This window comes from Pithys albifrons, chromosome 4 (genome assembly GCF_047495875.1).
Source record: "Pithys albifrons albifrons isolate INPA30051 chromosome 4, PitAlb_v1, whole genome shotgun sequence".
NCBI classification, from domain to species: Eukaryota; Metazoa; Chordata; class Aves; order Passeriformes; family Thamnophilidae; genus Pithys; species Pithys albifrons.
In genome coordinates, this window is record NC_092461.1 from 58,469,331 (window position 1) to 58,607,384 (window position 138,054).

A 138,054-nucleotide genomic window follows, 5' to 3' on the forward strand; every position below is an offset into this window, starting at 1 on the left:
TTGTAGGAGATGTGAGATTTGCTTTTCTCCAGGTTTCAAATGCAAATCTCTGCACAGGAAGGAGACATCTTCTTCTGCTGCGGATTTGAAGGCATGGACCTCCTCAATTAGATAATCGCTTCCTCCAAAGAAAGAAAGATGCCAGTCTTTACACCAACAGTTCAGCAACCCAAAAGTTCATTTATAATAGAAATACAAATTTTCTCCTACTTTTGCTAAGATAGCAGCAAACTAAACTAAGATCTCCTACTTGTCAGAACAGGGAGTTAAGCTCTGGGCTAGTGGATTTTCCCACCCTGGGCTACATTCAGTTGCTCTTCTTAAAGTTTGCCTATATGTATGTATGTATGGCTTGGCTTCGCAACTGAAGATTTGGGAAGAGCTCTACTGACATGGGTGTGTCCTTCCAGCCTGCACAATGGATTATTTAGGTGAGGCACAGCGTGCGCAGAACTGGCCCCACCCTTTAACTCGTAAGGTTCATCTGCCATGGCCCAGCAAGCTTGGATGGTGACAGTGAAGTCCTCAGGACTAGAACCTACAGCCCCTGGTATTGCCAGGAGGTCTCCCATCCAAGTACTAACCGGGGCTGACCCTGCTTAGCTTCCAAGATCTGACAGGATTGGTTGTCAGGGAAGCACTTAACTGCCTAAAGCTTGCTTATTTACTGGGGTAGTAGTCCACTAGGACAAGTAATGGATTATGGGTCATATATACACTTGGTTAGCTATCAGGCTGGAAAATTCTTGGCCTTACATATTTTTGGTGCAGGTTTTTTGACATGCAATACTGGTATAAAACAGAAAAACTGAAGGACATAGCTTCCCACAGCTCCATAATACAGGATGCCACTACGTTTTACAATGATTACCATTATTATTGCAATCTTAAAATAAAAATAACCAGTGAAAGTACTATTTTTCCCGACAGTTTCCATTCGACATAAGAAAAAAATAATGCAATAGCCTTATAGAGCCCTAAGTTCTAAGAGGACTAAGAGGAATTTATTTGTATCTATAGTGCAGAGCTGACCCAAAAGGCACCATTCTGAAGCCTTGTACGCTGCAGATCAGATATTTCCTATGAGATCCAGAAAAGTGTTTGGTTGCTTCTCACATGCCTTCTGTTTGCAAGGTACTTGTGACTGTGAGGAATTGTATGCAATGACTCAGAAAGGCAGCAAAAAAATGGCAGCATTGATGGATTTTCTGCTGCTTCATCTTGCTGTTTGCATCTTTGACTCTGTAAGGAGTTTGTATTAATTGCCTGAATTTCAGTGTAATTTATATTGTAAACAACACATGAGATGCAGTTGTAAGATGATCATTCAATATACCAGTGCTTCCAAAGAAGGCAAACAAAATGGCACAGGCTTTATCACTGTATTTTCATTGAGGGTACTCCATTGGTTTAATGATCTTTAAAACCTCTCTAGCTTATAGCTGCCTTAAGACCAATGTCAAATGATATAAATTACTCTGATGCTTAAAAAGTAGATTAGAGGAAGCTAAAATAAATAATTTGGGTTTAATTCACTTCACTTTCCAGTGCAACAGAAATCTACAGAACAAGAAATATCTGTAATACATAATGGCAGAAGTAGGAATTATTGGCATTGATTATGGAATGTGAAATAACTCATGTTGAAATGCATTCTTGATTTTTTTTTTTAATTTGTGTATACAATTCTTTTCCACTGGTGGAATTCATTTCTCTGTATGTTTTTCTCTGCTAAATGTGTTCCAGTTACTATTTTCATTTTAGAAGTCTGTGGGCTTGTAGCCATATGAAACTACCACTGACACATTTCCTGGGTGGGGGAAAAAAAAAGCTTCTTTGTTCAACAATAAGAACAAATAAGACACAAAATTTTACAGAGAAGATAATTTCTTTGTTGCAGTGTGGGTTTTTTTATATCTTTTATGATCTTCCTGCAAGTCCTCACATGTTTTAACATCAGCTAACACATTTCTGACTGTAAGCACTTAGTGCTATGCACAAGATTTCCTGACATCCTTACAGAGCAAAACTTCGTCTATCACCCTGTGGAAGTCAGGACTCTGTGCCAGTGTTCCTCAGCAGCTAATTCTCCTGTCATTCCCATATCATGTAATAGATGATGTCATCCTCAGAACCTATCTAGACAATATCCTTGTGCTACTAGAAAACTTTACACCTTTGTCCACTTTTTATTTATTTTGCTCTTGATAGCATATATTAGTGAGTGTTTCATTTTGTATTCATCTCCAACACCCTGATTTCTAAGGAAAGAAAGACATCCCCATACAAAGATATAACCATACCATCACTGCTGACAATACAGAGTGCATTGGTGTGAAAAATTTATTCCCGGTTGTGACAACTATTGTGGTTAATCAACTTCTAGAGATACTTAGTGGCGATAAATAATCTGCCAGCTTTTCACCAACTTCAGTTTCTGAATGGATTTACAGAATCACAGAAGAACAAGATTTGGGGTTGTAAGGAACCTCCACAAATCACCTAGTCCAATGTCACTGCTGAAGCAGGTTTAACTGGAGCAGGTTGCACAGGATCATGTCCAGGTCAGTTTTGAATCTCTCCAGAGACGGAGACTCTAAAAGCTCTCCAGACAGCCTATTCCAGTGCTTTGTGACCCTCACAGTAAAGTTGTTTCTCATATTCAGAAGGAACTTCCTGTGTTTAAGTTTGGATCCATTGTTCCCTATGCTGTTGCTGGGTTCCACTGGAAAGAGTCTGGCCCCATCCTTTTGACACCCACCCTAATGTATTTGCAAGTGTTGATAAGACACTCTCTCTGTTTTCTCTTCTCTAGGCTAAACAGTCCCAGCTCACTCAGCCTTTCCTCATAAGAGATGCTTCTAATCATCTTCATAGCCCTCTGCAGGACCCTTTCCCAGTAGCTTCTGGTCTTTCTTGAATTAAGGAGCCAAGAACTAATCTCAATGTGATCTCAGCAGGCCTGACTAGAGGGGCATGATCACCTTCCTCCACTTGCTGGCAGTGGTCTTCCTAATACAGCTGGTCTTCTTGGCCACATGAACACACTTCTGGCTCATGCATGGCTTGCTGTCCACCAGCACTGCCAGACCTTTCTCAGCAGAGCTGCTTTCCAGCATTCAAATAGTATCATTAATCATCTCAGGATAGAGCACAAGAACTGACAGAAATGGAATTTTTGACAGAAGTAACTCTGGATAAAACAGTGACCAGGAGTTAAGGGCAGTAAAAGGAAATTTCTGGAAGTTTTGTTCTTGATCTTTTTTACTACTTTATTTTTTTTGCTATATTTGTAATCACAGTACCCTTAAGACCATTTAAGCTTTTTTAGGCAAGACTGAAGTTTTTAAAACTACAAGGCACTGTAACCTCTTGTTCTTAAAGGCTAGTTTCAGTATATTAGAAAGTTAACCATGACAAATTGATGTGGAAAAGTCATGACATTTCATCAAGAAATTGTTCTAAGGCAATGGAATCTGTAAATACACACTATTGTGGGAAGTTCTGCTGCTCCAGTAGTTGGCAGTTCAAGAAATGTTCTTAAATGCCATGAATCCCTATTCTAGTAAATGTGTTTCTATAAAAACAAGACTCTTACCAAAACATAATTTCAAAGAAATTGATCAATTTATACTAGCAACACAAATATCATGTTTCTGTCAAAACTTTATTTATTTTGTTTATTTGATTCCATTTCTTCTTGTCACACTTTTTAGAAACATGGGAATGTGTAGAGAGGTAAGAAAGGAAAATTTAATAGTGACCAAGTGAGCTGCAGAGAGGTTTACCAATGGCATAATATTTGGCAAGGCAATGAAGGCCACTTGTCATGACCACTGAGAAGTTGCACTGTGGGATGCTCTGCCAAGAACTCATTAAAGCCCCACAAGATGCTTCTTCCCATACAAGAACAAAAAAAACAAAAAACCAAAAAAACCCAAACCAACAAACAAAAAACAACCAACCAACCAACCAACCAACCAACCAACCAAAAAAAAAAAAAAACAAAAAAAAAACCCAAAAAAACCAAACACCAAAGGCTCAGATTTAAAAAATTCTTCATCCCTGCTGGTGAATATGTTTCCATAATGCTTCCCCTCTGTTTTTATTTTCAGTGTTTCCATGGATGTATCTGTTTGGGGAAGACCTGGGATTAGCTCTTCAAAGTAGAAGTTATGGTTCCTTAGGGCTCAGGGAGAAATGCAGCCACCTATAAAAGGGGAAAAAGGTGAGCATGTACACAAAAGACACATCCTGTTAATCACAGTCTTAGGGAACCAGGAATTCTCTGCTGTATTTAGTACTGGCAATAGGGAAGGCGAAGGAGGTAGTGTGCAGTTCTAAACTCAGTGGGGCCTTGGTATTCAGTGCCTTGCATCATAACAGGCTGCTACTCTGTCTCTCAGCACAGAGTAGCAGCTCTGCACTCCAGGTGAGTTTGTGGGAGTGCCAAGGGACAGTCCCTGTTGTCCTGTTGAGGTTTACCACCGAATAGGCATGAAGCAGTGCCCTCCCAGGTTCTGCACCTGCCCAAAGTGCTGGCTCATACCAGGCTCCTATGTAAACCCCCACAGGAACTCAGTGGAGATTGGAAACCCCTTTGCCCTGCAAAGACTACCTCTGGCTCCACTAGCAGCAGCCATTCCCACTGATTTCCTACAGGCATTCAGAAAACAAACTGCTGCCTCCTCTCTCTGCACATCTAACAGCTCAAGAGAGGTGAGGCTACTGCAGCTCTGTGTCCCCAGCGCTGAGCAGTAGCCTGACTGAAGACATATTCCCAGCAGGTGCATGCACTCTAAGCACACATATGCAACACATACATACATTGTTGGCTCCACAGATCACAGATGGGCACTCAGAGCACACACACAAACACAGACATCACCAACAAACCCACCTGCTCCCCTCTCTGGCTCACAAAGGTGGGGGTCTACTAGCAAGACTATCATGTATCTAGGCTTCGCGAACAAAGATTTGGGAAGGGCACTACCCACACTTGCTGCAAGCATGCTAGTGGCTAAAAAAGCTGATGCAGGATAGGCAAGCCTGGTCCTGAACTGCCTGCATGCAGGGTTGGGTCTGTGGCTTCCAGCTGCTTCCTATCACCTGCCGTTTCAACCCTCACCTGTCGCTACAGGGCTTTGCAATGTAGGTGAACCCTTTGAGCCTGCACAATGGATTTTTTAGGTGAGGCACAGCGTGCGTGGAACTGGCCCCACCCTTTACTCGTAAGGTTCATCTGTCAGGGCCGAGCAAGCTTGGACGGTGACAGCAAATACCTCAGGATGTAGGTTTAGTTAGAGTATTCTTCTCTTAGGGAGAGAGCCTTACAGGGCTAAGAGAGCTCCATCTGCCTGGGTTTGGAGTTAGAGTTGTCCCTCTCCTATGATGGTTGCCAGAGGGCTATAGTAAGCCCATCCTGCCTGTGGACCCTTCAGCTGAGACCTGTCTGGCATAAGAGACCCTACTGGAGGTACATACCACCACCAGCATAGCACACAAGCTTCTCCCTCGTGACAAGGGGGTGTTCCTGGAGAAGAGTAAGAATATACACGCATGTGTAAAAGATGGGTCCCTACAGCAATTTGCCTCACTATCCACACGTGTTCCCATGACCAGAGCTGGCCCTTACCGACTTGCTCACCTCCTTGGTTCCCGAGGCCATTTCACCTACCACCTGGCTACATCTTCACTAGTGATGAGTCACACAAACACCAGAAACACACAGGCCCTTTGTCTTATGGTCTGGTTCCTGCTGCAGCACTCAGACCTTCAGAAACCGAGATGCACATAGAATAGCAGTGCACAGGAAAGGGTTAGAAAGGAACTTAATAAGCAGATAGAACCAACTGCACTGATCAGGCATGGGGCACAGGCAGACAAGCAACAATGTCAACTTTTAAAAATGTCAGGAATTCTAATAGAAAGAATTCTACCATTCATTTCTGCAATTATTAACAGTTCCAGCGATGGACATAACAACTCAAATTTAATGTATCTTTCCTCAAATAATAGGCCTGAATGACTCATTTACTGAGTGAGACCAATGCTATGGATTAACATAGCTACCTATATACCTATAGGTACTCTCTGTCATATATCACATTACTTGCAAAAAAAGTACTTGGCTACTGTTACCACTTAAACTGGAGCATATCTCTAATAGTTCAGAGTAGCTTTCCTGAGGGGAGAAAATCTAGCTCAGTGGAGGCAGGTGGAAATTTCAGAGAAAAGAATCAGGTTCTGCTAGCTTCCTATCGACAGCCCTGTGTTCTATAACTGCTTCCATTGATCTATAGGATTATTCATGTGGTAATGTTCTTTGTGCAATGGAACAAAACTACTTACTTGTAAATTCAAACTCAACATGGTTCAGGTGCACAATCTGGCTCATTTGTTTTGTAGCTACAACCCACTGACTTTCTAAATTATTATGGAAGTATCAACAGCTGTTCTTTACACCCAACTACTTCATGTTGAGCTGGAATGCACACTAATCCATCAGTAATGAGAACCAACTCCTTCACAGACTATGAATAAACAAAGAAAATCATATTGTAAAAAATGGACATGTAAAAAGTTCCTTAGCAATTAAAATAGCCCAACTGTCTCTGTGAAAATAATACATAGATGATTCATGTTACAAAGCACCCTTGGGAACTTGGAGGGGGAGGAAGGGGGGAGTGGGGGACAGAGAACGTTCTCTTTCTGTGCATGGTGTATGAAAACCTTTGCCAAATTTGAGAGGACAGAATCATGCACCCAGTACAGTAAAAAGTTATTAGTAGTCATACACACGCCAAAAGAAAAAAAGCAAACTGGCACCTCTGATATTCAGAAGAAAGACTGTTCGAGTTCATGTTCAGAGAAGTTTTCCAGGATAATTTGTGACATGGTTCTCTCAATTACAATTTTCACGACATGCTATTCAGGGAGGAAAAGTGGGCAAAAAGCATCTGAAAACTTCCAGCAACAATTACAGGCACATTGCTTTTTCTTAACAAGACTTCATTCAAGTCCTTTTTTTCTCTAGGAAATTACACGAGTTAAAACTGAGCTAGGGGCTCTTGGACTGTTCTGCTTCCTTCCACTACAAATCCCAAAGGCAGCTGCATGAAAGGTCAGCAGCAACAGCACCCAGCCCTGCAAGGAGAAGAGGTGGTAGCAACTGTCATTTTAAGAACAAGCTACAGGCAAGGTTGAACTGATTCCTCTTGAGCAAACTCCAGAACTGGAAGTAGTGCAGAGGCAGACAACCTCAACACATGGAAATACCCAGAGACCCATGCAGTAAATGGCAGGACTAGTCAGCTCAAGGATACTGCAATATGAACACTGGCTTGGACCTGAGCTTTAAAGTCCACACAGTCAAGATAACTTTGATTGAGATGTAGCTATTGTGACTTCTTTGAATTTTAAGATAGCACTAATTTTGCATTTACAAATGCAATATACTTAAATAGAACCAATTGTCAAAAAAGATTGCTTAGATTTTTAATTAGTTCACTGTTACAAATTAATATAGACTTACTGCAGCAACTGCATTTTTCAGTTTTCTGTGTAATTAAACCTTTTATACTTTTAGTTGTATATTTGTTAGATTCCTGGGGGAAATTGCTTTCCCATGGAAATGGCTCCAAGTGTACCAATTTCTATTTAGAAATGCATTATTGCAATAAAACCTTCTATTTCAATTTGCTGTGGCTTCTGAATTTTGTTAATCATTAGTCACAATTTATGTCTGTGGCTTTAAAGGCAAAAAATATTCAAACTACCTACTTATTAACTCATCAGCAAAATCCTAAAATGCATACTGAGTCAAGGAACAGAAAAAGCATCCCATGATTTATGGTTGCATTACTTACAAAAACTTCTAAGTGTATATCAGATTCTTCTGATAATTGTGATTGATATTTTCCTGCATGTCAGTTGTAACAGCCGTAGGCTGTGCACTTTTTAAGTTGTGTTTCCAACCTGTTTGCAGGCCATGGAATAACAATGGAAGGTCACCAAGTACATATTGCCTTAGGAGGATATCCTGCACCAGATAATGCAGGAAGCTGCAGGTAGTAGTGCAGCATGACAACACAGTACTGGCCAGAGACAACGGCAGGAGATTAAAGCTCTCAAGCAAGTACATCTAGGCTGTAATTTAAGCAACTGTCAGCCTGTTCTTAAAGCCAAATGAGCAGTCCATGATGGAATCTTTAGCGCTGATAATTGTAGCTAACTAAGGAGAAAATGTAGGTTCTTGCTACTCAGTACATATATGTATATGTAGCTGAGCTGGGGAAGATTGGCATTATTCAACTCCTCTGCCCTTGTTCTGTTGCTAATGATGAGCAGCCATTTGGCCATGTAAGCTTTTCCAGAATTGCCCAATTCTACAAACTGCCAGAGTAGTGGGATTTATGGCCAGTGCCTGCTACAGCTGTCTTTGCATAATAAAAGGTCATAAGTGCTTGGCGACAGGCACCACAAAACTGGCAGAGTGAGTGTGAGTGGAAAGAGCTGCATTAGCAAACAAAGAGGCACTAGCCCAGCCATTATCCCGTATAAAAAGATGGGCATGCAGATGGGGTCCAAATGATAACTACTTACTCTTCATCATTGCTAACAAAATGAGGAATATCCCACAGTCAGCGTTTACAAGGATAAGGAGCACTGGTTTACTAACTGTTCTTTGCTGCACCCAGCTGGCAAAATGAAATTAATTCCTCAGAATAAAGATATTTATAAGAAAACTGTTTCTGACTGCAAGCCATCTATAGCTGTAAATGGTCTGTGAACAGCAGTTTTTAGGAAACAAGTTTGAAATTACTGAGTATATTAGTGAGGCTATTTAGCCACAGGTTTCAACAGAGGATTTTCAGCTGAATCCCTTGAACTGTTCTGCCAGTTTACTGACTGTCAGTTTACTGAGTCCACACTGCACTTCAGTCCTCAGCACATTCATAACTAATGAATACCAAATGCTCAGAGTAAGATCAGCAAAAACAACAGAAGGATAAAAACTGCATAATAGCAAACCTAATTAGAGAATTAGGGATTTCTTACAAAATATACTCTATTCCTAGGAAAGGTAAGAGCTTTTTTTGTGCAGCGGGAAAACTGGCATATGATTCACATATCTGGAGGGCTTGAATGGATGTCTATAAACTTTTCAGAAGGGATAGGCACTCCCTATATCTCAGGGAGTGTTTTGACTGTCTAGAGTTTAATGATGGCAACAATAGGATTGAGTGTTCATGCATAAGAATCAGTAGAAGGACAAGACAGGTATCATTGTGGGACTCTTTAGTAGCAAGACCAGTTGTTCTCTGTGCATCTAGTCCCCATGAGCTGGAACACAGGGGCAGGGAGCACAACAAAGCCCCCACAATCCAAGAAAAATGTTCAGGCACCTGCTACACCACTTAGACAATCACAGGTCTATGAGGCCAGATAAGATCCACCAAAGGGTACTGGGAGAGCTGGTGGAAGTGCTCACTGAGTGACTTTCAATCATCTACCATCACTCCACTAGACAGTTGGATGTGGGGGTTTTAGAGGTCCTTTTCAACCTAAAAAATTCTATGATGCTATGAAACGTCCTAAGAAACCCACTGTCATCATCTAAGCATTACTGATGCTCTCCAACTACCTTTCTATCGTCAGCAGTGCCAAACAGAGAGCTGCTCATGCTGCCTTGTAGTACACTTCCTGCTCTGAATTCTCACTCCAGAGTAGAATGAATTTAAACTTCCCTTTTATTATAGGATAATGTCCAAGGTTGTAAAACATCATCTTGTAATGCTGTGGAATGAAAGAAATTATTGTCAGCTCTCCCTCTGAAATGAACTTCCAAAAATACTGGGGAAAAAGAGATTTGTTGTAGAGCTCTGCACATTCATTTTTACTTTTTCTGTTATTTTTCATTATTTGACAGCATGCCTCTCTCATGCATATTTTAGGCACCTAAGGCTATTGCAGGCTTTATATTTAAGACAGATATAATGGTTAAAGTATTCAATGCTTTTGTTGTTAAAAAAATAATTAGAAACTTTAAGAGAGTTGCTACCGAAGAGTGATTGAAATACCATCTTTTCTTGATCAAAGTAACTTTATGTCAATACTGAACTTATTCTCATGAGCAGGAAACTCTTCAGTGGTTAAAAATATTACTAAAACCATTTTAAGAGAGAAATATTACAACAAACCCCAGAATGACAGATAAGGTCTTTGAAGTTCTGAACCCAAATTCTGCAGTAATGAATAGCTGTTAGCAGTCCAAATATTTCATCTTTTGTTTACCAAAGAAAAGCAAAGAAAAATATTTGGCTGTCAAAGCTTTTCCTTCTATATGGCCAGATGCCAAATTAGCTATTACATGATTCATAACTGTCGTGAGATACATAGTATTAGTGCACTACAGTGAAGTCTGTTGTTCCCCCTTTCTGTAGTCTGATGTGCTGCATCCATTTCTTAAATCATAAACTACTGATGGCCATTAGGGTTTATTAAGGAGATCCAAAGTTATCCTGCATTTCTGTACTACATGGCAAGAGGGGCTGCTGTAATACCATGTAATTTGATACAGTAAGATTTTTAGATGCTAAATGCCAACAAAAAGGAGAAAATACATCAGAAAATAGTACACATTCATGAAATATTTGGCCCTGAATCCACTAACAACCTGTTTGTTTATTTCTTTGTGTTGTGGAAAAAGTGGCAGGACTTAGGTCTCTCCTCCCCTCCTATGCACACAAACACCCAAGCACAGCCACAAGCATGCATGGTTTATAAAACTCCTCTTGTCAGTCTTCAATTTAGTCCCCTTTAATATATTACTGTGTTTCATTAAAATATGACAAAGTGAAAAGAGAGAAAACTTCTCTGAGCACTTCATCACTTGCAGTTCCTCAGGCAAGTGCTTCCTAATTCTTCTGTGCTTCAGGCTGAATAATGCTGGCAATCTATTTTCAATTTTTCATTGTAATATAATGGTATTTTCCCCTACAGATACCTGTGATTCCTCCACTGTTCATCTAGGCTTTTATCTCCAGGAGACTTCTGTTGTAGTTTGGGATTATTATGTAAATTCTCTCCCCTGCCACTTAACTGCCCAGGCCAGCGGTTAACAAAAGAAGCAGTTAACTGTGATCGCTGGGGTGGGGGCAGGTTTGTCTCTTTTGGTTTTTTTTTGGATATTCTGCTCAGTCTTGGCTCGGCGGAAGGGGGGAGTGGGGACTCCAAGGAGGCAGGCTGCCCTGCTGGTTACTGCTGGGGTTTTTCCCTGGCTGTCTTGCCGCTGCCTACTTCGGACCACCTTTTCCTGCCGTGCTGCTGCCTGCCTTGGATTTGCTGCTGGTTGCTCGTACCTTTCTGCTTCTTGGACGGGGAACACAGGGGGAAGAGACTGAGTCCATCTGAAAGCCCACTGCTCGTCTGTTTCGCTGGAGAGGGACTGAAACTCACTCTGCAGCCAGCCGAGCTGTGACAAGGACACTTAAGTATAACCTTTTCTCCCGGAGGAAAACCTGCTGGGTTTTGTTGTTTTTTTTTTTTTTTTTTCTTTTTTTCTCTTATGGTGTTGGGGAAGTGGGTTGCACTAGTCTGTTTACATATATATATATATATATATATAGCAGTTATCCTTCTTGTATTAAAATTCCTTTTCTTAAATTTGATAAAGAGTGGTGTGATTATTGTGGAGGAGGCCCCTCCCCTGCTTGTGGGTAAAACATTTTGGTTTTTCCCCTCAAACCGAGACATTTCTTGGCGCCCAACGTGTGGGGCTTGTAAACAAAGAAGGATAACTGCTATTTTGTGGCACCATGTGGGTCTTGAGCTTAGGGTTCATCAGGACCATCCTGTATAATATATTGGCTTTTTGTTGGTACAAATTCATGCCAAAAGGAGCGGCAGGTTTAAGTCTTATCAACAAATCAATGAGCAAAACTCAAATAGCCGCAATTATTATTGAGTTCTTACTCTGGATTTATGGTGCCATGAATTCGATGCCTTTGGATGTCATGTGGGTGGTGCTCTCCAGGCTGTTTTCCTGCCGCAACCTAAGCTGCTACCTCTGGGGATTCAGTGATAATAGTACGGACCCTTGGGAAGGAACAAAGGGGAATCTCTTCTCCCAACCCTTTGTCCATTCCCCATTCAAGTCTGCTACAACAGCTTTTGAGATGTTTAAATTCTCCCTGGATGCCAGAGATATCTTGCTCTTTATGGTTTTTCTGCAGGGTTGTATCCCTGCAACTTACAGAATGTTTGAAGGTAGGGCCAGGGTTTTTCCAGAATGCATTCAGAAACCTAGCCCAGTGAAGGGGGAAAAGCGAGAGAATAAAACCCCTGATGCCACAGTGAAGGGAGAAAAGGATGAGACTAAACCAGGAGGACAGGCCAAGCCTATGGAAGTTGCCCCTATTCAGAAAAGGAAATATAAGACCAAATTAGACCATCCAGCAGACGATGAGGGGGCTGCTGCACCTCCACAGCAAGCAGACCCAGAGCCTGAGATCATCACTGAGTCATTGTCATTTGATAATCTCCGTAGTTTGCGGAAAGACATTGCTCGACACCCGGGTGAGCCCATCCTGACTTGGTTGATCCGAGTTTGGGACCTTATGGGTGAAACCTTACAACTGGATGGTGCTGAAGCCAGGTTTTTGGGGGCTCTGGCCCAGGACGTGGCTATTGAACAGGTGTTCGTGAGGGAATCAAAGCCCCTTTCACTCTGGGCACGACTTCTAACGAGTGTAAGAGAGAAGTTTGTTTATAGAGAAATCCTGCAGGAACATCATATTAGGAAGACTTGGAAGACGATGGAAGAAGGAATTTTACGTCTGAGGGAGATGGCAATGATGGACGTGCTTTTTGGAAGAGGTGGGCAAGCCAATAATGACCCTGACAAGGTCAGATGCACACCACATATGTGGTGGGACCTTTCACGCTCGGGGCCAGCTGAATACACCGATTTCCTGGCATCCATGTATAGGGAAGAGAACCATGAAACAGTGGGCGCAGTAGCAAATAAGCTCCAGATATATGAAAGCATGACCCACAGCCCAATGCAGGCCCGTATTTCTGCTGTAGAGACATTGGTTGAGAGTCTCAAGACGCTGCCTGCAGAGGTAAAAGCGATCAGAGAGGAAATTAGGGAAAGTCTCCAAGTGGCACCAGTGCGAATGAGAACCTCTGAAGTCAGAGCCAGACGCCCCCCAGCCAGAGGAAGTGGACAGACCTCACGAACTGAGATGTGGTACTTCCTGGCCAAACATGGAGAAGACATGGGACGGTGGGATGGGAAACCCACCCGTGCCCTTGCAGCCCGAGTACAAGAACTGAAGGAGAATGGAAGAAGGTCAGTGAGAGTAAGTGCAGTCCCAGTTTCCCACGGGCAAGAATCTGACCCACAGGAGGGCACCTCCCAGGTGTACTCATCGAGAAAAGGTTCTGACCGCTATGACCAGGATCAGTGTTAGAGGGGCCCTGCCTCTAGCCAGGTAGAGGCACGGGACAACCGTGTCTATTGGACTGTGTGGATTCGATGGCCTGGTACATCAGACCCACAAAAGTATAAGGCTTTGGTTGATACTGGCGCTCAATGCACATTAATGCCATCAGGACATGTGGGCTCAGAAACTATTTCTATTTCTGGGGTGACAGGGGGATCTCAAGAGTTGACTGTGCTAGAAGCTGAAGTGAGCTTGACAGGGAGAGATTGGCAGAAACACCCCATTGTGACTGGTCCAGCCGCCCCATGTATCCTGGGCATTGACTACCTCAGGAATGGATATTTTAAGGACCCAAAGGGGCATAGATGGGCTTTTGGAATAGCCACTGTACAGACAGAAGGGATTGAACAATTGAACTCATTGCCAGGTCTCTCAGAAAGTCCTTCTGCTGTTGGACTGTTGAAAGTTGAGGAACAGCAAGTGCCAATTGCCACCACGACAGTGCACCGTCGGCAATACCGAACGAACCGTGATGCTGTGATCCCCATCCATAAGATGATCCGTGAACTGGAGAGCCAAGGGGTGGTCAGCAAAACCCACTCACCCTTCAACAGCCCCATCTGGCCTGTGCATAAGTCTGATGGAGAATGGAGATTGACTGTGGACTATTGTGGCTTGAATGAAGTTACCCCACCGCTGAGTGCCGCTGTGCCGGACATGCTGGAGCTCCAGTATGAACTGGAGTCCAGGGCAGCAAAGTGGTATGCCACTATTGACATTGCTAATGCGTTCTTCTCCATTCCTCTGGCACCAGAGTGCAGGCCACAGTTTGCTTTTACCTGGAGGGGCGTGCAGTACACCTGGAACCGACTACCCCAGGGGTGGAAACACAGTCCCACCATCTGTCATGGACTGATCCAGACTGCACTGGAGAAGGGTGAGGCTCCAGAACACCTGCAATACATTGATGACATCATTGTGTGGGGGGACACAGCAGAAGAGGTTTTTCAGAAAGGAGAGAAAATCATCCAGATCCTTTTGGGAGCTGGCTTTGCCATCAAACGGAGTAAGGTTAAGGGACCAGCCCAAGAGATCCAGTTCCTGGGAGTGAAGTGGCAGGATGGACGCCGTCAGATTCCAACAGAAGTCATCAATAAGATCACAGCAATGTCTCCACCCACCAGCAAAAAGGAAACACAAGCCTTCCTGGGTGCCATAGGGTTCTGGAGGATGCATATCCCAGCATACAGTCAGATCGTAAGCCCTCTCTACTTGGTAACCCGTAAGAAGAATGATTTCCACTGGGGCCCTGAGCAGCAACAAGCCTTTGACCAGATTAAGCATGAGATTGCTCAGGCTGTAGCCCTTGGACCAGTCAGGACAGGACCAGACATACAGAACATGCTCTACTCCGCTGCCGGGAATAATGGCCTGTCTTGGAGCCTTTGGCAGAAGGTGCCTGGTGAGACTCGAGGCCGACCACTTGGATTTTGGAGCCGAGGCTACAGAGGATCTGAAGCCAACTATACCCCCACAGAGAAAGAGATCCTAGCCGCCTATGAAGGAGTTCAAGCCGCCTCAGAGGTGATTGGCACAGAAGCACAGCTGTTTCTGGCACCTCGACTACCAGTGCTGAAGTGGATGTTGTCAGGACAGGCTGCCTCTACACATCACGCCACTGATGCTACCTGGAGCAAGTGGATTGCCCTGATTACGCAGCGCGCCCGTATAGGAAAATCAAATCGCCCTGGGATCCTGGAAATCATCACAAACTGGCCTGAAGGTGAAAATTTTGGTCTAGCAGATGAAGAGGAAGAGCAGGTGACACGTGCGGAAGAAGCTCCACCATACAATCAATTGCCAAAAGAGGAAATACGCTACGCCCTCTTCACCGATGGCTCCTGTCGCATTGTAGGGACTAATCGCAAATGGAAAGCAGCTGTATGGAGTCCCACACGACAAGTTGCAGAAGCTACTGAAGGAGAAGGTGGGTCGAGTCAGTTTGCAGAGCTTAAAGCCGTGCAGTTGGCCCTGGACATTGCTGAACGAGAGAAATGGCCAAAGCTTTACCTCTACACCGACTCATGGATGATGGCCAATGCTCTCTGGGGATGGTTAGACCGATGGAAGAAAACCAATTGGAAACGCAGAGGGAAACCCATCTGGGCTGCCGATATATGGCAAGATATTGCCACCCGAGTAGAGAAGCTGATTGTGAGAGTCCGCCACGTAGACGCACACGTGCCCAAAAATCGGGCCAATGAGGAACATCTCAACAACCAACAGGCAGACCGAGCTGCGCAAGTGAAAGTATCACAGACAGATCTGGACTGGCAGCACAAAGGAGAGCTGTTCTTGGCTCGATGGGCCCATGATGCCTCGGGCCATCAGGGCAGAGATGCCACTTATAAATGGGCACGAGACCGAGGGGTGGATTTAACCATGCACATTATCTCTCAGGTTATCCACGACTGCGAGACATGTGCTGCCATTAAGCAGGCTAAGAGAGTGAAGCCCCTGTGGTATGGTGGGCGCTGGGATAAGTATAAGTACGGGGAGGCCTGGCAGGTTGACTACATCACACTGCCACAGACCCGCCAAGGCAAGCGCTATGTGCTCACCATGGTGGAAGCAACCACAGGGTGGCTGGAGACACACCCAGTGCCTCACGCCACTGCTCGGAACACCATCCTAGGCCTGGAAAAACAAGTGCTGTGGCGACATGGCACCCCAGAACGAATTGAGTCAGATAATGGAACTCATTTCAAAAACAGCTTAGTTGCTACCTGGGCGAGAGAACATGGCATTGAGTGGGTGTATCATATCCCCTACCATGCACCAGCTGCCGGGAAAGTTGAGCGGTGTAATGGACTGTTGAAAACCACTTTGAAGGCGTTGGGTGGAGGGACTTTCAAACACTGGGATCAACACTTAGCAAAGGCTACATGGCTAGTCAACACTAGAGGCTCTGTCAATCGAGCCGGCCCTGCCCAATCAGAACCCCTTCACACTGTAGATGGAGACAAAGTCCCTGTAATACACCTGAGAGGTATGCTAGGGAAAACAGTCTGGATCAACCCTGCCTCAGGCAAAGGCAAACCCATTCGTGGGGTTGTCTTTGCTCAAGGATCTGGTTCCACCTGGTGGGTGATGCAGGAAGATGGAGAAACACGATGTATACCTCAAGGGGAACTTATCTCTGGGTAAACGACTCATATTACTGTATTTGTAAACACTTAATTATTTGAAAGAAAATTTAAGTTTAATGTAGAGTATCGGCATGGAAGAGAATTTAGGGGTGGATAATGTTGTAGTTTGGGATTATTATGTAAATTCTCTCCCCTGCCACTTAACTGCCCAGGCCAGCGGTTAACAAAAGAAGCAGTTAACTGTGATCGCTGGGGTGGGGGCAGGTTTGTCTCTTTTGGTTTTTTTTTGGATATTCTGCTCAGTCTTGGCTCGGCGGAAGGGGGGAGTGGGGACTCCAAGGAGGCAGGCTGCCCTGCTGGTTACTGCTGGGGTTTTTCCCTGGCTGTCTTGCCGCTGCCTACTTCGGACCACCTTTTCCTGCCGTGCTGCTGCCTGCCTTGGATTTGCTGCTGGTTGCTCGTACCTTTCTGCTTCTTGGACGGGGAACACAGGGGGAAGAGACTGAGTCCATCTGAAAGCCCACTGCTCGTCTGTTTCGCTGGAGAGGGACTGAAACTCACTCTGCAGCCAGCCGAGCTGTGACAAGGACACTTAAGTATAACCTTTTCTCCCGGAGGAAAACCTGCTGGGTTTTGTTGTTTGTTTTTTTTTTTTTTCTTTTTTTCTCTTATGGTGTTGGGGAAGTGGGTTGCACTAGTCTGTTTACATATATATATACATATATAGCAGTTATCCTTCTTGTATTAAAATTCCTTTTCTTAAATTTGATAAAGAGTGGTGTGATTATTGTGGAGGAGGCCCCTCCCCTGCTTGTGGGTAAAACATTTTGGTTTTTCCCCTCAAACCGAGACAACTTCTTATTAAACTGGGAAAAAGGAATTATTTTGAAAGTACTGATATCCAGTATTTGTGATTAGGTGTAAATCAGATCAGTGTAGAGATCATTAGTGGTTGCAAAGACACATTCCACCACACCCAGAGAGAAGAAGGTGATGAATGCAAGGTTGTCCCATTTTCAAGACTTATTTAACCAATGTCATTTCCTTCTTTAAGTAGAAAACTGCTTATATCCAAGCCAGCCAGAACAGGGATTGGAAACAGATAATTCTATTTTTAAGTTTTTTAGTATCCTGAGAACCAGGGAAATGAACTATTTCTGCGACAGAGGAACAGAACCCTTCATGAGAAGAGGTTGAGGAATAGGTTAAAACACCACACGAATGAGACATGTTCACATGGCTGATACAATATTCTTTGATGTATTTCAACAAGATGTTTGAGTCATAACTGGGAACTAATGCATAGCAAAACAACAGGTAGAAAAGATCATGAGAAAGGGAAAGAAATACATGCTTGTCTTTGGCAAAGTACTAATTTTGTCTCCCACTCTAGACAGCCTCTATCTGCCCATTCCTGAGCATCTTTTACCCCAGTGTAAACCACTTTAAGGCAATTAGACACATCCTAAATATTATTTTGTTCTAATAGCACTGGTATATAGTGAGAAGTTGGGGTGAACTGCTCACAACACTCAAACCTCTATTTCTTTTTGTAGTGAAGTCAAGCATTGGTATATCTGCTTTCCCTGTATATAAATGCTAATGAAGGATACCTTGTAGCATGAGTTACAGAGATACTGTCATGGACAAGACACAGACTTACCTGCCTGTTCTTTCCACTGAACTACTACAGCAAAGGGGGATGGAGAGGAAAAGAAATATGAGAGGGAAGAAATCCTCTAATGTCATTAAAAAACAAACAAACAAAAAAAAACCCCAACAAGACTATTTCTCAGTAAATCAGACAGAGAAACAAATTGGTCACTTCCGAAACACACAAACCACATTCCTTGCAAAATGTCAGGGCAGATCATTCATCATGTGCCTGGGGAGATCACAGCCAGTAGCATGTTCCAGATAGGCGGATTGTCCTGATACAAGGGAAGTGCTTCTGTAGCACAGGGCAGCAGAAAAGCTGGTGTGCTGTGTGTTCATCAAATTACCACAGGAATTTTTGGAAAAAGGTAAAAACCAAAGAGGCTGGATGGAAAATCACAGTTTACTCTTTTTAAAAGTGCTATACAAAACATCACAGCTTTTATATAGGAAAAAAATTATTATTTTCTTGCTCAGTTCCACAGTAGTCACAATCACAGAATATGCTGCATTGAAAGGGACCCACACTGATCATTGAGTCCAACAGCCCTGCACAGAATCATCGCCAAGAATCACACCATGTGCCCGAGAGTATCCAAACACTTCTTGAACTCTGTCAGACTTGGTGCTGTGACCATAGTCTATTCCATCTTTAAACAAGGGACAAAGAAGAGGCTGATTTATTCATGGTTCAATCAAAATCGGGTGCTCTTACAAATTTCATTGCCCTCTCATCTCCTTCTGTGGTTCAGTTACCACTCCTAGTATTTCAGCAAATGGAGCACAGTGCTGTGACAGATCTGACAGGCCCAGGGCCCCCTGTTACAATGACAATACTTTGCAATACCTTTCATGTTTCACAAACCCAAATTAACATGCAAATAGTATAAATATCAATATATATTTAGAGATATAAAAATGGTGATGTGTAGATCTATATATGGGTAATTTACACATGGTGATAATGTATGATATTTTAGGGTTGAAGACAGGGAATGTGGTAGCTGATTGAGACATCAGATAGAATGAAGGTAAAATTGTTTACCTTGTTCATCAATGATTTGGACAAAGGGATGGAGTGCCTCCTCAACAAGTTGGCTGAGGATACAAAGCTGGGAAGGAGTGGCCAATACCACAGAGTGCAGTGCTGTCATTCAGCGAGACCTGGACAGACTGGAGAGTTGGGTGGAGAACAACATAGTGACGTTCAAAGGCAAATGCTGCATTCCGCACCTGGGGAAGAATAACCCCAGGTACCAGTACAGGCTGGAGACTGACCAGCTGGAAAGCAGCTCTGCTGAGAAGGGTTTGAGGGTGCTGGTGGACCACAAGCCATCTGTGAGCCAGCAGTGTGTCCATGTGGCTAAGAAGACCAGCGATATCCTGGGATCCATTAGGAAGGACATTGTCAGCAGATCGAGGGAAGTGCTAGTGAGGCTGCATCTGGAGTGCAGTGTCTGGTTCTGGGCTCCCCAGAGAGATAGGAAGCTCCTGAAGGAGGGCAACAAAGATGAATGGGGTACTGGAGCATCTCTTGTATGAGGAAAGGCTGAGAGAGCTGGATCTATTCAGCCTGGAGAAGACACAACTGAGAGGGGATCATCAGTGTCTAATTGTCTGAAGGAAGGGTGTCAAGAGTATGGAACCAGGCTCATCGCAGTGGTGCCCAGCAATATGACAAGAGGCAATGGGCAGAGAGTGATCCACAGGAAGTTCCACCCTGAATATGAGGAAGAACTTCTTTACTATGCAGGTGACCACACACTGGAACAGATTGCCCAGAAAGCTTGTGGAGTCTCCCTCACTGGAGATATTCAAGAACTTTCTGGAAACAATCCTGTGCTTCAACAGGAAGGTTGGATCAGATAACCTACAAATGGTCCCTTCCAACCTTACCCATTCCATGATCCCATGAAATCATGTTACTGCCTGATATAGTATTTGGCAACCTCAAGTGCTCAGTATGCCTACCCCAATAAAAGCTATTGTACAGTTATAACTGGCCCTAAAATACAATCTGTTTATTTGATGGTTTTACCCAGACTTGCTGGTCCACAGGCAATAAAAACAAATACATAGCACACTACTTATTTTTCCTTATAGACCTGGGAAAGAAAATACATCTGTAAAATATAAAATAACAGAGTTTTAGAAGCTGTAGGTTGGGGCAGTCTGGGTTATATTATTGGCAATGAGCAGAAGTGACTCTGTTTTTTTCTGTCATTGAGTAAAGAATCTCCAGGAGCAACTTTTCCCTTACTTTACACCATAGCATCTACACTAACTTTAATTCTGATACTGAAAAGACAGAGGTCAGTCAATGTGACTGACATACAATCACAAATATCTAGGTATCACAGTAAACAAAACCATACAGGAATGATTACTGCCTTCCACTGAGGGAACTGCTTAAGTAAGCTTTAAAGATACTCTATTCAGTATTCTGGTCCACCCTAAGCTTTCTTCATTTGGAGGATTTGACAAATGCTATTTCAAATCTCCATTGCTACTATTTCTTCCAGGAATTCTGATCTTATCAGAGCAAAACTATGCCCAGCGTGACAAGTTATGAGCCAGCATAGCAGATGTTATTCACTGAATCCGAAAGTCACCTTTGATCAAGCAGCGTGGGTGTTGTCAGAAAGAGTATAAGCCTCCCAAGAGGACGAAGTTCATATGTAACATCAGGGCCACAAGCCAAAAGAGCAATTTTGTCTTTACTTTAGTTCTCAGAAAACAGATTTCTCTTAATAGTATCACTCTTTTTCTGAATAGTAATTACAGGACAAGGAGATTGCAACTTCACTACAGGAACACATATGGCTCATTAATTTCTCCACATAAAAGTTAATAGTTTACTCATTACTCAAGTTATTTTAAAGTAGCTGAATACACAGATACAAATATTTTCAGGTATGAGAATTTGGCTACTACCCATGGGAAGATTTTATTTGCAGTCATTATGACAACAGCTATTGCAGGCCAGTTTGTGAATCCTCAAAAACTTCAGATAGCCTGTATAAATGCTCTTAAGAGTCTCAACTACAAACAAGTCCATCTTGCTGAGTTACATCCAAACCCTGGGAACTGCTGATGGCAGAGCATTTGCAGCCTCACCCTTCCCCATTTGCAGCCAAGGAGCTGGAGCTGCTGCCGTGACTCTTGCCAGCACTACCTCAGCCGGGGCAGCAAATGAGACCCACACTATGATGCCAAAGGGCAATGTCAGCAATTGACTGAGATACAGGTATGCATGTGTATATACTGATGAACACACATTGGATTTATTTGCCTCTAAAACAATCTTCAATGATTTAGTACTCCCAAGTTCCATACACTTACCCTGGACTTGCGTCACTGAAATCAAATACTGGCAGAGGGACAGAGACAGGGCAGCATGAAAGCATATACCTAGTGCTGTTAAGTTCCTTGACACATGCAGCATGTTCTCCACTGTCTACTAATGTTCCCACAATTTGTTGGGACCTGTTTCATATTAGAATGCAAGTTGCTACGGGCAAAGCGTGTGTGTACTTGGCACATCTACAGCACCCTGATCTGGGCTTGGAGCTTAATTGCTTTTATTGTAAGTAATGCATGACAAAATTAGTCACATAACCCAAGAGAAAAAGTAGCACTAGGCAGTTTCTAAACAACCTGCAGATGGGAGTTGTTCACACAAACAATTCAGCAAGCATTCAGCATGAAATATTTGACAAAAATAAAAAGTCATGCATAGCTAACTACAGACAAAGCTGTCCATGGCAAGCTTGAACTGAACTCTATTTTGGGCATGAAGGCTTTACCTCCAATTGTTTAGAAATTTTCTAAATGTTAGCAGTTTCAAAAGAAAGTTTTCTATATCTTTCCCTCCCTCTACTGTTTCTGCCTGAATATTTCTACCATTTCTGAGAATGGGGGGGTTGGGAGGAAAAAAACAAACCCTGCTGTTTCATCTCATATGAAAATATTTTAATGCTATTTGGGGTTTTTCAATTTGAAAGGAAACATTGTGTTCTTTATCTTCACCAAGAACACAAATTAAAGAGTTCTGCTAGGAAATATTTAGAGATATCTCTAAATATTTAGAGATATTTAGAGAACCTACATGCACTATGAATGTTCTTTGAATGTGTTTGTTCATGGTATATTATTATTGTTAGAGAATTTGACCAGGGAAAATAAGTCATGTGTGTTTTGGTTATTGATAAGAAGGACACACACACCTTGCTAATTATCAAAAATTAGGAGGATACAAAGCATATTATTAGAGCTGGTATCTTAGTGATTTGTATGTTAGTGACTAACTAACATACTGCTTGCTAATTGCTGAGAGTTCTAATTAGATGACCTTTAGAGGTCCATTCCAACTCCAACTATTTTATGACACTATGACTACAGTATATGTTAACAAGATCAAGCTAACTCACAGCCTTCTAATATAAAATAATTAAAGTTCTTTTGTTTTTTTTTTCCATAGAAGTAATTTCATATTAACAACCTTATTGGAAAATGCGAGCAAATCAATTTGTCTTAAGAAAAAGTAGTCAAGTTCTATCCTGGTGGAGCTAGCATAGTGGGTAACCTAAAAATACACAACAATTATGAAAAAACATCAATACTTGTCCTCTGGCCTCATGTTCAAAACTAGTGCAATTTCCACTCCCCAAGAGGGCTCTGCTATATATTTCCTTAATGCAACCAGCAACAGTGAATGGATTTTACAAATTGCTATTTATGAACCTTAATATCGTGCTTCTTGTAGCTCCTTTTCTATCAAATCTATGATTAAAAGCAATGACATCTGTCAACATCTCATCATATCTGACTCAGTAGCACACGACACTCAGAGGGCTGAATATAAAGATTGGGGCTACACATACATCAGTAAATAACATGAAGTACAAGGAACACCATGGTTTACATTCAAAGCACTGAACGCTTTTTTCCCTTCCAGGTCTTGTGCTCTTCCTTTCTGAGCCTGAACAGAGAGTTATGGCATGAGTATGGTCTAAAAAGCTAACAATTTAGACCAGTGAATGATACTGGACTGTCCATAAGCACAAGCATGAGCCATGCATAAGTGTGCTGATAAGAGAAGTAGTCCCAGATTCTAAATCCCATTTTCTTCCCTGTGTATGTCTTCACTCCTAACATTTGCTATAAGTAATCTAAAGTTGTCACAGAAACTGACTTTATTCCTGGTAGTAGCTGAGCCTGAAAGCAAGAAACCTGCATACTTTAGACTGGATTAGAAAAGAGAGACACTAGGGCAGTATATCTATATTGAGGCAGAACATACATTTATGTTTTTATCCCTTTGTGTTACTTGCACCAAGATTTTGGTGTGTTTTTGTTTTGTTTTTGTTTTTTTTTTTTTTTCTGAAAAAAGAAGTTCCGATCTTACTGAACATGCAGGTTTGTGCATTGCAATGACATTAGACATCAGGATTATAATTTCTAAAATTTAGGTAAGACAATTTCTAGAAATGTTAGTGAAAATAGTAGGAGTATTGTAGAATTAAAATTATCATCTCAAGAAAAACTGCAGAACATACACAAAGAAACCTGAATTCTGTATTACTTTCTTAATGCCAATAATGAATGACAGAGATCATAGGATTTCCAGATAATAGGTTTCTAAACACAATATACTTCATGCAAAATACAATGCACAATCTTATTTATATCCTCTGTCATTCTCGAGAGACGAGACAGTGGAGTTGCTTTGATTTTATGTATGTTTGTCTGTTGTACAATTTATGGTTGAAAGTTTGAGACAAACACAGTGAGTCTGTGCTCAAGACATGACAGAACTGGATCAAAATGTTACAGTACCATAAAGTCAAAGGGACTTCAGGTGAAATTTCAATGCCTCACATCCTCTATAAATCTATCCCCAGAAACAATTCTACCAATCTTCTACACTCTGCATTTTTTTTTCTGTCATAACTTCTTGGTGTTTGAAGGAATCAGTACACTTGTTATAATTGGATTAAATGCTAGCAAAACATCTACAACACACAAATGACCCAGGAAAAGCAGAACATTATCTTTACTTCTTAACTTAGTAATTCCTGATCAACACATTGTATCACAGAAGGCAGTGAGGCTTTCCAGTTGTTGCTGCATTTCTTTTAAAGACAGATTATTTCCTTTTAAATAACTTTTAAATATCACTACAGACTTTGGAGTTAAACTGTTACTTGCCAAACAGTCAGAATACAGGGGTTCAGATACACATTTTCATAAAACTAACTTTCTAATTTTTACTCCGATCTTCATACAGTAAAAGAATCAGGACATTTTCAAAAAGTTCTATTTTTTCCTCTGTGACTAACTAAAGAAACTCATCAGTGACTCCTTTGGACATTATGTGCTCTTTGCAAAGTGGAACATGCAAAAAAGTAGCTCATGAATGAGCCCAAATTCCTTGTGGCTTCAGCAAGACATTTTTTTTTCTAGGGCTTTTTTGGCTGGATTTTCTTGTACTTGTAAGAAGTTCTGAAGAGAAAAAAGTAATAAATTAACTTTGCATGCAACAGATAGTTGTCTATCTTTTAAAAAGCGTTGAGGAATTTAAAATGTTTTATGCTGTTAAGATCAAATTCTGTTATTATGAACTTCCCATGTAATATAAATGCTAAGATGAAAAGATACTGTGATATTGGAGAGGTACATTATTATCATAAAAAAAGCACAAGCAATTATATGCAGCAGTTTTGAACACCATAATTTATTCGCCTTGATTTTGAATAAGCATATACTTACTAGGACAAAACTTGAATGCTTTGCCTATTTGCACTTCATTATATTTGAGGAAAACTGTAGTCTGTTTTTCTTTTTCAAATTCAAGAACCATGCTATGAAAATTATTTTCTTTTCCTTTAGCTGAATGGAAGAGAAATCAGGTAGAAATTAGTATTCTCCTAGTTCCTATAAACTATAAATGAAAATACAAGCTTAATTTACAATACCTAATTTATTCTAAAACATACAAAGAAGAACCTCTACAAGTTTCTTATTCTCCCTTGCTTTCCTCTCCTTTTTATTTTCAGAAAGTCCTTTGAGTTTGTTGATCATTTGGCAATGCCTTTAAATTCTCCATCTGGTTCAGCCTTTTTTTCCTATCTCACAGCAAAATCACTAAGGTAACTTTCAGTGCCAGACTAATGCTCCTGAGATCACTCTGACAGTGTATATGTGACTAAATGACACAATCTTAGGCAGTGTGTATTTCAAACTGTGAGAACTAAAGAGATTTAATAGTGTTTATTGCCCATTTAGTGTTCTTCTCTTGTTTCCTCCCTCTCTCTAACCTTCTCTCCAATCCATAAACCTATGCAGAATCCATGCACAATATTGCTGAGGAGTATACCCATTGTTTTAACAAAGAAAGAACTGTTATTTAAGGCACTGATCCAGAAATTTGGCTGAGAGGGGCCTGATCACAACAGCACTCAAAGTCCCTTAGGGCACTTCCCTTTTCTTCTAGAAAAGATAAGACACTGGAGAATAAGCCATTAAAAAAAATGAAGGTGAAAAAGCTAACCAAAACCCAACAACCACCCCCACACCCCCTGACCAAACTCTACATATGGCAAAGAAAAGCAAATAGACATTGGAATATTTTGGTTTGTCACTCATTATATTCTTGAATTGGGTATGACAAGTATGCTAAAGAGCACAATTGGATGCTTCATTAGTTCTGGGTGTCCTGAACTTCAGTCTTATTCAGGAGTGTAGTTCTGAGATGAATCTTCTGATCATCCTCACTTACCAGTTAGATTCACACAAGAACCAAGCTCTGAGTGCACAGACTCAATTTCTTTCACGGGAAACCAAACCAGATGTGCTCCCAAAGCATGCTCCTCCAAACCCTAACATATTTAGTCCACAGCCTGTAAAGCTGTAGACTTCCCCTAAAATGCATATGGTATGAATGTCAGACCTTAGCATACATTAATTTGCTCTCCAAATGCTTCTGTAGTGCTGTACTGATTGCCACTATGAACACTGCCCCTATGGCTGCATTAGTAGGGTTTGTGCACAGAGTCATGACATTTTTTGTGCAAATAAGAAAGACTTTTACCTATAGCCATTCTGGGAAATCAGGTACAGTGAATGCTCTTTCTGTGAAACAGTTACTTTCCAAATGCTGCAGGTCAGTATTTCAAAGCATATGACAGACTTTATCTGAGACCAATAAAGGCAGAAACTCAGGGATTTTTTAATCTCTTAAAATTTTAAGACCATTTTTTATTTGTCTATGAGGATATGTCTAACAAATGTTACTGTGCTGACATTTTCAAAGTATGATATGTTTGTCACAATTTTCAATTTTCATTGTTGCTCTTGTTTTGGCATGAATATCTGCATACTTACAACTATCGAGAGTTCCAAATTGATGAACCGACAGCCCACTTGATTAAAAAGACTATTTGCACAGCCATGTTCACAGCGCTTCCATATGCCTAACAGAAAGAAGATCACAGCAAGCTACTACAAAATCTGATCCAAGTCTCTGGAAGCAGTAGGGTTATAGTTTGTTGCTGACACGTATGAACCCATGATGGACCTCAAGAACAGTGTTTAGGGCAAGTATATATTTATGGACACGTGAGAATGAACAGAGAAAGCTGGATGAGTTACTCTATGAAAGCACTGGTGTCTCATTATGCAAAGAACCCAGAGTTTAGCATAAGCAAGCATTTTTGCATACAAAAGAAATGGAGAATGTATAAGTAAGTTGAGGTTATCATAGTTGTATGTCATACTGCAGACATTTTTGTGTGTACAAAAGCATAGTTGTGCTGTGTTTCTTAAAAACAAAACAAAACAAAACAAAAACAAAAAAACAAGTATGAAAAGTAGATAGAGTCCACATTTTCACTCTCTTTGGGAAGCACATAGCTAAGAGCTGAAAACAGTTACTAATGAGAAAAGTTTTGTAAAAAAAACTATTGCACCTTCTGAAGAACAGAAATGGAAGTATGGCATGAAAGCATATCATTGTGTACAGCTGATTAGGAAGAATTTTTGAGTCAGGAAAATGTCTTAGGAGTGGGAGGAGAAAGTGTTGCTCTGCTGCAGTTTTCTCAGAGATGTAAAGCCCTAGACTTTTAAGCAACAAATTATGGAGCAAACAGACAGTGTGCTGTAGAAATGAACTTGCATTTGTAGGAGGCGGAACAGGAAAGAATGTAATAGTCTTTTTCAATCTGAATATGGTGTTCCTTTTTTTTTTTTTTTGGTGAAATTAATTTTGAAGATAGGTCTATAAATAGATCTTTACCATAGTAGTATAGTGAAGTGCTCATCACTGTTTCAGAGCAAAAGCTGCAAAATCCAGCTCCAAAATTCAGCATAGTGTTGACTACAGCCAGGGGAGTAGTTTACAGTAGAAGAAATATAGTTTCATGTAACTGGTTTCTCAGTTCTTTTTCGGAAGCATATGTTAAATTTTTTTCAGAAAAAATTAAAAATACAAAGAAAGATCAGAACACTGAAGTACAACTTACAAGGATTCTTTAATTATTTTGTTTTAGACATTTCAAACTCTTGACAAAGACTACTCTGAGAACAGTAAAGTCCCATGTTAATATATTTTTCTGACAAGTACTGCAGGCTGAAGCGAGAGATTAAGTTAAACCAACCTATGATAGTGTACTTTGGAATATTGTTTTCTTTTCCCTTAGTGATGCCACTGTATAGAAGCTGGTTAATGTAAAGAATAAAAACAGGGTGATTAGTCAGACTCTTGCAGTTTCAAAATTAGATTGGAACACAGTTTCAGTGGTAGACATGATATAAGAAACACTGTTGTATACAAACAGTGATTTTATCAAGATGGAGAAGATTACTCTGAAGACTGCAAAGGGGTCCTCAAAGGTCTTAAAAGAAGAAAAAAATCTGCATATTTTTAGACATACCATATTTGTCTTTTTGATTACACTCTAAGGTTCATTAGATGTAGATAGGCCCTACATTTAGCCCAGGAGTCCATAAAATCAGTTATACAAGAGTACAGTCAGACCCTTAGGCACCAGAAAGATCAACTCTGCATCCTGAACCTTGCTACCTGCGTTTGTCCTCCAGCCCCTTAATTTTTTAGGGCTTTGTTCATATGGAAGGATGTTACAAATAGAGTAAAATGATTGAATGGCATTTTGGTAAAGATGGCTCGCACTGAAATTCATATATAGTAACTGATCAGGATCAGATTAGGGAATGCAATGTGTGAAACACCATGAAATGCTACAAGATGACTTGTAGTATTAATTATGGACTCACAATTCAGCTTTCCCTGATAATGAAAGGCATCAGTGTTTATGGAGGGCTTTTTTTGTTTTGTTTTTGTTTGGTGGGCTTGCAGCCTTTTTCTTGCAACACTTTGTTGCTTTTAGGTTAAATGTTTGTTCTACGATGTCTTAAGTTTATAATGGCATTCTAGAAAGAGAGCTGTCAGAGAAGCTAGGGCCACCAGCTAGTTCAGTGGCAACACATTTTGTTGAAAAGCCTTTAGGAGTCCATGGAAAACATAGCTTGTATCTGTTCTGCTAATACCATAATTGTCTGTGCCCCACAATACGGTATTTTGTCCTTCAAGGCTTCAACATGGCAAATACTGGTGATGCAATTCCTTTTAAAACATATCTACCATTCAACAGCAGAGAAATAACCCCATCACTATATCAAACACATACTTAGAAATAAACATGAGATTTCTGAGATGTGCAGAAGACTGAAGGGTAAAAAACAATTTAATCATAGTGACAGAAACCCATATTCTTTGTACTACCCAGCAATGTTTTGTCAAAAAAATTACACGTTTGTTCAAAACAAAAATTTTGGCAATTCTTTTTTAAGTACCATATTTCACTGTGTGAAAATAGCTTTCACATCCACAAAACATTTATCACACATTCAAGAGTACTGATTCCATATTTGTGATTAATATTCTTATATGAGATTAGCTTTTTTCTTTCACTTTTCATAGATGTATGTAGGGTTAACACTTTGTGAGATAATTTTTCAGGTGATGTTTCAATTGGTCATGCAATTATAATACTACCCCTGAAAGTATTTAAAGAAATGTAGATGTGGCACTTTGGCACATGGTTTAATGTTGGACTTGGCAGTCCTGGGTTAACAGTTGGACTTGATGATCTTAAGGGTCTTTTCCAACCTAATGATTCTGTGATTTCTCTGACATAATGACTTTGCAAAGGCAACCTTTCTAAATGCTTCCCTTGTGGAATTTCACTCTGACCAGAGTCCATAGTTGGGATTATTTGGTTAGTGTCAAAAAAACCCAAAGGAAAAAAAAAACCCAACATTTTTCTCTTTGTATTCATCCCATGCTGAACAATTTTTGCAAGGACAATTGTGGATCACCAGAGGGTCACTGTCTGCACTGTGACACGGCAGCCCTGGTGATGAGGCACACAGGCAAGTTGGAGCTCCCTGATAAAATGGTGCACAGCTGAAGAAGCAGCATCAGAGGTTTTTCAGATGGAGTGTTAGATACCATGACATTGGTCACAGGAGTATTGCAGGAGCTGATTGCAATGCAGTTCCTCTGCAGTGACTTCCACAAGACTTTTTTATTCTACCACTCTTCCCTCATATTGATTATGATGGAGCCTTTGCATTTCTGATTCTCCACATTTTCTGTGTTCATTGTTTAAAATTGGTCACCCAGCACCAGCTTATTTATAAAAACTGATTAATCACATCAATCTAATGGTTGGCTTGTTTATGAGGTTTGTCTGTCATTTACAAGATAGGAAAGTAAACTTGTCATAGTGAGTAAAGTCAGATTTTACTATTCCAATCATTAATTTTATTTCACTTGTAATTTTCCTACTGTCAAATATATATTCCAGTTTGCAATTAATTTAACAGCTTTTGTTTGCTCCATCATATCACATTTCTTCTTAATTTTAAAATATGTTTAGGTTTCATAATCTGAAGACTGTAATTTCATGATAGAGTTATGACTACAATGCTGATAATCCTTTCCAAGCTGGTGTTTAATTATTTGGGGTGGATTGAACCAAGTGTTCTGGAAGAAAAAGAGAACAGAGAATACAGTATCACTCAGTATTTTGGTGTCATTATGGACTTCAGTTGCTTATTCTGACCTGGATTTTCAAATAGTCCTCTACAGATGCAAAACATGCCTGGTCACATACAGCCTGGATATTCCACATGCAGAAAGAGAAATTTAACTGTATAACTAGTTCCACACACAAGTACACTTCTATGTATCTACAGTGACTAATACTTAATCACATTGCCCTAAGTCTACCTAGAAAATTACTTACCTTCTCATGTTGCCTATGCAAGTATAGGAAAATGAAGTTGTAAATGTCCCTTACCCCAGTAGTTTGGACACATATTATGAATTTCCCATCTATCTTCCCACATTGTTTTCCTGTTCATTATGAAACACAACTCTGTTACTTTAAGAGGCAATATATTTTTCATACAAATATCATGCAAAAGAAAAATACTAAGGATATTTAATGAAGCCACATCCTTAAAACACGAATGAAATTGGACAGACTGTAAAAAATTAAGTGAAAAATTGAAAAATATTTCAGGCTGTACAATATCAAAATAAATCCAATGGAGCATAATAAATTGGAATAGGAGCTTGATTATTATTGCTTAATGCTAGAATAGCAGATCCTGATGGAGACTTCTATGTTTCTAAATTATAATTGTATTTTAGTCAGCCACTTTTGCCTGTTTTACAAATATTTTTTAAAATCTCATGTTAGTCACACTACTAAAAATTGAATGATTCAGACACATAATTTGGAAAACTGAGCTATGAGACTTCTGAATGGAGAGCTTGTCACTTAGGAATGTGTTTGTTTGTCATTTGGTTAAATCAGACCCAGACAATGTAAGTATCACCAGCTGGGAAGTATTACTATAATGAAAATAAATTTTAAAAACCTTCAGAGAAGTACATTTGAGTATGCTCTGGTCTGTATTGCTACTTAAACACTCAAATGAAATCTGTGGAACTAAATATCTATAAAGGTTCATCCTGAAAATGGCAAAAGCATGAAGAAGTCTTCACTGAAGGAGTTCAACTTCTTTTGAAAGACAGTAGAAAACTCCAGCGAAGTTTTATAATGGCTGAGTGAAGCAGTCACAGTAATTGAATCTTTCTCCAGCACAAAAATTAGATGGCTTGTAACCCAGTACTAATGCATCAGGCCATATGTGCTGGATCATTAAAGGCAGCTACAGTAAACAGATAAGCAGGAAATCCAGTCTGCCTTTACAAATCAACAGTGCAATCCTGTAGTTCCACAAACTTCGAAAAGTAGCCCAGAGCTCAGCAATCTGAACAATGAAAAATGTTTATGCATTTTACTCATAAATTATCCTTCACTGAATCCTTGAGACATGGTATATTTTGCTTATAGGTTTGTGACTTTGGGAGAACAAGCATTCTCCATTCATAATAAATATATTTTAAAGTTAGTTCTTTAAAAAACTTAATGCATTAACAAGGAAATAGCAGCAAGTAGCATACAAATAGGGTAATACAGACAAGCAATACAAAAAGCAATTGTAAAAGTATGGACTGAGCAAGGTGAAAATCAAACTCTTACTAGTCTGGATCTAAACTTTTTCTAAGATGATCAAGTATAACCTGAGCTTGTCACTTCTGAAAATCCAGTCGTTTCTGCTCTACAAGAGTGGTCTGAAGCTTGAACCTGACATAGTTGGGAAAGAGCCAAAATTTGGCAGTAGAGGAAGGAGGTCCTCCCTATCCCCAGGTCCTCAGTCAGGAGCTCTTTTAGGCTTAAATGCTGGTCCTGCCTGCAACGGTTTCTTAGGACAGCTGAGGTACACAACAGTCTTTACAGGCTAATCCCAAGCCACAGAACCATAAAGATCAAATTGAAAAGCTGCAGTTAAGAGATCGGTGAAAAAGTTTACCAAAAAAAAAAAATCTGAATGCATCAACTTAGAATTTTGAAGCTCCTTTTTGGTGGAACAAATTCACCTCAACTTCATTTTGAGCCCCATCCTCTTTGTTAATCAGCTTTGGGAGGAATGTTCTGATTTTCTTCTCTGCAACCACCGAAAAATTCTCAGAACCTGAAATACTGTTCTTATTTCAGGCCATATCTGCAGTGACAGCCCATAAATATCTTTCACCAAATGGCTAAGCAGACACTTGTATTTTATTACAGCATAGGATATTCACAGAAATCAAGAAATATGATTATTCTGGTTTCTAGTGATTTTAAAGGATATTAATGGATGAAAAATATTAATTAATGGAAGAGCACTATTTTTACCTAATTTAAGGTATATTCAGTCAGATAACGTATCTAGGTGATAGCTACCCAGAATGCAGTCTTGTTCAAATGGTCTGCTGAAAACAGAACAAAATCACAAAATCATAGAATCATAGAATATTCTGAGTCAGAAGAGACCAACAAGGCTCATCAAGTCCAGCTCTTAAGTGAATGGTCCATACAGGGATCAAACACATATCCTTGGTGACATTAGCACCATGCTCCAACCAGCTGAGCTAATCTGAGCCCCCCACAAAAACACATTTTGAGGAAGAAACTGGAACCAAGCTGGTTATCTGTAAGGCAGATGTTGTATATTGGCATTTTTAACTGATCATTATTTATTTTGCCTGGAAGCAAGACTGCTATTTTCATATGGCTTGTTGGAGTTTTTTAAACAGTTTTATGCCACTGGGTAGTAGCTACTGGTGAAATGGAGTCACAAGAGCTGTTTGTGTAATTCCACTGTCAGTGAAGCAGTTAAATCCTCTCCTTCAGCACTTGCTTGCTCTCACACCCACGTACTCTTATTTGTATGCAGTGTCTTATCTCTTGCTGTCTGGTCTGTGAATTATGTGTCTGCTTTTATGTTTTCTTCCAGTGTTTGCTCATCACTGGTTTGGTCATTTTTCACCTCCTGAGATACACGGTCATCACAGTTACCAGTTGTACTTCCATGATAGAAAATGAAATGTCCCTTTACTTCAATATTTAATCCTGTTTGTGTTAAAAAAGGCTGAAGACTACTATAATCACAAATTATTAATTTTTTTTTTCTAATTGAGATCAATTTAAAGCTAAAAATGTAGATGATGTTTCCTTAGTATTTTGTTACTAAAGTTACTGGAGTCAGAAGTAGTCTTGGCATCTGTCCATGAAATACTGGGTCATATTAGATCACTGTGAGGTTAAGTCAGCTCTTCCGTATTATGGTACACAGCAGGCTGAGTGGGGGAGAGACAAATTAAATAGAGATGCACACAAGTCTGTGTGAACCAAAGAACACTGCAGGGCAGCAAATTGTTTCCTGAGAGCAGCAAGAGGCACCTAATCAGAGGGACCATGTGAGCCTCAGGAATTACTTGCTGCCTTAGGTGGGAGGTACTGGAGCATCTGGCTCCAGTGGTGCCTTTAAGCCACCGTAAGTACCTCCTATTCTTTCCCATGCAGTGCAAAGAATCAGATACTGGTGGAATTACTGTCTTCCTAGTATTGCTGCCAAAAACACTTCAAAGGCATGTATGAACAGAGGAAAAATACCAACAGGTTGCTCTGCAGACTGAATTACTGGCACAAAACCACATACATTTTAATGAATATCCTGTTCACAGAACGGAGTGTTCAAGAAATTGAAATACCTATGGGATTTCCAATAGCATATCTTAAGGGGATTCCTCTATTTATTGTGACTTTTATTAATAAATTAATTGCTGACAGATTTATCACACATTGTGTGCAAAGATCTTCTATCATCTTTGATCAACCTTTCTTTAAAACACTTAGTTCTTGACATCAGAAAAGCCTCTAGTGGTGCCAATAATGGCAATACTTATGCAAATTCCTTGGCCCCAACTGGAAGTCAACAGAAAAAAAGACAAGTTAACAATTTGCTAGTAAAACACCAGTATTATTTCAAAAGAAAAAACAGACAAATAATTATTCATTTATGAAATATTGAATCATGGAACGAAGTAAGCCAGAAACCTCTCCAGGATATGCTTCCCCCTCTGTTTTTTTTCAGTAGGCTTTAAGGCATGTATAGAAAAGAGGACATTCTCCAAATCAGCAACTTTTTGGAAGCAGATACTAGAATAAGATTTAACACATGAGAACAAACCCATCTCTGCATAGGAAATGGGTTCCATGGGTTCTGTGCTCATGGCAGGGGCACTGAAACTAGATGGAACTCTAAAGTCTCTTCCAACCCAAATCATTGCATGATTGCATGAAACTACAGCTTGTCAGCCCTCTTCCTGTAGCAAAACCTGGCAGTCTGACACTGGGAGGACTTTGGTTTCAGAAGCATGAGGCTATCTGACCTGACCCCAGGGTCCAGCCACACCTCAAGGGCAGCAACCACACCAGGACATAGCTCTGAGAAAAAAACCCCTCCTTGCCCATCCAAGCCACTAGCAGCCTGCTAACATGGGAGGAGCTGAGCTGATCAGAGACATAGTTACATGGTCAAGTACCACAATGAAGATGCCATCTCCTCACAGAGCTACTGGTTTCAGTAGGGCACGTAATGTAAGTCATGGCTCCTTGTTTTGAGCAGGCACAGATAAGGCAACATTTCGGAAATACCTCCAGTTAAATCTGACTTGCATGGCACAAAAGAAAATAAGTTTGTTTCTCAGGAGGGCTCTGGCAACAATCAGTGCATTTGCTGCTGGAAAGAATAAAAGGCAACCTATTTCCAGCTATGGTTACCATTCCTAAAATGGCTGCACTGCCAGACACAGTTTATGACCCTTATATATTCAGTGCTGAAACTGCCCTTTCTTTCCTGAGAACTAGAATTAGGGTGAGAATGTAAAGACAAAGACTGTCTGGTCTGAACCAAAGCCATATACAAACAGCATTATAGAAATGAATATGCAAAAATTCATATCCTTGTCTTTTTCTGAAGTGTGAAGCAGTTAAGTATTCATCTCAAACCTTGAGAACGTGAAAATGTAGCGGAAGCTCAATTGAATAAAACAGCTGTTGTAGAGCATGCGACAGTATCTTGCAATGCTTTTGAGTGTAGCTCTGTAGCTAGACAGTGCTGCTGGTGGGATCCTCTTTTATAGAACCAAACCAAAAGGTTTAGAGCAATCTGTGGACAAGACAGTCTGGGTTTTGTGCAACTGACCTCTGCTGCCAACACTCCTCTGACCAGGGACTTATTTTTAACTGTATAGAGAACAGTATCCTAATCAAGATTTGCTCCTGGCAAGCAGACTCACCTGAAAATATATGAATCTTGGGGTGTACAGAGCAAAAGTCCGGACAAAGATGGGAATTTTAATACGGTTTGAAAGGTCCAGAGGGGAAATAGGCTTTTTCTCCTATTCAGCGTCTAGAGGCATCTTCCATAGTCAGTAAAAGGCCTTCATTTTTCACCTTCCAACCCCTTGGAGTGCAGATAGGCCACTTATAAACAATTATGTTTACATTTTGTGACACTGATGAAAAAGTCTGGCCATCTCTGTCAAGTACTTGAGAACAACATCATAAAATTCGAGAAGTTCTTCTCATATGACATGAATTTCCTGGGGGCCGAAGGAAGCTTAGGACATGCCTTTTACATGAGTACTCCATTGCCAACTATCATCTTCTGCCATCTGCAGTTTTGGAGGATATGATTGAGTTCCACTGCTCTTGAAGAGAATTAAAAAAAAAGCCTGTTTTTCTCCAGCTCTGGAGACTGAAACAACTGAAACTACATGGTTCTCTAATGCAAGAGCCAATTCCTATAATGAACATCAGGAAAAAAAATCCCAAAACTTTTTCATCCTGAATATATCTTAGAATAAACAAACCTATTTTATTTTACACTTATTATTTTGACTTCACAAACATCACAGGTTCAAACAGTGGAGCAGCTGGAAAATTTGGAAAAAAAAAAGGAGAAAAACAAAAAATAAATCACAGAAAACAAAGGTGATGGAATGTTCAATTGTGCAGAAATCTGGTGAAGCATGAAAACAACTTCTTCCCTACCCCAAAGGGTTGATTGCTGAGGCCTGGGTTTATATACCTGTGGTGACTTTTCCAGCTTTGCAAGGGCTGCTAATGCAGTGAGCCCTTGCTTTTCCCTCCACTCTGCAGCAAGTGTGACAGTCATGGTAAGGAGAAGGTAGCACAGGTTGGGAGGCAACAGTGCTGCCTTAGCAGGGAAACCCTCATCTCTCCAGGTGTACCTCTCCCAGCTGGCTCCACTCTGAAGGGTTCCCTTTTGACTCCACATCAGCCACTGCTGCTGGAAGACTGTCAAATGCTTGTCTGTGGGCAGCTAACAGGGTTTGTTACCCTTAGGAGGTGAGCGAGGGGCAAAAGTGAAAGGCATAATTTCAGGTAAAGCTTTTTATGTGCTCCTGAGTAAACAGCCTGGCTTACGCTGAGCAATTGCTTCCTATCTCCCTGTGGCAGTCCACTGGGACAGTGATCCAAAATCTTTTCCAGTGCATGACAGATAACACAATCGTGGAAGAGATTACATTTAATTACCTTGCTGCTGCCAGAAGCTGTGATCCAGGGTGAAAGACTCCGTGTGTGAGCATACACATACATATTCTCCATGCTACAGGGAGCAGTGAGTACCCAGTATTGCCAGTAATTAGTTTTTCCTGTTTCCTTTCAGAACAAAAGCCCCAGAAAAGAGAAGACACTGAAGCACAGTTTCAGTCAAGGGATGTAATTACATATTTCCACTTTTTTTTTTCTTTTGCCTAAATCAGTAGCTTTCTATCAAGTTGTAGAAGTTCTATAACTTATGCCAAAATCAGCAGCATACAGTTGTGGACACACTTCTGAAAAGTGGCCCTTGTTCCTAAGTCACTTCTTGTGACCAAAATGCAAAATATAATTGTGAAAAAGGAATTGTGAAAATGCTGATAAACCAGATTTTTAAATGGTCTATTACTTTTATTATTCAAAGTTATAAGTTTAAAATCACAGATTTACTAGGTTAGTTTTCAGTAATTAGGCAAACCCTTTCTCAGGTAAGTACAGAGCATGCTGAACAAATTATGACTGCAATGCCATTTGTGTACTATTCTCTTTTAATGTTTTTCATATAAATTAACTTTACTAACTTCCTTTTGTTTAAAAAAGGACATCAGAAGTCATGAATACTCTAAAATAACATGAGACTATCTTTCATCTTTCAACATTCATCTTTCAACTGCACTAAAAAAGAGTAGGAAAAATTCTCTTGCTCAACGTGTGAATAAAATATGATGTTAATATTTAAGAATACAAACAGGAAAATACCTATATCAGATGAAAATCCCATGAACTATTCTAACTTTCTCTGATATAACAGATATAAAACAGTGTAGCATAAGATTAACTTCATGCTGATAATTCAGCAGGTGTCACACTTACAGGTTATTACATATTCTGCTACTACAGTTAAGTAAATGTTCGCTTGAAATAAAGTGTGTGAGACATTATTAAAAAAAGGTATGTGCAAATGTATGTATATCCATTATATTGGTTAAATGCAATTAAAATTGAGTTGAATTTTGCATGAATTGAGGGATTCACTTAGTCTTTGAACCTCTGCAAAAATAATTTCAGCCTGCAAACATCAGCCCCACAATCAAGAACTCCCAGGAGAGCTTTATATCAGGAATTCAGTTGACCCATAATATATTTTCATTTCATTAGACTATTTTTCCTAATTTGCAGTAAGTAAGCATCCAAAAGAGAGACTTGTTTCCAAATAAAGATTAAAAAACTTTATATATCTTCACCAGCTATCTCCTTTTGTTATATGCATCAGTGAAGATTATTTTCTAGTTTTAGATTGTTTTCACTAATCATTAACAAATGGCACCTTATGTAAGACTTTAGTCACTAAATGTGTACTTTACAGTTTCCTGGGGAGTGTTTATTGCAAAATTTATTTAAAACCATGCTTTTCAATAACACTTATTCATATGTACATCAATGAATTCAGGACTAACAAAGAATACTCAGTTTCAGTTTTCATTATATTTTTTAACTTTTGCCTATTAGTCCCCTTTTATTTCTGAATATATTAAAGCACTCTCTTGAGGCATTGTTTAAACATTCCAAAATATCTTGTATTTCCTTATCTCCTTTTAGATGAAACTAGATTTCCTTATTCTTTCTATATTCCATGGAGAACTTTTTGACATTATTGAATTGTTCAATTAAAATTTTCAGATGTCTTATGTTCAGTATTATTACCTGCATTCAGTTTTCATATACTATTATTCCATGCAGACAAACACCAATAATTTTGGAAAGCTTCCAGCTGTATTAACACCATTGCCATGTGTTGAAGTCCCATTGGTTATCACAATGATCATTACTATTTTGTTCTATTCCTGTGAAACTTCAAGGAAGGAGACCAGATTCTTTTGTTCTTATGAAAAGAGAAAAGAGAGGGGTTTTCTCTTGTAGATCAAAGAAAGTTTATGAGGAGTTCACAGACAAGATATTCAACTTCCTTTTATCCTTACTTTCTGTGATTTATCATTTTATGTAGGTATGTCTACAGAAGTTCATAAATAATATATACTGACACTTCTCAGTATTTGTTTATTATTGGCATATAAAGAAGATAGATTCTTTTACTTCAAATCCTGAATTTCTCTTATTTCGCATAACTATATACATCTGTATTGCAACGTAAGTGTTTGTTACACTTACAAACGTGAGGTTTGCTTCACAGGAAGGAAAACAGACAACTATTTTATAGTAATTCATCTATTTTTATACAGTAACAGTGTTTCCCCTGTCAAATAATTTGCTTGCGGTAAGCTAACCACATGGGCTCTGAACTGTCATTTCCTAAATTCTAACTTCTAAAAGCATTGAACTTACACCATCCCCAGGGACCATTATGAAATCTATTTGCAAAAGTATATATTTATTTTTTCTAGGCAACAGAGCTTCAGCTACTTATGCTCTTTGCAAATCCATAGACCACAGCATTACATACAGAAACACATCCTATTCTAGCAATGAGGTACAGTGGTGGCTATGATGTAAAGACTCCATGTGGTAACACTATGAAGAGATTGCTCAAGATTTACACTGCAGTTACATTATACTGGCCTTTCACTATACACCAAAAAATTACAGCAGGTATTTTAATGAAGGTCAAATTGCACTAACGAGAATAAGGAGAACAATATATGTTTTTTCATATATGCTCTTGCCCTTATCTGGATTAAAACTTCTGCAGTTAACAGTTCATCAGATTTGTATTAGTTGTCAGTCCTTGCCAGCGTCTTAACCAGAGTCCATTATGACCAAGTGTAATTCAAAGATTGTTCAAATTAATTAAGTCTGGTTCTGTAAATTCAGGAGACACCTAACCAGCTGATGCTTTGGAGCCCTCTGAACAACCATCAACATGCTTAGCAAGCCTGTGCAGAACTAGTCCAGGGAATCTTGTTCCTTTTCAGCTCAAACTTTACGTACCATTTGATCTGGTGGGATCCCTGGTATGCCATCCAAATCACAATGAACCGTACCCATCATATGTATGTATGTATGGCCAGGCTTTGCAAATGAAGATTTGGGAAGGGCTCTCCCCACATGGGTGTGCCCGTTCAGCCTGCGCAGTGGATTTTTTAGGTGATTCACAGCATGTGCAGAACTGGCCCCACCCTTTAGCTCCTAAGGTTCATCTGCCAGGGCTGAGAGAACCTGGACAGTGACAGTGAAGTCCTCAGGACTAGAACCTACAGCCCCCGGTATTGCCAGGAGGTCTCCCATCCAAGTACTAACCAGGGCTGACCCTGCTTGGCTGCTGAGATCAGATGGGATCGGGTGTCAGTGTGGCATTTAACTGCCTACCCATCATATACATAACTAGTAAATCAATGTTTGCCCAACACCATCTACACCCAGCACCACCGAGGGAACCTAAGACATTTTATACTCAGCATGAAATGTATTGTGACAGCGATGACAGACTCCTATCCTGAGGAGCCTATACATATGGAAGAACAACTTGATACCTCACATTGAGCTTACAAAACCACAGAGCTGCCCCATTATACAAACTGGATTTTAGTTCTGCTACATGACTGGCAACAAACAGGATGCTTTTGTTGCAGACTGACCGCTGAAAGCTATGATGCATCCTGTACATCGGCTATGTCTGAAGACTTTAAAGAGCAAAGTGCATGGCAAAGGCTCCAAAGGACTTGTTCAAGGCCCTATTTGCTGGTTGCCATTGCTTAGGGAAACTATCCAGCCATCAGGACACCAGCACTTCACAACACTGCAATATTCAGCTGCCATATTCTCAGCCCCTGACTCCTCTTTGGCATCTGCCTAATTTGTTTTCTCTGCTGTGACACCAACCGGTGATGCTCAGGCTCCTGCAGTAGCAGCTCTCCAGTTGCTCATGACCAGGAGCAGCATAGGGTTAGTCAGGAGATCCACTCTGAGGAAGAGACACCTACCCTGTCCCCAACCTGACTGCATGGAGAAATCACAATATCTGAAACAGAGTGAGCTCCCAGTTCCTGGATCTATGACATATGAAGTGCTCTACAGACATCAGAATGATCTGTCCCAAAACACCTAAATTACTTGGCTGGACTTATTTTTAATTCTACACTTCATTTTCACAGTAGAATGCACCATTTAGTTTGATTTCAGAGTCAGTGTGGGAGAGCTAGGTTATCTTCTTTCCCTTGTATTCTTTTCATTATCCACTGTGCTGGGTATTTAGGCATTGCAATTTCATTTTTGTAATGATTCAGCTCTTTTATTGGGAGCTTGCATCTTCTTACGTAGCAATGTTCTTCTTTCAGTTTTACATGAGCTTCATTTGAATTCCATTGAATGAGAGTCCTGCATAACACAAATGAAGCCACAGTCTAATTAATTTTTCTTATAATAATTACTTTTTGCAACCATGGAGGTTTGGCTGGCTTTATAAGGGAAGTTTTAACAAAAAAAAAAATAAATTGTTGCAATGCAATCTATTGTAAGGAAAAGACAACAGAGACAAGATGATGTACCTGCTACTCTGGAAGTTTTATCACATGAAGTCAATGTATTTTTTATATGATATGCATTTTCTTTTTCTCTAAATATATATCATGCTGGGTTTGGGGTACTTAATTTCACAGATTAATCATCTATCATACAGTACAATCATTTGTGTTTACATAGTGAATTGCTTAGTACTATTGTCTGTAGTGTGATTACATCTATATCCATCAGAGATTTCTAATTTTCACTCTTTGGTTTAGTAAATATTGATTATCTATAACTATTTTTATATCCAGATATATACTGGGAACCAGAAAACTTTTTTGCATACGCAAATGATTAACAGGGAGCCTTGCAATGTAGAGCAGACATGGAGATTTATGTAGTATAATAAAGACAATATGAAATTTGGGGTTATGTACACAGTGAGAAAAATAAATATTGAAAAAAACCCAATAAATAATTTAAACTGAAAGATTACTTTGAAACACTAACAGATGGCTTATTTGATTAAACTAAGTGCATTAGAGTATTTTATAGTTTCTGTAAATGAGATGCTCTGTATGAGTACATTTTTAGCCTTAGAGAAACAGCACCCCTGAAGTTGCCTTTCACTCACTGAGATAACAGATGACTTTAACATCCTTCTTCGCTACCTTTAACTGTTGAGTAGGATAACCTCCTCTCTGGCAGAAAAAAAGACTTCTTTCCCCGTGGATCTGTTGTTTCATAAAGAACAGCACAGCCTCTGCTTTGCCTTTGTCACTTAAAAAAAAAGATTCAGTAAGGATACCAGTATATATGCTAACCCTTGCCAGAAGACAATGTCAGTGCCTCAGGTCGAGCTTAGGCTGTATTATTTGACAGGGTTTACTGCTGACATTTTAAAGACAGTTCTGGCTCCCTCTCGTGGAGGATGAGCCCAGGCAAGGTTTTCCCTAGGCACAAGACACTGGTGACACGTTTATATATTCCTGGCCCTAAAGTTATATAATAATAAGATTAATTATTTCATTAAAAAATAAGAAGGACTTCAAGCTCTGATTTCTAGAAAAACAGTTCCTTTATCTACACTGTCTTTCTACACTAAACCACTCCACGCACCAGCACAGTACTGCATTCCTTCATCAGACTTCAACAAAGCTTCACAAGGCTCCCTTCCCTCCTCAGCACTTCCACTTCTCTGTCTATCTGATATCCACCTTGCCACCAACCCCTAGCTCCTGCATGCAGCAAACAGGAAGATGGAAGACGATCTTCTTGCCAGAGCTCTTCCACAGCACTTAGCATCACACAAATGACGACTACCTCGAAGACAAACAGAAGCAAAACTGAAGACAATATGTATATTTCATTTTTTTGGTTGTTTTCTGAGATGTTTCAATTTTTTTACAGTGTCTCTTTCATATGAATGAAATAAAAAGTGACACTGCAATCTGGTAAGGAAATAGCTAATGTCATACAGAAGTAATACACATTTTAATTTTTTTTCTTTGTATTTCAATTCAGCTCTCTATGGATCCATATAATAGGAAGATGACATAATCTTACTAAATGCTCATGTTTATTTGATGATCTTGCATGATCTGAAGTCCTTTACTTCCTTCATTAAGAAAAAGAAAATGCAAAGTGAAACAAGAACCATGGGGGGAAAAAAGACATCATCCAGCCTTATATCCTTCAAAGAGTCTCCCACATTGTGTTTGACTGGTATGAAAATACCTTGCTGTTTCACCTTTACATGAAGTATGTAATGCTTATATGGGGTATTAACTCATATGGCATATCAAAATAAGCAACATTTGGTTAAAGTTAGAATTCTATGACATGCCACATTCATCACTCCTTTTAAAGTACAAAACCACACGGGAAAACTCAATTTTTTATACAAAACCCATTTTTTTAAAAAGAACACTGTACAGTCTTATAGATACAAAAAGAAAAATGATGGCTTTATAACGGGAGTGTTCTCTAGCACTTAAAATGCTGCTCACTAGCCTTACTGTTCATGAATAAACTGAAGCAAGAAATTTTTACATGATGTGTTTTATTTTTGTCTATATAGTGGTAATAGAGATTGCAACTGATAGGTAAAAAAAAAATCCACAAGAGTGTCAAGAGAGGTGTATGATTTTACACAGAAGCATCCCTTAGAAGAGGGTTACTTGCACTTTTCACAGTCTCCACTGGCCTCCACTGATGCAGTGAAAGGGTTCCAGCACAGTGAAATGCTGAATTTCACTTCATGTCCGCAAAGAGAACAAATAAATACAACAGCTGCTTCCTAGCAAAGTGCAGCCAAAATAAGCTATATGGGTGCTACCGGAGAAAGAGTGAATGCCTTCTACCCTTCCCACATGTGCTCTAGGCTTGAAAATGTCTATATGTAAACCCAATCCATTGTGCAGCAGGCTACTTGTTTATCACAGGTTCAACCGCTTGGTTAGCCTAAGCCTTCTTACTGTGTGAACACTCATGACAACATTAAAGTAAATAATAATAACATCCAGTAACAGTATCCCTTGAGAGAATGTAATAATTATGATTTGAAACTTCTGTACTAGTGAAATCTGACAGAAACATATTTTCAAAATTCATGCTCCTCACAAGTAGAGGTTGTTATGATGGTAATATATTTTCCTCTTATGCTTGTTATGTGTTTTATTTTCAGTTTTAATTTTCAGAAAAACAAATGCTCCTTGTAAAGAATCCATTTTGCCATAGCATGAATCTGTGGAAGGACAAATAAAAATTAATCAAGAAGAACAACTTTTATTATGGTTCTTGTGACTGATCTTTTCCATGTCTCCTTTCAGTATTTTGAGGCAACTCATAATCAGCAAATTCACACTCTTACTCAGGTGAATTGGAAAAATTAGGTGGCAAATATTGATTCTGCCAGTGTTGGTGGTCCTCAGGGAGTCAAAGTTCTCAGCAAAGATGACTTGCAGAGAATCATATTTTTTCCGGCAAAGATATTTTAAAAAATATTACATGAAAAGATAAAAAACTCCAAAAAACAAAACACAAAACAAAATAAAAACCTAAGGGTGCCTGCTTGTTCCACACTTGAACATAAACACAAATTACATAATGCAAAATGTCCTACCCCTAATGAGAAATTTGTGAGAGGCTTACAAGAGTGCAAAAAATTATGCATGTGTCTTGCTAAAAACTCCATAACTCTAATAAAATCACAACTTTAGGCTTCTTGTCATTATTACAGGCCAAGATGATACTTTATTTGCATGCAAGTAATCAAATGAAATCTTAATTGCCTGCCAATAAGCAACCATTGATTTTAAGATGAGTGATCAGTTTTTGGAGACAAAGCATAAACTAAACATAACCAGGAATTACCAGTTAGTTCCTTAAATAATGGTTAAAATCAAAGAAACACTCTCGTCTCTCACCAGAAAACTAATCTTTTTAACTTCCAGCTTCAAAGAATCACAGCAAGCACTTTAGTGTGGCTTTGCTAAATCAGTTCTTCCTTTTAATTATGTAGGGAATATAAAAATGCTTGTATCAAAAAAAAAATTAAAAAGAAAAAAGAACGTGAGTATGAGAGACAGACTTTAGTGTATTGTAAGACTTTTCTATAGCTTAGGACTGGAAGGTACTATTGGGCCATTTTATTGTCTCCTACCACCTCCTAGCAACAGTGTTTTCATGCTGTTCCTACACCTTTTGTTTTGCTTTTTTTTTTTTTAATCCCTGCCTCAACATAGCCTAAAGGCTCAAATACAAAAATGTGTATTTTCTGTTTGTTGAAAGACATCTTCCAGGGCCTAGCCTGAAGTTATTTGCATTCACATACATCAATCACCCATTAATTTACATAGCTCTTTCCCATTGTGCTCAGTCTTCAGATTTATCTGTGAGTAACAATCTCTTTCTCCCTCTTCAGTAGATAAAAATCAGTCAGTTTTCTTCCTTTTGCACTGGAGGATCTATGTTCCCCTAATGTCAAGTGTCTGCATCATTTCTTGACAACTTTTATTTTTCTTGTATATGCTCCAGTTGTCTCCTTCCAGATCTGTATTTCAACAGAGCCTTACCACTAATATTTCCTCTCTTCACAGGAAATGTCTTTCCTGATGATCTGCCAATTCTCTAAGTGAGAAAGTGATCCGGCATGATTATTCCTTAAAATAAGTCACACAAGCTGGCAAGGAAATGAAACCAAATAGTACTTCTACAGAATATGTCATGTGTACCAGTGAAAGAAGTGTAGGAACCTGAATAGAAGCTCCTAAAGGTAATAAATAGTAAATGTGATTACCTGGGCCAGTCAGCATAGCTGAGAATGGATTGAGTAGTTCATGCAGGCTGGATGAGTGGCAGAGTAAGCCTGATGGAGAAGAGACATGCTGTTACCTTGTGCCAGGAAAGCATACCATTGGCACAGGGGTAGTAGAACTTTTTATGCTGCAATTGACTTGGTAAAGGTGAGCAGACACAGCATTGTGTCAGAAGAGTTACCTACATAGTTGTCCAAAATCTGTCTCTGAGTCTTGGTGAAGAAAAGCAAATTCTATTCATGACTGCAGGGAAGAGACAGTTTGACAGAGAAAGTGAAGAAAGCAGTGAGAGGAGGAGACTTCCAATGGTCAGCAGTGCTGTTAGGAGTATCAGCTGTGCATACATAGGCAGGTCAAGTAGTCGACTTATTACATGCTAGTTCAGCATTTCTGAGGAAAAAAAGAGGAAGAAGAACAGTGGACACCAAGATAGAAGACACTAATTTCAAGGAACTGATTATATTTCAGTGGCAGAAAGGAAGTACACCTCAGAAAAAAAAATTAAACAAATTGAAACACCTGAAAAAAAAAGAGGACATCTATAAAGGGATGAGTTGTGGTTTCTCAATAATCTGAAATCGAGAAAGAAGTATACAACAGGAAATGAAGGAGGAGCAAAATCTCATGATTCTATGATTCTATGATTCATTGAAGCATGAAGGCAGAATGAGGCTGTCCAGGGCACAAAGGCAGATATAACACACAAAGGTCATAAAGGGCACAAGGAAATACATTGTCCACACGTATTGTAATGGAAAAAGCACATAAAGAGATGGCACAAAAAAAGGCAATGTTTATTTATTATCTGCTGTAGAGTCTCACTCACTAGTTTGTGTTTTGCTTTTGTATTGGCTCATTCCTATCAGCTGCAGATTTTTCACATCTTAGAATCATAGAATCATAGAATGGATTGGGTTGGAAAAGACCTCCAAGATCATCGAGTCCAACCCTTGGTCCAACTCTAGTCCATTTACTAGATCATGGCACTCAGCACCACGTCCAATCTGCGTTTAAAAATCTCTAGGGATGGTGAATCCACCACCTCTCCGGGCAGCCCATTCCAATGCCTGATTACTCTCTCTGTAAAGAATTTTTTTCTGATATCCAACTTAAATTTCCCCTGGCAGAGTTTAAGCCCATGCCCCCTTGTCCTATTGCTGAGTGCCTGGGAGAAGAGACCAGCCCCCACCTGGCTAGAACTTCCCTTCAGGTAGTTCTAGACAGTGATGAGGTCACCTCTGAGCCTCCTCTTCTCCAGGTTAAACAACCTCAGCTCCCTCAGCCTCTCCCCATAGGGCTTGTGCTCCAGTCCCTTCACCAGCCTTGTTGCTCTTCTCTGGACTCGCTCCAGCACCTCAATATCCTTTCTGAACTGAGAGGCCCAGAACTGAACACAGTACTCAAGGTGTGGCCTCACCAATGCAGACTACAGGGGAAGGGTCACTTCCCTGGTCCTGCTGGCCACGTTATTTTTGATACAGGACAGGATCCCATTGGCCTTCTTGGCCACCTGGGCACACTGTTGGCTCATGTTGAGCTTCCTGTCAATTAGTACTCCAAGGTCCCTTTCTGCCTGGCTGCTCTCCAGCCACTCTGTGCCCAGCCTGTAGTGCTGCAGGGGGTTGTTGTGGCCAAAGTGTAGGAGCCGGCACTTGGACTTATTGAACTTCATCCCATTGGAATCAGCCCATCTCTCAAGTCTATCCATATATCTCTGCAGAGCCCTCCTGCCTTCCAGCAGGTCGACACTCCCTCCCAGCTTGGTGTCATCAGCAAATTTGCTGATGATGGACTCAATCCCCTCACCTAAATCATCAATAAAGATGTTAAACAGGACTGGACCCAATACAGACCCCTGGGGAACACCACTGGTGACTGGCTGCCAGCTGGATGCAGCTCCATTCACCAGCACTCTCTGGGCCCGACCCTCCAGCCAGCTCATAGTCAAGGAGAGGGTACACTTGTCCAGGCCATGGGCTACCAGCTTTTCCAGGAGTATATTATGGGAGACAGTATCAAAGACCTTGCTGAAGTCCAGATAGACCACATCCACAGCCTTCCCCTCATCCACCAGGTGGGTCACCTGATTGTAAAAAGAGATCAGGTTGGTCAGACAGGACCTGCCCCTCCTAAACCCATGCTGGCTGGGTCTAATCCCTTGTCCACCCTGAAGGTGCTGTGTGATTGCAGTCAGGATGAACTGCTCCATAACCCTGCCAGGCATGGAGGTCAGGCTGACAGGCCTGTAGTTGCCAGGGTCCTGCTTGCAGCCCTTTTTGTGGATTGGGGTGACATTGGCCAACCTCCAATCATCCGGGACTTCCTATTGAAATGCTTGTTTCTCCTCTCCTGCCTCCAGAACTACCTTAGCTCAGTGAGGTTATTTGCAGTATTTATCCTTTCCTCCACCATGCATTAAACCCCTTACAGTTTCATGGCATCTAGACTTTAAAAGCACAATCTCCACCACCTAGGCATTAGCATGGAACACAAACCAGACCCTTGCAAAACATGTATTCTAGTTCTTTGATAGTGTTCTCAGTGACAAGCTTGTTAAATCTGAATTCTAAGTCATGCACCCACGTAGTTATATATTCCCTTGGCCATATTTCTCTTACTGTACAAGCATGTCATAAATAACAGTATCAAAAGCCCTAATAATGCCAAACCAGATTAAATTTACTGCTTTCTCTCTGTTCAAATTACATGTTATCCTTGCAAAAAAAGAACACAACACAACCTGTTGACTATAATTCATCTCATTGTGATCTTTCAAGTATTAAATATATTTTTGATATTTTTTGCAGAATTTTTCTGTAAATAGTAATTAGTTGACTGGTCTACAATCATGCACCCAAGCCCTACTTTTTCCCTTCTTGCTCTTCCCTACTTGAAATAAGTGCCACTTCTGTTTTCTCAGCACTTTCTCTGTTTTTCAAGTCAGTAGACAGTGAGACAGCTCTGATTTTCAAACAATTTCAAACGATTTTAATTTGAGGTTGCATAAAATGTTGGCTGATGCAATAGGCTACCTCTTAATTACTGCTATAAATTCTATTATTTGAGAAGGGCAATAGCTCTCAATAGTATAAATTACAGACATGCCTCCCTACAAAGATAATTTCCTAGTAGTTCACAATCACAGGCAAACAAACCTGTTTTCAACCCCCTGTTGAAATTAAGACCATTGGTATAAAGTCTAAAAGTTTACACTTCACATACAGTAAAAAGTGAACAAGAATATGTTCTAATAATCAGTAAAAATTCTGTTAATTTCTTATGTAACAGTGTATCAGATTACCTATTAAAAATAAAGGAGACTGGGAGCAGAAAGTGAAAAAGATTAATATATTACAATATTATGTTTACACTAATGAAGGTTATAAAAAAGACAAGATACTACATGATTTATTTCGCAGCATCTTTTTGTTTTCTCTCCTCATTTCTGAATCAAAGTACTTGAATAGCCAAATACTTCTACTCACTACATTTCCCAAAGTAGGACACAGAGTAGCCTGAGAAAGGAGTCTTAGCTGAAATCAAAGACAGGAAAATACTCCATATCTCATAACAGATGTCTAGTGCTTGACATCTTATATTCTTCCTTCATGTTTGCTGATTTATTTCTTGACTCGCTCTTTCCTGGAAGTCTCAGCTACTCAGTGTCACACCCTTCACTCATCTATCTTTTGAACAATAACACAATTTTTACCTAGTGCTGACAGCTTGTCATCTTTCCCCAGAGAATTCATACTGAGAGACGCTGAACTTGAGGTGTATCCAAGACTAAAAAAACCTGCTTTTGGTTTTTGCTTAATCAGCTAAAATCTATAAAAAACTACGGTGCATGAGGTGGCATTGAAGTATTGAAATCCATTTTAATTTACAACTCTTCTCAGTGCAATTCCCTCTCCTTTAACCCTTTATTTTAAAAGAAGCTTGTCAAAGAAATCCTTCCCTGTTTGAGAAGAACATGGAAGATGAGAGCTCAGGGTCACAAGGACACGGACCCACCTTCTCCCAGCACAAGCATCCCTACCCGGAACCCTGTTTTGCAAAACTGGTGCAATACACAGAACTTAACCAGCATTACCCTACTTCTAGTTAATTGCAATAGCAGTGTTTGACTTCCTCTGAGGAGAAAGTCTCCTGGAGCAATTTAACCATTCCCAGTTCCTTGTTCTTTCAGAAATGAAGGGTTAGTGTACAGCAACTCTGGGGTTATACTATCACCAATTTTGAAGCCTGAAAAAATTGTTTAAAATGTCTACATCATTTAGGCACGGCTATATGCAAAATTATGACAATAAAGGTATTTATTCAGCATCATGGAGTTTTACATACATAAGCACCTCTAATTAGGCGATGTAAAAATCTTTTTAAAATATACCTCATGTTTTAGATCACCACAATGCCATGTCATACTGCTGGAGAAGATGAAATCTAACAAGCGCACACACGCACAAAATAAACAAACATACAAAAAATAATCCTGAGAGTAGGGTGGATATGCAGAAGAGCTAATAAAAGAGTACAAAAATAACGGTTTGTTCAAGTTAGTTTAGTTGCTGTTTTTAATTGAGAGGGAAGACTTGGGTGGTTGTAATTTTATTGCAGGGGGCATTACCCTGATTTAATATTACATGGGAAGTTCTCAAGTGCTTTTATGACTGGGTTGTATCACAACAGATATACAAAACTCACTACTTCCATTTACAGTGACACAAGATCCCTATCTTTCCTTGCAGAACTGCATGAGATATCATCCTGTAAGCACATAGTGTTTGGAGCAGTGCCTGCTCAACATGATCAGACAGCTGTTTTAAGGCCTCCAACAAGCGTTCTGCAGACCAGAAATTCCAAATGAACTCCTTCAATGAACAAATATTTAGAGCATCCATGTCTGCAAAAATGTTTTCTTGCTACATTTTTCAAACCCACAGAATAATGTTCAGAGAGACATAAAGGCAGCAAAAGGTCTCTAGAACACAGCATTCCAATATCTCTACTTCTTTCAAGCTCTGCAAAACTCTTATATGAACTCTCATACAAACTCACACATGGGCATAAATGTAATCTATCATAACTCATCAGAGCAACACAAAGCTAGGGACAGAACTATGAGCATGCTACAGTGTCATTCACTTTTATCCCTTGCTGCTTAGAACAGGGCAAGCAATTTCCGGTTCTGCTCCATTAGGAAAAACTGCCACAAAGAAGGACAGAGCTCTGTTAGGACACTTCAGACATACCACTAAACTTTGCTCCTGCAGAGAGTGGTGGGAGTACAGAAAGAAATCCCCAGAGACCAAACCACACTTGATTTTCTCTAGCTTTGCCTATGAGGTTTTCTGCAAACTTCAAGGTTTCATAATTCCCTCTCTCATGTTGATTAACTGATTCACAAGAAAGAGCAAATTTATATTAAAGCCACTCCTTCTGTCAAGGGATTAAATTTTTTTCACTCAGCTGCCAACTTTCACAAAACTTGGAGGAACTGTGTTATCTTCCTGATAGCCAACTTGCTGTTCATATCAACCAATGAAATCAGCATTCTGGGATAAGAAGGTACAAATGCAGTGAGACCACTGCTTAAAAGATGGCATTAGGCTAAGAAGAGGAGACTGCAGTGACAATGTAGTATGTAGGGAAGGACTCCTTACACAGTATATTTGCTTACTAGCCAAGTACTAACTGGCTTTAAATAAGCTCTTTTCAGTAAAGTACTGAAAACAATTAAAGAATTCCAAAATTGGTTTAAGCTGATTATATTCTAAGATTTGGGAGTCTTGGTTTTAACAATCTTATTTATTCTATTAAGCCTTAGAGAATTTTTTCTCCTGACCACAAAAAATAAAATCTCATGTATTTCGCCACAGAGAAGGATTAATATGAGAGTTGTCCAATTCCTATAAAATCCTTTTACTAAAAAGGAAGAAGTTCTAAGGGATAAAAACAAATATTATAGAGGTTCTGTAGTCTATGACTACATACAAAATGCTACTAGTACTATCACGGGGTTTTTTTGCATACTGTAATTGGTTAAAAACCAACGGTACAATAACTTCAGAATAAATTACACAGATAAAATTCATAACAGGAGTCTACCAAATAAGAAAGTAAACCCCATGCTTTTTAAAAGACATTGAAGGAAGCTTCTGTAATATTCAGGCAGTGCATATCGGTTGTGGTCTAACTCTGAAAGAAGCTTAACAGACCTATGTCCAAAAACTACTTTATTATAGTGTGACTTAGTGCTACAAGGAAGTAAATTATTTAATAACTGAATCACTGAAGTTCATAAAAAAAGATTTCACATCCTTCACTGTCAGCACTACACACCCTCATAGAATCATAGAATCATAGAATGGATTGGGTTGGAAAAGACCTCCAAGATCATCGAGTCCAACCCTTGGTCCAACTCTAGTCCATTTACTAGATCATGGCACTCAGTGCTACGTCCAATCTGCGTTTAAAAATCCCTAGGGATGGTGAATCCACCACCTCTCTGGGCAGCCCATTCCAATGCCTGATTACTCTCTCTGTAAAGAATTTTTTTCTGATATCCAACTTAAATTTCCCCTGGCAGAGCTTAAGCCCATGCCCCCTTGTCCTATTGCTGAGTGCCTGGGAGAAGAGACCAGCCCCCACCTGGCTAGAACTTCCCTTCAGGTAGTTCTAGACAGTGATGAGGTCACCTCTGAGCCTCCTCTTCTCCAGGCTAAACAACCCCAGCTCCCTCAGCCTCTCCCCATAGGGCTTGTGCTCCAGTCCCTTCACCAGCCTTGTTGCTCTTCTCTGGACTCGCTCCAGCACCTCAATATCCTTTCTGAACTGAGGGGCCCTGACCTGAACACAGTACTCAAGGTGTGGCCTCACCAATGCAGACTACAGGGGAAGGGTCACTTCCCTGGTCCTGCTGGCCACGTTATTTTTGATACAGGACAGGATCCCATTGGCCTTCTTGGCCACCTGGGCACACTGTTGGCTCATGTTGAGCTTCCTGTCAATTAGTACTCCAAGGTCCCTTTCTGCCTGGCTGCTCTCCAGCCACTCTGTGCCCAGCCTGTAGCGCTGCAGGGGGTTGTTGTGGCCAAAGTGTAGGAGCTGGCACTTGGCCTTATTGAACTTCATCCCATTGGAATCAGCCCATCTCTCAAGTCTATCCATATACCTCTGCAGAGCCCTCCTGCCTTCCAGCAGGTCGACACTCCCTCCCAGCTTGGTGTCATCAGCAAATTTGCTGATGATGGACTCAATCCCCTCACCTAAATCATCAATAAAGATGTTAAACAGGACTGGACCCAATACAGACCCCTGGGGAACACCACTGGTGACTGGCCGCCAGCTGGATGCAGCTCCATTCACCAGCACTCTCTGGGCCCGACCCTCCAGCCAGCACATAGTCAAGGAGAGGGTACACTTGTCCAGGCCATGGGCTACCAGCTTTTCCAGGAGTATATTATGGGAGACAGTGTCAAAGACCTTGCTGAAGTCCAGATAGACCACATCCACAGCCTTCCCCTCATCCACCAGGTGGGTCACCTGATTGTAAAAAGAGATCAGGTTGGTCAGACAGGACCTGCCCCTCCTAAACCCATGCTGGCTGGGTCTAATCCCTTGTCCACCCTGAAGGTGCTGTGTGATTGCACTCAGGATGAACTGCTCCATAACCCTGCCAGGCATGGAGGTCAGGCTGACAGGCCTGTAGTTGCCAGGGTCCTGCTTGCAGCCCTTTTTGTGGATTGGGGTGACATTGGCCAACCTCCAATCATCTGGGACCTCCCCACAGAGCCAGGACTGTTGAAAGAATATATCATACCATTATGATACCACTTCTCAGAGTAGTAGCCTGAATAGATTTGTAGTCCAGAACTTTAAGATGAACTAGGAAGATAATAGGTATTCCAGAACCTGACCCACTTTTACAGAGTTTTTTTTATCTTTTCTAATTGCATTCTTTCCAAGAATGCAGAGTATGGATCCAGAAGGAGACACATGTAAACTATGGCACATTAGGAAATTTTAGTGCATTTGGAAGGAATTAGTAGAAATTAAACTACTATAAAAAGTCATGTAATCTATTTGTGAAGCATGCACAATTTCGGATAGCTACATACAACAGGTGGTCAGAATGTTATTATATATTATACTAAAATACAACCCTCAAGTAGAATTGCACAGCATATCTGACTCCATTAAGCTGCGATCCATTAAGGACATGGCCTAAACCAACAATGAGCTATAGGGAAAATTTCATCACCACTGTACTGTAAAAATTCAATGTGCCAAGCATTAGCCATTTAAATTTCAAAACTGGCAAGACTACAGATCCTTTTATCAGAGCACAGTATTTGATGCAATCCTCCAAACATGTTTTGCAGCTAACAAAAAGGTAAACATGTCTATGCAGAATTTATCTTTGCAGACTAGCTAGACTGCCAAGTTTCAGTTGGTATGTGTTGGCCAAAATCTATCACACTAAACAAGCATTGCATAACACATCTCTCTCAACCTCTGAGCTGTGCTCCAGTCACCTAAATTAGGAGGCAAAAGACTCAAGATTGACTGTTGCAGATTTGTGGCTTTGGAGATGAGACTGAATATACATTCTCATTTTTTGCAAGTTGCTCAATTTAGGCAACTTTCCTTGCTAAAGACCTATTCAGAATTCTCAAATGTGATCTCAGGTGAGATTAAAACTGTATTCACTTCTACTATAGAAGAGAGAGAGCCAAAAGTAAAAAGGATTTTTGCCCAATAAATCTTTTTTATTCTGATCTCAAACAATTTTGGTTCTACAAAAGCATCTGAAATAACATGGCATCTGGAGGTGTACAATTACTCATTTCAATTAAAAATTAACAGGTGATGTATGGCCATCAGTATTACTCACTGCCTAAGTGGCAGAATTGAGAAATTTTTTGGTTTACTGGCCTATTTTACTCAAAGCTCCATCAGAGATTATAAATGTGCAACAGAAATAATTCTTCTATTTTGTAACCGGTCTTCATATCCCATACTTTGTGAAAACATAGACCATTACTTCTACCTAATGGGACATTTTGTTCAGGACAAGAAGCAAATGACCTATAAGATAAAAAAATAATTATATCTGTATGCTTCTCTTTCCATGTCAGAGAAACGATTGGGAGGACACTTAGCAGTGGCAGTTCTGAGTGTGTAGCCACCATGTTAATTGTTAATGACAGCACTGAGTGACAGTGGCACTTGGATGAAGCAGTTACCTGCATAATAATCATTGTGGTGCATGCCACTGGATTCAGTTAGCAATACATTTAGCAGTTTATCTGTTTATCACTCTACAGATCAATAAATTGTCTTTCAGCCTTGGCACTTCTACTGATATTACATATTCAGAAGCATGTATCTTTGAAGTCAATCTGTATTCTTGTCCCTACAAGGGCAAAAGAATTGATTATCTCACAGATTGCACAGATAGGAGAAAGCAAATAAAATTTTCACTGGTTTTTGAAAAGAAGGATTGGAAATCAGGTTGCTTTTTGATAAAGGACAAAACAAATAGTAAATTACATGAGAAACAGCATGAAAATGTTTCCATCATACACAATACCTTCTATTTTGGCCCTACCAATGTGGCGAAATGAAGCACTTTCCATAAGCCTTTGCCACTCATTGACCTGCTGCTCCAGAACAAATATCCTTCTTTCCCACCCCATTGCAAGCACCCTCAAACACCAAGGGAAGGACACCTTTAACATTTGCACACACAGGCAGATTCAGCCAACACTGACAGATACCTACAAAACCCAGCACAAGTATTTACTAGAGCTCACAGATCATATCAAGTTTTAACTGGAATATTAAAAATGTTTTGTGTGAGCTATGCCAATTTTCTCCTGCTTGTGGGCAGCTGGAGTGTTACATCTCAGCAAGTATTTTTCTTCAACACTTGTCCTCCTTTCAGAAGTCAACCAGCCTGTTTTTACTTAACTTTTTCTAAAATAATCTATCAATAATATTTTCAGGCTGAGAACAGACACACCTTTATTCAGTTTAAAAGTAAAGAAATTCAAGAAAGAAAGCAGCAACCAAAAAGGTGTCTGATACACAACTTTATGTGTAACTGAAACTAAGCATTAGGGTCAGCCTGGGGGCTTTTTCCATCTTAAAACCCTCTTCCAGTCCACTTCCTCTCCTCCAAGTAGACTTGGAAGGGAAACAAAGTCCTTCACCCTTTTGTTGGTGAAGATATTCTTAGTAAAGGATAACTTTTTGAGATATTCTGAAAATAACAGAAGCAAAAGGCATCTTAGAGAAGCATGCTTTATTCAGTTTTCCAACACATTTATTGTGTAAATTTGTTTAATCTCCTAACTCTTCAGCACTTATTACAGAGATAATGAAAAATAAAACCCATATGTGAATCCCAGTTCTCACTTCCAGGAGTACTTCCAAATTGCAAACAATGGAAAATTTAATTTTTAAAAAGCATGAGCACTGTAGGGCACACCAGCAGGCAGATCATTCCTAGTAAGCAAGGCAACATACAAGCCAAATAGCTTATATGTTGCCTTGCTTTACAAGTTGCTTTACTTACAAATGGAGCCAAAGTAGTCTGCATTCCTGATTGCACATTAAGCTTTTCCACACTGTCTAGCTTATAACCTTGGTTCCAGAAATTGCTGTGTTGCCAATAAAACAGTGCAGCACAAACTGCACCTTCATACATACTGCCAAGCCCACTATAGCGGCCCTGTTTCAGGCACATCGCTCACCTGAGTTGCCCTTTTGTTTAGCTGCTGATTCTGTCAGATCGACATGCAGCACATGGCAGTCACTTCACATATAGTGCAACCACAGCCTATTGCACATCCAGAGCAACGTGCTGAGCACTACCTGAGTGAAAGATCAGAGTGATTTCCAGACTACTCACTTTTAGTTCTTCTCCTCCTCTATTTGGTGCCCCTGTTCAAACATGACCAGTCAAATGTGGTATTGTAATTCAACAAGGAAAAACCTACGTGTGAGCTAGCTGTGGCTGACACTTCTGATGCCAATTAGCACCGTGTACATATGCATGTTTTTGCCATTTTATTCTTAAATAACTTCTTTCCTTGTTTGCTCTGAGTCCAGTGATGCCAACACACTGTGTAAGAGGTCAAGGTGCTGAGCAGTGCCTTAGTCCCTGGCAGACACATATGGCTCAGGTGAGCAGAGGGGAAAAAGTAGACTAGTCCATGCATTTATCCTGAGCGGATGTCCAACGTTTTTATAATTGGTGTTGCACTGCAAAAATTAAGTCCAATGTACCTTCTTGCTATTTTTTGTAATACCAATCTACCATATTTATGATTCTTAGTTCCTGCCTCTCGTGGGGCAAGATAACCACAAACTATTCTCAAAAAGTGTTTCTGGAGGAAAAAGCAAAATGCTGTAGCCTTCTACTCCTCTGTGTCCATGGATTTTGCTGAAAATCTGGGAAGGGAAGGTTGTCACACCCCAGCTCCCTGTGAACAGGGTACACATTATCATTCCTATAGAGCCAGTTCATTTGCAGCACTCTCAGGCTGGCACACCAGAGTGTGCAACCCTAGTGCACATCCTGGGCACAGGACTGAAAAGGCAGGGAAGGAATTGCTGAATATTTAATAAGTTTGTTACCAGCTGGTCCAACCCTGGCCTGCCTTTGGATAATCCCCCTGGTTCTTCGTAGGGCACTCATCCAATATGCACACCAGAGCTTGGCAGTGGTGACTTCAACCTTGGCAATCCTGAGCACTTTTTGCTTTTCTGGACCTGGTAGCTTTTTTGAAAAGTCTCTAGAAAAGGGGGAAGAATGGATTTAATTGGCACCAGAAGAACCTGGGAGGTAAGTATCCCCCTGAATCCAGACATCCAAGGAATGGAAGCAAGGCATCCCACTTAATTTTCTACAGATGTGCCTTGTGGAAAATGTCTTGATCACTTTCAGAACCTTGTGTTGGAAACATCTCCTCAGGCAGGGACCAGAAGGATGTCCTCCTGTTCCCCCTCCATAATGGGGCTGCCCTGTCTTGTTCTAACCATGGCAATTTCTGGACTGCCTGGGTAAATCTCCATCTCAGATTTAGACAAGCTTGAAAGGTCACTGTAGGATGTAAGTTTTCTTGGCTGGGTTTCATGGTCACTGGTTGCTGTGGGACCAACAGAGTTCATACAATGGTTTGAGTTGGAAGGGCTCATAAAAATCATCTAGTTCCAATCCTTCTGGACACCTTTCACTACGCCAGGTTCCTTGACGCTCCATCCAACCCAGCACTGCTATTTCCACATCACACTGAGTCCCTGAGTGCAACTTCTGGGTTCATTCTGTTTACCATCTTCCAGTGCTAACAAAGCAAGGTGCCTTTGTTTAAATAACAATAAAGATTTTTATTAAATTCTTTGACAAGAGTTAGAACATTCAATACCTTTTGTTGCATCTGCCTCTTAGAGACTCACATAAAAACTCTTTTCCTACAAGCACACAAACCACAAAAGTTCCCATGTCTTCTACTTGGCAAACTGTAACAGTGAGCTCAGATTCCCTGTGAGGAGGAGAGGTTTACATGTCAGGAAAAAGGATGGGACAGCAGTTTTAGATTGTGCCACAGGATCTGCAACTATCAGGAGCTGTCCATGTATCTCCTTAACATCTCAGCCCAAACCCATGGAAGCAAACCTGCTATTATATTCACCTAAAAGCACTAGGGAAGACTTTTTGTCCAGGTTCACAAGATGTGTTATGAGCACCACTGGGGAATATTTGCATTCAAACAAGACCTTTCTAAACAGAGAAGGGCACAAGGAATAGAGTCGGGGCAGGATAAGTGCAAGAAGAATGCCACATGGATTTGAGACTGGTATTTTTTCCAGGAGCATCCCGAGTAGGGGTGCACATGCTGTACCAAAAGTGCCTTAAGGGATCATAAGACAAATGTGAGAAGACTGTGGCAGAGATCCCTTTCTAGGGTGTTCCTCAGAAGTAGCTAAAGAGAGTGTATATGAGGCCATGATGTCCGCAAGGCTCTTCCTCTGTGGAAGAAGATGTGGCAGTTCTAACACCTTACAAAGCTCTCTGGATTTAGGGGCTCAGGGTGCCACTAATGGCTAGTGCACTCTCAAAGAGACCCTTGTCCCACTGCTGAAATCCCTAAATGTCCCACCCACACAGTCTTACCTAGACACATTTTCAGCTGCCTTGCTCACAGCCTTGTCCTAATCTTAACCATACACGGACAGAAGGCACTAAATTGTATCATCTGGGTCAGAAAAGATAACAGACAGCACTGGGTGTGACACACAGAAAATGCCACGGTTTCTCAGTGCCCATAAAAAAATACATCAAAGGAAACAGGTGATGAAATGGAACTCTGTCTGTGAAATGACTTGTGAATTACTGGCAAGTTATTTTTCCTTCCAAAACTGTATAAGCCAGAATTCCAACAAAAAAGGCAGGGATAAGACATAAGAGATATATAGTACATTTTTTCAATACTTCTGTAGAGGAAGGGGTTAAAAACTGCTGAGTCAGGAAACCTTTACTATTGCTATACCAACTTTGGTTGCATCTCCTATTACTGTTGCTTCTTCAAAATTACACACCTTTTAAATACCTTGAAAGAGACTCAAATCTGCAACACAAAGTGGGACATTCTAGAACATGTTTCTGAAATAACAGCTTATTAAAGACTGATTAATTAGAAAGTAGTAATTGTGGATGTGAGGCAGAGAGTCTTGACACTCATGATTAACTTTGGTTCTTCACCACCATTTTGAAAACTGATACTGTTGAATATTATGAGAATAATTTCTGAATGTAATTTATAACAATTTTTAAAAGGAACTATTGACCCCTCACTTATTTCTTCCCTTTAGTTTTATAGCTTACATTGTTATTTGATCCATCTTCTACAGGTTAGAACAATTTCAGGTCATTCTTTTAGAGCCGGTGTTGTTACCTTTACTGAAGGAGAGAATACAAATCAAAGGTTCTAAAAGGCTCAAACACCACTGAACAAGCACATAGATATCCATTCACTGTTTCCAAGTCAGCCCTTTAAAATTGACACAATAAAACAAAAAACACAGTACCTGCACACTGTTCTTAAAAAAATACTGTGGCTAGATCTTCATACAATACACGTGTACTTTGTTAAAAAAAAGAAATTCAAATCTCAGCATGCACCGTTTTGAGTTGCCATATGATACTTATTGAGCAAACTGCATTAACGCATGATACTTTAATTGTAATTTTCCTTCCTTCTTTCTTAACCATCCCGTCTCACTCTAACCATGCACAGATCTCACACTCACTGCAAACAAAGGACAAAGACACATTTGTAATGGTTTACAGTACTACTACAATGTATTTGTAACCTTCGAAGGTAGATATGTGTTTGGAATTATTTTAGGGTAACTCCAGACAGCAGCAAAATAAATGTCAGAGATAAGTAAAATTTTCAAAGGGGAAATGTTCTATTTTCATTCACTCATTCATTTTGCTTAAAAATAAACATCTAAGTGAGGCATGCTTAACTCAGGTTAAAGAGGCATTTGCTTGTGGGATTGGACCCATGAAGTCCACACTTACAATAAGACTTCTCTAAGCCATTTGTTTCTATTGATTGCTCTTTTATTCAATAAATTTTAAGAACAGACTTCCTCTCAAAGAGTGTTTAGTACTACACAATAAATGCAGCTTCTTGGTAGCAAAGTGTACATTTCATATGATTTTTAAGTGCATGGATTTAAACATATTGTTGAACTAAACAAATCAAGTTGATCAAGTAAAGCCATACCAACACTGGGAAGGCATGGTTAGCAAAATAACAAACCCTTGAAGTTCGCAAAATTCATCATACTTAAGTTTGTTTTCACACTTGGAGAAATTAGTCAGCTTTGTTATGTTTGAAGGATACAGAATATCCTTTCCTCAAAGCATTTATTCAGAGAAAGGATTTTTCAAAAAAAGAGAAAAAACCAAACATCTCTTTGAGGTGGTGAAAAAATGTTGTTCATTTAATATAGTAACAGACTTAAAGTTTCAATAGAATTGTTGTAACAGGACACACACATTTATTAATCCAAACCGAGGATAAAATAACCTTTAGCACCTTGCAATATATTTGCAAGATTTAAGACCTGAAACTTATTCCTCAGGAAGGTACCAGTTCTAAAAAATTGCAGAGATTTAATTTTATTCCCCAGCACAGTGGCTCCAGTGAATTTGTTGTAACTTTTCAGGATGACTCTCTGGCTGCCTTTAAAACTAGGAGGAAGATTTCCATTTCCCTTAAAAAAAAAAAAAAAAAGGAAGAAATGGAAGAAAGAGAGATTACTAAAAGACACTAAAAGCATAATTGATTATAATTTTGGAAAGAAGCTCTTAAAACCACAACACCAAAACCAAATGAAACTTCAAGATCCTAAAATGCAATAAAAAATTCATAATTTCAATATGGGTTAATATCTGCAAGGACCACTGCTGTTACCAAACCTCCTCCTTCCTAAAATGGCACTTTTTAAAGTAGGCAAAGCAAAAGAACATGCACTGACAGAAATCCATTATCAAGCCCTTGCTTCTTCTGTGGCTCACTAAAGCAGGAACAGGATTTTCATAATTTGTCCTGGCTAAAATACTAGTATTTCTGACATTCAGTCTCATCTGAGGCACCAAAATAGACAAACAACCAGCTCAAAAGCCTGCACTCAGTGAAGAAGACTGTGCCACCGGAGCCTCTCACTGCCACTAAGCTGACGCAAGCAGCTGATGTGATTCAGGGTCACAGTACCAGCTGGGTTTCGGGCACACCCCAGGCACCAGTACACCCAGATCAGGAATAATTCTTGTCCCTGATGGAACCTGGGGGAAAGCCTGATTCATGCACTGGGCTCTGGGACAAGAATGCGGGTAGTGCCCCTGGCCGCCGGGAGCGAGGAGCTTGATTCCCACTACTACTGCATCACACCACACAGCTCCACACTGGTGGTGCTGCTCTTAGGAAACTTCCCCTTCCTAGTGGTTGCTTCTCAAAATACCTTTATTTGACATATTGCTTTTGATAAAATCTTTATTGGCATCTTCCTGTACAGCAAGACAGGAAGAAAAAGTAATTACCGCTTCTTTTCCACAGCTTTATAACAAAAATTTCATGTAAGCTTCCCACACTTTCACAATTCTTACCTAAGTAATTTTCAAAAAATACTGTTGTTTTTTTTTTACTTACTTCTCAAAAAAAATACATATTTGAGGAAATGTAGAATATAATTCTACATTAAAAACAGTTTATCAGTCAGTTCATGAGGTTTTTTCAGTGTTCACCTCAATAACAAGTGATTTGTACACAAAACGTAGTAACCGTAATTAAAAAAAAAAAGGGTGTTCTGGTGCAATGACAAAATTACGTGCCTTGGTCTTGCCTAAATACAACAGAAGATCAGAACTTTCCAGGCCTGAGTATCAACCAGAGTTTTTGGGTGCACAATAAATGTAACTCTGAACACCAGTTAAGGACAGATTCTCTTCTACTTTTGGATTTATTTGGAAGGAGGAGTAGGGGGAATATGTCCCTTCTTCTCCCCACTCCCCATAGTTAGATGAGAATAATTTAAGTACCAGATACATTCATTCTTAAAGATAACAACATAATAACAGGGGTCATATTTTTCCTGAGTTCCACTAGTTTGTGAACAACTGCTGCAGGTATGTTTTATTCCAAAATGAAATTGAATAAATCTAACTTTATAACTAATGTTATCCAATAATGCAATAATTCTCTAATAGTGCTGGAAGTTTGCAAGCAGCCACAAGTCAGATCTAAAGACATGATCAACAGATCTTTTCAAGCTGACAAGCAACAGCTGCAGAAGGACAGTAAGACTCTCGAAATTACTTAGTCTTTAGTAACTAAATCTCAACAAGAAATTATGTGCTTTGCAACCATACAGCTGCCCAATAATTTTAGTATTCCATTGGAGGATAATGTGTAATGCATGCTTCTCTAAGAATAAATTTGACCAGGTCAGGAGACAACTGGATCTCTAAATTTAAACTTAAATTTGAAGAAGAAAATTGTCCTCAGGAAATGTACTGAACAGAATCATGGAATATGTTCATACATGAAGAGATAAAATTAGTGGAGCATTTCAGTTGATAGCTATGCAGTACCTTCTTTTATGGTTTAAAAAGTTATTTTTGAAAACCGTGTGAAAGAGAAAACTGCACACAATTGCAGCAACACCCTGCATTGGATTACATTTTTCAAGAGATCATTTATTTGGAGTATTACTTAGTAAAATTATTTACATAGTAAAGCTAATAAATCTTTTATTAAAACAGACAGCTTTATAAATTGTCAAGGTATTAAATAGAATGACGTCCAATGTCTCGGAAATTCTTCAGAAATATTTCAGCTTTATTCTCTCCCTGAAAGTTTTAGCCACAGCTACAGTCAAGTCACAACTTAATTCAACTCCAGAGGGAGAGATCTCTATTTACAGCTCACCACCAACCGTGTTTTGCAAATTGGGCAAACTGATACCAGTCATTTAAACACATTTAAAGAAGGTAAGTCTCAGATGCAACAAACTTTTGTATCTTCAGGACTCCTTTCATGATTTTTTGATAAAAATGGGTTGTTAAGATGATTACCACATAATTGGCGTTCAGTTCCTTCTTTTAGTATTTTAACTGATTGGTGCCTGTTTTTCTTTAAAAAAGTAAACAATTACATCTACTGAATATACTCTTCTGAACACTTGAATTTGAACTATCTGTAAGTAATCTTTTCAGAAAAAAAACCCATTGCTAAGTCAGTAAAAGAAGCACTTTGAAAACATAGCACTTCGAAATATTTTTAAAAGCACATAGAAGTCACAGAAAAAGCTTGAATATTTAAGCACCCTCTACATAAAAATATATCAAATAACACCTACATCACACGTTTGTGCCACAGTCCTAGGTTAGGTCATGGAAGAGGAATTGACTGGGATCTAAATACATGATATGGTAAAAGTAAAGATCACTTCATCTATTTATCACTTTGACTGACGAAAAAGTTTCCTATACATTTATCAGACTTTTCATAAAAAAAAAAACCACAAAAGAAAACAAACAAAAAAACAACAACAAAACCCAACCAAACAAAAGACTGCACTGCAACAGAAGAAGAGAGCAAAATTCCCGTTAAGACTCCAGCATCACCTTTCAGAGTCATGTTTCCACTAATGTGTAAAGCTGCTATGCTGACTTCTTCCATCAACGACATTATTTAAAAAAAACCAAAAAACAAAAAACACAAACACAAAAAAAACCCAAAATTGAAGCAATTATCAGACTTCCTGATGCTTCAGCCAGGAAACTAACACAAAATAGAAGCTCTAGCAGATTTATTTTATATTTTACACACTAACAACTTACTAATATAAAATGAGCTACCTCATTTTATGAGCACTTGGAATACTTGCCTAGAAGGAAAGTTGATCTTGGGGGTTTTGCATGACTTTATAGTGCAGATTTTTCAAAATGTTTGAGTATTGAGAACGCAAGTCTCTAAGTACCAAACCCCAGAAACAGATAGTCATAAATCTGCTTGCACTATATCAGGTACTAATCCCCTCCAAAACAAGAGTCCTGTGGCATTCTCTGACCTAAATGTGCCAGCAAATTCAAATATACAGAGAGTTGTTTTCAGACAATATTTGACAGAAGATGAAAAAGCAAACAGTAAATAAATAAATAAATGTGAACTTAAGCCACAATAAAAACTAGATCATTTAGTTATTAATGAAGCAAAATCCTTGTCCAGATTCAAGATCTGAACAATCCCTCATATCCAACCTGGCATTCATTAAGGGAACAAGTAATGACAGGTTCTTGCTCCTTGTATGGAGCTGTGTTGATAGTGATTGCTACTCTTTGCCCAAGTAGTATGGCAGTGATATGCATTCATTAGTAACTTTAACCAGCTCAAAACTGAAGGGGTGGAAAACCACCTCCCTCTTAAATCTTGACAGAATATTTCTGAAGATGGATTAATTAAATTTTTTCCAAATAAAAAGTCATTAGAACTGTATAGTCAGTCCAAAGCAGAGTGTAATTCAGTGACAATAAAGACGATTAAGTACATCCTCACACAGGAATGAAGCAGCACAATTTCAATGAGCGAGAATGTGAGGAAACTATCCTGAGCAGTTCATGTATTTGCTGCTTGATATTCACACCCTGAAGCACTCATGAGAAGGAAGAGAGATTACGGAATCAGCTCTCTGTGCTCATGTGGAGCAGGAAAAATGATGTAGTACTCAAAATACAGAAAGTATGCTGGGCAGGAAATGTGAAGGGGATGGTACTACGCTATTTCATACCATTTGATTCCAAGCCTTTTCACCTGCACCAAAACGTCAATTTTTCTGAATTTACCTAGAAAAACACATCTGGCTACCGATTTGCCTTTTAGAATTTGAGCGTCTTCTGCGCTAAAACAGCTTCCTTCCTTTACCATCCTTTCTTAACCCTTTCAGGTTTCTCAAGGTGAACTTTGCCGTCGGGAGGTGCGGGGGAGGGACAACACGACGAACTCTGCAAAAAAACCATCTACCTTCCGCTTGTGACCCCGTGCCAACAGCCTGGGGTAACCCTTGACCTGAGACGGAGCCGTCCTGGCAGACCCGCCTCCCACAACCCACCCAAGGACAGCTGAGGGTGTGACAGGGCAGCGCCGCAGCTCTCAAACCAAGTCTCTCTCCTCCAAAAGCGCGACTCCACGGAGTGCTAAGTTTCTTTTTGTTGTTTCTTTTTCTTTTTTTTTTTTTTTAAGGATATCCTCCCCGCGGATGAGCGGATCTTTCCACGCGCACTGCCAAGGGCCATCCTTCCCTGGCCGCACACACGGCACTGGGCGTGTAGCCGGCGCTCTATGTAACCCCCGCCGGCACGGCACGGCCCGGCCCCGCCGCAGCCGCTCCGCTCCACTCCACGCCGCCCGTCCCGGGGCGCTCCCGATCCTCTCGCCGCGGAGCGGGGATGCCTCTGGCCCCGCCGCCCGCGCCCAGCGCCGAGCCGCGGGCAGCGGCACCTTGGCGGAGCAGAAAGTGAAACTACCTGCAACCGGCGAAGCCCCATGGGAAAGACAAAGCCCGGCAGTCCCGCCGCCGCCTCTGACAGCGCCGCGACCCCGCTCGGCGGGCGGGCGGCCGGGGGCTGCTGAGTCCCGCTCGGCCGCCGCGGCCCCTCTCGGCCCCTGCGCGGCGCTCCGCGGGCTGCGGGCGTCATGGGCGAGACGGCGCCGCCACCATGACCGCAGAGCCGTCGGTGCAAATCCCTGACATCCTCCCCGCGGATCATGTTCCATGGTAAGGAGCGCGCCTCGCACCGCACCGCTCCGCTCCGAAGGCGGGAAGGGCTCCGCTCTTCGGGCGCCCCGCTCCACCTGCCCCACGGGCTGAGCTGGGCTGGGCTGAGCTCCGTCGCGCTGCTCCGCTCCGCACCCCCGGCCGCGCTGGCTCCTCACCGGCTCCGCTGTCTCCAAGCCCTCGGCCGCGCCGTCTCTGCTGCTCTGCCGGCGCGGTGCCGCCCGGTGCCTTTTAAACCCGTGGTGACGGCTGGGGAAATTCCCAGTTATGCTTTTTTTTCCGTTTTCCCCGTAGAATGAAAGTAAAAGCGCCCGGTTCCCATCACGCCTGCTGCCGGGAAGCGGAGCTCGGGAGTGGCAGAGCCAGAGGGACGGCGCAAGGCGGGGGAGCTGCGGGAAGCAGTGCCCCGCGCTGCACCCACCGCGGGCACAGCCTCCCTCTGAGCACCTGCCTCCCTTTGGGCATCTGCCACCATATGGGCATCTGCCATCCTGTGAACACCTGCCTCCCTGTGGGCACTTGCGTTCCTATGGGCATCTGCCACCCTGTGGGCACCTGGCTCTCCTTGGGCATCTGCCACCCCGCAGAACGTGCCCGGAGCAGGTGTCACGCAGTGCCGGAGGTGCCTCGCCCTCGGGCGGCTACCCCGCAGCGCCCGCCCGGCCCTGAGCATGGGTTCAGTGGGGCAGAGGGAGAACAATCGGCAGTGGCCCGCTCTCCAGGGATTGCCGGCTGCGGAGCGGGCCCGGGGGCAGAGGGTGCCGCCCGCCGAGAAGGGGATGGGTTGGAGAGGACGGGGGCTGCTGCAGAGGCCCCGCTGCGTCGTGCCGGGAACTGTGTGCAAAGGAGGGTTTTTCAAACTTAAAAATTCAAGAGGTTTTTTCCAAATATTTGGAAATACTGGAAAACTAACTTTTTCTGTCTTTTCTGGGAGACTTTGGGGCTTTCCAGATATGACTTAAGATGTTGTATTACAAGTAATACACACTCTCTTTCTTTAGAAGTGCTGGCCATATGGAGTGTTGTAAATGCCTCTTCTTTTGAAGTTACATAACTTTCAGAAAATCCCTTTTGATTCTCAAGCTAAAGCTCCTGGAACTTTTTATGACACTTGTCTAATGTTTTTTCTGGAGGACTCATTTAGGAATGTCTGAACAGATTTGATCGCTGTCCTGCAATGGCTCAAGGGACTTGACAAGTGTGAAACTCATTACCTGCTTTAATTCTATAATTTCCTCATTTTGAAAAGATTCACAATCTGTACAATACAGGGAAAGAAAAAATAAAGAAATAAAAGAGACTTTGCAGTTTTCACCTGTTGTCTCCTCTTGTTGTTGGACAAACCAAGTTTTAAGTGAAGTCAGTTAGATTGGTTTTAAATTAGAAAACTGTTGTTTTTGTCTCTTGAAGCGTGTTTGTGAAGCAGCATATCCAAGTTGCTTGTATCATCGCTACAATGGAAACAAGCATTGTAGTTCTTTTTTTGCACCGGAATCAAGACACGCAATGGGAGATTAGAAAAATGTTGTCCTGTAGTTGAGTTCTTGCATGTTTTTGGAAACATCTTTAAAAATATTAAATTTTAGTCCTTTACATTGATAATTTGCTCCATAAAGATACAGTTGGCATAGAGATTTACAAAGGTAAAGCTCCATGGAAGTCAGATGTGTCCACTTGAAGCTTGAAGATCATAATAGAGTTGCCTTATATAGTTTTTACATTTACTACATATAGTATTCATTTAAGATCCACTTAGCTCTTCAGGCTAGGTTTTTGAGACACTAATACACTTTGGTTGATCAGTATATGAAAAGGTTAAAAAATTTGGTTTTCAATCCATTGAATTTCCCATTAAAATTTGGCAGGTTGCTACAAGAAGAATTCTGTGATTTAGCTTGTACATGTAAAATTTTTCCAATCCTGTTTCTAGGACAAAGGTGTACATCACAACAAGCTCGCAAGCAGTATAACAACAAGGTTTTGGTAGTCAAGAAAAGTGGTATACATTTTGCTTTGAAGCACATGCTGTGTATGGTTGTAGTTGGCTGGGGCTGTATTTTAATGGCTTGTGAGTGCGTGGTGTGTCTTGTGGTTCATGCATTACAGAGGTTAGGTAGGTCAGTAAAAGTCATGATTGAGTTTCATTGCTTTCTTCTAGTTGTTCAAGATTTCTCTCTGAGGCTGTGCTTTGCTAGTGATGCCCAAGTCCAGAGGTGCTCAACTCTTGAATGCAGGACTGGCTGTACCCAACAGCCCATCCTCAACAGAGAGGAAGGAAAGTAGCAGCTATAGTCAGGGCATCCCTTCTTCCTTTCCTGGCTGCTACCCCACAGTTACTCTGTACACAGTTGTTCTTCTTGCTCAATAGCAGAGATAGGCAGAAACAGCTAATACAAGTCCAGGAACTTGCGTTGATCTCTGCTAGTCCTCCCACATAAATTTCTAGGGGTTTTTTGTTTGGTTGGTTGGTTCGGAGTTTTTTCCCAAAACTTCCCATTTAAGCATCATCTTAGCCAGTCTAGCTGTAGACCAGAGTCCAATCATGAGCTTCCAAATGTACTCTGTCCTTCATTCCCAGTACCAGGTCAGTCACCTACCTGCAGCCTCCTGTTTCCCTATCAGTCCTTTCAGGGTCTTTTGATGTTTTGGTCTTTTCTCTTTGCCTGTCCTCACAGAATGCATATTTTCCTGGATATCACACAAGGACAGAAGACTAGGGGGCTGAACAAAGCAAGACAGTACATGAAAGGGAGAAAGAAAGAGAGGGCCAATGATATTTGCTCCGAAAGGCTAAAAAAATTTTGAAGAGAAGGTTGTGCTGCCACTTTATCTCATGTTATGGCCAGTAGTATGGATTTGTAAATTTGGTCAACCTGAAAATGCTTTTAAACACACCTTTGATGTAAAGGCATGTTCATGGGGATTTGTAGAATTTATCAAATGAAAAATGGACAATCAGGATGAGATTTCAGCTGCAAGTTAAGACACTTGGATTTCTAAACTTATCTGGTTAAGACACCTACTTACCTACATATGTCTGAGGTGGTTATGGGCCAATTATGGTTATTGGAGAGACTTTGTCAATGCTTGCAGTGAAGCTTGGAGGGGAATTCAGCCCAAGCATCACCAAGTAGCTGGTCAGCTCAATAGTTGTATGCTCTTACCCACGCTGGCTAAATCATCTTTAAGTAAGAGCGAGTTTGGACACCCAAACAAGTATCTTAATCTGGAACTGAATCCTCTCAAGCAAGGCACAAGTAATTTGTTTGTACAAAGATCCCTTTTAAACTATTTCAATGGATTACAGAATGTATTTGTAAATACAACATGACACCGTGTGGCATTTATTGTATATTTAACTGTTCTTCTTGTAATCCAGCCTTTTTTAGATCTACCCTTCCAGTTCTGCCACTGCTCCTTGTTCTGTCTCCAGTGAACTCATCTATTTGTGCAATGGAAAATAAAACAACTGAAATCCGTGTGAAGTATGAGAATATACTAAGTCATGACATCAGTGAGCTGGTAGGTAATAGATCTTGGGCTTTCAAAAAAATGTGAATTATTTTTAGATGATAGCAAATAATAATAAAAGCTCTAACCTTAACACACAATAAAAGACCAGTTTAAAATTAAACATTACCCTGGAATAGTGTCTTTATTTGAGGGGGTGTGACAATTTAGTCTCTTTAAAATCTCTGAAATCTGTGGATGCTGCCTATTTGCATGTACAAATACTGTAATACGGGTATTTGTGCCTGTGCATTATGTAGTTAGACACATATCATTTGGCCATAAATAGTATATTGCATTAAAAGGTACTCTTTTCTAAAGTAATTACATGACTATTTCTGTTTGTATGTTTTTATCAAGAGAAGAAAACATTACACAACCTGTAATTTGTTCTACTAATTGTAGACTTCTTGACTGAACTTTTATATTGTCCCTTGAACACAAATGCATAGAGGCATGAAATTCATATGACAAACTTTTCAAGATAGCAGCAGAGAAGAACATAATATTCTCAGCTGTAAATCTCCTCCATTATGGCTTTATCTGCCAGGTTTATTATAGATTGACAAAATAGTATCATAACAATTTACTAATTCATGCCCAAAACCTACCTTCCAACTATTCCTCAACAATTATTAACAATTAAATTCACCTGTCAAGAACACTTTCATTGGCGGAAACACTTACCATAGTTGGATTAGCAGAGGCATTTCCACAAAAATGAACTTTTTTCTGGCAGGTTTTCACTCACTGAGAATTCACTATTCTGTTGCAGTCTTAAATTAAGGTCTGTTTGCTTGAAATGCAATATTGTTTACACTGCTTTTCCAAAGGTGAAATGAGAAGCTATAATATTTTTTCACACTTACAGTCCACCACCATTTTTCAGACCATTATGCCAGTGGTTTCCATCCTTCCTCTACCAAGACGCATTAGCCCTCATCTAGACACAAAATAACTTTAAGGTCAGGGCATGATCATTTTACATTCTGATCATGTTGTGTTTGTTGAGATTATGAAGAGAGAAAGTTACTTCTCTGTAGATAAGTTGACCTTACGCTGATCAAGGCACCAAAGTTGAAGAAAATATTCATGGCCTTATTAGAGTAGACAACTGTTCCCTTCAGGTTGTTTTATTTCTGACAAAGATAAGTATCTCCTACAGAACAAAAATAAACCCTATTGGTGAGTTATAAGACAGCTGACCTATCAGAGAAAATAATGTGACAGAAATAAGAACCTCTGGGAGGCAGATCTTGCTGTCTTCCTGTGGTGGAGAGCCATGAGGTGCATCCCAGCTCTGATCAAGCTGCAGGGTAAGGGAGACTGGGGGACAGTCCTGGGCTGGAGGTGGCAGTGCTTTGCCACTGCCCTGTTGTAGGATGGAGCTTGATGCAGCTGGTACTCCATGATGCCATCAAGCATTTGAATGGAGCAATGCCATTCTTCTAGATACATTCTGAAAGCATGTATCTTTTTTTTTATCTGCAATAAATATTATATAGGGGTTTTTTAAAAAAATTGATGTTTTTAGGAGACTGTAGGAAAACCAAAAATTATCCAAATAAGTAAGTTAATGACTAAATGTTCGTGAAACTAATGGAAATGTACTGAACTCTGAACACTGAAGTTTTTACTTCTTAGAATAGGCACATACAAGAAACTACTGTGCAAGTTTCTTAATTTTTCTGTCTTTATTTTTCCCAGTTTAAGAGAGATTGATTTGTCTTCTGTGTAAAATCTGTGCTGTGTGGGTGATAGCCACTGCCCAGTAGGCACTTCCTGCAATTGCAGAGCCAAAGTCAATAGCTTTCCATCCCTCATCCTGATGTTTCAAGCAGTTATGGGCATGACTAATGGGTTATATAGTAGATCTCTGTAAGGTAATTATTTTTCACTAATGCATTTTCTGAGGACAGGATTTCCCTTAGGTTGGTTTAGTCACAGTCAGTAAACTGCCTTCTGAAGTAGTCACTGCATATTATACTAAAGGTGATCTGAGGAAGCCAGTGAGAATGGGTAAATCACACAGCAGCTGGCAAATGAAGCTGTAGATACATAGGTTCCAGTATGATTACTTACTTGGTTATTTATTTATTTATTTATTTACTTGTGCAATTAATTTCGGTGTTGTGTGACTGCAGCAAAACTTTATTCTGTTGTGGTGCAAGCAAAGATGTGCATTAGCTTCCAGATGTTGTTGGTTTGGCTTTTTTTGTTTGGTTTTGTTGGGGTTTTTGTCAGTGAATATTTGACTTTGTAGAAAGTCTTGGTTTGGAAAATACTTCCTGGATGAAGTTCTATTCATCTTAGGTGAACTCCCAAAATATAGGGAATGTTGCATGAAAATCTACAGAACAATATTAATAATTAAGTTGTCTTGTGTTCATTCATGTGCCTAAGTGAGGAGATCCAACACAATATTGTCATGAACTGCCTTTTTTAAAGCATTTTTGGTTGCACTGGGTTATCTGGAGATACAGGCTGAAGAAGAAAAAGCTTTTGTTGAGTTGGGTTCCATTTTCATCTTGATGACAAGTGTGAAGGGAAAAGAAAAAATCCAACAGAGATTAAACCATTGATAAAGATTTATAGTCAGGCAAAGGAGCAACTGATACTGCTTAGGCCATATTCTGTTAGTACATATGCAAAGTGGGTGCTGCAAGCTGTTTAGATCCTGGGTCATGTATTTGTTGAGAAAAACATTGACTAACATTGTGTTCAATGTATTCAATGTTAAAATTCAAATGTAAGATTTAAACATTGCTGTATGTTTTAAAATTGCCAAAGAACAAAGTAATTTGATAGAATACGAAGATTTAAATTGAACAGATTTGTGTCCAGTTCTAGGCTTTCCCATGAGAGAGAAATACAGAACCTCTGGAGAGAGTCCAGCAAAGGGCCATGAACATGATGGATGGACTGGAGCATCTGTGTAATCGAGAAAGGCTGAGACAGCTGGGACTGCTCAGCCTGGAGAAAAGAAGGATCAGGGAGATCTCAATGTGTATAACTACTTGAAGAGACAGCGCAAAGAATACAGAGCTAGTCTCATTTCAGTGGTGCCCAGTGACAGGACAAGGGGCAGTGGGCAAAAACAGAAACACAGAAGGTTCCCTCTGAACATCAGGAAATACTTTTTTTGTTGTGAGGGCAGCTGAATACTGGCACAGGTTTCCAAGGTAGTCCACGTCCTTGGAGATATACCAACCCCATCTGGATGTGGTCCCAGGCAACTGGCTCTAGGGACCCTGCCTGAGTAGAGGCATAGGACCAGATGAGCTCCTGAGTTCCCTTCCAGCCTTGACCATTTTGTGATTCTGTGTGATTATGTGAATACCTTTAGATAGTGTAGCTGGGCTGCAGTTTAATTTTCCTGCTTGCCAGGGAGGAGCTCAGAATTGTACACTAACACTGCTATGCTGACTGAGGAGATGCTACGGAACAATTTACCACTGACATCACTGGCTGTTAGGCAGAAAATTTTCTCACTTGATTAAAAGTACTTCCATATCTAAACATATATGATATTTTACAGGTAAATATATCTGCAGAGAATCGTGATAGGTGCTGCAAGAATAAAAAACGGGAAAATATCAAAGTGTTTTTCTGCAATGACACTCAGGTAAAATTTAACTTCTCAGAATTTAGAGAATACAAAATCAAATTAATTCTTTGTACAGTCCAGTCACTGAATAATATATTGTTATAGAGAATAATATATTTTAATAGTGAAATCATAATATTCAGGGTTGTGGGGTTTTTTTAATCTGTAATCACACAATTTGTCAAGAAAACTGGCATTTTAAAAATTAAAATATTAAGCAATTCCATATCCAAAGAGTCTTCTGTATTTTATCAAAAATAGTAGAAAAAACTTTATTTTGCCAATAGAATTAAGCATTAAAATTTCCAAACCTCTGTTTTTATTTTTTCTACAGAAAATTATATTAGTTAAGCTTTTCACTTCAGATCTGAAAGCTTTAAAATAATGGTTTGGGCAGATGTCAAATAGCAGAAAGCACAATTGTCAGCTGTTACTGCAGATTTTATCATGACTTGGTAGAAGGACTGACTCAAAAAATCATTTGCTGTTTCCTAACTGCATCAATTGATTACATTATGGCTGTGATTTCTCTCTAACATCCTTGTACTATTACTATTACTACTACAAATTGCTACTTTAAATATTTTGAAGAGATGGCAGGTATGCCAGAGTAGTTATGTGTTTTATTGGAAAAGATTGGCACTATGAAAGCAAAAGAAACTAATGGTAATTGATGAGGGTTTTTTTTTTAAAGACAAACCAACATTGCAAAGAATTAATGGTACACAGACTTTTCAGGACATATTTTTCTTGCTGTCTTTACAGGAATTAGAATCACTACAGAGCATGGCATGCAATATGCTCAGATTCTTTCATAAGCAAAAAATCAGCAAAGCCTTTAGATGGAAAGCAGCATTCGTCTCATGTGGGACCTTACAGGTTCTACAGTGCAAATGTGAAGGACATAAAAAAGAAAAGGTGAGTGGTACTGATGTTCTACTGTTTAACTTTTTGACTTATTGCTTAGAGCTATTCAACACAGACTATCACATCTACCTTTCAAAGGTACAACTAGCATACACATGTTATATGCAAGGGGAAGTCTATAGTCAAGATATTTTCTCTGGTTCACTACTGAAATACCTGAGTTAAGTCTCCAGTAAAAGACAAAGACACACTTGGGCAAATAAGGTGTTTAAACTTCTCCAACGTATAAAATCATAAATGTTGCTTCTCATTGTGGTTCTGCCCTAAGAGTAATGTTAAACTGGTTTGCTTCAACATTCAATTAGGGAGAGTTTCTCTCTTTTCCATAAGCACTTGGTCTCTGTTTTAACCACAATATCTCAAATTTGACAAGAACAGTTAGGTACGAAAATAATTGGGTTTTTAGCCATTGGCAGAATCTGCTTTTTAATGTGTCACTCAAATGTAGCATGATGATCTACAGGCTACTGTAGCAAAGGAAGTGTATTCTTTTAAGTGTGTCACAAAAGCATTAACCAACACCAAAGGACAGTCCACATAGTCACCAAAGGATGTAAATCTTAAATAGCTGGATTGAAGGATGCATTTAACTCATTCTTTTATCGTTTGAAATGCAGAGACCCTTATAATCTGGGTCCATATTTTCAAAGTAATGTTGGTATCTATAATTGGCATAAGTCACCTGTGCTGAATCCAGGGTTTGCCTTACTTTAAAAGGTATCCCAGTCAAAGTCCTTGAAGTCAGAGTGTCACCCTCGCAACTCCTGCCTAACCTCATGGACGCTTGTTTTTATTTAAAGACCAATCAAAGTAATTTAGTAAAAAATTATGAATAGCCATGGAATACAAACAACAGTAATATTTTTCTGGTTGAGATCCTGAACGCTAGGCCACAGCACCAGCCCCTGGAAAAAGTTTGTCGTGTTCCACCAGTCTCAACACATGCTGCCAAAGTTTGGCTCACAATTTAATTGACTTTATGTTCCCAGTTCTTCATGTAACAGAGGATAAAATTAAAACCACTGATAGAGGACATACATGATCTCACCTGGACACACTGGTTTCAGCTATCCTTATTTGCTGTGTGGTATAGCCATGTTCTCCCAGTCCCATGGGCAGTGGCAGCAGGGATGTGTTCAGAGGGAGAACATCAGGCTGTGTATGGCCACAGCTTGCTTTGTGAGCAGCACAGCTTTCTGGCTTACCATATAGGGTACCTGCATTATTTAGAGATGTAATGGTATGGGTTTGATTTAAAAGATGTCTGTAGGAATAGAATAAGCAGTCCTCAACTAGCAATACAATCTATTCTTTTTCAGATTTGCCCACATGTAAAAGTATTTGGTAAAGAAGATACACAGACAGGTGAACAGTCCAGAAAGAAATGTAACCAAGAAATTTGTGAACTAAAAGAAAATATATCTAGCCTTAGATCCTGCTGGAATAAATTTGAAAAAATAATTTCCAGGTGATTCCAGGTGGATCCGCTCTTTTCTTTTGAAGTGGCATTACTTGGTATCTTTGCATTTTATATGCATTCTTCAAGTAACCTTGCTCGCTTATATAAACACTTTATGCCAGAAGTCTGATGGAAAGCTACTGCACCTTGTTCCTGGAGGTGGAATAAACAGAAACAGCTGAACCAAGCTGCTGAAGTCCAAAAAGTGGAAATAAAAGGTGAGCAGGTGAAACAAAATCTCTGCAGAAGGCTGTGTCCCACCTTTGTGCTCTGGAAACTACATTGAATATTCAGATTTTTTCAAGTAACTTTATAATACCATCATATGAAAGCAATCTACTTATATGTCTACTGCAATTTATAAAACCACCTTAGAAACTGCAGGTGAAGAAAACGGAATGGAAAAGTAGATGGTTTCTTTATATCCATGTACAATGCATCAAGATCTGAAAATAACAATCTATCAAAGCAGCAGCTAATCTTAGGTATGTTCTGCTGACATAGAAGTGTTTTCAGTGTAGGTCAAATGGGTCTGCTTACTGATTTGGATTTGGAAAAACAGGGAAGAAGATTTTTTGATAAACTCAGAAAGGGTATGGATTTTTGAGAGATGTAGCATGCTTCTGCTGGCTGAAGTAGAGGCAAGACAGTGAGTCCTATGGAAGGCAAAAAGGAGAGGCCTTTTTTGTAAGTTTGCCCACTCAACTAGCAGCATGAGCCATGTGTATTTGATTAACCCAGAGTTAGCTGCAGGAGGAGCTAGGATTTCTTAGCTTTGGATTGTGATTTCTTATATGCAATTTTATATAAGGTGTTTTAAGGTGTTAGACAAACGTGACTTAAAATGTGTGAATATTGTCAGAGAATAATATATTGACATTTAACTAATAAAGTGTTCATATTTAATTTTGGATAAATATAAGTATTTTTATAGTTGTTTATAACTCTTTTGCAGTTTCTTACTTTGATATTATAACTCCTTTAGTAATAAAATATTTGTCTTCTACGGAATTGGGCTGTTCAATTTTTGACTGTCCCTACTCCTTTTTTAGCATTTTCTCACAGCTAGTCATGAAAAGTACAGCTGGTAATGGAACCTCCAGATGTTGGCTACTTCCCCTTTTAAAACACCTGTTCTTAGCTGCTTGTAGTCTGGCCAGCTTAGGCAAACATTTCCATACCAGCCACCTATCTTGGACTAAATACTTGGGAAAAGTTGTTTCCTGGTTCAGAGTAAACCAATATATATTATCTGTGCAAAAGAATCTTTTTGTAGAACTGCTCTGAAAAAATTTTGGTATTCACAACAAACACCTGAAAAAACAGTGGGATATACTTCAAACTGTTCAGTTGACCGGAAACAGCACTAGCTTTACATATTTGACTGGAATGATTGCTGTACTGAATCCATGAGGGAAGAGGTTAAGCACAACACAAACATGTCATGCTCCCCTGCAATACACCCCTGTACTGGGTCTGACTGAGATGGAGTTCATTGTCTCACAGTAGCCCTCACAGTGCTGTGTTTTGCTTTGGTAGCTAGAAGGGTGTTGGTAACACACCAGTGTTTTGGTTACTGCTGAGCAGAGCTGGCACAGCATCAGCACTGTCTCTCAACATTCCTTCCCCGCCCTTCAAGGGTGTGGAGGTGGGCAAGATCCTGGGAGGGGACACATCAGGCCAGCTGCCCCAAATTAGCCAAAGGGCTATTCTATACCATATGGCATCAGCTCAGATATAAAAGCTAAGGGAAGGAAGAGCAAGAAGGTGCATTCATTATTTATGAGGTTTGCCTTCTGGAGAAACCGCTATGAGTTCTGAAGCCCTGCTTCCTGGGAAGTGGCCAAACATCATTTGCCTGTGCACGTGCAAACTTTTGTTTTAGTAAATTGCTTTATCTCATCTTATTTTCTCTTCCCTGTCTGGCTGGTAAGGGGAGTAATAAAACGGCTTGGTGGGCACCTGGGGTTTAGCCAAGGTCAACTCACCGAAACCCATCCTCCATCTGTTTATGGTGACAATGAGGCAGGAGAGATGACTTCGTCAAACTGTGATTGAGACTTTCATATTCTATTTAGCTCTTCATATAAGAGATTGCAACTTTAACTGCAAACACTTGAAAAAAAATCAACCCCAATCCGTAAATCTTTTGTGCAACAGGGAAGGGAAATACTTCCCAGTATCATACTGGAGATAAGTGAATGTAACCCCTATTGTAAGGGCTTCTCTGGAAATCCCTTATTCTGAGACAACCCAGGAGACTGAGGATTCAATTGGTATCTGAGACTGAAGAACAGCTGGGAATTTTTTTTCATACTTAGGAACAGTTGAAAGCCAAGATTTGTTTCCTAATAACCACTTGGCAGGAAAACAGCAATGTGAATCAAAACAAAACCACACAGATGCAGCATTAGCTACTAAAAAATCAAAACTTAAGTTAGCTTAAATGACTTAAGCAGCAGCCCACAGCTCAAAATCTTGAGGCAAATAAAGCAGTTCCAGGACTATTGTGAGGGAAAGACTAAGGGTAGATCCAGAGCAGAAATTTAAACTGATTATGGAATTGCGGATTTTTGTCATTACTTCTCTTAATAAATATCATGCCTGTCTGATTTGTGTTGCCAAATTTCTTGAGTCACCACTTACATGCCAACACTAATTGCTAAATGCAGTGACTTGGGGTCTTTTATTTGTGCCTCACTATCCTCATAGTAGAGAATTCCCTCCTAACATTTAATCAACATCTCTCCCCTGTCTGTTTAGAACCATTCCCCTGTGTTCTCTCACTACAGGCCCTCGTAAAAAGTCCCTCTCCATCTTTTTTATAAACATCCTTTAGGTACTGGAAGGCTGCAATGAGGTCTCCCCAAAGCCTTCTCTTCTCCAGGCTGAACAGCCTAGGTCTGTCAGCCTATCTTCATAGGAGAGGTGTTCCAGCCCTCTGATCATCTTTGTGGCCCTTTGAACTCATTTCACAGGTCCACATGCTTTTTATGTTGTGGGCCCCAGAGCTGGATGCAGTGCTCCAGGTGGGGTCTTACAAGGGCAGAGTCGAGGAGGAAAACAACCTATCTCAGCGTGCAGGCCACACTTCTTTTGATGCAGCCCAGGATGTGGTTGGCTTTCCGGACTGCAAGTGCACATTGCCAGCTCAAGTCCAGCTTTTCATCCACAAGAACCCCCAAGTCCTTCTCAGCAGGGCTGCTCTCAATGACTTCTCATGGTCTGTACTCATGTCTGGGATTGTCCTGATCCAGTTGCAGCACATTGCACTTGTTGAACCTTGCTGGGCTCTTCTGGGCCCAATTCTCAAGTTTGTCCAGGTTTCCTTGGATGGCATCCCTTCCTTCTGTTGTGTCAAGTGCACCACTCAGCTTGGTATCATCTGCAACTTGCTAAAGGTGCACTTGATCCCACTGTCTGTGTCATTGACAAAGATATTAGAGAGCAGCAGTCCCAAAACAAGAGTTCTGAGGGACACCACTTGCTATTGGCCTCCACCTGGACATGGAGCACAACCCTTTGGCTGCATCCACCCAAATAACTACTTTTCCACTGACTAGTCCACCCTTCAAATCCATCTCTCTCTCCAAGTAAATAAAAGCTCAGTAGGAACTTTCCCCTAAACAGAGTAATGAAAAGAGGATATGGTTTCTATTAATCCATATTTAGCAAAAAAAAAAATTCAGGAATCCAAACCCTTATTGTAATTTCTGTTCACATAAGTGAACTTCTCAAGAAAGCCATAAACTTTTACTTTTTTTCCTTCTTAATAATTTCATCAACAAAACACTAGTCTAACCTCATGAAGGAGAAAAAACCCAAATCAAGCTTAAGTTATATACTTATATACTATACCTTACAGTTTTATTATTAAAAAGAAAAAAACCAAAAAACAATGGCGTACTGTAGGTATCACAGTGATAGGCTCTACACAAACTAAACTCTAAATATAGTTGGGGAAATGAAGAGAGACAGTGTTAACTTTATATAAGCAGATCAGACTAATTCAAGTATCTGGTATGGAGTAATTTCAAGGTGAGTGAGAAATCCAAGTCTCATGAGTAAAATTTAAAAATCGTATTCTTTGAAAATAACAACTAAGTTACTCACCTCCACCTACCAGCAGAAGACAGTGGATGGTCCTCACATCAGGTTTGGTGTACCTGAATAAGGCTAAAATTATATTCTCTACCTCTATGCTATGTTATTTAAGACAATTACACATTCCACTACAAAAATTTGTGCATCACAAAAAGTTTATTAATGTATTTGCTTTATTGTTAACAAGTGGCAAATTAGCACTACGTGGTGATTTACATTTATTAAAACAGAACTGACACTTTGAAATAAACATAATATACCAAATCAGATGCAAACAAACCCAGGAATTCTGGCAAAAAACCCCCACTGGATGGTTGCAAACACAAATATTCAGTGCTCTGAGGGGTAAGGCAAACGTAATAAATCCAATGCTGACAAAATTAATCACCTCAAACACATGAATGGACATATAAATTAAAATCATGGAACATCAATAAATAAACTTACAAAGATAAACATATGTCATATGAAGGATGAACACCAAAGAGTTAAAGCAATCATATAAAGTAGGTGTAACAGTCATAGCATACTCAGCACTTTACAGATCCCACTCGCATCCATTCATGGCTCTGCCAGAAAGCCAAAGAGAAACAAAGAACTATGGTAAACCATGCACTCCTATTTAGAACTTACGTTCAATATTCAGTTATATTAAACTGAATATTTGATTTGCTTTCTCAAAATTTAATGCTCAAATAGGGGAAATGTAATTTCTCTACTAATTATTTTTGTGAAGAACAAGTACTAATTAAGAGAAAGTGTGAAGAAACTGTTTTCTGGCAAGATGAAGTAGAATGGGCCTAAATAGGATCCTCCAGAAATGTGCATTCTGGAAAGATAAAACACCAAAAAACCAAACTAAAACCAAAACAAAAACCAAACTAGTGTGCAAGTGTAATCTCTTATACTGTAAATACTAGAAAGAAAACATCAACCAAGTAACTACTGAATACAGTTAACATAGTCTTTTACTTAACACTTCTTCCAACAACACAATTAGGTCACTCAAACCTTACTCAGCAAGCTGATAAAAAAACCCCCAACCAAACCAGCCAGCAACAAAATGATCACATGCTGGCATAAGCTGTACTTCAAAGACAATAAACTATTTTCACCAGAGTCACTAAAACCAATTTTACCAAAGATTAAAATTCTACCCTGTCATACAACCCATATAATTATTCATAGCTTAGTCAAACTGGATAGAATCAAAGTTGCAAAAAGTGCTCTTACAAAACACAAACTTAGCCAAGATTAAAAAACACTCATATAACAGTTTTGTACTTTGCACATATACAAAGTCAATGTGAAGGAAACAAGCACTTCTTATGAGCTTTGCAATACATAGCCAATACCATTTAGTTTTATATGCAGACTAATTACATAGCCTATACTAGTGTGCACTGACACACACCTTGTTTATTAGCATTTAAACTACTGCAGTCATTCCTCCTTCCACTGATTTAGTAAGCACACCTTACAAAACTGCTCTTTGCACACACTCTCAGCTTCCATGGTGAATTTGGAGCTAATAATCTCTTGCAGATGATAGAGAACTTCCATGACACCTAAAGTGTTTTATATGCAGACTAATTACATAGCCTATACTAGTGTGCACTGACACACACCTTGTTTATTAGCATTTAAACTACTGCAGTCATTCCTCCTTCCACTGATTTAGTAAGCACACCTTACAAAACTGCTCTTTGCACACACTCTCAGCTTCCATGGTGAATTTGGAGCTAATAATCTCTTGCAGATGATAGAGAACTTCCATGACACCTAAAGTGGTTCAGGTCTTAAAATACAATTTGGAGTTACCATCCTGTGAACCTGCAAGACACGTGTCAGTGCATAAGCAGCCACTGCCCTGGCACTACGGGAGAGGCTCCGCACCTGAGCACCATGGAGAGCTCCCTCCACGATTCCACCCTCCTGGCCGGGGATCCTTGTGTGGAGCTTTCCCATTCACTCCAGGGAGTTCAAGGACTATTCAAGTCTCTTTGGCGAATTTGAAAAATTCTGCCTAAATGTTCATTTCATAGTTACAGCCTGAAATGGAGGTGAAGCCCCTCCCCATGCCCACTTCTCTGCAGTGGTGGGTAAAACCAACGGTATAATAATCCATATAAGCATATTTTAATTGCTGCATATTTGGGGATTTCAGTTCTGAAATAACCTAGACAGTGTGAGCATCATGCATAACTATAAACCTGTGTAAGATACATCATATTAAGATTCGGCCTTATGCTGTTTTTACTATTGAACCTAGTATTTTTCGTAACTCCACCGCACTTTTGTAAGCATAGTTCCAATGATCCTGAACTTCTTTTTGGCACAGAGAGGTCCCTTGTAGAAGAGATAATCACAAAAGTAGAATGAGAATGCAAACTCCCTCAGGCCAAACCTCAAAAACAGCTGTTTCCTCATTTCTTTAAATGGAATTTTACCTTTGACTTTTTTTTTCTTCAGTGAATGGAAGAAACTTAGTACGCATATTAGGAAGATATAATGGCAGACAGTAAAATAAAGTCTGTCACAGGGCCAGACATTGGTATAGAAATCATTAAAACAATCACTTCAATAAATTTCACTATAAATAGACAGTGCATAGTTCATGTTTTTTCCTCCCATGAAAACCAAGGCATAAAGGTGTGGGGAAGACTAGGGCAAGAGAGTTTGGACGTAGATCACTAAAAAATTAAATTTGGAAACTTCTTGATGTGCAATACACTAAAGATTCAAAATTCAGAGTCCAACTCCCTTAACATTTTATTTTTTCTTTAAATGTAACAAATTTGTTTCCCACATTAAGTTCTGCAGGGGCGTTATGAAAACAAATCTACTGTTTTCTACAAACATTCCATTAAGATGGAATTACAGTGATCTGTGCTGATAGCTTGTGTAATGCAGGCTAGGGTAACATCAGTGACTTCAAAACCTACGTCATTCAGCAACAAAACCAGCAGATAAAACAGAAACATGCTGGGTCTCTGACAGTCACAGTACCAAACTGCACAGTTAAATATAATTTCATTGTCCGCTTAGATTTACTGTAGATTCAAACACACATCCAAAGTCACTATCAACAGTCAAATATGCTTTACAGACCTTCTTTGCAAGGCCAAATTAAATGATCAGTTTTAAAAATCTTTTTTCAATTCAGTTTAATCTCCTGTCTAGTCCTTGTGATAAACCACAGAAGTGTAAATGAAGCAAATGGTGTGCTGCTCCTTGAGTAATTAACTAAATCCTGAACTAAAAGCAAAGAATTACACAAACAGCTCAAAACACAGAAAATACGCTAACTGTATGGGGGATTCATTTGAAACTAGGAAATTTGCCACCAACAATTCAAAGGAGAAGAAGTAAATATCATTTTTTCTACAGTCACATTAATCTTGGAAAAGGTAAAAGGCATTTAGTGCTGTACTAAACATTCCCTTTGTAGAAAGCATTTTCAATAAATTGCAAAACGCATTTTCCAGTGGAAACAATTGAAAATTTATCAAGTCAAAGTAGATTCACTAACTGATCAAATCTGTTATGGACTAGCATCTTTGCTGATGGACTCTCAGCTTCCAATTGTTCAGTCTGCAGATCTCCATGGCCCAAGTCCAGGGAAAATTTTCTAAAGCAGGCTTATCTACACAAATGAATGCAAAATTCCAGTTCTTCCAAGTCCAGATATGAATGTGCTATAATAGAGATCCCAGAATCTAAACTACTTTGAAAATAAATTGCTTTGTCAGTTCTAACTATCATTATTCCACCATGCTCAACAGCCAGCTTACGCCTGTTATAGTAACACTACATAGAATGAAGGAAAATTTCTAAAAATAATTTTGTACAAAAAGCGTAAGACAATCATTGAACTCAAACATCAATAGTCTGTGGCCTGCAATGTGACTACATCAAGACTCTTAAGTCTCTCATCCTCCAAGACTGGTATCTGCATTGAAGATGCTCTTCTTCAATAATACTTTCCTCCAAATTGGCCCCATTGGTAATAATCACAGTTTTTGAGAATGCAAACAATGACCATAATCCTATCACAGAACATCACATTATATTTTGCATAAACAATAAAGAAATTATAGGAACTTATGTTAATGGTGTTTGTGAGCTGACAAAAAGGGCATATTTACTGTGGTAAAGGCACAGTTGAATTGTTTCAGATTGCTCTTTAATGCATAATGAAGATGGTCTGAGTACTTCAAAGCAAAACTTCACAAAACAAATTCCTACATTAAGATACAAGTTAAGTGATTTGGCTTATGAATGGTTTTAGTATCCTGTGTAATTAGTAAAAAACTCCACAACTTCCAGGGTCTGACCCTTCTTCCCAAAGAATTAACCTGAAGTCTGTTACCAACTTCAAGAGGCTGCTGTTCAGAGCCCAAGAATAAAAAAAATTGCAAGAAAAAAACATACCGGGTACTGACACATAAATCTGTGCACTCATATGTAAGCTGTGCTATTATCACGCGAATAAGAACAGAAAAGGGTCACTACTTACATCAAGTTTTACTACTCTAACATACATCGGTATGGAACTATTTTTTTTTGGTATTGGATACATCAAGAAGGCTGTTTTCAAAAAACCAGTTTAACATTCAGGTAGGACAAGCATATATTTCATCTTTTCTTCAGGAAATGAGGGAAGAGCAAAAAGAATGAGCAGGACCTTTGGAAACAAGACAAAGACAAAGCACAACACTTTAAGATATGCTAGTCATGGTGAAGCACAGGGGGACCAAGACAAGTATTTCTGAACATAAAGAACTCATTAAAATGAAGATATCATATTTGTCCTTATAAATAGATAAAATATTAACACATGTTCTTGAAAATCCAAACATGGAAAGTCACAAAAAGAAAATCTTGTCTTTCTTTTTACATGCAGAGAAAATTCTCAGGTAGTCTTTCCATTTTGATTCTTTAAAAAGTCCTAAGAAGTAACTATAAAGTCCAATTAGGATATTACTGTTAAAAGAGTTTAAAGATCCAGACATTTTACACTTTTAACTTGGAATTTTTAAGGAGTTGCTCATGTTGTTTTCACTTAGAACACAGCATCTCAGTTACTGTCACACATGAAGGAAATGCCCCCCCAGAGAACCTTTGAAGCCCAAGTTCTTCATGGCTAGTTCCCTATGGGTAAGTATTACCCTACCTATGTGATTTTAAAAAATCCTTTGTCTAGTAGGATTTACAAAAAAAAAAAAAACAAACCAAACCAAAAAACATTGAGCCACTTTCTGCTACCTAGATTGCTTAACACATTTTTACCTTAATTTTAAATATTTTCAAGAAAGAGTAAAGAGTATTATTTCCTCGAATGGCACAGTTTTAGGTAGTTACTAATTTTATATACAGTATATATATTTGTTTATAAATAACTGTGTAACCAGAAGATTGCACTCAGAAAATTGCAAAATGATGTTCAGACATGTTTGCAGCTAGTCTAACTGGATAGAGTGTTTTAGCTTTCCATGCAACAGTACGTAGCAGATGCTTCTGATTTCTCATTTTCTTTTTGCTTTTAAGAACATGTTCACACAACCATTCTTCGAATTCCACACTCACAGCAAAACTTCGCCCATTCCACTGGATACTTTGTTCCACATTCATGGCAGAACTTTGGTAACTGCATAGGTGAAATTCCTTCGCTGCTTTTTGAACTTCCTCCATTGATTGAATATGCACAATCTCCACTGTCACACCCAATTTTACCATCAGACCTGAAAATTCCCAGATAAAAAACATCCTCTGTAAGTCAGTTCAGTATAAGTTGATGCAACATTATTCTAGTCCCTGCAGTGAATTACAGTTATTGGTACTGTAATTTTCATGCTTACACATCCTATTTACAGTGGTATATCTCTCATAACTCTACCCAGGCTCCCATATGGATCTCCAGATATCCACCTTCCCTGCAACAAAATGAAAAATGCCCAAGTTCTAGGATCAAATATTTCATTCACTAGTTAGATTTAACTGGAGTGTTTGAAAACTTAAAACTTCGCTTCTCAAAAACTGGAAAGGCTAAACCAGCAATACAATTCTCATCCTACCCTTTAAACGGGCAGGCAAAAGACAATGTCTGTGCTTAGCATGAAGATTTAATTTGATTTCTCAACAGCTCCTAGTAAGTTTTTGACATTTCTAACATGGTCTTCTGTGCACATATAAGACAACTGATGACAAAGGTGTGCTGTGAGATGATAAATATGCAAAATATAAAGAGTATCTTAAACATGCCAAATAATATTGACCATGAGTTATCTATTAGCTGCACAGAATAATATTTTTCTCAACTTCTTTTGTAATAATTAATCTCCTTTAATGAAGGTTCGATTGATAACAAAACTGGCAAAGTTAAAAGCTACCTTAAGTAAGTGTCTGAATTGCTAGTTTTTCTTTTGTTTGTTAAAGCACCCGTGCTCATGGTTCTTGCCACACTGGGAGGGGTTGATGTCCGGGCTTTTGGTGTGCCTCTAAAAGAGAATAAATGCATTTACAAATAAAACTATATACATACATATATATAAAAGTTAACAATCTGCACATTAATTAATTGTATGAAAAGCAACTCATTTCCTACCAAGAGCAGACAGAAGAGCTTTGGCATGAACTTGCGCAGCTTGAGCTGATATGAATTCAATCTTACAATGACAAGCTAAACAGAACAGCAAGTCCCTTGCTGTTTGTGTGTTTCACTTGCTAACACACCCCAATACAGGTAGACCCTGCAGTACTGGTTGTTTAGTACATTCTAATGTCACCATTGCCAAAATACAAATCACTTTTTAGGACTGGTAGGGCTTTCAGAGAAATAGAGACTGCAGATCTGTAGAAAGGATACCATATCCTGAATACTTTGTGACCAATATGCAGTGAGTCACAATACTTTTTCTTCATAGCCACAGACTGTATTTAGGATGCATGCTTCTTAGGTAATGCTGTAGGTCCTCTTTCTTCAAAGCATAATATATTTATAAATATAAAGAAAAGGAGGAGAGGAAAAAAAGTGTGGCATTAGCTGGGCATTAGGGCCTTATTTTTAATAGCCTATCACAGTGTTCTTAAAGTTGCCTTTAACCGTATGACCACATAGCTGTGAAAGCTGCTTTTGTCAAGACTTATGAGTTCTATGGGAAGCCAGTATACAATGAACAGCGCACCCAAAGCATAGGGAACATCTCACTACTTGCTGGGATGAGTAGAGAAACATCAAAATTCCCTGAAAAAATCTGAGTAGCACTATGAAAAATAAATAGGAAAGGGCATTGTTTTAGCACTAGTGACCAAGGACAGAAGTTTGCATCATTGCTCATAAGAATTACCATCCACTGGAATCTCTTCTTTGGCAAGTCCTCAGTTACTATGACATCTTATGCATGACCCAACCAAGTTTTTCTGTTCTCATTCTTGAGCAACAACACATAAAAGAAATTTAAGTGGGACTGGCTCACAGACATTAAAAAAATTAAAACAAGACTCTATTAAAAAAATTACTCACCAACTGCCCATTCTACAACAAAACCCTAAAAATGATTTTTTTTCTTCCCTTCAGATGAACCTAACTACTTCTTTCAGAATTATAAACAACCTGTTCTTGGTTTGGTTTTCAAACCCTATATAAGGAAATTAATTTAACTCCTGTAACTTCAAATGCAACACTGACACAACTCAGGAACATGTAATAACTCCTGAATTGCAGACATGTTGCACAAAAGATTTCTTCCATCATTTCAGGAGCATAGGATAAAGATGGCTTTCCAGCTTCTTCCATCTCTTAAACCAGTGGTGAAGTGATCAAATGATTAAGCACAAAAGTGTGGAAATCAAAACTAAATTTAAGATTAAATAAAATGAAATTATATCTGACTAAAGTATTCAAGTTTAACAAGAATGGCTTCTACATGCAACAGGTAGAATGGAATGATCAAAGATTCTGGCTTGCTGGGCAGAACACTAACCTTGTCCATTAGTTTTCCTGTCTGCCCTCTTATTTAACAAAGAAATTCTAAAGATGGATTTACTTGAAAAAAAATACTGTGCAGATGAAAAGCACTATATCAATTATATCAGAATTAAAACTTAATAAAAGCTATGTCAGTCTTTCAGAAGTTACAGAATTCCACGATGAAAGTCATAAATGTAACTTAATTACACTGCTACAACTATGCATAACACTACAGATGGTAAATACTCTTTGTTATTTGCCCCATCTCATTTTACAATGAACAGAGACCTTTGCTTACAACTGAAAAAGTTTCAATACTGCCCAATATCTGGACCGTTACTTTACCTGTTATGAAAGCTAGAAAAGCACGTAAAGAAAAAAAATCAGGTCTACACACAGAAACAGTACGTTCATCAGAGATGGACAGATAATGATAAAAATAACAGAACTGTGTCTCAATCCCTGTTTAGACAGCTCCAAGGAGTTTAAAGCAAACTTTTCAAAAATATTGCTGATTCAGTTTTCTCTGGATTTTCACCTTGAGAGCAACATAGTCCTTTTTCAAAACTAACACCAATAATTTCTAAAGTCTTTTCAGGGTGTGCTTTCAATCAGTTTTGAACATAATGTTAGGAGTCCCAGATATTTGAAATAAATTGAGATGAAAAACAGTCCACTATTCTTTCTTGTATTTCAACTGTTCAGTTTTCAAGGTATGTACCATATACCCTCATCCCAATAGGTATTCTGAAAATGCACCTGATGCTTTAATACTCGGTGTTCACTAAAGAAATGTCTGTGAAATCAGTGTCTTAAAAACATTATTTGTGTTGTGTCTAGTACAGCACTCACTGACTTAACAGGGGAGGGGTGGGAGGACATTAAAATACTGAAAACCCACATTCAAAATGCATTGTCCGCCCTGTCTATTGAGGGAGGCAAAAGTGCCATGAACAGATAAAAGATCATTCATTAAGGTTAAACAGGACATCTTCACTCCAAAATATTTAAATATAGCTTTCTGTATAATTTTGCAGTCTTTCTCAACTAGTTTTCTAAATATACAGAAAAAACCCTGAATATATTTTCAGGCTAGAAACTTTAATATGAGGCTTGTAATCAACTGCAATGAATATCATTAACTGCAATGAACTGTAACCTCTCCTGCTTGAACAGGAAGCTTGGACTAGATGATCCACTGTGGTCCCTTCCAACCTTACCCACTCTGTGATTCTGTGATTTCTGACATTTTTTTAAGAGTAAATAAACAAGAGTATCAGGCTGCCACTGCCTACAACTTTATTCAGCCCAAATCTAGATACATAATTACCGTCAGGTTTCATGTATATTTGGTGACAAATCTTGAAATTGCATCCTTAAGTAGCAATCTGATCTCTTGAGACAAATATCTTCCGATAAAGTAAGGTATTCTTAATTATTTCAACTTTTGCCACCTCAGCTTAGTTTCTTCTGATCTGTCCCATCTCTGCCCTATATACTTCTTCACTTGTGTTTGGTTGGATTTTCTGTTTTGATTTTGAAAAGCTATATATATCCCTACGAAGTTATATCACATGCAGTATTAATAGAGCCTGACAGCAGAAGAGGTTCTGTACCAATGCCACCTGGAACTCTTAAAATCTGGACATACCACTGACGACATTTATTATTCACTCTGAATTTTAAAACAAGTAAGATTGAAGGTGACTTGCCTTCCTACAGCAGCTGATGTTGTACATTGCGTTGAATTACCAGTGCTTGCAAAAACCAAAAACTGAAAGAAATTTGTAAAAGAATCTTGTCTTTTTCTGTGCATGCATTCACAATTTGCTTGAATGCTATCACAAAATATTAATATATAAAGCTTGCTTCCTAGAAAAGGTGTTTTCAGATGTTCTTGACAGCTGTCATTGTAACACCCACAACAGCTCACAGGACTGCATTGTGATAAATAACTTTCTGATGACTAATGGCATGCATTCCAAAGTCCAGGAACCTTTGCCATGAACTGTAACCATCCACACTGCTGTGTTAAGCTTAAAAATGGCTATAACTACATGTTGTTGTAACACAACGTAATGAATAATCTCCTGCAAGAAAGGCAGATTTAAGTCAGCAGCCTGATGGATATTTGAGTAAGAACAACAGGAACATTATTAAGATCAGAGTAAGTGCCTACACTCTAAAAGAAATTCTCTCAAGAAGAAAAATCAAATCGCTGCTGTATGGATTGGAGATATTGTAAGCAATTGTAGTAACTCATTAAGCCAAATTTTCAAAATCTTAATAATATATTACAAAATTAAAAACTGACTGGATTTTTTTAACTCTAACCAAACACGCAAAAGAAGAAATAAATAAAGAAAATTCTGTTTGTCTAAAAAGAGCTCCCACTCATTTCATTGCTTTTTTGCTTCTTCATACAGAAATCCAAGCTCAAATGTTCTGTCCCTGTCTCAAATATATTACAGCTTTAATTACAGCAATAAGAGATTCAGAAACATTTCTACTATTTAAAGCATAACATTCCATGTATGTGCCACATAATTCATTACTAAAATTTCTCTTTTGCAATATGCTCTAAGGTGTAGTTTAAGAAAAACCAGCCCATTTGAATTTGGCATCTTGCAAATTATATCAAAGCCTTAATTACTATATAGTATCTATTTCCTTTTTTAAAGATCAAAATAACTGGAATACCCCTCCATCCAAACTTAGATCTTATAAAGACTTCTGAATATTCAGAAGTCTTTACATGAGATAAATTGGACTTAATAAAATACTTTCATTACAAAGTCTGCCTTCCTCATGTTTGTGGATCACCACAGCTACCTTACAGATGTAGGAGACATAAATATTTGACCTTAAGCCAATAAAATTACTAACAGTATAGTTATCAGGCTTAAAGGCTTAGGTTTATGTCACGCAAACCAGTTTTATCTCAGATTTAGAAAAACAGAAGCTCATTACTCTTAGTCCAAATTAGTGACAGAAGACAACAAATCTGAGGAAAATCTTCATCTTTCCTGCCCTACTATGAAGCTGTTTACCTTGCGCTGACACTAATTATATCATCTACTCTTCTCCCACAGCATTTATATTGAAGATATACTGGGCACACTTATCTGCTTAAAAAGAACATTTCTGCAAAATAGATAAACCACACTGATTTGTAATACTTACTTCTTCATAGGCAACAACTCATTTGGTCTTTTGATGGTACTGTCTGTTTTTGTATCAGTGCCATAAAACCTTTGCACATCTCTTCCAGTTCGCAGTGGTGAGCCTAACTTGTCCATCTTACTACTAAAATATATAAAGGGGTACTCATAAGGAGATTGCTAAATTGCTACTCAAGTTATTGCAGAAAAAAATAAAGCACTCACAATTAAATACTTATGTTACCAAAGAAATCACATTGACTTAAAAAAGAATGTACAAATCAGACTTTAATTATACAGCAAACAAAAGGGTTATTCTTGCTTTAGTGAGGAGAGGATTTCATAGACTTATGTCTGGATTAGGTTTCCAATGCATATTTTTTATAGTTTTTTAAACCAAACAAAAAACTAATGCCAGTTAATCCTCACAATCTGCACAATGTATTCACATTTTTTCTCTTTTAAGAATAACTTTCATATCATACATCACCCCTAGAAAAGAGGGTTCATAATTACACATCACAACAAGTTTAAAACATTAGAAAATAACAGATATATAAGTACAAGCCCCCTTAACTTTAGAATTAGCAAGAAGGAAATTTTTTTCCTTTTTCACTTCCTTTTTTGTTCTGTAAAGGCAGAACAGAGGAAAGTCTGAAGGAAACCCAACTTAGTTTGAATAACAAAAAAACCCTATTCACAATAAACAGTACCATATACACAGGCAATATTTTAATACTTTTTTTACTATTATGGATAACCTTTCCAAACTAAAAAGAATAAACTAAAACCAAAATTTTAGAAACATTGGTAAAAAAAGCAACCAACAAAATAAAAACACCCCCATCCCTCCCTCCCTCCCTCCCTCCCTCCCGTCATCATAAGGAAAACTGTAGCTTTTCAGAAATCACAACTTACATTAGAGAAAAATTGGACCTTCAAGTCAAGTTCTGCATTTATCATCTTAAATCATTAAGTAAAACCTACAAAAAGCCCATTATATCTCCATTCCTACCTCAACAGTGTAACCAAAGTTTCTCCTCAAAAAAAGTCTAGTAACTTAAGTCTTAACTGGAAAAATTATAACATATGAAGAGTCTTTTTATTTTTTGTCCGAGATTAAAGAACTATAAGGAAGCAAATCAAGCAAAACTGATGGACAGGTATCAGCAGCTGACGCTTAAGTCTTCTGTAAGTGTCCTGAAGAGAAGTCACAAGAAAAAACCAAACAAACCCAACAAAACACACTCTCACACCCAGAGAAATAATTTCTCAAAATTATTGTGCAGCTTTCTGATTGTCATGCAACCCTAATGAGCTACAATGCCAGGAAAATTACAAAACAGTTAATTGCTGTCAAGAAAGCATATTATTTTCAATATAGCTTTTAATATATATCAAAAAACAAAAAAACCCCACACAACAGGTTTTGTGTATCTCCAACATGCCTATCATACTACTTTTCATACTTCTACAGTAAGGTCATATCAGAAGGTATAGAACCTATAGTTTCCAACATAATTTGTTTTTTGGGAAATTTGTGGCGGGAATCTTGCAATCCACATTACAGCTCTTAAGAATCAAAGGAAATGTCCCCCTAAGGAACAAAAATTCAACAGTGCTCAATGATATTCATACTTTCTGAAGTCAGCAGGGAACACTGGCATTTTAGTCTTGTCAATTTAGCACCAAATAATGCAGACTGTAAAATAAGCTCCCCCAGAGTTTTTCTTTACACTCCTCCTCCCAAACAGATGTTCTAGTTCAAACTAATTAATTTAGGAAATGCTTAATCAATTCCTGTTTGACCCAATACATACTCTTTACATACTTCCCAAGGAACTAAGAAGCAATATTGAGGTCTTTGACACTGCAAGACACATACTTCAACCCAACATGACATCCTTAGCTTATTTTTGAACTTTTAACAAATTATCAGCATAATCAGTGAACTCTGGGCACCTACAGAGAAGGATACTGAAGAAATAACCTAGAAACAGTCATAATATTGTCAAAATAAAGAACCACAGTATTCTTTCCCATTTAGACAAAATCAAAAACCAAAAGCTGACAGCCCTTTCTTGTTCTAATGAAAAAAACACAATCAAAAGAATCTTCTGAAATGCAACCAAGATAACTCCTTTTTTATCTTAATTTCATTGAACAAAGTTCTGTAAGTTACAGTCTTCATGAAAGGAACATGCTATTTTTAAAAGATAATGTTTTTAAAGGCTACAAATACTGTATGAAAAATATGCTAAGTGGAATTTAAAATTTACTGATATTGGTTTAGTGTACCATTCACATTGTATTTCAGCTGTAAGACAATACTGGATGTGACATTAACAGATATGACTCTCAGGAGGCCTAACTTTGATCAGCTTAATATTAATTAGTATGTTTTATTCCCCAAATAATATATAAATTAAAAATTAATTTATATTAGTTCCTTTGTCCCCTTAAAAAAACCATTTAATTTTCTATGTCCCAGTTAAAAAAAAAAACAAACAAAACTGTTCATAAATGAAACATGCACAGATAGTTAAACCAAACAAGCAAAGATCCCCATCTAACCACAAACAGTGGGGTCAAGCCCTGCTAAGCAAAACAGTTTGCATGTGGGCATGGAGTTTGCCTGTTTGCTTAGCCTTGAGTTTAGGAAGGCTCAATTTTTCTCATTTTTTTCTCCTGAAGATCTGATTATTTCTGACAGCTTACTAGAACTGCCCTACTCCTCACGAAATCTAAGACAGTGCTAACTTCTATGCTATTACAAAATATGTGTCAAACTTGGGTTCATAATGTGATTCACTATCGAATTTTAAGCCAATTAAAATGACAATTTATGTTGAATTAATTTTCCTTTTCTCAATTCTTCAATATAAAAAAGATAAAAACCTATTTTCTCCCAAGTGAATGAACGTTTTCCTGCTGACAGTCACACACTACTCTTGCACTCTCACTTGCTTCTTTTGGACTCAGAAGTGTTGCCCTTATGCTGCACTTTCATTCATACCTGAATAACTGGGTGTGTTCTTACTCTGTCCAGGCAGAGAAGAAAAAACTCACAGCAGTTCTCAGCTGACACATTCTGATCTACACATACCAAGTGCCTCACTGACACTGACCTAGTTTATGCTGATGATGCTGTGATGTGCTTTCTCAGTAGTCCTTTACTTGGAGAGTAGAAGAGGAGAATTCAAATTTAAAAAAAAAAAACAATACAGAGTAAAAATTGCTTACAATAATGCCGCTCATAAAATTTGGTTGCATTTCCAGTCATACAAAATAAAAATTTATACTAAGATATTGTGTTTGAACTTTATATGAAATGAAGTTGAAGACTCTTTCCTTTACAGAAGAAACACCTTAAGGCCAGCCCGTTTTAGCCCTGAGCTTTATCACCAGGGCACGAGCAGCTCCCCGTGCCTGTCACGGGTGTTTCAGGCAGCGCTTCACGAGCGCCACCTGAAGGGAGAGTGGGGAACTGCACGCCTGTCAGTCCCCTCCGGCTGTGGGATCATCCAGCACGTGTGTCACTTCCCGCCCCTTTGCACATCCAACGCAGAGAAAACAGGGACCACGACTCCACAGAATGCAGCAGTGTCTAACTAAACTGCCCTCTCCAACATACTGTACAATATAACTGTAATTCTCCTATTCAGCCTCTCTACTATTAGCTCTCTGCCAAATCCAGAATTAAAACTACAGTCTAGGCAAAAATGGAAGGTTTCACTCACAATATTGAAGAAAAACCCCAAAATGTACAGTTTCCCTTAGGGCAAACTGCAGGAACTTGTTTCTTTCTTACAAAAAAACGTGGAATTTAAGCTTGTCAAAAAAACATGTACAGGCTCTTAAAAATTTGTCAAGGAAAAAAGAGACAGTGATTGTTTAACACTATTTAAAAGATTGCCCTTAAAACAATCCATGTGCAACATTGTTCAATAAATCATTTCACTGAAAACTCAGAAAGACGAGCATGGTATCTTAGAGCATAAGCTCTGTCTGATTTAGGTACAACAGAATCCCAGATCTCATGGTTTGTCATTTTATTGGTTAAGTCATAAATGTAGTAAAAGAAATATATCTTGTTTCATCCTAATGAAAGTTACTTTTAAAAAGTATTTTTGAAGACCATTCCAGCTGCAATTAGCTATAGCCTAAATTTTAAGGTGTTTTAATATTTACAGAATTAACTATTCTGACTCTGACACAGGATGCTGACTGACAGTGTCTCAGTCCCAGCTGTAATAAAATTTTGTAGGCATTTCAACGGAAGTCAATATATTTCCCTCTCACATTCCAATACAAAGGCCAAAGCTGAGATGATTAAGGCCAAAATTGTTACCAAGCACCAATCTGAGGCACCTAAATCCTTCATGTTTTAACTTCCCCTGAACCTCCTCTTTGCTTCAACACTCCTAACAGATTTGTTGCCAAAAGTGAATGCAACATAGCTCAAAAACCAAAGAACTGCTAGGTCTCAGGTATAACACTGAGGAAAGAGACACAAGAGACATCTGGGAGAAGACTGGTTAGTATGAACAGCAAATGTGAAAAGGACTTGCTGGCAAACAGAAGAGAACAAATATTTTAGAGCAGGGAAGTGAGAAGTATTGCAGGCAGAAACACACTCATCACATCTGTAGTCTTAAAAACTGGAAATTGTGCAGGCAAATGAGGTTATAAGCCAAGCTAACATTTACTGCCTCCCAGCAGAGATCATTATCTGAGAGCTGTGCCAACCAGAAGCCATCTATTTATGCTTAGCAGAATGCATGAACAAAGACAATTTGAGCAAACACCTTCCCAACTGCTATTCCACTTAGTCACATCACAGTTCTTCCTCCAAGCAACAGAAAAGAAAATGGAAGACTACAGAAAACAAAGTTCAGTGAGCAATAGTGGAAAGTCGCCAGACTTATAATGTCAAGGTACAGAGATGCCATGAGTTGGTGGAGAATTCATGAGCCTGGTTGAGCAAAAACCTGAGCTAAACCACTTTCTTATCTTGCCCTGCGCTCAAGCAAGGCTAAAAAACTGAACGATGCCTGGGGCGAAGCAGAGGCCTCACAGTCCAGTGTTGCCACAGCAAAGCACAGAAGAGCACCCAGGCCTCTATGTCAGCCCTTAGTCTCCATGCACAACAAATCTTGGTTATAAATCTGGTTCTTTGTGAAGACAACAATGTGCGATTGTAACATGGTGATGGCAGTAATGTCAGATGGCCTTCACTGCTCCCTCAGCCAGGTGGAGGAGGATACTGAAGTATCAGGGATTTGTGCTGCCTTTGTTTCAACCATAAGTCAAATTCAATTCAACCAAAGGTATCCAAAGTTACTTATTATCTGCTGTCAACATTTTAAAACCCATGCCTATCAATATGAAAATGAGAAAAGAGCCTCCCCCTGCCACCATCTAGGGGTGCAGCAACTGGTAACTAATTATATTTGACTACAGTCACACCTCCCTTCTTCCAACAAGTATAAAATTGGTTTGAGCTTCTCCATTTTTGGGCATGAGAACATGATCTTACTTTGTCAATGAGCTTGCTCCTTTTTTCCCCCCCCAAAGCAGGTGTGTCTTTTTGGGTAAGATTTGTGCCTCTGACTGTCAGAGTGCAGACAGGAGTACTTGTACACAGCACTAGTCTTATGTTTTGTAGATTTACTGCAGTTATCATCAGCAATCTAACAAGAATTAACAACCTTTCGCTTCAATAAGCTACACTATTTGTGAATCTGTGATTGTGGAAGTTCTTATGGAACATAACCAGACTTAATAGTGCCCAGTTGGTTACAATGAGAACCAAATCCTCATGCTACATGGCATTAGGGGGGAGGTATGACAGAGCTGTAATTCACATTTGTCTGTAACTTGTAAAACCTATGGGCAATAAATTAAAAATCACATTTAGTATAATTGCTTCCCATCTCCATGAGTTCTCTCAGAATGTCCATTTTCTTCCTCACAAACTTAAGCTATTGTTTTTCTCCACCTTACAGCCTTCACTAATCTGATAATCATTTTTATAGGAGTAAGTCTTTTTCAATCACTAATGTTATAACTGCAAACACTTTGTTTTGAGTTCTGTGTTCTCTCAGTGCTTCTTAGTCTTCCTCAAACTTCTGTAGAACTGCACTAGTTTTTTCCATCTCTTCCATAGGTTTCTCTTTGAGATAGTGTGCACTGTCTACCCCTCCAGTGAAGTATCAGATTAACAGCCTTGATCCCATCAGCATTTCCACTGCACTCTAGTAATCTACATCTATCACTCCTTGCTGTTGTAAACGCACTGGTTTCCACTGCCTTACTTGTCCTTATTCATTGCCTCTTAAGACATGACAGCGAAGAGAGAAAGCATCCATCCTTTGCCTTCTCCAATGTTCCTTAAACATTAACTGTGTTTATAAATAAAGGATAAATTCAAAACACTGCACTTCTGAAGCTCCTAACAAAAAAAAAAGTGAAACATACCACGGAGACTTCTAGAACTAGCACAACATAAATATGAAATAAAGCACAAATTACAACATTAAGTGGAAACTTACCCTGCTTGTGAGTTCACCATTCCCAGTGAGTTTTTATGAGCTGGTGATGATGCCTGAATTTTGCTCCCACTGGATCCACATGAAGACAGTGCTTTACTTGAAGAGACACCTTGCAGTTGAAAGCAAGCACAAAAATATAAGAAAATGTAAGATTTTGCTGCTGAAATGATTCAATTTATTACATATTTTTAATTGTAAAATTAAAAACTAGAGATTTAGAAATACGAAGATATGAGTAACTGTCAAGATACTAGGAAAAGGAAATATCTTCCCAGATATTTACAGAAAATATGCTATTGAGATATAATGTTTTATTCCAATAAAAAATGTTGGATCTCAATGACTTCGATATTTCTTTCCTTTTTCTTTGTGAAGAAAGTATGTACAAACAGAATATATATTTGATTTTCCAGATTCAATTCACAAAAATAAATAATTTGACGTGATATATAAACCAGAAGAGAATCCTATGTGCTCAAGAGTATTTTTAGTTAGATGCCAATCAGTGCCCTTCGCAACTTTTTTTCAAATGGCTTTTACAAACCACTATAACAAATAAATAATCAACTTTTACTGCATAGTTTGACAAGTAACATTCAGAAAGGAAACAGAAAAATTTGTAACATTCATTTCATACCAACAGTTTTGCTGACACCACTTGGCTGTGGTAAGCGTGATGATGGTGATGGTGTTGATCCTATAGAAGGCATCTTCTTAACTGCAGCAGGTTTGTACTGTAATAAAATACAACCTAGAAATTTAAGCAATTAGATCAAACTACCTATAAAACATGATAGGTAGATCTTTCAGGTACAGTGGGAAAATGGATGATGATTTCCTACTAGGTAAACTGTTTCTGGTGCAGGAACATGTCAATGGTTTCTGCTAGTATGCTTTCTTACACTTGTAGGAAACATACTCTAACTCAGTGGGCATTTTTTGTTGTTCAACTGTACATCTTTACGCATTTCTCGCTGTTCTACAGATTTTAGCATCTTTTTCCACAGCTGTCTCATGGGATTAAAATTATCGTCTCATTGCCAGTTAATTTAAAAAAGAATATTCAAGGGCAGAATAATTTTTGTCTTTCAAATCCAAATCTTACATTCACCTGTGTGGTCTGGACCAGCTCTAGCATCGACTCAGAATACAGTGCAAGAATCTCTAAGTAATTCCTTGTGTCTGTTTAATTCTTCACAGCTTCCAGAAAAAAAAAGAGCATTACCACCAAATGAAAACACAAATGCCCTTTAAACCTGCATTTGTTTCCTTAATATACCTGCATCCCTCTAAAGCCTCTAATTAGGCAAAATATTGCTGTCAGTAGCCCTGTAATCATGTACCTCTGTTTGCCTCCTTAAGAACAGTCTTGAATTGGATTCAGAAAACTAGCACAATAAAAATTCAACTTCCTTTACAAAAACTGCATCTCACTTCCTGATGCCACCTTTACCTGTCATTTTCACACTTATGAATTACATTTATGACTGGTTTTGGCTTTGCAAGTGCTGCCATCTGATTTATGGATCTCTGCAGTCTTGTAAGAAAGCAAAAGCCTTGTCCACACTTAGTGTCTAACTTCAGTCTAGGGCAAATAATAAAATTACAGAATAAAATAGTTAATTCCATTTCAAAGTAAAACTATTTAAAAAGCTTGATTTGATGTTGAATGCAAGCTAGAAGTTAAGAAAAACATTATAGCTCACCTGTGTTCGAGTAGGAAGCTTCCCTCTGGTATCAGCTGCCAATTTCCCCTTATTAGTAATACGTGCAGCTTGCTCCTTACAGAAATTGATGTGTCTGTCAGCTGCATTTTCATTAAATCTCCTCTGACAATATGGACATTGAATGTAATCTTAAAAACATAAAAATCTAACATTAATAATGTTTTGAAAGTGAGAGTGTTTTAAAGTCTTTTAAAGACCACCCTCTCTCCCAGTGTAAAGCACGGCTTCTTGAATCTCAAAATGGAATATGGATTGCTGGGGAAAAGAATACTGTCGACTTGTAACACAAAAGATGTTTCTCATTTGATGGGTAAGAATCAGAAAGGCTGAGGACCAGCAATAACCTAAACAAAATCAGAAACACTTTGAGAGGTGCTATTCTGCAGAGTAAGTAGCCAAAGAGGTATAGGGACATGGCAGGAATATCAGCTGGAAGGAAGTGGAGAAGAGGCTAAATGAACAAACATTAAAAAAATGGGAAACACATTTCAGTTTGTTCAAGATAGGAAAATACATTAAAGCCTTTCATTATCAAATAGCAAAAGACAACAAAATCTGTTTCCTTTGTCAATTTTGAAAGACTGAGAAATGCTAACTGCAATACTGGAAATGACCATTACAGAAATTTAAGAAATAATAAGAATCAGAAGAAATCCAGCCAAAATTAGGAGATATATCTAAAGACATGCAAAGGAGAGTAATTGGTGCCTGTATTACTTTACAGTATTAATTTCAAACAGTATTACATGCACAAAATAATATTACTCTCATTGGGGAAAACCAAAAAGTCTATGTAAATGTTTACAATATTAAAAGATACATCTTCTATATGCTGAAAATACACACCTTAAAATACAGTACTCTTAGAAAACAAAATGTTTGGACTGCAGTTTCAGACAGATATTTTAGTGTCTAGAGATAGAGATGTTATATTCCCCAGATTACAGTATTCAAAGCCATATAAACATGAAATTCAACAAAACTTGACACCAGCAAAGCAAATTAAAGTATGTTTCTAGGTCATTTCAGAAATGTATCATAGAAAGTGAGGGGAGATTCAACAGTCACTGTCTCCAAAATGACAGTTAGATGTTACAAAATCTAAAATAAGATTTGGATTACATGTTACTACTTCAAATGCATTAGATCTGGCTTAAATAGTTATGCCTTTAAAAATTAATAAACAATTCTGAGTAAGTCAGATGATGTAACGACTACCAAACCATGAACTGTGATCCAAGAAGTGTGAGCAAAGGATATAGGAAGATGAAAGAGAAGTAACATAATTGGAATCTCACGCAGTAACAACAGTAACTTTACATTTATTTATTTAACATATACTCAGCTATGGTCAGAACACTCAAACATCAACTTATACCTTAGGAGAGAAAAATTCGCAAAAAAAGAACTATAGTATCTATGTAGTCAAATCACGATTGCTCCAAATTAAAAAAAAAATAAAAAAAGATAAAGTTAAAAAAGCAAAATAGATGAATAAAGCAACTATGAAAGCCTCTGATTTTTGGCTGGTGCAGAGCTCAGTTCCTACAGAAAACTTTGAAAGCCCAAAAAACCAAAATGCATCAGACTGTAGATGCTGAATGGATATACTCTTTTTAAGAATCAGGAATTGTATCTTCATCCTTTTGAAAACCACACAGTACCAGTCAGACACCTGGCTATCTGCAAGTACCGTTCACACTGTCCAGAAGAACTTCTAGGATTCAGTGTTAGCTTTATAAAATAAAAACTAATAAAAATAAGAGGGCAATACACATATGCAGTCAAGTTTAAGGTGATGTAAGGTCTTTCTTAACATCATGAGGCTATTCTGCACTTCTTTGGAAAAAGCATAAAAGGACATTAAAGAAGCAGTAATTCTGCTTATCGTTGCACTCAGAGCGCTCAACTAAGTAGGAAATAGGAACACAACACTCCTTCCATTAGAAGGAAAGATCAGCTGCTTGTTAAAAACAGGCATGCAAAAGACACAGCTGAATAGGAGAGGATGGATACACTCCATGATACCATGCATAATTTTCCTCTCTCTTCTACATGAAAAATGGAAAAGGAGCAATGGTAACTGCCCCTGCTCTATTTGTAAGAAGAGAATGCACTATCATTTTTGTGCATTTCCTTTTCATTCCTGGTTTCCTTCTCCTAAGTCTTACCCACTGCAGCAGGATGAAGCCAGGAGACCAAAGCCAGGAGAAAAAGTAAAAAAATTGAAGGACGAGAAACAGAGATACATTATCTTCCCTCTACCTCCTATCAGTTCTTAAGAAGGCTGAACAAAGTTATGTCCTTCACTTCAAACTCATTTGCAGCCTTCAGAACCACGGGAGCAACATTTTAGTAGCTTTCCCAAGCTAGATTTAGTTCTGGGATTTTCTACCTGTAATTTGGGACTTATAGAACTAGATTATTAATGATTCCTACCATGACCAAGACATATCCACAGCATCAGCTGTTAGCTTTACTTTAAAATGTACATAGCTTTTCAATGTCCTGTGCATAAAATGCTGAACAATACAACTTACAAATAGCCTCTTATAGTGAATGTAAAATTATGATCCTAATACTGGACTAACACATTTCCTGTAGACAAACAAGGTAGGGAACACTTTACATCCTCACTTGACCACAGACAAGCAGAAGCAAAGACAAGTCTTTTTCCATTTTTCTTAATCTTTCTGAAAATAGTCATGGAGCTGATCAAATGTTTTAGTTCTTAGGACAAGAAGAAATATACTCTCCAACCTATTATCACATCCCAGAAGTTACATGAAAAGTGTATTTCTTTTCACTCACATCAGACTGCTTCAACACTTTACCCAACACTTTCTGCTGGTTCTGAAGGCGCCCAAGGACTGTCATGCCCTTGATAACACAAACTCCCAGCATCTCATATACTCAAACCACAAGTACTCCCAGCATAAAAATAAGGAAGGATCATATGTACATTAAGGCACACACTGCATACATGAAATTAAATGTGAATTCAGGAAGAAATGGGAGAGACTACATTTGAACAACACAGTCAATGAATGTTCCCACAAGGTAATCATGTTGTGGGTGTCAGCAAATTAAAAAGGTAGTTTGCCATTTCTGAGCTGTTCTACTGTTGTGGACAGAAATAAGGCATTGAAACCATTTGTCCAGCCTGTGGTGTACAAGATGGTAGCAAGCTGGAAGCTGGCCACAGACTCCTTTAGACACACTAAAAACAAAGTCATGGGCTTTGAAAATTACACAAGATGCAAGCCAGCCAGACTCAAAGTCACAAACCAGCATCTGCACAGGGATAACAAGGTAAGCCATCTTCAAGAACTTGTGAATATTATATTCCAACAAATTCCTTTCCAATTCAAATTTTTACAAATTAAGTTAAAAAAAATCTCTAAGGAACTTGACTGTCTTACATACCAGGGTCATATGATGGCGGAGGTGGTGGAGGGAGTTTCCCACCATCTTTAAGATTAAGTCCTTTGGCTGCTCGTATAGTTGCTATAAATTCTTCATGCTTTCGTCGCCAGTTGGAAGGTTTTTTGGGTGGCTCTGGCTAAGAAGCAAAAAAGAAAGCTTTATATGTTGAAGTTTTAGTTCAAGCTAAGTATGTGCTTTATTTTAGTACACGACATTATAGTTACACTTCTTCCAGATCCTAGTTGATCTAATTACCAAGAATTTCCAGAAGAAATAAGCCTTATAATGCATATATAGTTTGCGCAAAACATTCATATTCAGAGTAAATTATAACATACCCGTGGCTTAAGAGGTTTTACTGTGGGAATGTCAGTTCCTTCTGCTCTCTGTCGGCTGGAATCGAATGTCTTCCTTTTCTTGGCAGAAGTTTTTTGGCAAATGGGTCCATGCTTTTTCTACAAGCAATAGCAAAATAAAAAGAGAATACAGAACTTAGTTTTGAAAACAGAATTTATTAACATGTTATTTCCCTCTCTCTTGATACAACAATCTGCAAAAAAGGCCCAACTCTTGATGAATGAGCTCAGACTGTTTTCACTCAAACATTTATGTCAGCTATAACCTCTTTAAACAGAACTACAGGAAATCATGAATGCATATACATGGTGGTCACAAAAACACGGGCAATGCTGAACAAGAAAAGTAGGAGGCATCTATATTTACTCCTCACACAAAAAAATTGATGATAGGTAGGCAGCCTTTGCATTGAGTGGCAAGACAAATAAGAGGTGCCTGAAATTAATATTCACATTTAAGAACAGACTGAGTTGTATTAACAATGGAGATCAGAGTATTTTGAAGACCAAACACTTCATTTGCCACCTGAGATTGTAAGCTAGGAATTGAAGAGACAAAAATTCTGTAATCCTAGAGAAGATGCTTTTAGAAGCATGTATTCAGAAAGTGACAGTATCATAAAATAAAAGTAACCTCCCTCTAAGGAGCTTCCAAACTGAGACAACTAGAATCAAGAATTATTTCAGGGAAAAAACTCAAAAACAAAATCCCACCAAAACAAAGCACCTCAATCTATTTAGCTATAGTGACCACTGTTTAACTCTCATATCTTGTATCTCATATCTTACAAAATCTAAAAGCCAACAGTGCTCAAACTGTTATGAACTTACCAGTGCTGCTGGAAAGAAAGTCCTTCCACAAATCCTACATGGCAACAGATCTCCAGTCTGCACTGCAATCTCACCTTAAAGAAACAAAATACTTCTATAAGAAAATTTGTTTAAATTAATGATAAACCATTCTTTCAAAAATGCTAACCTCATATACACTTAGCAATAATAACAGGTGCTACTGTAAATACACATCCTTTCACCTGTGCAGAGACTATGCAGATGAGAAAAGCAAAGAAGATCCAGAAATCTTTAGGTACTTTTGGAAGTTGTCAGGCCCTAAGTAGCACGTCACCAGCAATTCTGATAATTTGCAATATGTAACTCCACACCTTTAAAAGGATGCATACATGTAAACATGCAAATGACAAATACACCCTAAGTACCAATGACAGCTCAAATGCCCACCAGTATTAATGTTATATTATCAAATATTATAGTACCAAATAGAAGATTCATCCCATCCCTTATTTTTCTCTACTAAATTAAACTATTCCACTTTCTCTTGTAAAGAAAAGTCTTTAATTGTATCTTTACTATATATTTTATTCAGATTACTGATGGTTTACAAAAGCAGTTCTGATGTTGCTACTCAAGCATTGGTAACAAAAATGTAAATGCCATACTTGACAGATCCACAGAACCAGATGAAAGACCAACAAACAAAAGTATCCAGGCCTACAAAAGCAAATATATTCATATAAATATAACATGCATTATGCCATAGAGTTGTAGCAGAGATGAAAAACTCCAGATTTTCCCAGTAAAAGTCATCTATTACATCTAGTACTTTACCAGAGGAATACAGGAATATTTTTGTATCATGTACACATCAAGACAGATGCAGCAAGTTTAGAATGAGGCTTACTAGCTGTTTTCTCTGTACTCAATCTGACCATTACAGACAACACCAGCACTCCACATTAAAATAAAACCACTTTGAATTGACTATTGGCTTAAACAAATGAAGATATTGACACAGCACTGTTCAATGATTTTATCAGCTTTTGTTCCCAGTTTCTCAGTGAAAAACTATTTTCCATCCAAGCATATACACTTCTTAATTAAGTGTATGACCAGTCCAAAAAAAAAAATAATTTAATGAAATACTTCATATCAAATGAACAGATTCTGGAAGCCATGGTTCCCACTGAAAATCTCCTTTTTTCCCAAAAAATTAAAATTGAATGAGATTTCTAGTACCAATATGTAACTATTGTCTATTTCTGTCTTTTTCAATTACTTAAAGGAAATTCATCAGCCGTATGTAACTACATATAACGTAGTTATTATATGTGTATTATCTGTACAAATACACGACAGAACACAATGCATTTTAAGAATCATAAATCATATTAATTGTTGTGCAGTTTGAAACATTTATGTTCATATCTTTAATTTATATGCCTTTTCCAAGTAGACATGAATAGGTCCATCCTTGTCACAGCGTATCAGGACTGCACTGACACTAACCAAGTTTTACAACTGAAACTCACAGTCAAGCTCCTTTTAGTACCATATAAATGTCTATGTGTTTAGATGTATGCAGGTAGGAAGAAGTAAGAAAAATATAAAACATGCACATAAATCCTGGGGGTTTTCTGTTCTTGCATTTGAACTATACTTGAATGGTATCAAAATTTACCAGGAACTTATTTTTTAACTATTTTTTCAATCTCTGTTTTAAACAACCATATCTGAATTTTTTTCCAGAGGTCTGTTTTCTTAAATTCACAAGACCAAGCATACCCTTAATCACAAGTATTAATATGCACACTGGTTATACATAGCTTAGATGGCTGAAACCTGCCCTCACCACTGACCTCAAGGTTGTAAGCTCTTGTCAATTATTCCACTCAAAAATACACGGTATGCACAGATTTGTTTGTTTCCTTCATGACTTCATTCTTTAGTGTTCTCAGCACTCTTAGTAATGATAACCTACATCACTGCAAACTCACTGCTGCTAAATAGTTTAGCTTACTTTTATGACATCATTCTAATACAATCCTCAGCTTTGCTGGAACAATTGAGAATGTATTTCCATGAAATGCCTAAGTGATACTGTTTGCAGAAATTAGCTCAAATAAATTAGAACTAGTGATCTTAAAAGCAGGTACATAATCTAAAATGGATGATTGGGTTGAGAGAAGAATTCTTTCAAATATCTGCCTTGGTTAAAGAAGAAAAGCTGTATTTTCTACCATTTTATTCTCTGTTCACTGAACTCTGGAATTGGAGCTTGTGTTTAATCACCATTAAAAGAAGTAGACTTGATAGCTGCTCACCTGACTGAGCAGTATTTACACAGGACATACCAAGGCATAACTAATGCCAATTACCACTTAGTGCAGCTACAGTTACAGAGCTGGATTTCTTTACAGCATTCCTTCCTTCCTTTGTTGTTGGCAGGTAACCACGTTTGCCTAGAGCTATTTCTACTGCCAACACCTTCCCTGTAACACAAATCACTGACCCAAGAGGAATTATTTTTAAAAAAATGAATGTTCCTGAAGTTTTGTTGAAAATGGAAAGCCCTGTGTCCTTTACATTTGCATACTTATCCCTGCAGCTGCTTAATCATTCCTCTGTGACTTTCCCCACCTTTAATGTAAAAAAATTAAAAAAATCCTCAACAAACCAAAATGACAAAACCTTAACATCTCTCTAGGAGCCAATGAGCCTTCCCTTACAGAAGAGTTAGCAACGTCATCAACATGAAATCTGAGAATTTAAAAATAAAATGTGGGAATATAACTCTGAAAGATACAAAAGAGTTAGTTTTGGCTTTGTTTTGTTGTGGTTTTTTTTTAAAGCATTCATGCATGACATTGAATGCAATTTTTCCCTGGAAAAAAGTTAAATGTTTGTTAAACTGGGATGTACTGGGAGGGAGATTAAAAAACATAAGGCATAGTCAAATCAAGAAACAGAGGAACAATCTGCTTGACAAATTGGCCTGATAATAGAAATTGGTAGTAAGATAGTGTCATGAGAATTTTATTCATTTTTTAAGTCCAGCAACAGTGTAGGAATTTTTTAAAAACCACTTTGGTTATACAGCCACAGAAGACCCAAGATCCAGCAGCTATACTTCTTTTCCTTTTTACCAATTTTAATACCACTAATCACCAGCAGTTTAGATGTCTGTGTTAAACATGAGTGAATACAGTTAACCTGGAAAAGGACTGACACAATTATTACTGTTTATCTAATCTAAACACACCTAGAGAAAAGATGAATATGTTCAACACTATTATGTGAATACTATAGAAGTAGTATTTCAGGTGAAGTGATGCCAAAACTATGATATAAAGCTTTACATAATATTCTCCTACTGTTTGCCTGAGAGCAGGTCTCAAATGAAAATACTGAGTTCAATGTAGTAAGATGCTGATATCTGAATTAAACAACTAGATTGGAAGTTTTATTAGCAAGAATCTCATCATGTGTGTTTCTAAACTGTCCCTGTCAGAGCTCCTCCTCCTCCAGCTACTTCCAGTTTTCTTCTACCTACACGTTATTGCACACCTTCCTCTGAATATGGTTGCAGTCTAGTTGCCTATACTTTCCGATCTTAGAGTTTAGCTAAGAGTTCAGTAAAGTGTGGATGGGCCACTAAGTCTGACAGCAGAGCTCCAGATGTACCACAGTGCTTTCAATAGTACAGATGAGTTTAGATTTTCTTGAAACATAGTTTTCCAAGAAACAGCTTTTTTTCTTTCTTTCCTCTCATGTTCAAATACCCCAATTGATTTATGGCAGAAAGTGCAAGCTGCCAGTTCTGAGATTTACCTCAGTACAATGCTTGGACCCATCAATACAAACAAGTTTGATCTGATACAGTCACAGGCATAACACTAGTTCTCGTTGTCATGTTTACAGATAAAGCAGGTGTGCAAACAGACTCCAAATCTATAAAGCATAAGTCTTCAGTGTTGCAGTTTTCTCTTTGGGAAAGCTTTATATAGGCAAGAATGTGTGTGCACTCAAAGTGCAGAATGCTTCAAACAAACAAGACTGCACTTAGTGTTTTATCATGTCGCAAAATCCACCTGACTGCCCTTCAAAACATATTTTTCTGCAGCAGTGACAGTACTAAACTTCTTGGGTTAGACAACTGTGATAATCAGAACCATAAAGTCTCACTGAATTCAAACTTGCAGAAACACTCTGGTACAATTCTCGGCCTTGAGACTGGATATTTAGTTGAAACCAGCAAGTAAACTTACAAGTGTTGAAAGTTATCACTTGAAGAGTACTTGCCAAATTCTTCTGCAAAACTGTTTTTATTTTTTTTAACATAACTCCCCCCTCATCTCCAAAAGCCAGGTATTTTCCACTCAAGAGTTCCATATAGTTAAGGTAGGATAAAAAAAGCAGTGCATTCCTCAAGTTAGTTAGAATCAGTATTAACAAATCACAGCATCTGGCTCTCTGGATGGGGACTGCCAGTCTAGCATATGCCCACCAATCAGTAATGACTGGGTTGTATTTTCTAATCAACACATTAACTAACTATAACCTGAAAAGACTAATGACAACAAACAAGAGTCACCTAGAAATAATACAAGTGCAGGACACAGGGAGGGAAAAAGTATACCAATAACGGTGTAAGTTTTACAACTTTTCATTATTTGCCAAAAAGAATTCTGAAATGCAAATGAAAGTCAGGCAAATACAACACACTGCCTAACAACAGGCAGTACTTGGCATACTTTGGTAAACTCTGCTTGGTAATTGAGGATGTGCATGATTCACCCTACCACGCAAATCCCTTCTCACCTCATCTATTCAGCTTTTTGCAAGAAGAGTTAGAGAAAGAATAAGGAAATCATAGTAAGCTCTGTCTGATACTGTTCATATACTTTGAATTTTTTGTGCAATTATGTTATTCACAACCGTGTAACAAATAACAAATCAAACTTTTTTCTATCTATCCCTAATTTTAGAGGAAAGGCTCATGAATTCTCTTCTACTTTGGTATTGACAATCTTGTATAAACCTGTCACTTCTGCTTCCAAAATATAACTAAAAGCAGTATAACTTCCATTCCTTTGAGCTGAAAACACTTTTATGTTACTTCTGCATGTTACTGTATCAGTTCTTCTGCCTGACAATGCAAATACATTGTATTTGTCAAAATTACTCTTATTGCATTGAACATGAGGCTGATGACAGTGAGATTGTTATTACTTTCTTGAAAGTAAGATTTCAAGGAGAGACCCACTGCCTTAGAGTGACAACCTGGAGGAAGATTCTATGAAGGGTTTTTTTTAATGACTGAGAAATGAATTGCATGCAGTCAAGAATGGCTGTAACAGTAGCACACACACAACTCACATGCAGTTCTGTCTGTCCTTCTTTCCTTCCTTCCTTCCTCATATGAAGCAAAACTTTTAGCTCTTTCCATACTGGTCTGCCTGCTAACCCTGATTCATATGCACCCAGGTGACTCCATAGCAAAGCTTCAAGCATTCTCACTGCTCTCCCACATAAAGGGCAACTTCTACCCTTGCTGTCCAGCTGGTTCTTCCTGAAGAGCCTGTACTCATCGACCAAGGACTGCAGTCCTGTGACCTGTCCTATCACCTACGCACAATCCCAACAAGATCCTAGCCCTGCAACTGAGTGCAGACCTCAAATTCCTCCCATTTGCTCCCATACTGTCAGTGTTAATGTACAGGCATTCTAGAGAGGCACTTGGTCAAGAAAAACATCCAGAAAAAAACTTATCAGACCTTCCCCCATAATGCATATGGAACAAAACCAAAGGCATGTACACAGCACTATTTGACTGATCTGAATTCCAGATGCATCATCTGGTCTTCTATTAACAAGCTTTAACATCAACTAGAGGCACTAGAAAGCATGTGACCTGCAAAACCTATGCACATGTTACACAATTCTGCTTTGCCATCATAAACTCACTGTTCCCCTGTAGAAAGCTACAGGCCACTGTGATGATTGTGAGAGCAGTCAGGCAAACACGACTTGCGTTGTCAACGCACCTTAAACCACGACTGCTTTGCACTAATGATCTCCAAAGCAATTCTGAACCTACATACTCTACTACACAAATGTAATTGGACAGAGCAATCTCAATCTAAGTCTGCTTGATCACCAGAATCTTATTGGATAACAATAATGTGTTAAAAACAACTTTGATAATTAATTTAATTTATAATATATTGACTCCTAGCTTGACCCTCCCTTGGAAATTCTTTAAAATGTAAGCCCACTCCTCACCCTCCAGTCAAGTGCTTAACAAACTCCTGGAACTAAGTTTCACCTAAATGCAATACCTGCTCTTGATGATAACCACATCAGGAGTGTGTGCAGGTAAAACATGTTCGTCTTCCCACTATATTCAACCGATTTAGCTCAATTAGTAGATTTAGTTTCTGCAATAAGTTAAAAATGCAAGAAAAAACTACAGAAAAGAGTGTTAAGATCTGTTAGTTCTAAGAGGGTGAAGAAATCAATCTGAAACACTCAAATTCCTGTCTACACATATTACTTCCTCTCCCTTAAAGGTGAAATGTATTCTGGTAGTGCTCTTCCCTATCATGTCAGCCTATACTTAGCTTTTAGAATTTTCCCTTCAGTAAAATACTTAATTTCAATTTTTCCCCAGAATGTAACATTAATCAAAATATAGAAACATAATTGCTTTTAAAAAAGTAAATACACCGACCATAGTTATACAGTGTTAAAATATCAGATCACTGTTAAAAAATCAGATCGCTTAACAGTGCAACTATGCCAGTGAAACACGGCTGTTCAATGCAGTTGTTGTAATAATGTCAAGGTCTGGGTTCAATCCCCTTTGTGGGTCATTAACTTAAGAGTGGGACTCGACGATCGTTGTGGGTCCCTTCCAACTCAGAATAGTCTGTGATTCTGTGAAAGTCACATTTATCACTGAGTTTTAATGGCTACCAAACACAACTCCTTAAAAAGAATATACATTAATATTAGTTTTCCAATTCCATCTTGAATGATTTTCAACTTGCTGATTTAAGAACAGTGTATAACAAAATTAATTCTTTCTTCTGTTGGACAGATTAAAGAAAAAAAAAAGATGAAGTCTAAAGTCAAATGGAGCTAAAGAAAATGGCTGCCAAAGTAATAAAGCTACTACATGCATCCAGTGAGGCGAGACAAGGATGAACTTTCAAGAGAAAAGAAGACTCACATTAGTAATACTTTTTGTTTTAAAACCCAGTACTTTTCTACACTACTAGAGAAAAAAAAATTAAGACTGGGCATTCATTAGCTTGTTCAGACATTCCGTCAAAGCCAGCATAAGCACTTGCTCTCAAGTGTCAAATTACTATTACAAAAGCCCAAAGGAGAATGCGCTGTTAGGGGTGGGGCGGGGAGCCCGACACATTATCCGTGCCAGGGAAGGGTCCAGGGACAACGACAGCGCTGCCCACAGCTCCCAGCAGAAGATGCCACACAGAAAGCCTTATTCTTAGGAGGCCTGGAGGACACACCCAGACTGCTCAGAGCCTACATGCTTAATCACAGCAGTCCCTGCTCGGCATCTGCAAGGGAAAGCTCTGGGTTGGAGACTGCAGGCTATTTCCTGAGCAAGCAGCCACCCATCCCCTTCCAACCACAACCAGCCTTTCCTGGCTGCTAGGGCGCGGGCTGAAGGAGAACACTGGGGCTGCGTAAGTGCTGCCATTACAATCCAGCACAGAGGACTGGGCTTTTGCCCTTCCCGACACAGCTTTCCCCTGTCTCTTACGCCTTAGGCTGGGATGGGTTGTGAACAAGTGTGGGAAGCGGCATTTATTTGGCTCAAGCAGCTGCTGTCGGCATCCTCCCAGAGAAAACAACAGACCGCAGACAAGCCGATCAAACACCACCACTGGTCTGCTCTGGCTTAAATGAAGTCAGGAATTTAATGCTTGGATCCCCTCCTCCATCTCCCTCAAGCGAAACAGAGAGCAACAAACATGCCAATGTGACAGCTTTTTTTCCTGCCATCCAGCAGTGAAAGCAACAAGAACATGTTAATCCATTAAAAACAGTCCTGAGGTTCAGCACATGGTGAACTCACAGACGGATTTTTAAGCTCACCTTAGAGATCACTACATTTTCAGAAACAGTCTATTGCTCTTAGTATTTTCATCAGTAAATGAAGTGAAAAAATTGGAAAACAGTCAAACAGTACACAGGCTGCAAAGTAGCAAATGTCGAGATAACGACTTTAGACTTAAGATAGGATTTGTCACCCATAATGACAAGCATGTGCTGATTCCTTTTACAAAACTTTAAAGTTGACTTTCAGTATCAATCTAATAACAATACTGATAAAAAATAACATGAAAGAGGAACTGCCTTAAAGAAGTAAAAAAAGTAAATTTTAGAAGTTACAAAGAAACCTACTTTGCCAATTCACTCAACATTTAAACTTCAACGTAGTGAGAAAACACAACTCCAACACTGGAAATATTATTCACCCTTTTAAATGTCACTCATGCAGCTCCACATGCCAACTACTACACATTCAACTCTCCACTTTTTGGAAAGAATCATTATAAACGGGGTAGAGTCCTTTCTTATTAACAGCATGCTTATATAAACCAAAATAAAACAGATCTTGCGTCTATAATGCTGAGCTTCAGCAAAGAAAAGCACCAGCTGCAGAGGATGAAAAGTCCAGGACAAGCATCCTGAGCATGACGGCGTCTTCCAATCGTAAAAACACACCAGGAGGGTGTTGCTAACACACACAGCCATGCCCATCACCATAACCATGTCCCTTGTACACACAACTGCAGCCAAGGACCTCCGGCACAAGTCAGCTCTGGGAAATTATTTTAGTGAGCACTAATATAACGCTGCTCAGGCTGAGCCAGATTTCAGAAGCTGCCCATACGTTTATGTCAGATGGGTATGACTGGGCAACTACACATCCAAACACAGATTTAATCTAAAATGTCAACCAGTGATGTTCTTCTGTGCAATGACTGGACAAAAGCATAAGACTCAATGAAATAATTTATTGTTATTGGCTTTGCCTATATTTTTTCTTTCTCAGGGCAATCTTTCTACAAAAATTTAATCTGAGCCTAAGGTAAAATGCATCAAGAGAGACTGTCTCAACTGAAAAGCTCTAAATAAAAGCAAACAAACTTGCTTCAAATGTTTTGAAGTAGAAAAGGAAGTATTTTTGTTTAAAAAAATAAAAACATAGCACAGTGACCCATAAAAATGTAGAAAACTGTTCTTCAGTTTCAAGAATTTTTGCATTTAAGGACACTGGATAACAGTGGGAGATAAGAGTATTCACAAGGCAAGGTCAATTAAAGTTTTACAAATGACTTATTTCCTCTGCTGTTCTCAAATTCATCTCAAGTGTTCAGATGGATCATTTCACATAAAGGGTAAAAATGCTTTGATAAGCTCTACTTTTTGAAAGTACTTTCAAGAAGTTCAATGTAAACATGAGATTTCACCTATGGTTTAGCAGTTATTCCTCCCACCACTCACAGTGCCTTCTGATATCCAAACAAGATGTAAACCGTTTCCAGCAAAGTCAGAAACTGGACAAACTCGACTGAAAAAAAATCACAAGTTTTTTTGAGGCTTTTGCTGTTATCTGCAGATCTGCTCTCCTACCCTCTGTTAAGAAGGTGCTAGAGCTTATACAGCACAGCTAGCATAGCTGGCCTTGGTAAATGAGCTCACAGACAAATCAGTTGATGGATGGGCTGCAGATGATGTACAGTCTCAAATGCAGTCAAACACATAAGATTACTCCAAATTAAAGCAAGTTTTCCCCTTTTGTACAGATAACTTACGATTGTCATGAGAGCTAGAGTCCTGACAAGGCATTATTTGATGAACATTGGACACCACCCTTCAGATTCCTAAGACATTAATAGTCATCAAAGAATGCTGAGTAGATCAAATTTTAAAAAATCTTGAGATTATAGTACCAAATTATGTCCAAATTTATAGTCTTGATTAAGTCACTAAGCGTAAGAACAGGGCCTGATTACTGTAAAATCTACTAAACACAGAACACAGGTATTCTGTAAAAATTACTTCAGTTCTTCCAACCATGCTAATAGGGATAAAGAACAAAGGCTAGTTTGTACTTATTCCTATTTAAACACAGCTACATCTACAGAAGTAGAACATGGAACACTTAATGATTGTTTTATGACAGTTTCTCAGAACACGTCTCTATTTTTTCTTAAGTAGTATGGTAAAAGCTGCATGCAAAACACAGTAATGACAGGCCTACCAAAATGGTAACATTGCAAGCTGTAGTTTCATGAATTCACAACTGGTATCTTTGGACGGGTACTTCAAAGAGCTAGGGTATTTTCATTAATTCAAGTGGCAGAGGGCAAAGTTGCAAATACCCTGTCAGCAAATACATACCTAGTTTTCTTCACCGCACTGAACACTCGCCTAGCATGATAAGCGGATCCTAACACCCACCTTAGCCATCTGTTTGCAAAAAGAAGGGTTGCTGGCGAAGATGCCGCGCCCCGCCCGCGGTGCCGCCGAGCGGGTTCCGAGCGCGGCGGCCGCAGGGAGGGGAGGGGAGGGGAAGGGAGGGGCCGGCGGGGCTCGGTGCGGACCGAGCAGCGCCCGAGACAAAGCGGGAGAGCCCGGGGGAGCCCGTCCTGCCGCGCCCCCGACGCGCCTGCCGCCTTTGTCCGCCGCCCCCCGCCCGCGGCACCGCCGCCTCAACCCCGCCGCCCAGCACTCACAGCCCCCCGGGGGGCTCCGCGAACAGGAAGGCGGTGCCCGGGTCCCAGCTCCCGCCGCCGCCGCCAGAGCACACTACGCCGCAAGGACAGGGCAGGGCAGGACGCGCCCCGGCCTGGCCTGGCCCAGCCCGCCTCGCCCCAGGCGCCCGCCGGCTGCCCCAGCCCGGCCCCGCCGCTGCCTCTCTCTCACCTTCCAGCCCCTCCATGGCGCGCCCCGACCGCGGGCTCGGGCTCCGCTCGCAGCGCCGCTGCTGTGGCAACGCCGCCACCGCCCGGCCCTCCAACAACCGCCTCTCCCATTGGCCGGGCGGCCCCGCGCGGCCACAGCCCCGGTCCGGCCCCGCCCGCTGCGGCCCGGCCCAGCCCGCCGGCAGGGGAACCTCTGGCCCACGGGAACCCGCCGGCACAGGGGAATCTGCCGGCACGGGAACCCGCCGTGTGAGAACCCGCCGGCCCAGCAAGGCGGCACGGCAACCGCCTGCACGGGAACCACCGGCACACGGGAATCTGCCGTGGGGGTACCCGCTGACCCAGCCCCGCCCGCCGGCACGGCCCCGCCCGCCGGCACGGGAACCGCTGGCATACGGGAATCCGCCGTGCGGGAACCCGTCGGCACGGGACGACCCGCCGGCAGGGGAACAGCCGGCAGGGGAACCCCCGGCACGGGGACCCGCCGCCCCTCGCGGGGAATCGCAAGCCCGGCTCCGCCCCGCCGGGCCCAGGGGATGTCACCCGCCCTCAGGCTGTGCCCCCGGTCGGGTGTTCTCAAGGGAGCAGGGCACCGGGTCTGGGCATCTCCCTGTAAAACACAGGCTTATCCTGACGCTGGTGCGATCTGCCGTGTCCTGTAGCCTGTACACTGAGGTTATGCTGTGATCAAGACAAGCAGTGCTTGTACATGAATCACAGAATCTCAGAATTGTTCGGGTTGGAAAGGACCTCTGGAGATAATCGGGTCCAACCTCCAGTAAGGCAGGATCACCTAGAGCAGATGACACAGGAACGTGTCCAGGTGTGTTTTGAATGTGTCTGGAGGGAGACTCCACGACCATTTTGATCCACGGAGTTCATGCTTATAAAATTATAGGCCATGCCAAAAGCAATTAGTTTGCCACCAAGTTGCAGAGTTCTAAACTTTGCAAATGATCCCTTAACTCTTGGTCACAGAACTGAAATAAATGCATAGCCAACAAGCATTTGCTGTGTAACTAACCATTAGGATAGTGTATCAGAAGTGCACTTTCATTGTATGTGGATTGCAAGCTCAAAACCAGAGGTGTAGGTGTTCTCCGTTTCGTGAAGGGTTTCCTTTTAGAGGTGCATTTAGTTTGGTTTGGTTCATTGTATTTTAAATATAAGGTTATTTTTGTTAAAATCTGGGGCAGATGATGACTTCAGCTCACCCACCTTTAAGCATCTACAACATGGTGTTCACATCTGAGCTACCTGACAAGTTCCCCAGAACAGTCTATATCATCTCTGTAGTTGATATAGCCTCTGTGGTTGAGGGTGCAATCTGTCTGGGCAAATGTATCATCTATTTCAGGATGAGAGACAAGTAAATAGTCAATACCTGCATCAGAGTAGGATTCTGCTGCAAAGCTAAAAGGTTCTTCCAGCTCTTGTGGCTGGAGTCTGAACATTTGTTGTGAAACTATGACTACTGACAGCATACCTTAAAGGATTTCTGATGCTGAAAAGTAGCTGTCCATTAATTGTGGTATCTATGTGGAGAACAGGGAACTAGTCCTCTGTGATTGTAGCCACCATGTTACATGAATGCTTTCATAAATTTACCTTCATATGCAAAAAAAATCCCAAGTCTCTTAATTCCATAGACTTACTATGCCAAACGCAAGTCTGTTCTGCAATGACATTTCTATAACATTTAGAATTTTTTTCCAAACCATATGCTCAATTTATTAATTGCTAGTTTGCACCATGTATGCTTGTGCCAACATTTATTTCTGGCTTAAATAGTTCATTGTTCACCTCTCTGACAAATTTATAGGGAATTAGCATGCATTCTCTTTTCAGTATTTGACTTCTTAGCCTAAATAAAATAGAGGTCATCTGAACTGTCCTCAGAAAGTATGCTTTCCATTTCCATAGTCATCATGGTAGCCTTTCTTGCACCCGTTCTGTGTTAGTTCATATTTCATATGTGATCAGAATCTTAATCTGTCCCTGAGAGGTGATCTTACTGCATCACGTAGACTTCTTTGCCTCTGCTGAGAATATTTCTTCTAATACATCTCAGATTACATTTGCTATGCTATGGTGAGCTTACAGGCACCAGTATATATTTAGCTTCTTTTCCATATCAGTTGTTTTGCAGAGGCAGCAACAATGATAGAAATTTTAGCCTCTAAAAAGTAATGCAGTCCAAACACCTTCTGTTTAGAGTCCTCAGTGTCTCTGAGAAGAAGGGAAAAAATATGGCCCTAAAGGCAAAAGTCATGTCTTCCTTACTCATACTTGTTTTAACGAATTGAACTAGCATAGACATGACTGCCCATGGCAAAACTCCAGGAAGAATTCCAAAGAAAAGAGGTAGGAGCTAATTTGTGGTATGCTTAGAGATTAATCAGGAATATAGACATGCCACCTAAGATTGACACAGCTTGCAAAAAGTCTCAGGTCTTTTTCTACTGGCTGGTAAAGAGACATTTTTTCACTTCTTGTTGGTAAAAAATGGAGTTTGCCCACAGGGATAAGTTGAGAGTGATAAGTTATGAGTTTGTGATAAATTAGGAAAACCCATTTTCCCTGTGGTTTGTGGGCATCGGTAAAAGTTGCAGCTCAGTCTGTATCTTTGTTGTATGTCAGCATTATGTCAGCATTTTCAAAAGGGCTTAGAGATATGGAATTGTGGTCTAAGTTTTGAAAGCATCCTGAATTTCGAAACTCAGAGAAGCAATGACACCAAATCTTTATGCCAGAAGCTGTCAAGGCCTCTTGCAGGAGAGCTGGAGGACTTTCCTTACAGATCCCAGATGTACTGCTGATATGTAACTGTGATGGTTCGATCCAGGCTTTCCCTTAACCAGATGTAACTAGGGAGGAGCTTGTCTCCTGAGTATTTCTCACCCATTCTTTCCCCTCCCAAGGGAGAAGGGAAGATATGAGACAAGTTTCTGTTTCTGGTGAGGGTTAGGTCCAGTGAGTTTTTTTGCTGCTCTTGGTCCCTTATCAGATCCACTCACAAGATCGGAGAAAAGACATGAGTGAAGGGATGTGAGAGAGGGAGCTAGCTTTCTTCTCAGAGTAGTTGGTGGGATTGTATTGTGCTGGTTTACTTGGAGAGTGGGTGCGGGTGTTTTGGTACCCATTGATTTTTGTTTTGTCTCTTTGTTGCCCCTGTTTTCCTCCTTCCCTTTTCCCTTCCTTTTCCCTTTTTCTATTGTGAGTGCAGATTGTATACATATAATTGTGAATGTGTAGAAATATACATATATATATATATATATATTTAACTCAGTCTCTTTCAAGTCTTTTTTTCCCCTTTTTCCTTTTCCCTGTGTTGAAGAGCAGGGGGAGAGGGTGGGGGGCTGGGAGACCAGAGTGAAACCAAGACAGTAATGTTATCTCTTTGTCTGCTTATGGCTGACAGATGCTTATGACTGGCAGAGCCTGACTGGCCACAGAATAAACTCTAGCTGTGTCCTATATATAAGTCCTATTTGTCATGTAACTCCTCATGTGCTAGAGATACCTGGATTTTGATCATTCGAAAGGAACATATTGAACACAGCATATATTTGGTAAAATGCAATGCGAAGAGAACTCTGACACAGAAATAATCATTGGCCGACAGTTACCCTGGGGAGCTGCTGCAGGAAACAGGCTATGAATCTTATAAGCAGTTTTGATGGACCAAGAAGAGCTGTGGAGTAAATGTGGCTCCCTGTGTATATCAGTATAGAAAAACCCCTACACTGCAGGGCTCCAAATCTTTAGTCACTTTAAAAAGTCAATCTGCAATCCAGAGTTCTGATAATACCTCACCCTTGGTCTTTGCAAAGCTGTGCAAATCCTTCATTTGGGAGAAAATTGTCATAAAAGAACTAAGTCCTGTAAAATGATCAGAACTTCATTAACATTTCAAATGCTTTTTTTCACTATTTGAATCCCTGTCACGATGACTAAAATCTTTATAAAAAAATCAAAACCTTTCCTCTATCTTTCATTTTCATGATGAACACTGGATAAAGAAGGATTTCCCAAAGCAGTATTTTAATTAATACATTTTGCACTATAACTAACTTCTGGGAATTCAGATATGCTTGCACAGGGGAACTTTAAAATTTAAATATTCCTAATAAGCTTTTTCTTACAGTTAACTCTAATTGAGGACTACAGACTGGAATGATTACTCTCCTACTAAAATAATTCCTCAATTGAATTACTACAAGAATGCCTTTTGTTCTTTTGTGGCTTACAGTCACAATTTATATTCAGGATTAGAGTATTGTGATTGTGATTTTGCTATCAATCTTTTTAGCAACTCCTTTTTTTTCAGTACAGTTTTATAGTTTTGTTTGCTGTGCTACTCCCAAAATAGACAGAAAAAGACCAGTGACCATGATAAAAATTGGTAAGCAGTGCTGGAATTAATAGGTTTTACTCTCTCAAAGCATGAATTGCTCACTTTGTAAAGCTGAGTCTAAACTGGAAGTATCAAAGCAAAGGAGTTATAAAAATACTCAAAAGACAAAGAAAAGAATAGTTTAAATTCTAGGATGTCATGCTGTTAGGTATATTTTCCTCAAGCTAAGTAACCAGTAACAGAAAGAGCCTGGGGATTGCCTGCTGTTATTTCTATATATTGGCTTTTGAAACCTGTATAACAGTCCTCATAGGTTGAGTTGCTATTTTTTTACAGTTCTATGTAAGCAGGTTAATTCCTATAAAATGAGTGGGAAATTCAGAGTACAGATATGTAAACCAAGCAAACTGACTTCTAGTAATTCCCCTGCACTGTTTGTGTTTAATTTCCAACATGCTTCCACTCTTCAGCTTGTTGGTTTAGGACACAAACTTGTTTTCTAAGGCATGGCACAAGCCAAATGTGAGAGATTACTGAGAAAAAAAGCAGTGCTGCAAAGCTGATTTTGCAAAGCCATTTTATATGAGAGAGTTGCACAAAGCGCTTTATGTGTTTCTCTTTCTTAAATGCTTACTTAGAAGATGAACTTTGCTGGGTCGGCATTGTAAAAACATGGATGCATCTATATATTGTAGAAAGAATTTGACTGCCCAGCTGGTGAAATGTTCTACTCTTCTGGAACTCTTTAAATATTTTGTATGGCAAATGAAAATTATACATATGTACCATGATCCTGCCAATGAGATGAGGTCGTTACACCCTTTTAGAAATTTTTTTTAAAATTAAGAAAATTAAAAAGCATTACAAATTAATCTATATTTATATTGTAATTTGATAGTGTAGTTTTTTTCACTCTGCAAAGAAAAACACCACATTAAATCATAATAAGACTGGAATTTCTGTCTAAACTTAGAATTTGTTTGAGAATAAAATATTCTGACAGACGGGAAGGAAAAGTTTCCTTCTTTATTTACCATCTAAGATACTCAGCTTCCTGCCATTTTCCTTCCCAGAATGTGATCTTGTGATCTTTGCTCGTAAAAGTCCTTAAAACAAATAATTTTACCGAATCGTTTTGCAAAGAAAGAACACATTAAAGTTTCATCTAGTTTGAGATGAAGTGTCGTCTAATCCAAGTGTCCTTAAGTTGGACATACTTTCCTTAAGTTAAACAAAGACCCCAATCAATGAATTCTACAGGTCTGTTCTAGTTTTAAACAAAGACCCCAATCAATGAATTCTACAGGTCTGTTCTAGTTGTATCTGACCTCCCAGTGACTGTCTTGTGGTATTTTTCATTCCAAAGCCACAACCTCACTCCATATGTGCCTGTGCCTTTTTCCCCCTCTATCTCTTATTGGTAACATTTGTGCACAGCCCCAGTGGGAATTCCCTCTGTCTCATAATGATTTGTGATTTTTTTTCCCCAAAGGCGAGGTATCCATGCCCCCTGTTTTCCACTATTAAGGTATTTCATTGATTACATCTGCTTAGAGAGTGGGACAAAAATTGACTCTCCAGACTCTCTAACACCCAGCTCAACAGGGTACTGCAAAAAATTGTTTTTTAGTTATAGATCAGTATACTGAAAGTTATCAACAAATTGAAAGTATTCCTGGCAAATGGTGACTCTGAGTCTGAGCTCCTCTGCGATGACTTTCTCTGTATAAGTTGACTTTTCTATGTAGTTAGATGTTTAGATTAAAAAAAATATTTTTACTATATGATACAACTCCACTGATCCTTCTAGCTTTATGTGAGTACTTATGGAAAAGTCTTGACACATTTGTCACATGTACATTCTAAAACATTATTCATGGTGATGAATAGTTGCTTATGGGTGACTTTAACAATTACTGTAAGTTTTAATATAAGGAAATAACAAAATGTTGCCTTTTTTTTTTAATATGGGTTTGCCGTCTGCTGTGAAGTTTCTTTTCCCAATCTTTATAAAAGCTTACCAAATAAACACAGGCTTCAACAAGAAATACCAAAATATTTTTCAATGTGTCCTAGTTCAGCAAGCTCGGACCAGTTTATCACTGTATGGGTATGACCAAACCTGTATATTCTAAACCCTCTATACCATTTCCCAAAAACTGTTACCAATGGATCATTTGCAGCAGCGGGCCAGGGCACACCTGACACCTCAGGATGTAAGCTGGGTGTGAAAGAAGCCTGTGAGATAAGAGCTGTGATAACTCCTCTCCAGGGAGTTGTTAGCACCTCCACACCCAGCCTGAGGTGTCATGTCTGTTAATGGGCCATCAATGATTCCAAAAATACCCCATGACTCACAGAGTCAGGTCACCCATTGTGTAATTCCCTGCCCTGAGGGAGGTCGTGAGCAGTCCCACCTGGACCTGAGTGGATATAAACTTGGGGGTTTTAGGACTTGGAGAACCACTTGTCAGATCCAGAGGAGAACCAGAACCTCGACAGGAGGAAACCACCACTCTCAACCAGACTGCGACTGTCATCTGCACCAACAGATTTTTCACCTCCTTTATTTGGGACTCGGGGGAACCACATGGGACTTGGCACAGGGGCTAACAAACACCATTGTGTTTGTGCCCCAGGATGCTGGGTTATACTTCTGGGTTGTGTGGGTTAAAACCATTTTCTCTCTGTGCTACTGCATTTATTGCAATATTTTTATTAAATTGTAACTCTGACTTATAATCTCTCTCATGGTGTGTTTGTTTCTCCTGCCGGTTTACCTTTAAACCAGCACACAATGCATTCCCTTTGAGGAATAGGTCCATCACACTGGTGGCATCATACTGGACTGTCAGCAGCTGGGCTGTGGCATAATTCCATTTTTAATCATACAAATCAAAAATAGAGGGGACACATGCTGGCTCTGAATAATTTTCACAATATATTTTTAAATACTTCACGCCATTTAACAAACGGTAGAATTTAGAGGTGCAAAAATCTTTGATTACTTGATTTACTGGATGGTATTTAATTAAACATAGTTTCTCTTTGGTTTACTGTGAAATTTCATATTGGCTTAAAAGATTTACATACATTGGTTTTATAACTGAAATTGAGTGAAGGTTTCTGCTTTTATCCAACAATATGAGACATGAGATAGTGAGTGCATCCCTTAAGGAAAGGAGTTTAGAGTTCTCCCTTAAAGAGAAGAGAGCTACCTGGAGTGTGTGTGGGGTCTTGTAGCCAATGAGATGCTTTGGTGAATGTGAGATGAATGGGCTAGCCAATAATGTCATGACATTTTGGATGTGAGACGATAAAGAAGGTGTGGATGTCACTGAGAATACTACTATTATGACTAACTAGAACTACTTCTACAACTACTAGGAACTACTACAACTACTACTACTATGATCTATGAGCTATGAGGAAACTGTGAAACTATCTTGAATAAACTCTTGTAAGCCTTCTGATCAAAGCCTTCTGATGCCTGCTTTGCCTGAGGTCTTCTGACTGTCATTCATGCTGCCCCTTACTCGGGACAAGGGGACCCCAATAAGACACACTTTGAACTCAGATCCTGAATTAAGCTGATACTTTCTCTAAGATACCGAGTGTAAAAAAACCCCATTGGAATACAGAAGCTGTTACTTATGAAACTAATGGCCAGCAATTACAGAAAACTTTTGATCTCAAACTGCTACTGACACTGGCAGAATAAGACATGGAAAGGAGAAATGAAATCACACAAAAATACCAAAGCAGAATGAAATTGTCCCCTGTGACTCTTACTCCAATCATCTTCCTCTTGCCTGAAGAAAGTTAAGCACTTGCAAAATAAAAACTGAAGTATGGGATATTGGTTTTCATTTAATACTGGGTATGAAGGAGATTGTGAGCAGACAGTATTCTACATTAATTATAACACTTTATGATGCTTTTTTTGTTTCATTTATTTTCCTTATGCCACTTTCATGATATTCGTGATGAATTTTTTTATTTTAAATGGAGTTTAATTTTAATTTCTCAACAGATAATAAATACATCAATATCTCTTATGTGCCTCTTCTTAGTCTTCAATCCATGAACATGTTTTAAGGATTCAGTAGATTTTGATGCCCATTTGGGAAGGTCATTTAGGTCATAAATGTATCAGGTGGTGCTAAGTATTGTCAATTAAAATGCAAAGGACCTAGTCAGAGGTCAAACATAGGCAATAATGAAGGAAAAAAAAAAGGTGTTTTTCTGGCAAACACTGCTGGTTTTCCTCTCCATATTCATTCCTGTCTTTGATCTTTTGTTAAATACTTTTAGAGAACTGATTCTTTGAAAAGTCTAGTTAAACCCAAAAGGAGAAACAAGGAAATCAAATTGAGTTTCAATCCCAGCTTTGCATTTTTGAATATGCTTTTTGTGTGCATCTAACTGCCTCTAAGCCAGCACAAACCTTTTACAGTTCTAGGATACTGACTGGTTACACTTCCTGAAAAATTTGCAATATAGTGTCCTCTCACATCTGTGTCTCTATCTACCTTCCTGTAGTTCTAGGGACCACTTCATTTAATTTTCATCAGTGTGAAATTCTTGCTTCATGTGGACCTAATTCATTAGCAATAGAACAGAAAGAGCTTGATATTTCACATTATGCTATTTCCTATGTCCTCTGTCCAGCTCTTCAAACATGTTTCCAGAAATTTACTCTCAAGAATTCCTTCTGCAACTTCAAGTTCCTTGCTTTCCCCTGGTTATCATTTTCCTCGCTGATTCCTGTCTTATAAGCAGAAACAGATGAGGCCAGCTCCTCATTTGCATTTCTGATCTGGCTTGATGGCTATGTCTATATTATCCCTTGTATATATTTTATGCACCATAAACATTATTTGGAAGAGCAACCAGTGTACCTTTGGCAACTTTTACCTGAAACCAAACTTAAGCTCAAGTGTCTTACAAATGTGATTTGATGTTGTGAAAGGAAATTATTGGGCATCTCAAAGTACCCTAAGTCCTCTCATCTGTGTAGCGTCCAACATAAAATCACTGTATGCAGTTGGGATAGATGGACACTGTTCAACCATGCCTTGGGGAGCTAGGGAAATTTACACTTCAGATAAATATGTGACAAAAAGAGTTTTAAAGTTCCTGCTGTACAAGCAGACAAATGCAGTTTTGCTTAGGGCATGATGGTTGAGTCACTGTAAAGCAAGCCCCATTTGTGTCTTGTCTTATAGGTCAGCACTCTGCATACCTGCTGAATGTAGCCTTTAGCCCATATTTAAAGAGTTATACCCTTCCTAGTGACCAGTCCTACAAGGTCAAGTTACCTCAAGTCTTTATGCCTTTGCCTTTATGGCAAACAATGAGAGTGGTGTTCTGGACTGCACTGGCAAATCATTGCCAGCAGGTGCAGGGAGGAAATCCTGCTGCTCCACTCAGCATTGGTACTCAGTACTGGTGAGTATACCTTACACCTCGAGTACTGGATCCCATTCTGGATTCCCCAGCACAACAGAGATTTGGACATACTGGGCCTTCCACTGCAGGGCTGTCAAGATGCTGAAGAGTTTGGAGCATATATTTAATAAAGAAAGGTTGAGAGAGCTGAGACTGCTTAGCCTGGAGGAGGGAAGGCTCAGGGAGATCTCTTCAATGTATGTAAATACCTGAAGTGAGAGGGAAAAGGGTGGTACAGAGTCAGGCTCTCTTCAGTGGTGCCCAGTGACAGGACAAGGGGAAATGGGCACCACTGAAGTGAGCCTGACTCTGTACCACCCTTTTCCCTCTCACTTCAGGTATTTATATACATGGGAGGTTCCCTCTGAATATCAGGAAACAATTTTACACTATGAAGGTGACTGAGCACTTGCACAGGTTACCCAGGGAGCTTATGGAATCTCTATTCTTTGAGATATTTAAAACTCACTTGGACATGGTCCTGGGCAGCCTGTTGTAGGTGCCCCTTGTTGAGCAGAGGGCTTAGAGCAAATGACCTTCAGAGGTCCGTTCCCTCAACCATGTTGTGATCCTATAATGCATTCCAAACATAGAAGTTCAGCACACTTTCTGGCAGAGCCTGAACATCCCCTTGGACTATTAGTTCCATGTCAGCACTACAGTGTATTATGAATGGGTAGATACCTCTTAGGTCATTCAGTTTCCCTGCATTCAGACCCCAAACTTTTTGGACCTTGAATCTTGGATTTGAATTGCCATTTTAGTTCTTCCAAGTTCTGCACTCCCCTCTGCATCCTCCATAGAAATCTCAAATGTAATTTTCTGTCAGCTGATGTGTTTAATCATGCATTTTCTTAATCAGTCATCTTTTGTGTATATTACCCTATAGTTGTTTCTGTGCCAGTTCAGTTAATATGCTTGATGCATAAACATCTGGTTATTGCTAACAAAATGATTATTATTTTTTCCAAAAAGAGAAACAAAAATTAAAGGCAAATGCTACCACTAATGTCTTTTGAGGGAATTGGTTTTTTCTTGCCAATGATTTACAATTTCTGTGTAGCTATTTTGTGTATAACAGATTTCTTAGTTCTAGCAGAAGAGATGAGGTCCCTGTTTCATATCTATGGAGATATCAATCAGCATGCAGTATTCTACTTGATACAGTAATTTACAGGAGCTCTGCACTGTTGAATTGCACCGTGAATTCAAAAATCTGTACTTGCTATCAGAATAGCATATGAACACCCTGTAAGACAAATTCTTCCCTTTTTTGTTTGCGAAGAGAAATTATTTCTTTCTCAGTCCCATCACAAGGCTTTTTTTTTGCAGCTTTAAAACTCCTGCCATTCCCAGTCTGAGGAAACACCACTGTAACTGAAAATACTATTTAGTTATGAAACATTTCCAGTACTCTTATGGATCATTAAACCACTGTGAAATAGAAGAGAGGCTGAATCTGGATACTGCTGTGGTGCAGATGATGCCCTTATCCTTCTAATAGTAATTCTTTCTGGAGTGATACTGGCAGACACGAGGCTTGCTAAAGGTGTAAAAAAACATGCAATATGATTGTGGGACTTGGCAAGGAAACTTTTTTAGCTTCATTTTCTGAAAAATTAGATTTTTTTTCAGAAATAAAGAATCTTCCTTTCCCAGTAATGATCTTTAGCTACAGTTCTTTTAAATGAGCAATAGGAAGCCTTTTTGTGAGGGGGAGGACATCCTTAAAGGTAAGAAAAATTTCCATGTCCAGCAGCATGCTAAATAATAAAGATTGAAAAATACTCTCCAATCAAAACTAGATTACTTGATATGGGCAAGCATTAGCATTGAATATCAGAACAACAAACAAGCTTATTCTGTTTTTTTCTCAGAGCAAGTTCATAATGCCAGAAACATTAATAATAAAAAGATGCTTCTCTATGCTTGTGAATATCAGTTCTCTATGTTTGTGAAATATCAGTTTTATATGTTTTGATCATTCTGTCTGTGACTATTCTATTTGTTATGGAGTCAGAAATATAGACTGAGAAATATTTTTTTCATTATGTTAGATCTTTTAAAAAATTATTAGTTCTGTACAAAAGAACAAAATATATACACATTATGACTAACACAGAAATTACATGGAGTCTGTTAAATATATTTGTTAGAGATTTTTTTATTGCCCTTTCTAAAGAGGTGAATGAGAATGTGGCTATATTATTTGTCTCTAATTTTGCAAGATATGAATTTTTTTTCCCCTTAATAACTGGAAAAGTGGTATTCATTCTTAATAGTCTTGACCTGAGTGCTTGACTTTGTAACTAAAGAAGGTTTCACCCACATAATTGGTGTAGAAAAAAATGTGACTCTTAGTGTATTAGTAGATGCTAAAGGTTGCTTTTATCCTTTCATGGGTTCAGTATGTGCTTCCAAAGCCATCAGCCTGCAATACCACCTCACATTCTTACCATTCTTACACTATTCTTTGATTCATGTAGTTACTATGCAAACCTCTCCTTCATTTCAAGGATTTTGCTCTGAGTTGTGTAGAAATGCCCCTGTTCTTTATTCAAGGTGAATGCCTAAAGGTGTAAGGGTTCAGCTCAGTTAGAAAGCTTGTAAATAGGAGTGAAACACAGTGACATGGTCAAATGCCATTTCAAAAATTGTAGTGCTATTCACCTTACAACTCTCCTGAAATTCTAGGCAGGACCTCACAGAGTAATCCTTTCCTTCTTATGCAAGCTGTTGTAATATTACATTAAACAGGAAAGGCATTCACTCCCAGACCTTTTTAGTAATGCATGGAGGGATTGCTACATAGTCCTCTCTTGTTTCTACATTGGTTAAATAACCTGAAAGACTTAGTAAGGTTTATCATTCTCTATTAAGATCTTACTAAAGGGTGCTGAAAAGCATGTATCACCAATTACAATCATCATAACTGTAATAATTTATTATAGCTTCTTCATTAGTGATTCCTTTCAAATTTGTTATCCTGTCACTTGGTCAGGAAATGAGAACAGACCTCTCTCTGCAGAAGCCTCTTCCATACAAGACTTTATGAAAGTAATAACATTAAGGCCTGTGCTGCCAGAGTGAGTCCTTTGGCATCTGAGCCTCTGCTCAGAGAGGACATTCTACCTGAGTAGCACTGCTACCTTTCCTTTCTACTCAGGTCCCCAGAAATGTAAGTTTTCATTGTTATGCATACATAGCGCTGCCTTAGAGGAGGAGCTTTGGAGTGTTCTTTCATTAGTGCAATACAGTCAAGAAAAAGGCTTGAAAACCCTAATGAGAAATGTTGTTTGTAAAAAAGAGGAAGAAGCAATCTGTGATTGCCTTACTAGGCCTCCATCTGCTATGTGACTTCATAGCTTGCTATATGCTATGCTGCATCCATCTGCCTTGTTACTGACTATATAAAGGATGACTACAAATGGCTTTCTGAAACCTAAAGAAAAGGTTCTCACTCCTTAACTCCAACTTATAGGACTTAAATCATGAAATGGGACAAGGTGAAGTGTAAAAGAGGGGAAGTTCAACTACAATTATTCACAGAAACAAAATTCTGACTTACCTGTGCATTTCTTGGAAGATGCTTCAGCCTGGGATGTTGTAGAGGTCCAGTCCCAGCTGGAGCAGAAACGTAACACTTTCTGTGATCAGCAGAACTGGTCAGGAGACATAGCTTAGAATTTCTAGAACTGGAGTTGCTAATGACACACTTTAAAAAGAAGAACCAGGCTGGGAAGGTCAGAGGAAAGGTATTCACAGAAGCAGTGAATAAGACTTGTCATTGCAAAGCAATCTAACTGTCCTACCATTTTCTTAAAAGTACTGCTGTAAACCAGGAACTGAACCAGGAGTGGGTTCATCAGGCTTTGAATCTCTGTGCACACTGGCTGGCTGGCTGCTGTGTTCTCTGGCCTTGTAAATGTTTGTATTTCCAATAGTCCTCTGTCATCTCTTCAAAAGCATTCCAACTGTGAAGAATTCCTACAATAGATCTCACATGTATTACTGTAATTAGGTTTAACTTGGCAGTGTATGATGTCAAAGTTAGCTTCCTTTTTATATACTTTGAGTGAAAAAAAAATGTTCCACAATGTGCCTGACATCATACCTTAGAAAGGATCTGGTCTGTAGGGTCTAGCAAGCATGGGATGAACCTTTGTGGAATACAGCACTGAACATTTAAAGTGTAAGACCAAAGCTTGTGCTGTTGGGCCCCTCAGCCCCACAGGAAAGTAAAAATTTTATGTGTACCAGCTCACTGTTCTCACTCACCCTAAGGGTTTCCATTAGAAGGAAATTGAATCTGCTGTCCTAAAAAGCCTCTGTTTTAGGCAATGAGAAAGTCAGGTGTACAAAGACATCACTTGACCTCAACTAATATCATTAATAAATTCCAAAAAGCACAATGTCTCTGGTAAAAAGGGTTTAGCGTATGAGACCTTCCTCTTTTCCTTTCCCAGTTAAAAAAGTGAGAGTGATGTAGAAAGGTGGCATTACTCATGTTCCTGGGTATGTCAGTCACCAGAGTGGGGTTGTCCTAAGGATAAAACTTGGAGTCATATAGAAAATGTGTGTTGCTGAAGTATACTGTTATATTAATTAATTGCCTTGTATTAAATAGATGATTTTATTCCCTTATAGATTATCCCTTATATGGATTTCACCATGGTTCTAGTTAGGTGATTAATTTGTAAGAAAGTTTTGCAGACTCAAGATATGATGAAAAAAATGAACTCAGTATTATATAATAATAATAGCAACAACAATAATAATAGTTATCCCCCCTCATGACTCCTTAAAATCTCAAAGATGAATGTCAAATATGAGGGGCATGAAAATAATCAAGATTTTGCTCAAAGAATTGGGTTTTTGTTTGTGTTTTGGATGTATTGTTTGGTCTTCTGAACTTTCAGAGCAATATGCTTTTCTCAGATGCTCTATGAGCTCTGATGCTGTAAGCAGTAACAATATTGTAGTTATATCTTCAAGGAAAGCAGTGAGCTCTGAAATATCTTTGCTTGATTAAGGAAAATTTTTTTAGTATACAGACATTATACATTAAACCATTTTACATCCTTCCATTAGAAGGAACTCCAGTCCAATATTGGACACCCCCTTCCCTACTGGTGGATCTGAAGTAGCAATTTTACAACAAACATCCTAGGAATAAATACATCTATGCACAGATTTAAGTCCTGTTAAAATATGAATCTAATTTACAGCATGGGCTTGATGCAGAAATTATAGGGTACAGTTGATTCCTGCTCTCAAAGCCAATAAATAAGTGTAATAGTCACTTCAGCACTATTACTCTAGGTTTACATCATAGGAGCTGAATTTCTATCAGTAGTCTCATATCTACTCAGGAACAATGGATTTCAGAGAGACGGAGTCAAGGGAAAATACCCACTTGTAATTTTCTATTTTCAAATGACCACTTAATTTCACAAGTAACATCATCAATTTCTCTATAGCTACAGATTTATGGTATACCTATTTCCATGCATATAAGATAAATCTTTCTTAAACATAGCTGTACAAGTTATATCTTTTTCCTATTAGTTTTAAATGCATTTTCTTAGTGAAGAGTAGGTCTTTATTTTTAAAAGTCTCAACAAAGTGTTTGTTTGGAATACTGTAAAAGCAACTCCCAGATCAGGAAAGGATTAACTCCTGCGATTTTGTAATTTTTTTCTTCCTCTGCACCTAAATTGTATTCTTCAAGTTGTATGTTTCTCTTGATAAAGGATGTTTTGGGTTTTTTTTATGAACTAGCAGTAGCATACATTAAAAAGGCAGGTTGTGTTATAAAGACAAAGACCCTAGGACGGGGAAGTAGTGAGTAACTGACAGTTTCAAAAGCAGCTGTTTGTCACTAACTTCTCTCAAAATTAGCCTGGAATATTAATGTCAGAAGGAAATATGCTCCTGTATGCTAACACCTGGTTGAATAGTTATAGTTTAAAGAGGTTTTATCATTCTTGTTGTTGGAGGGAAAATGTTGGATATATCTAAATTTCAGTTCGGTTGTGGGATTTGTGATCTCTCATGTGAGAGCTGAAGACTTATAAGAGTTGGACTGTGCTCATGAGGAGGATGCAACTATTGCAATTCTCTGTCCTTTGAGGGTGCCTAGACTGACTCTGGGTTATAGGCATAGAAATGGGATCTGCAGAAGTCATGTGCCTGTACATAAGCATGTAAAGAAGAGCACAAGGTGGTGTTTAAGACCTGCTTGCCAAGGATGTAAATCTCTGCCTTTGGGTTGAGGTTGCCTTTCTCTTCTTTGGCTTGACTGCTCTATTAAGTATGCAAATTCCTTTGAGTAGTTTCCTTTGAAGATGAGATTATCAATCCTACCCTTTTTCCTGAAAGAAAATAATCAGCATACTTTTGGACCCATTGTGAATTAATCTAGTGGTTAGGGCATTCATCTGGGAGAAGGTAAGGCCTTTAATTTCTTTTTACACAGTGGGGAAAGGCATTAAAAGACTCCCAGCACTGGAATACTTTCTTGCCTAAAAGGTAGATGATGGAGATTCAAAGCCTCAAAGGATGGGAATTATTCTAAACCTTTGATGTCATGGATCAAAGCTTAATTCTTCAAACTGTTGTGGAAACAGGAAGTATTGCTCATCCTTTGATAAAGTGATGTCCTAGCAAGAATAACTGTTAGACTATTAAGACACAGTGTACTGCCATGAGCATCTGGCCCTTGTTTTGTTTCATGTATGCTTGAGGTACTTTCTTTAAAGAGCAAAATGCCCTGAAGTTTCACAGATTCACAGAGTATTCTGAGTTGGAAGGGACCCACAAAGATCATCAGCCTGCACAGGACCATCCCCAATAGTCACATCATGAGCCTGAGAGTATTGTCCAAAAGCTTCTTGAACGCTGTCAGGCCTGGTGCTGTGACCCTTAGTTTCTATGTCTTTCAACAGGAAAGGGGAAGAGATCTCAACTTCAACCACAAAGGGAAACAGCATCTGGACCTTGAGCTATGTTTAGGTGTCTTCTTCCGGGTTTTGAGTTTTGACTTTAAAAGATCACTAATAAAAGTCGTGAATTGCTGCCTAAAAGAGTAGAAACTTGACTTTCTGGAAGTATGAAGGGTTTAGGAGGCTGTTCTGAGTCTCATGCTCAGTGACTGCCATACTCAGAGCCACTAAATGAGCTTAGTCAAAAACAATTCCTGTGGGAGAATACTTTCCTTCAATGTTTATTTCAGCTCTCTGGTAAGGACAAGTGAACATATCGGCTTATGGCTAAAAGTTGATAACTGAAAGAAAGGGCTAACCTTTTCGATGTGTGAAGCTTCAGGGTTATATGCAGCACCTTCACTTCATGTACAGTGCATTTGTACTTCCTTGTGATGCAGCCTGGCAGCCCAGGCTGTCACACTGCACTATGAAAGCTTTTAAGATAAAATTGCTTCCTAGTCCTGTAACATATTTGCAAAAGGCTTGGTGTATTACCTTTGCTGGAATATAAATGCTAACGTGCCATTACAAAGATAGTTGAACAAAGACAAAAATCATCTCATCCTGCCTGGACTATTTAGCTATTATAATTCTTAAGAAAAATGTGTTCTGCTTTTCCTATTGCTGAAACTGAAAAAAAATAATAAGTGAATTGCCCTGTGATTGTAGTTACTGACTCAAGCGATGTCTGTGCACAGGAAATTGTACTGTTCTACTCATTACAAATTGTAGAGATATATTAAATCTACAAGAATCTATATGATTATATCTGTATAAATGTAGTTAGTACATCTCCATATGGTTATCTAATCCATATGATTACATGTAGATATAAAGATATATAGGTATAGATATAAATACATACTTTATGTTTTAATCAATATTTTATCAATGATCTGCATGGTTCAAGAAAAAAGTAATAAGAAAGGGAGTCTTTCACTGGTCTGAACTCATTCACTTAACAGGGCAGAAACATATCACTACTGGCTAAGTAGAAGGATAGCTTGATATTCTTAGTCAGAATGCCTCCATATTATGAAAAAAAACCTAATTATGGTCTTTCTGAAACCTTTTCTTAGTATTCTCTATTCTGTAGACAAAAGAGCAGAATAACAAACACTGAATTTTCACATCAAAGCTTGTAGCTACAGAGTGCATGTGCTTCTCTGAAACAGCACGTTTCCTATACAAAAATGTTCAGAATGCCTTATTTTACACAAATAGGCCAAATGAGCTAATACTTAATGAATTAAAAGTAGATGTCTCAACCTCAAAAAAGCAATGTATTCATTCTTCAGAAAGTGGCAAAACAAACTAGATAGATAAATGTCCAGTATATGGTACTGAAATAGTAAAAAAGTTTAATAATGTGTACAAAACATACTGATTTAAAAAGTAATAATTACATGTAATTGTATTGAATTCTATTAAACAACATGTTCAGTTCCAGACATCACCACTGATATAATACATTATGCAAGTTCTCCTGTTATATTCACTTTGCAGCACTACTCAAATGTTCAAACAGAAAAGAACATGGTATAGATGGAAAGGAAATTAATTTCAAGTTGATGTGTATCTTCTCCCTCTTTCTACCATGTGAGTGCAAAGAAATATAACATGAAATAAATACATCATCCTGTCCCTTTAAAATAAAATCACTGGCACAACCCAATCCATAGCTTTTTCATATATGAAAAACATTTTCAAGTTTTCATGTAAGAACAATTTTCAAAATCACTGAAGGTGCTATAGGATGAACCTGCTTGAGCAGGGGGGTTGGACCAGATGAGCCACTTTAAGTAGCGGGTCAAGCCCATAATTTAGTCATGTGGAAGCTACAATACTTTGCTTGCATAATTTTCAAGGATTTTTCTCAACAGCTAATCATCCCAGATCCATTGTGGCTGTTTGGATCTGTTTCTATAGGTTGGTTTAATTTTGAATCCTCCCATTGAAAAATACACCCCAGTGCCACCAGGAGGTGTCCGTGTGCTATTTATCAGTTACTTTGCGGGGTACATGCTTTTTTTTTTTTTTTTTTGGGGGGGGGCGGGAAGGGCTGTATAACAATGCCACAGTGGCAGCAGTTTCTATGGGATCATTATTATTATTATATACCGTTGGTGTTTGCACTTCCAAACAAATGAAGACGTTGTGTTTGTGTCCAGATGGAGTTCTTAATTCTTTCCATAGATGAGAGAATAATAGAAGAAGACCTATTAAGTCATCCATCTTTCCTTCCAGATTGCCCTGTTCTCTGAAGTATACTGTATAATGTATTGAATGAAGATATCAGTCTGTTGCTAGGGAAATGATGACTATAATCAGATGTTACAGTTTACATTTTGACTGCATTGCAGGACCAAAGATGAGGCTGTGGAAATAAAGATTTTTTTATTGAAACACATAAGTTTTATCATATTTGTACTTGTTATACAACTTCCAGGAAGAAAGGAGTGTATACTTCAAAACGCTAAATATCACACAATATTTTTATGTTGCATATTCCCATTTGGTCTGTGATGTTTAATTGGAAAATATGTAGTGTAGTTTCAGTGCAAATTATAGGCATAAAATATGTACAGATCCATAGGACATTACAAATGACTACAAGGCATCCTATTATACTTCAATATAAAGCAGAACCATTTTTATTACCACATGGATAGTCAGAAGTATCCATTAGAGTGACTAGTAAATCTATTTTCATTTGAACATCAGATGGGAAGAAATAATTAGTTGATACAATATGCTTAGCTCTGCCTTGTGATAGAAGGTATGGTTCAGATGTACTCCACAGGGTCTCTTGAAAATCCTGTTCCAACCAAATTAAAATACAGTGTCTTGCAACAGTCACAAGCATGGCCTGCAGATGCTGTGAGGGAGGGTAATGTGCAGAAGTGACACTTTTTTCATGGCTGTACAGTCAGATTGAGTGTTTCTACTTTCTATTTCATCTTCTAACCAATGTGGTTTAATAAAGTGCATGCCATCATGCCATCCTTGTTGAAAAGAAATGAGCCTGAAAAAGATTTCCAAATGTTGTATGGGTTATGGCAAAACTTTTGAAAATGTTAAAAGCTTTGTAAGTTTGCCAGAACTTTAGTGAGGATATCTTTTGAGGTTACCTGTGTAACATTGTAAGTCTGACCTCCTGCCCCTGCCCCATCCCTTACCCCTCACTCCCCAAAATTACATGTACTGTTGGTCTTTTATATTCATTTGTAACTATAATACCATTCCATAAAAAACCTAGCAAGGCCTCTTGAAGGACCAGTTATTGGATTCCCACTAGTGACAGCAGTCCCAGGATGTTTCTAAGTAGATCCTGGCCCAAATGACATATATATATATAGCCTGTTCTATTGAGAGAAATATTAAAGCAGCAGATAGATATTACTACAGTACATGACTTTTTAACTTTTACAATATATGTTCTTACATCAATAGCCAGCCAATCACTGAACTGCAAAGAATGTAGACAACAGAAAACATTTTACAGGCAAGTGAGTTGACTGAACTGATAGGAAACATATTGGAATGGCACTAAAAATGAATGATAAAACAGTCCCACATCAAAGGTATGGCTAATACACATTGGCTAGACACTTGCCATTTGAGGTCCCAAATAATAACTGAACTTACTAGAAAAATACATGATTTTGCTGACATGCTTATTGCAATACTGAATTTCAGTGCACAATCATGTGTTGGTTTTTATTGAAAAAAAGAGATATACAAATGGAAATATATGAGTAATGAAACAGATCTGCTAGCATGTTATATGGTTAAAAAAATCGTGTTTTCTTCTTTACTGCCTTGGAAGTTCATACTTAAAAACTGCTTCTCTGTATCTGTTTGCAATACCCATGTTTGATGAGCACAATGAGACTTAATTTACATGCTAATTCAACAACCAGATGCAGAATAGGTCAACTCACCTGCTAACATATGCATTATTTGGGCTACATTAATACTGATTGAACGACAGATAGTTTTAATCCTGATATTGGTTTGCAGAGCTGCTCAAGATTTCATCTCCCTACAAGTATCTCCCATCCCTCTGTCAGATAATATGCTACTATTTTCTATAAATTACTGCCAAGTAACTTTGGGTTGTGGGGGGTTTTTTTTTGTGATTTGGTTTTTTTCATCACACATCCTTTTGTATGTTAAAACCGGATTAATTTTTCAGGATAAAATGGTGGGGTTTTTTTCACAGAACTACCTCTAAGCATTAACTGGTTAACCATTGGTATAATAGATTCATTATTTAACAAACACCAGACACTTACCTGTCTTCACTACTGGAGGAAGGTGGTGTGGATTTTTTACAAATATTTTTGTTTCAGACTTTTTGGGAGCACTCAAGATCATCTGCCTCAGTCAAACCTTCATAAGGCTATCACCCATCAAACCACACTCATGGATCACCACCAGAGAATTTCTTAAATAGCAAATAGGATTGAAAGTGTACAATGATGGCTAATTTGCTAAAAGCTTACCTTGAGAACTCATAAACAAGTCATCACTAGCATTGGTCATTTTATAAATACTTGGTTTCAGGGTACTGAAATATGTGTTGCCTGAAAATACCATGAGATCATTTGCACACATACGTCATGTGTTGACAAGTCTGTCCTGCCTTCCATCCCAAAACATTAGCAGCTCCAAGCCATAATGTATGAACCAGTGTAAAAAGACAGAGCATGGAGTCTGCTGCTTTCAGAAGACAGGAACATAGGAACCAATTCAGTACCCTGTTATCCTATTTGTCCAGATCATTGTTTGTTTCTTTCAGACAGATATTGGCAGTACGGTATATGAAATAGTGGAAATGTACCAAACATACATATTGATCACTTCTCTCCCTACTCCCTTGTAGAAAAAAAGTTCAGCCTGAGCCTGCACAAAACAGTGAGAATCCTGCTACTACCTTGATTTCTATAATTTTATTATCTGTTAAATATTTCTGCTTTTTGAGAGTATCCTGTGTTCTATTGTATTGGGTCTGACTGAGATGGAGCTCATTTTCAAAGAAATCTCTCATTAAAACCCAGTGATGCTATGATTGGTCTCAACAGTAAGTGCCATAGATTTATGAATGCTTCCATTCTAGAGCACTGTTGAAAACCTGAGGTTAGTTTTGAAAACCAAATATCACTTAAAGTTGAACAATTTGTCTTCTTTTTAGCTATTAGCAACACATCCTGACTGTTCATCATATGATGGAGGAAGCTATTTTCTGCACTGGGTCTCCATCTGCCTTACTATTAAGAAAAGATATTCTCCTTATATTGGTGGCCTATCTTCTTGAATTCACACTTCCTTCCTGGCTTGATTTTTTCCTCTCATGGTCAGAATTTTGAAACAGATCCCCCTTTATGTATTGGTCAAAAAGATTAACTGAAACAACCTTTCCAGTACAAGACTTTAGTCACTCAATTATACAGAAATACAGCTCTCCATATCCATATACTTCTAGAGTATTGTTTCACATAAGGGAAGCATAAGACAGAAAATAAACCAGCCAGAATGAGAGGCAGAGCGAAACAAATGAACAAGTCAGGACAAAAATACAGCAGTTCAACATAGGGATACTGCAAGTCAGGCAAAATTTGTCAAATTTGAGGCTACTATACTGTGCTCAGTCTCAACAGCAGCTCTCAGTGTTTCCTTTGCACAAAATTCACTGGTGTTTCTGAAACATAAAACACGAACATTAAGCACACCTGAAATTCTTCAGTTTAGCCGAGAAAGGTATTCATACTATAGAAGTTCCACATTCATACTGTAGAAGTGAACCACTTTGGTAGTTATTCCTTCTGGGCACCAGATAATTACCCATTTGCACTCCTATCAGTATACACTTTTACCCACTTTAAAATTGTGGGGAAAAAAAACCCAAAACATGGCAAGGGAAATGATGCAGCCAAATAGCAAGTATACTGGCCTTTTTTCATATATATTTAATAAGTTTTGTATGGAAATCATGATGAACTTTTGGCTTAAAATGATAGTTTAATGAAGTAACTGTATGTGCATGTTTGCTGCTGTTTATCACGTGCTTTTTGAAGCACATGGCCAACGTTAACGGAAATAAGCAGAAAAAGAAATGCTGAGATCTCTGTCCAATTCTAGATCTAAAACCATTATGTTTCAAGTGGACAGGCAACCTAACACCTGCCGGTGGAATGCTTGTGGACAGTCATAAACTTCATTATGGCAAAAAGAACATGAGTACAGAGACTTTTTAAATGATGGTCCTGAAGGGTGAAGGAAGCACTGAAAACATCAATCTAAAGAGACAGTAAAACAAAAAAAATCCCCACCACCATCCCACCAAAGCCAAACCTTTAAAGAATATTCTAGTATGCTGATATTCCAGACTTCAAATTTTTGAGTTTATATAGATTTTTGGGAAAATCTTTCTAGGGTAATCATGAATTAAAAAACCTCATTTAAATATTTACCTATCATGAAAACAAAAAATTGTAAAGAAGACACTGGAACAGAAGCCAGAGTGTCAGATTTGCAAAAGGAAAAATAACCCAGTCAAAGGCTGGTTCTGCCAGTGTCCCTGTTATATAATGCAATTACACAGAAGTAAAGGTGTGAGTATACTTCAACTCGCTTTTTTGTAATTGCTTTGGTAATAATAATTCTCAAGATACAATGCTGTGACTTGGCACAGACTAACCACATGTTTACATTAAGTGAGGCCTGCTTACAGATGCTACA

At 39.0% G+C, this 138,054-nt stretch overlaps 2 protein-coding genes and 1 long non-coding RNA gene across 4 annotated transcripts; 1 reads left to right on the forward strand and 2 right to left on the reverse strand.

Annotated features, from left to right (window-relative positions):
* Window positions 1-3,731: 3,731 nt before the first annotated feature.
* LOC139671461 (uncharacterized) lies at window positions 3,732-66,382 on the reverse strand. Its single transcript, XR_011697727.1, has 2 exons — window positions 66,104-66,382; window positions 3,732-4,210 (listed from the first exon to the last, which is right to left on the reverse strand). It is a non-coding gene; the product is annotated as an uncharacterized lncRNA (long non-coding RNA).
* Window positions 65,337-78,009, forward strand: IL7 (interleukin 7). The gene is made up of 5 exons (XM_071554303.1): window positions 65,337-65,945; window positions 69,325-69,467; window positions 72,994-73,080; window positions 73,828-73,980; window positions 75,309-78,009. Exons 1-5 carry the CDS (start codon window positions 65,936-65,938, stop codon window positions 75,459-75,461), a joined length of 546 nt encoding a protein of 181 aa, XP_071410404.1. The 5' UTR covers window positions 65,337-65,935; the 3' UTR covers window positions 75,462-78,009.
* Window positions 78,010-79,695: 1,686 nt separating this feature from the next.
* On the reverse strand, window positions 79,696-114,594 carry ZC2HC1A (zinc finger C2HC-type containing 1A). 2 transcript variants are annotated; one of them, XM_071554305.1, is made up of 10 exons: window positions 114,515-114,594; window positions 103,580-103,653; window positions 102,731-102,847; window positions 102,393-102,528; window positions 98,946-99,094; window positions 97,877-97,973; window positions 97,240-97,348; window positions 90,708-90,830; window positions 85,945-86,052; window positions 79,696-85,296 (listed from the first exon to the last, which is right to left on the reverse strand). In XM_071554305.1, exons 1-10 carry the CDS (start codon window positions 114,528-114,530, stop codon window positions 85,110-85,112), a joined length of 1,116 nt encoding a protein of 371 aa, XP_071410406.1. In that variant the 5' UTR covers window positions 114,531-114,594; the 3' UTR covers window positions 79,696-85,109. The 2 variants fall into 2 exon arrangements, with proteins under 2 accessions (XP_071410406.1, XP_071410407.1); XM_071554306.1 differs by lacking the exon at window positions 90,708-90,830.
* Window positions 114,595-138,054: the final 23,460 nt, after the last annotated feature.

What these genes read in the sequence shown, in the direction of transcription:
- IL7 (XM_071554303.1), top strand. An exon ending in GTCATGACATCAGTGAGCTG is followed by an intron (nt 69,468 to 72,993) that starts GTAGGTAATAGA and finishes GATATTTTACAG; the next exon opens with GTAAATATATCTGCAGAGAA. An exon ending in TTTTCTGCAATGACACTCAG is followed by an intron (nt 73,081 to 73,827) that starts GTAAAATTTAAC and finishes CTGTCTTTACAG; the next exon opens with GAATTAGAATCACTACAGAG.
- ZC2HC1A (XM_071554305.1), bottom strand. An exon ending in CTTTCTTTCCAGCAGCACTG is followed by an intron (nt 102,848 to 103,579) that starts GTAAGTTCATAA and finishes TATTGCTTGTAG; the next exon opens with AAAAAGCATGGACCCATTTG. An exon ending in AGCTTCCTACTCGAACACAG is followed by an intron (nt 97,974 to 98,945) that starts GTGAGCTATAAT and finishes ATTTTATTACAG; the next exon opens with TACAAACCTGCTGCAGTTAA.